A 129,820-nucleotide genomic window follows, 5' to 3' on the forward strand; every position below is an offset into this window, starting at 1 on the left:
TGACTAACAGTATCTACTCTATACAGATTTGGATATGGATTATATATATGAACTAGAGACCCGGTACACGAATTCATGCATGGGTGGAGTCCGGCCAGCCCACCCCGACTGGGGCTGATCAGGCAGGGCAGGCCAGGGGGAAGGGGGTCAGTTGGGGGCATGGCCTGCCAGGGGGAGGGGCCCTGGGTGGTTGGCTGGCTGGTCCCATCCCCTGGTCGAACTCCGGGTTGAACTCCCAGTGGAACTCCTGGTTGAGGGGACAATTGCTAATTAGCCTTTTATTATATAGGATTATATGGAATACACATGCGCGCACACACACACACACACACACACACATACACTTACTTGACAGACAACTCATAGCCTAAGGAGGCAACACTTTGAAAAATAATACTCGTCCTTTAGGAGAACAGTTTGGTCTAGTTTTATGGTTTGCGTCAACTTATAGATGCATATCATCATTTATGAGTATCAGAATGTATTTAAAAACTGAGTTTGGCTTATTTGGATATTTCATTGTGCTGATAAGTCCAAGATTAGGTCTTGATTGCCTTATAGGTGACTTTGATCTACAAGTATTCCTGAGACACGTCTTTTGAAGCATGTTTTTATTATTCTGCTTTAGTGAATTCCAATATGGCATGCTGTTGTATATAGTAACAGACCGCACATAACACTTTAATAATGACTGGGCAAATGACAACTGGGGAATTAATTAGTATTGGTGCATCCTCTGAATTGGCTTTAGTTTACCCTAATGGTAGTAAATCTGCATATCAATGAGCAATATAGTATTAAACAGCTCTCTCATTAATATGATTTTTTTGCATTCAACAGATTCATATATACAAGTGATATCTTGTGTGATTAGTATCTCCAGTCACACTGAGGCATATTCTATTTCTATTCGGTTACCTGAAGCTACTGTGAGTAGTTTGTTTTTGGAACATTCTTACCTACCAGTATCACTGATTTTCCAATCTTCAGGTACCTAAATCCTCTAACTCTGCTTGCCCAAAGGCCAACATTGCAGTATTTCATTCAAACCTGCCCTTTACATGCATTCAGATCACCTTTTCTGCTCCTCTCTGATGTCATTTAAACTCCCATTTAAGTCAACACCACATTTGAAGGATTAGGTTTATTCGTAGTATAATACTACCAAGGTGTGTGTGTGTGTGTGTGTGTGTGTGTGTGTGTGTGTGTGTGTCTGTGTGCACACACATACACGTGTGTGCCCCATAATGTAAAATGTCTGCTTTCATGAATGACCTGCCTCCTGCTGAGCTCTGTGAGATGGAGAAAGGGAGACAATCCAGCAGGTGAATGACTGGGCAGGTGAACGAAGCAAGAAGCCTCTCAGACAACTGTAGTCATGGCACTAGTAGGTCGGAGTCAGTACATCGGGACTAGAGAACGTGCTCTCACCATCTCCTCTCCAACCCCAGATATCCTCCCACCATGAGCTTGGTAAGACTGGATGAGACCAGCATAGACCTGAAATGCCCCACCCTCTCAGCATCTATTTTCTGAATGCAGGGGTACTTCATGACTGCTCTCTGGAAGAGAGCCACTATTGGCCCTGGTCAAAATGTCAAAGAAAGAGAGGTTTGGTCCTAGCTAGTTTGGCTCAATGGATAGTGCATCAGTCTGCAGACTGAAGGGTCCTGGGTTCGATTCTGGTCAAGGGCACGTGGTCGGGCTGCGGGCTCAATCCCTAGTGTGGGGCATGCAGGAGGCAGCCGATTAATGATTCTCTCTCATCATTGATGTTTCTGTCTCTCTCCCTTCCTCTCTGAAATCAATAAAAATATTTTTAAAAATTTTTTAAAAAGAGAGGTTTGTTTTTACTTTCTGTCTCCCTCAATGAGTTATTTGTAGACCTTTTCCATATTTGGAAACAACATATTGTATTAAGTCAAAGACAATATTTTTTCACCTCTGAAATTGGGATGTATTGATAGTGTTGTAGTTTAACCTCATTATTAATGAACTAGAGGCCCAGTGCATGAATTCATAAACCGGTGGGGTATGGCCCGCCTGGCCCCAAATCGATGCAGATCGGGGCCCAGCCTACCAGGAGGAGGAGACGGTGGGAGATGGACCAGCTGGTCCACCCCAATCAAGGCCCAATCAGGGCTGGGCCAGCTGTGGGGAGGGGCCACGGGTGATTAGCCAGCAGGCTCCGCCCCAAAATGGGGTGAGGGGTAATCGGGGGTCAGTGGCTGGGGGAGGGGCTGTGGGAGGTTGGCTGGCCAGCACCACCCCCAATTGGTGTGTGTGAGGCGATTGGGGGTGGAGCTGGCTGGGGGGAGGGCTGTGGGCCGATCGGGATAGTGGAGTCCCACCAGGGGCAGGGCCCCCCCCCATGGGGAGGGGCTGTGGGCTGGCCAGCCCTGCCCCCAAATGGGGTGGGGTGGGCCAATGAGGGGCCAGTGGCCTGGGGGAGGGGCCAAGGGTGGTTGGCCGGCTGGCCCTGCCCCTGATCAGGGTTGGGGGCCGATTTGGGGCCAGCCAGTGGGTAGGGTCACGTGGAGGAGGGGGGTTGGCCGGCCACCCCACCCTTGATTGGGGTGGGAGAGGCCGATCAGGGGCAGGGCAGACTGGGGGGAGGGGCCGTGGGAGGTTGGCCGCCTGGCCCCACCCCTAGATCGAGCTGGTTCACTGGCTGCAGTGGGCATAATACCGACTGGTCGTTCTGGTCATTACGGTGTTCTCGTCGCTGGCTTTTTATATATATAGATGGGAAAGGAATAAAGGAAAGGCAAAATATTATAGTCATTTGTGCAGCTTTGCTAGGAAGGTGCAATTTGGACACATGCCCAGTAAAGTCTGGGTAACATAGGGAAGGTACTTGCTTGTTAATCACACCTGGGAAGAGGTCATTGTCCAGAATAGGCATGGCCCTTGCAAGCCCAGGAAAAATTTGAGATACTTAAGCTCCTAAACAAAGGAGTTTGCTCTCCTGCTGGCTTGTGCGCTTATGCTCTTGCTCTCTTGACTCCTGGCTTGCAGAGCTCTCATGCTCCTGCATTTGCCCACATGGCCTACAGCCAGGTGGACCCCACACACAATGGACTAATGGACTACAACTAGTGCCGAGGCTGACCAGCAGCCCCTGAATGACGAATGAACAGATTACTCTGACACAGTTTCACTGTGGGGGAGAGGGCTAAGGGACAGCCAGGCTGAAGAATCCAGGCAGCCTTGATTGCCTTCCTCATTAGGCTTTTATTGGAATTTTTATCTTTAGATACAATCAGTAGGGTGAGTAATCTTGGGAGGACACATGTGTTTACATTGTCCCCTGGGCAAGGGCATCCAGGGATTCAGCATAAGGATTCCAGTAAACACCCGGGGTCTGCATATGCACACAGACTTGTTTAGAAAGGTCAAGGAATAATTAGGGGTGCTGCCTTCGACACTCCCCTAAGTCTTCCCGAAGTCAGAATTCCGATAAACAGGGCAGGTGGCCTTCCACACACTTCCCTTTTATCAGAATGTCCTCCTTACAAATTTTCCAACCAAGTCTCGTGTGCTCCCCAACAAACTAGCCTGATGCTCCATGGGACCCAGCTCCACCATGGAACGGAAACTCTGGACACTGGCTTTGCTTTTAGCTTTATTGAATCCCCAGCTGCACATCTTCCAGGACTGGATTAAGGGAAATGGGACTTTAGAAATCCAAGGATGTAATTCCATGCAAATAAAATTCACTCATCCCCCCCGTGTGAGTCTCAGGAAATTCTCTTTCTTGAGATATGGTAACAACTCGACCCCCAGCATCTAGTGAGAAAATGGATCCCCCCCTTTCACCAATAACATCCTATCTAATAAAGAGGAAATATGCTAATTGACTGTCATGTCCTCAAAGATGGCAGTGCCCACAGCCACAAGATGGTGGCGCCCAGTCCCCTCAGCCTCGCCAGGGTGGCAGGCGCGCAGCACGGTCGGGCCCGCCCCCAGGTGTGTCCGTTCGCTCCGCGCGCCTGCCTCCGGAGTCCCCCAGTCTCCCAGTCCCCTCAGCCCCCCAGCTGCCCAGTGCCAGCCCGAGGCACAGGCAAGCCTTGGATGTCGGCTGCCCAGCCGCCTAGGGCTGGCCCGAGGTGCAGGCAAGCCTCGGATGGTGGCTACCCAGCCACCCAGGGCCGCCCAAGGCTCAGGTAACCAGTGCTGGCCGAGGTTTGTGCTGCCGGCAGTGGCAGCAGCAGAGGTGTGATGGGGCGTTGCCTTTCCCTGATCACTGGGTCATCTCCCGCCCCCTGAGGGCTCCCAGACTGTGAGAGGGGGCAGGCAGGGCTGAGGGACCCCCACTCCAGTACATGAATTTTCATGCACCAGGCCTCTAGTTATCATATAATTAAATGGTATCCTATGACCTTGGTATTGCCTGCACTGAATTTCTTATATAAGCATTTACCTCTGACAGTTACCTAGGGACACTACCGAACTGAGAACACTTTAAATTAAATTCCTTTCCTGCGGTTTTTGCATCATGCTGGTGGTGTGAATTGAGACATCATATCTATGTGAGTCATGGCTGTGGTTCACCATCTCAGGGGAGATTTTTCTTTTCTTTCTCCTCCCAGTGTAAAGGTTGACAAACACAAGTTGTCGCTTGGGGATTTCAGCTCTATGCCAGGATCTCTTATTAGATTCTCTCTCTGGATATTTTTCCCTTGGCAGTTGATAAAATAATGCTGTATCTTATAGCCAAAAGGATTTAAGAAATTTGATATTGGAACTGGAAAGGTTCATCAGGGACAAAAAGAAAACCTCAGTTTCCTGCTTCTGAGCAGCAGCACTGCCTTCTTCGGGTCTTTGCTGTGTCTCAGAGCCTGCCACCACCTTTTAAGAACAGCTAGGTAATCACCCTACAGATGAATGATTCACGATGCAATTTGTGGGTATAATGGGATTTGTTAATTTGTAATTTCATCAAGGTGTAATTTGTGAGCAAAGATTGTGGTAAAGCTATAATTACCACTCTGGTGATTTTGTTCATTGCTTTTGCAAATACAAGGTATCTATTCTGTGCCCTGGGGAAGGTACAAAGATGCCCAAGAAATGATGCCTGATCTCAAGGAGTTTAGAGTCTATTATAATTGAACTAGAAGCCCAATGATGAAATTCGTGAAAGGGTATGCCTTCCTTCTCCCTGCTACCGGCACCAGCTTCCCTCCGGCACCCAGAACCTGGGCTTCCCTCCAGCCACCGGCAGGCACCCAGGACCCGGGCTTCCCTCATAGCCCCCGCTTCATCCGGAAGATCATCCGGAAGGACATCCAGTCTAATTAGCATGTTATGCTTTTATTATTATAGATAAGTCATGTGCACAATAACTGTAATGCAATGTAGAAAGTGATGGTGCCAGGGGGAAAGAATGAAAAATGTTCCTCCAGGATATTCAGGAGAGAAAGAAATCATTTCTAGTTTGTGTAGAATAAAAAATACTTTATGAAAAATATGGGTATAATAGTAATAATAAAAATAATAATGATTACCATTTAAAATGCTCTACTCATTTTACCTAATCCTTCATGAAATAGATATTAATTCCACTCTATAGTTGAGTACACTGGTTTTGAAGAGCGGATAGATTTTTTGAGGCTGAAGCAGTGTTGGGACCAGTTCCTCAGTGAGAATATCAGAACAAAGGCACATACAGAAATACTATAGCACATGGTTTAATTTGGTTGGAGCACGGGATGTGTATAGGCACGTAGTAAGAGATAAAACTGAATATTTTGTTTTAAGTAGGTAATGGAGAAATAAATGGGAGTTGTCATGGAGATGGAATAAAATAACCTGGCAGATGGTTTATTGCAAGGTAACACAGGAGGAAGATTTTTCCAAGATGAAAAAACCTTTTGAGGACAAGAGATGCTAAGAGAAGAATTAGTAAATACAAGAGAATATTGGACATAGAGGTTCTGTCCTAAGGAGCTTAATTAGCAAAGTACTAACACTGGCTGTGCTAGTAGAGAAAAGGCTTGGGAGAAGGACTAAGCAAGGTGTGAGATGTAATCAATGGTGGCATTGCTGCAAAGGTGCTCAACATCACTAATCATCAGAGAAATGTAAATCAGAATCCCAGTGTCATTTCATACCTGTAAGGATGGCTTTTATAAAAAAGATGAGAAGTGTTGGTGAGGATGTGGAGCAAAGAGAACTTTGTATACTGTTGGTGGGAATGTAAAATGTAGGCAAAACCTACAATCAAAACGATGAATTTTGATATACTTCTCTCTGTATTTTTTATAACAAATAGGGGAAAATTAGTAAGAATACTAATGATTTGAATAAGTTTTTATAATTAATCTAATTGAGACATATAAAACACTATATTCAACAAATTCAGAGTATGCACTCTTTTAAAAAACATATGAAAATTTTACAAAATGGACCATATGCTGGCCATGAGGTAAACTCAATAAATTTCAAAGAACATAAATTATTCAGATTATGTTCTCTGACCACAGAAGAATTTAACTAGAAATCACTAACAAAAAAAAAACAAAAAAAAAACAAAAAAAACAACCCTAGAAAATCTTCATATGTTTGGAAATTAACCTGTAAAAAAACTATGTAAATTTTAAAAGTATGTTGAAATAAATGATAATGAAAATACTACATATTAAAATTTATGGAATAAAAACTAAAGCCATGCCTATTGGGAAATACCTTAACTGCCTATGTCAGGAAATAAAAATAGGCTATAAAGCACTTACCTAAGTATCCATTTCAAGTATTCACAAAAATAACAACAAATTGAACCCCCAAAAATAAAAAATAGTGTATAATAAAGAGAAAATATACAAATAATCATATAATAAAGAGGACCAAAAGCCATAGTTGATTCTTTAAAATGACTGAGAAGATTAATGAAGGAATAAAAACATCAAAGAGACAAATAAACAACAACAGTTATGAAAAAGGTAGATGACACCACAGATTCCACCAACATTAAAAAAATATTATAAGGATATTTTGAAAAAGTTGGGGTAAAAACACAGCTTTCCAAACAACAACAACAACAAAAAAGAAATGGAAAATATGATCAGCTCTGTGACTACTAAAGAAATTGAACTTTAAAACTCCCCAGAAAGTAAAGTCCAGAACCACATTGTATTATCAGGAAACTCTACCTAGGATATAAGGAAGTAATAATGCCAATCGTTCACAAATTCTTCCAGGTGGCGGAAAAAGAGAAAACATTTACAAACTTGTTTTATGAGACCAGCATAATCTTCATACCAAAACTTGACAAGGATATTACCAGAAAGGAAGATTACAGATAATCCAATCTTTCCAAATAGATCTGTAGATTCAGTACAATCCCAATCAAAATCCAAGATGATATTTTTTTAAATTAACAAGATGATTGTAAAATTCATATGGGAATCAAAGAACCTAGATTAGTCATGATAAACAAGGTGGGGCAAAAGTAGGTTTACAGTTGTTCATATGAAAAATGATACAGTAATTAATAACTAATAAGACAAGAATAAATTTTCACAGTATGCACAACTGTAAACCTACTTTTGTCCCATCCTGCATTGAAAGAACAAATTTGGAAGATCTATACTATACTCTACAGTTACAATAACTAAGACAGTGTTGTGGTAATAGCACAAGGATAGAGAAATCTTACCTAATAATAGACAAACATGTAAAATGACCGTACCTCTGCGATGCCCACCAGCCAATCAGGAGCGAGTATGCAAATTAACCTGCCAAAGATGGCGGGCTAATTTACATAAGCAGGCACTGAGTGGCCTGGCTGGGGGCAGCCGCTTGCCTGAGTGCTGGCCACCAAGCAGCCGGCAGCAGGGCAGGACTCTGAGCAGGCCCCGAGCAGCCGGGGGTGGGGTGGGATGCCTGGCTTCCTGGCCAAGTGCCCTGGTCGCTCTGGCCTGGAGGGCTGGGCTGGGGGTATGCCCCGACCTGTGCTGCAGCAGCTGGAGGCACACCACCAGCCCAACGGACATAACTCGGGACTACCGGGCTGGGGGCATGCCCCCAGCGGTGGCAGCGCAGCCTGGTCCACGCCCCCAGCCCGGCTGGACCTTCTGGATGCCGAAGCTGACCCCATGCAGACACTGCAGGGCGGAGCCCACAGGCACGCAGCCTCAAACCTCCCCCCGTGGCCGTGGCCGATTCCTCCCTCCTCCCACATCCCCTGTTCTAGGGACAAGCCCCAACCGGGAACGGAACCTGCAGCCTCACCTCCCATTGTGCCCTCACAGCATCTCCTCCACGTGGCCTGCCCACCCGTTTCCAAGCTGCCGCACCCACCCTTCCAAGTGCGGCTGGCCTCTGTCCTGCCGGGTCATTTCCTTCACCTCCACTCTCCACCAGCGCCCTGAGCATTAGAGCTGGCCGCGGACACCCGCCCTCCTCCTGCACCCTGGACTGAGGCCCCTAAAATCTGAGCTGTGGGTCCCTGCCCTTCGTCTTTGTGCGACCGCTGGGCAACCTCTAACTCTCCCCCAGGGACGCCGGCTCTCAGGGCTTCCTGTCCCTCCCAAGTCAGGTCTGTGGCCTAAAGGGTCCCGATGTGCAAAGCTGGGTCATGAGTGGCCCCCACGGTGCCGGTCCTGGGGATTTGAAGAGTGGACCACAGGTGGTTCAGGAGCTTGGGAGTTCAGCTCTAGACCTGAGGGGTCTTGCTCTCTGCTTCCAGCACGCTGCCCTCCAAGGGCTGCACCGCACTCTCTGGCCTGAGGGGGCGCTGCCTGAGGGCCCTGAGCGGCCCTGGCTCGTTTTCTCCGAAAGGGAAAGCCCCCTGCAGGAGAGCTGGTGTTCACCAAGGGAGCCCTGAGCCTCTAAACGTGACCACCTTATATTTGTAGACTTTGTGTGTAAACACACTAGCAAATCCAGCAGCCACCATTTTCACTTTAAAAACCGAGACCCCATATGAAAAAATTACTTCTAAAAACGGGCCTCTGTAGCACATGCCCATGCCAGGCACATAGCTGACGCTGTCAGAGTGTATCTGTGTACATGTAACTCTCACACCACGTGCATTTGTAACCTTTGAGACTTACGAACTTTAGAAACTATAAAGATTCAAATACAAATCGGCCAGGGGTTCACTGGGTCCCGAGGACTAGAACCCCTGAAGGCTGGCAGGCAGAGCCCACATCTCCGGCCTGAGGCCAGAGGCCCCCGCGCGCACCTGCAGGAAGCTGGCTGGGGCTGCGGTGGGGCGGTGGGCGGGGGGGCTTGAGGGGCCCCCTGCGGGGCGTCTGTACTGGGAAGCAGGGCCTGGCTCTGTGGGTACCTGTGGGTGTCGCGCAGGAAGAAGAAAGAGACCTTTAAGGAAGGTGTCGGTGTGACCCCACTGGCACAGCCACAGTGGGGAGAGGACACGCTGGGCTCATCAAAACGAAAACCGTCTGTGCACCAGAGGACACTGTCCACGGCGTGAAAATGCCCCGGAAGTGCCTGCAGGTCCCCCGTCTGTGAAGGGACCGACACCTGGGACCTGGGAGTGCTCCCCTCACTCAACCCCAGCACCAACCTGGCAGAACGTGGGCAAGGGCCTCGGATGGACATTTCTCTAAAGAAAAGATGCACATGGCCGATGAGCAGCTGAACAGACGCTCAACACTCACCCGCAGGGAAACGCAGTCAAAGGAGAGATGAGATGCCACTCGCACCCACTCCCTGGCTGTGATGAAGCCCCTCCCCTGAAACAACAGTGCTCCTGGGATGCAGAGAAACCTGCGTCTGCGCCGCTGGTGGGAAGTTAAAGTCAGGCAGCCACTGTGCAAACAGCCTGGTGACTCCTTAAAAAGTGAAACATAGCCCAGCTGGTGTGCTCAGTGGTTATCATCCTGTGCACCCGGAGGTCACGGTTTGATGCCCAGTCAGGGCACATGCCTGGGGTGCAGGCTCGATCCCCAGTGGGGGGCGTGCAGGAGGCAGCTGATCAATGATGTTTCTATCTCTCACTATTGATGTTTCTATCTCTCTCTCTCTCTCCCTCTCTGAAATCAAGAAAAAAAAATCCTATCTAATAAATCCTTCCCCTGGTCGCCGGGTGGCCTCCCGCCCCTGAGGGCTCTCAGACTGTGAGAGGGGGCAGGCCCGGCTGAGGGACGCCCCCTCCAGTGCATGAATTTTCATGCACCAGGCCTCTAGTAGACTAATAAAGCAGAATAGAGACCCAAACATATGGTCACATGATTCACAACCAAGACACCACTTCAATGGGGGAAATGCAGGGCTTATTGGGTAATGATGTGGAAAAGAACTAAACCTTGAACCTGTTAAACATAAAAATTAAGGTGAATTGTAAATGTGAAAGATTAAAAACAGTAAAACTTCTAGGAGAAGAAAATAGTCTAAATTTTCATGACCCTAAGATAGATAAACATTTTTTTTTTAAAACAGGACATAAAATCCTTAAGCAAAAAATATTGATAAATTGGACTTCATTAACATTAAGAACCGCTACTCATACAGTAAAATGCACTATCCAGAGAGTGAAAAGACAAATCACAGTCTGGGAGAATATATTTGTTATACATAAATCCAGCAAAGAACTCTGATCTGGAGTCTATAAAAAACTCCTATAAATCAACCCCCAACCCCTACATACGCACAAACCACAAGCACACAACACACATGCTTACAAATCGAAGCAAGGAACTCCTGAAGTGTTCTGTGGTTCATCCAATTACCAGTCCATTAGGATCAAATAAATGGCTACACATAATGCACACTGAGAATATATTCCATCCTTGGCCTGGGTTCAAGGCCCTCACAGACTGGTCTCCCCTGTCTCTCTGGCTGTACCTCACACTGCACATCCGGGTCATCTCTCTGCCTTGGCCATTTAATATGCCTGCACCACGTCTACCCCGGCATTTTGATTCTTCCCAGAAAAGTACATTCAACACTGTTTAGCCACAATAGACAATTAATATGCATTTGATGAGTAAAATGCACGTAAAAAAATTAGTTAATAAATTCCTTCCTTCCTGTTATCTGCCTTTTGAAATCCTACGTCACCTTTGAGGTCTACTCCTATCTCACCTCTTCTGTGAAGTCTTTGCTAACCATAACAGCAAAAGTCATTTTTCCACGAGTTCTTCAAAACTATTCCTTTGATTCTTATCACATTCCATCCTGCATTATTGTTTCATATTCACAGATACTATTGTCCTATCAAAAGGAACATGCCTGACACCTGTTTATATCATTACAGGGTATCTGTCCAATTGCCTGGTAAAGAGTGGTGCTCAGTATTTTCAGGGACTGGTATAGTGTAATTGACAAATGCAATCTCTAAAGTTAGATAGACCTGAACTCTGGCCCTGGTTCTGCCGCTTCAGAGATGTGTGACTCTGGGCAACTACCCGACTGCAATCGGCATCGATTTCCTCACTGTGACAGGCAGATAAAAATATGTCCTCAAAAGGATGAAATGAGATAATATACAGAGAGTACTTAACACAAATAGGAAACGTGATAAATGATAGCTAATAGTAGCAGTAGTAGTAGCATTCACTATTGATTATGGCTGACTGAATTATAAAAGCATTTCCCCAGAAACCTAAGGGAGAAACAAACATGAACACAAGACAACAACAACATAACCAAGATTAATACACCAGCTAGAGAAAAGTTCCAGCACATCAAAATGCCCAGCTTGTCTTCCTTCTACTGCAGACCATTCTCCATGTGATCGAAGGTCTTTCAGAGAGCTGTTTCCCAACACCGCATGACTTTCCTCATTCCATCTCAGGGGTCTGATTTCTCACCTCTTCCTAATATACAGGGACTCAAGCAAATGACACCAAGTTATTTCATTCATTCAGATAATCCACCCCAGTGGTTTCCTTTCTGTTCCTAGTGAAGGTTAGAGGTGTTCTCTTGCAAAAGACTTAACTTGAACCTCAGCGTCCTTAATATCCTTAGAAGCCTCCTAATTTCTTCTGTTCTCTCATTAGCACACAAGGAGAAAAGCTGCTAACCAACTTAAATTTAATTTACCGAGTTAAATTTGCTTATACTTCAAATTGTCAGGAGACTAATGAAAGCAGCTTCATTTATGTAGATAGTATCAAGAGATTTCTCAAGAATTAACAAATCCACCCGTAGTGAACTGTACCCCTTTTACCACCTATTGCCATCATCAATAAGTGAATAATGAGCCCTGGCCAGTGTGGCTCAGTTGGTTGGGCACCAAGAGGTTGCTGGTTCAATTCCCAGTCAGGGCACATGCCCAGATTGCAGGCTTGATCCCCAGTAGGGGGAGTGCAGGAAGCAGCCAATCAATGTTTCCCTCTAACATTGATATGTGATGTTTCTTTCTCTCCCTCTCCCTTCCTCATTCTCTAAAAATCAATAAAATATATATATATATATAAATATACATATATATATCCTATCTAATAAAGAGGGAATATGCTAATTGACCCTCACACCATGGCAGTGCCCACAGCCAATAAGGAGGGAATATGCTAATTGACTGCCCCACCCTCAAAGATGGTGGCACCCACAGCCAATAAGAAGGGAATATGCTAATTGACTGCTACACCCTCAAAGATGGCAGTGCCCACAGCCACAAGATGGCGGTGCCCAGTCCCCTCAGCCCCACCGGGGCCGCAGGCATGCTGCAAGGCTGGGCCCACCCCCAGGTGGGCCATCCTCTCCGTATGCCTGCCTCCGGAGTCCCCCAGTCCCCTCAGCCTCCCAGCCACCCAGGGCCAGCCCAAGGCACAGGCTAGCCTCGGATGGCAGCTGCCCAGCCACCCAGGGCTGCCCGAGGCTCAGGTAACAAGGGTCAGCAGAGGCTTGCGCTGCTGGCTGTGGCAGCAGCAGAGATGTGATGGGGCGTTGCCTTCCCCTGATCGCCAGGTCACCTCCCACCCCTGAGGGCTCCCAGACTGTAAGAGGGGGCAGGTCGGGCTGAGGGACCTCCCCTCCAGTGCATGAATTTTCATGCACCAGGCCTCTAGTACCATATTTTCCGGCATATAAGATGACTTTTTAACCCAGGAAAATCTTCTATATGCCCAGTCATCTTATATGCCAGAAAATACGGTATATAAATAATGAATATATATATATATATATATATATATATATATATGAAATGAATAATGAAAACCGTAGCTACCAGTGATCAAATTTGTTATGTGTGTGGTAACCAGAGAAGAGAAGCAAGGGTTAGGTCCCTCCTTGCCTGTTGTACTTCCACAGTGAGCTTGACTGGGCTCCATACAGTCTTATATTTGTGCCTGAAGACATGGGTATGGCTCATGTGCAGGCTTCTAATAACTCTTTCATACTTCTTTAATCCAATGCTTCTCACAGTGTTCCTATGGGTCTCTAGTGTTTCATAAGCTGCAGAGAAGGTGCATTCAACTGTAATATTGAATAATGATTGCCTTTACCCTGTTTATAGAGGGGGAAAAGTTGGTGGATAGTATTTCCTCAATTCAAATTGTTATCTGATAATTTTTTACAAGTCTTTGGCTCCAGACACTACTTTTCTGCTGCAGGTTGCCAGTAGATGACAGAAAAAAAGATGAAATGGCAAATTCATATCTATAGGGAAACTGAAAACTAACCATTTGTTCTTTGTTCAATAGTTTGTTGGGTGTTTTATTTTGTTTTAAGACCTGTGGGCTGTTGGTTGTGAGTTTATATGGGGTACAAATAATAAAAGGTAGATTTCTTTTTGCTAGTAAAAATATATAAAAATAGTGCATAGATGGAATACAAAAATATATTGATTTGTATTTTTAAAAATATTCTACAAAGATATGGTACTCTGCAAATAAGATCATGTGTTCTGAATCTCTGTCTCCTGAACAAGTCTGAGATACCCTGTCTTAGAATAATATTATAAGCCGTGCCTGATTGCTCAGTGGTTAGAGCATCAGCCCAAGGACCAAAGGGTTGGTAGTTTGATTCCTGGTGAAGGGCATGTACATGGGTTGCAGGTTCAATCCCTGGCCCCACATTGGGGCTAATATGGGAGGCAACCAATGGATGTGTCTCTTATATCAATGTTTCTCTCTCTCTCTCTCCCTCCCTTTCACCCTCTCTTCCACTCTCCCTGAAAATCAATTGGGAAAAAAATAATTCTTGGGTGAGGATTAACAACAACAACAACAACAACAACAACAACAAAAGATAGAAAAGATTGATAGATGAAGGCTAAGTCTAAAATACCCTATGTATTAAGTAACTATGTAGTTCTTTACGAGGCATTGCTAAAATTGGCATGAATGTCTGAGGATTCAAACCACTGTTTGACACTTGGTATCACACATATAGATCTAGGATCTTAGCATGTGTTGAAATAGAATTTTTGATTGGGAAATCCAGTGAAGGTACTTGGACAAACTGTCTGAAACTTGAACCTCCCAGTAAATGGTCTCTTATTCTCTCTGTGAACACCTCCAGTAGGACCTTAACATGACCCTGACTTCAAGGTAAAAGAATAACATCTATGTTCGAGGCTATGTTAGTTACAAGTGGATCGGTGTGAAGGAAATGAATGAATCCAGTACATTTTTTAGACTAGCAAGATACTTTACAATAGGAATTTATTCTGTATTTGTGCAGGTACACATGTGAAACTATATTCCTATATATACAAACTCCTTGAATCTTAGATAGTGGGACATGTCATGTTTTAAATTATAATCCCCAGTGCATATTACTCAATTTGGAAACTACCACCCATGACCTGAGAGGGAAGGAAAATTCTCTTTATATATACAGCCTTCGTTCACACAAGACATTTTATTTATATTACTGATTTAATAAAATCCCCCAGTGAGCAAATGTTCTCCATATGTGGAAACAGCGGGCTAGAATGCATAAAGCCAGTTCTTTGTGCTTTTCAGCTTTTAAAAAATTATGTACATGTAATACTTTGCCTGTTTTTTAGAAATTGCTGAATTTTGCCACTTTAAATTTGTTCTTAGTTAAGGTAAAAGATCACAATATAAAGCTCAGTTTTCAGAATCCTATTAGACCCTATATTTACTCTTAGGGGGCTTCAGTTTCTCAAGCAACACTTATTTTCCCATCCGAAGGAAGGGTGAACAGAACATTGACACAGGTCCAGACGCTGGGGGAGAGAGGGATTCGAGACCAATAGAAAGATCAGGACAAAGCTGGTTCAGGAGTAGGTAAGCGGTTAGGCAGTGACTGTGGAAGGACTTAGGAAGATAGTGGACAAGGATTATAGCAGAGAAACAGAGAGTACAGTGGAGGGGGTCTTCATAACAAATGATGTGAGACCAAATCCTGGCTGTGCCATCTATTGGCTATATAACCTGGAAAGAGGTATTTACCTCTCTGAACTTCCATCTCCTCATTTTGGAAAATGGGGAAATTCCCATGCTCCAGAGTTGTGTTGAAAGGACCTATGTAGAGACCCAATAGTGTTTCTGCATTTCCCTTTCAGCTCTTGCTTGATCCTCTCTTCCCTTAGCTAGAGACAGCCATGATGACGATGCTCCGGATGGTGGAAGTCTACACATCCCAAACTGATCCTTCCTTTCTTAGCCATTTTACTATGGAGAATTTCAAATGTCTACAGAAGAAAAAAAAAGATATAATGTATAATGAACCTCCATGTACATTACCCAGCTTCAAAAATTAAAAGTCACGGCCCATCTTTTTCATCTACATCTGCTCCCTACTCTCTGTGTTATTCAATTTTTTTTGTTTTATTTTAATTGATTTCAGAGAGGAAGAGAGAGGGAGAGAGAAACAGAAATATCTCACATGCCCCACATCCGGGGACCATGCCTGCAACCAGGCACATGCCCCAACTGGGAACTGAACCATGATTTCCTGGTTCACAGGTCGATGCTCAACCACTGAGCCAGGCTGGTCATTTTATCTATAAACTAGAGCCCTGGTGCACAAAATTCATGTACTGGGCCGGGCGGGGCGGGGGGGGAAGGGTCCCCTCAGCCCAGCCTGCACCCTCTCTAATCTGGGACTCCTTGGGGGATGTCCGACTGCCAGTTTAATCACTCTCACAATCTGGGACTGCTGGTTCCTAACTGCTCACCTGCCTTCCTGCCTGATTGCTCCTAACTGCCCCCCCCTGCCCCTCTGGCTTGGCTGCCCCCAACTGCCCTCCCACCACCAACCTGGTCACCCCCAATTGGCCCCTCCTGCCAGCCTCGTTGCCCCTCACTGCCCCCTCGCCAGCCTGGTCACCCCCAACTTCCCCCCTGCCAGCCTGGTTGCCCCCAACTGCCCCCCCCACCAGCCTAGTTATCCCCACTGTACCCCCTGCCAACCTGGTTGCCCCATGCATCCCGCTGTTCAGTCATTTGTTTATCCCTCATTAAGCCCCCTGCTGGCCTGGTCACCCCACGCAGCCTGTTTGGACATCCATCCAGTTGTTTTGGTCATGACGGCCCCTGACTTTTTATATATATGGGTGTTTCACTATGTATCTCTAAACAATAGGATTCTCTTTAAAAGAAAGAAAAAGTTGATTCCCAGATAGCAGTGTGCTGCTAGCCAGAGGGAAAGGGGGTAGGAGGTAGCTAGGAGGGGACAAAAGGGGGGGAAATGAGGTTGCAAAGAGACTTTGCTTGAGGCAATGAACACAGAATGCAGTGTGCAGATGATGTTTTGTTAAGTTGTACCCTTGGAACCAGTATGATTTTGTAAACCAATGTCACCCAGTAAATTCAATTAAAATAAATAAATAAAATGGTTAAAATAGGTGATGCCATAACACACTTAAAATATTTGTTATTTTTTAATATTATTAAATACCCAGTGTGCTTAAGTTTCCAATGTCTTATAATTTTTTTTATAATTTACTTGAATTAAAATATAAATTATAGCCACAAAGTACAAGTTTTGTCCTTTAAATCTCTTAATCTATTAGCTAATATGCTCTTCTGTTTTCTGCATTTTATGTAAATTAGAGGATTCATTAGTTTCAGGTTGATTTTGTTGTTGTTGTTGCTGCTATTATTATTACCTATGTCAGGTAAGTTACATCAACCACATAAATACACCAAGTAATTTTTCCAAACTGAACAATTCTTAGAAAAGTTCTGAACAAACCAACATACTAATCTTCCTTCCATGAAAACAGTAAATAGTTACTTCTGGAAAACTGCTATGTAAAAGGTACGCAAAAATACTTTGTATTTATAGGTAATAAAGAATTAGGATTTATGCTCAGAAATTATAAACTGTTTTTCATCTGCAAGAATCTCAGGCAAATCATGTGACACATGGGAAAATTCTTTGCCAACTGAGATTATCTGCCACATTGCAGAAATCTTGCATCTCTGGCTCCTTCCACTAAATGCCAGCACAAAATCTTAATGACTTCTGTTAATGTCTCCTCATAGTGACAAAATGCCCCCTACGGTTCACTTCAGTCCTGTTGCAAACCACGGGCTTACTTCAAGTAACAGGAAAAGAGGAAACTGGTTTTAGTTGCATATATGCTATAATTTGGGGGAAGGAAATAAGGAAAATATCCTGAATGGGACATGACTATTAAAACATTCACAAAGTTAAAGCTTTCCAAAGTGTTTCTCAGTTGACAGAATTTTGTTTGTTCAAATGTGAATAGGCTCTCTGATAAAACACATGTGGTCATAATGACTTCATCCTAATATATGTAGTTCAAATACAGACATTTTAACAGCTAAGAGACCAGAGTTAGGGAAACTGGAATAGTGGCAAGAAATAAAAAATCCATTTTCAGTTCTTTTCTAAGCGTAAGTATAAATTTATAAATCTCTTATTTTATTTTTGCTTTTTTTCTTTATATTTATTTAAATTATAGTTTACTATTAATCTCTTTATGCTATATGTACATAATTGGCCCATAACACTGATAAGAAGTGGCTTCATCTCTGAAGAGAAAGTATACCTTCCTCTAGCTTACTTGCCTCATTATGTGATACATTTCTTGTCTTTTGATTTATTAAAATAGTTACTTTGTTCATTGTTAGTTGTATTTAAATCCTATTTCTAGTTCTAAGATGGAAGCCATTTTCTAATCTAAATTGGAAGATGTTTTATCATTATTCCTTGAAGTAGGAATTGTTTATTTATAATACCTTGCTTTTTCCTGGTACATAGTAGATGCTCATTTAAATATTTAAATTAACTTACCCATCCAGTAATCATTATCATATCATTGTGTACAATGATGTACTTTTGTATGTGTTAATTTTATTCTCATGCCTCATTATCATAAAACATTAAGTATAGATCTTTTACTCGAAGTGGAATCTATATTAAGTGATTTATTTTAAATCATACTGCTGGCATAACTAGGAGAAGAATTTATGTCTCCTCGCTTTAATTTCACTATTTCTACCAGTAGGTTAATTTTTGCCTTAAAAGTATATGTTTTCTGTTCCTGCTTCCTGGCTGTTCCCATGTGTCAAAACATAACAAAAAACAATACAAAAATTGTTTAAAATCAACATTCAAAAACAGTGATTAACCCTCCAATATTTATTGCCTACTAGCCTTGACCCTCAGAAATCCAAAATAGGATATCAAACATCCCGGTGACAAAGTTTGTCTGGTGGGAGATCTGGCTCTCCTAAAAGCAAGTTCCCTTATTTCATCTCTGGAAGCTACAAAGCAGGTGCAGCATCAACATAGTCATTGTTCAGAGACTGGAACTTTGTAACTATGGAGACATTACGTCACAGTGTTCTGACAGGCAGCGTTGGCCCGATGTGAGGACTGGAGTCATAAAGATAGCTATGCTGGGTTACCACCCTGCCCCCTGAGCTGCTTCCAGTGAATGCTTCATACCTTCACCTTGATTTGTCTAATAGCCTTAGCCAACAGCAGTGTTGGCTATGTCAGGACTTACATCTTCCCATTAGATTCTGGTCCTGGCATCAGCATGGTAGAGAAAGCATTAAACCTGGCAGGTGCTTTAAGGTAGTTAGATTAATAGGTGAGGTCACTTGACATAGAAAACCTGGTGTGAACCTCAGCTATAGTCCTGGCCTAATGTCATAATCTGTTTTCCCAGGAAAGAAAAGAGACTTTTCTTCTGGCCAAGATAAAAGACATACGAGCCACTCAAGAAACACCGACAGCCCTGCAGAGTCAGGTTCCTGAGCGGGAAGATAAAATGGAGCAAGACACCTCGTAAGAATGGCACAGAGGAGAGGAGGGAAGGGGCTGAGTGTTGGAGGCTAGTGATGGAGCACTTGGCCTCTTGTTTCAAGACATCTAATAAAGTAGTTAGGACTGGAATTGGTTCCACACGTTTTCTAAGATTAACTATAACATGCAGTTACTTCCCACCCACTGTTTTATAAGGTTGAGTCCTTGAGGAATATAAAAATATACCTGGACAGATGTCCATCATATCAGACCTGGTTGAGGTTCCAAAGCTCATATCTAACATGTTAAAACAATTGGCAGATAATTTCCGTAGAATCACTTTACTGATCCAGGGACAAAGAATTACCAAAGAATTTTTGGTTTAGTAAATGCCTGTGAGGATATGAAATAAAAATTACAACTCCCTATTGCGACCACTAATGTAAATCATTCTATCAACTGAAGCATTAGCATTGATTTTCCAATGTTTTCTACAAAAAAAAAAAAAGACCCATTGTATTGAATATACACAATTTAAAGCCAATGTTACTTTGGACCTAGATGTCCTGTGTTTATTGCTCGGTTCAAGTTCATTTTTAAAATATTTTGTCTATTAAAATAAACAGTTTAAATCGCTTCTCAGGTGAACTGCGCATGGCTGTTGTCAGTATTACTAGTGCAACATCTCCCAAAATCACACTGAAATGCTGGCATTGAGCTTTTGTAACTGCCTCTGGTTTAGTGCTAATTGGTTACAGAAGGAGCAAAATGCCAAGAAGGGGGTTGGAAAATTTCATATGCAAAGCAGTAGGGGAAGCTAACTAAGCACTAGGATAAACCTCCCCTCTTCCAAGAAGTCTGCTCCATCTGTGAGTGCAGGGTTTTCAGACAATGGGCTGCATCAAGCCCGTCTCTGCCTGAAATATTTCAGCTCTTCCAAAGGTGTGCAGCCAGTAGAAGTTTCTTATTCAAATAGAAAAAGAAGAACACCCTGTGGTCCTAGCCAGTGGTCGGCAAACTCATTAGTCAAAAGAGCCAAATATCAACAGTACAACGATTGAAATTTCTTTTGAGAGCCAAATTTTTAAACTTAAACTTTTTCTAACGCCACTTCTTCAAAACAGACTTGCCCAGGCCGTGGTATTTTGTGGAAGAGCCACACTCAAGGGGCCAAAGAGCCGCATGTGGCTCACGAGCCACGGTTTGCCGACCACTGTCCTAGGCTATTTCTTTGATTGCAACCTTTGCCAAGGCTTATTGGGAATCTTTTGTGGAATTAAATTTATGTGGGAACACTATTGTTTTACTGGAGAAAAATAAAATCAGAGCTTATAAGATGAGCATGCTGAAAGATATAGCCAGCTTGTCTGTAATGAAACCCAGATGTGAGGAACTTGGAAAGAGAAAAGTACTTTTCCTGCTTATTCTAGCCAGTGTCGGGGAGAAGTCACGTCATAAGAGCCTCTTTCAGGTTGGACAGAGATGGGATGTTTGTAATTTGACAACTGATCTCTATAGTCCCCATCCCACAGTCACACTCGAGTATATCTTCATGGGTTTGAGCTTTTCAGACAAAGATGAGTGCTCGGGTTGTCAGCAGAATGGCACTGCTCAAGCTTAGTAAGTACTGGGCCAGGAATAATGCAACTTTCAAAGCCAATGCATTCAATTTAAAAAATAATAATAATAATTTGCCTGAGATGCCTGTGCCTTCTGAGAGATACAGAGTTAGAAAAGTCTGGTTTTGAGTAAACACTCTCCAGATTAGTATTTCTGATGAGGGAACTTACAAATTATAAAACAAAAGGATTGTGCATACCTCTTGGTAAATAGAGATATTGAGACTGACATCAGCAAGATGGCAGATTAGGAAGCTTCAGGCCCTTGTACTCTTTTGGAAACATTAAAAAAAACACCCAATAAACAAACAAACAAACAAAAAGACGGCAACAGAAAACTGGCTAAAATAACTTTATAGAAACTCTGGAAAACAAAGAGATCAAAATAGAGACAGTCCATGGAGGTAAAACACTTAGTTCCTAAATTATAGTGGATATGTGACCACCAGAAAGGGAGTGACTAAAAGCTGGCTGCTCATTTATCCAATGTTTCAGAGAGCTAAAAGATTTTGGACCCCAGAACATTGTTCACAACTCAAGCATTAAACACACACACACACACACACACATTGCTTTTGGTTTATTGAGGAGAGTCTCAATGTGACACATAAAATGGGGTTGTCATAAACCTTTTCATGAGTCATGCCAGGAAGATACTGTTTTACTAGTACTTGTAAAATAATTGTAGTTTAAAAAATGTTTGTGCGTTAGTTAAGAAATGCTTTTATATTTATGAAAAAGAAAGAAAGGAAAAGCTTTGTTCATAGTAATGTTTGCTTATAAAAATAGTACCTGGAAATTAAGTCTTTTTTTTCCTGCTATTCTTGTCAACATTCACATACACACACACACACACACACACACACTCACACACACATGCATATATACACATGTGCTGTATTTACAGTTATTAGTTTTCATAGAGTATTTGAAAGCAAACATTAACTATAGAATCTTAATATAGGAAAATTAATTCAACAGCAGAAGTCAAAGGAAAAAGATATAGTAAACAATATATTAAACAAGAATTATAATATTTTTATGTGAGTAGAAAGGGGAACTAGGATATTATGAGTGATAAATGTGGCATACAAATGGTTTATAGAGTCTCAAATACATGTAAAAATATGCATTAAATAGCCTACAATTCTTGGTTGATTTTTATTTTCTTTCTACTTTTACACTTTTTCAAAACCATCTATAGTGGGAACTTATTGATTCTTAAATTTAAAAAATAGAGAAAATTTCTTAACTTGACACTAAAGTGTTCTATTTAGGTTCTTAAAACTAGAGCTATAAGATGTTCTTGTGCTTATATTAAATGCATAATACCTTTGAAAATCAGAACTCTGGGTAATAATGATAGTTTATGCTTCTTGTGCTCATGGTCTATTCATGTTGACTTTGTTTATTATACCTAATTTTTTTGTCCACAGAAGAGAAAATATAAATGGCACCTTCTCAAGGGCACACCCATCTTCAGTACGTTTCCCAAGTACTGAAAATTCATATAGCACAGCACAGCCGTTGTCACTGTCATCAACCAGTGAAACACCTCTCGGTTGCTATCTGTCTAACTTTGAGATTAGTGGAATGGCTATAGCAAGGGGATCAAAGTCTTCTAAATCAGTTACAGCGGACCAATCAGAAAGCAACTTGGGTAAGCAAAGCCTGTACCGATTATTTTTAGACTATTTTTAAATTATATCATTCAATAAATTTTCTGTGTGTCTAGAAACCAGAATGATGTTTTATTATCTGTGTTCAACAATGCTAATTTCTTAATGTCATATGACTATGCTCACTATTGATCCTAACACTGGAATCATATTTCGGTTCCATAAATGTATGTGGCCAAGTATATCATCCCCATTATTAAAATACCTTGAGTTAACCAACTTACACCATACACAAAAAATAAACTCAAAATGGATAAAGGACTTAAACATAGACGGGAAACCATAAAAATATTAGAGGAATCCACAGGCAGCAAAATATCAGACATATGCCGAAGCAATTTCTTCACCTATACAGCTCCTAGGGCAATGGAAACTAAAGAGAAAATAAATATATGGGACTACATCAAAATAAAAAGCTTTTACACAGCAAAAGAAACTATCAACAGAACAACAAGAAATCCCCCTGAATGGGAGAACATATTTGCCAATGTTACCACCAATTAGGGCTTAATCTCCAACATTTACAGGGAACTCATACAACTTAAGAAAAGGAGGATAAACAACCCAATCAAAAAATGGGCAACGGACCTAAATAGAATCTTTTCAAAAGAAGACAGAAGAGACATATGAAAACAAGCTCAAAGTCACTAATCATCTGAGAGATGCAAATCAAAATGACAATGAGGTACCATCTCACACCTATCAGAATGGCTATCATCAACAAATCAACAAACAAACGACAAGTGTTGGTGAGGATGCGGAGAAAAAGGAACCCTCCTGCACTGCTGGTGGGAATGCAGAATGGTGCAGCCACTGTGGAGAACAGTATGGAGTTTCCTTAAAAAACTAAAAATGGAACTCCCATTTGACCCAGTGATCCCACTTCTAGGAATATATCCCAAAAAACTAGAAACAGTGATCAGAAAGGATATATGCACCCCTATGTTCATAGCAGCACAATTTACAATAGCTAAGATTTGGAAACAGCCTAAGTGCCCATCAGCAGATGAGTGGATTAAAAAACTTTGGTACATCTACACAATGGAATACTACGCTGTAGGAAAAAAGAAGGAAATTCTTATCATTTGCAACAGCATGGGTGGAACTGGAGAGCATTATGCTAAGCGAAATAAGCCAGTCAGAGAAAGATAAATATCACATGGTCTCATTCATTTATGGAATATAATGAACAACATGAACTGATGAACAAAAACAGATCCAGAGACAGAGAAGCATTAATCAGACCGTCAAACCTCAGAGGGAAGGTAGGGGAGGGTGGGGGTAAGGTGGAGAAAACAACCAAAGGACTTGTATGCATGCATATAAAAGTAACCAATGGAAACAGACACTGGAGGGGGGCAGTGAGGGAATGAGGGGGGGTTGGGAGGGGCAATGGGGCAATAAGGACACATATGTAATACCTTAATCAATAAAGAAAAAAATTAAAATACCTTGAGTTAGCATCATGGTTCATAGGTTGACTGCTTACATATTCTAGACTTGCTAGGTAATTAAAAAATTCTAATGCATAACATGGCCTGCCCTTCCTCTTAATGCTACCAGAAAGATTAAGTAATGTCTTGGGTACTTTGTGCCTTTAGGAGATTTAGGACTTTGGTAAGGAAAAGACAGATAGATAAGAGAAAGAAGAAAAATAAAGTAGGTAAAATGGTGGAGAGAAAAGGAAAAAAACAGAGAATTTGGAGGAGAGGAAAATAAAAATAGGACTACGGTAGGAAGAAGTAAAATTGTATGTAACAGGTGTCAACAATGCACTCAGCAATATCCAGGCTGCAGGTATTTGCTCCTCACCAAGTACAGGAAACTTTGAGGGTATATTATAGTTTACTAGAAGGACCGCTGTCCTTGGGAATAGAAGACCAAGGTCCAAACTACCCCTCTGCTCCCTACAGTGTGAAACATGAGGTATTTAGAATCTCTGAGTCCCATTTTCCACAACAGCAAAAATGGGGATTAAAATATCGACTTCACAGGGCTATCCTAAGGATGATTAAAGTAGATATGAAGGATTTATGAAAATCACCTAGCACATAGTAGGTACTCAATAAAAATTAGTTGTGAATCTGAACATATCTCTAAGCACCTTCTCCTAGAATGGGCTAGATCGGGGCCCATAGTTCCATTACTCATCTATTAACAAGTTTTAAAACTGGAAACACAAACACACGGACACCCTGATGCCTCCATTTCCCTCTACCATTCTGTGCACATTTACAGCCTGGCTGCTGCTTCTGTGTGCTTGATTTTGTTTGTGGTATTTGCCTACGCCTTTGACACACAGGCATCTAGGGTTTTGACCTACTGCCATTATTGTCATATTCCCTGTGCTTCATTGTTTGCACACCTAAGATACATTTTTTTCAAAGTAGCCTCCTAAATTCACACTGACCTTTAGCAATAACCAGATCCATATGCTTAAAAGTGAAAGTACAGATTTAGATCTAGGGAGGGAATATTTTCTACCCTTTAGCACTGTATCATCATGGCGTTGTGTTCTATATTTGGGTCAGACTGGGCATGCTCCCACGATTAGTGGGCAAAAGAAACAAAAAAAATAAAATATAGTAGCTTCCCCTGGCAAGATGAGCAGGGAGCTAGGATGTAGGCTTCTCCTTCAGTTACTGTAGGTTCTGCTGCTGTTGGTGGAAGTCTGAGTTTGCTGCCACTTGCTGCATTTGGTTCATTTCCATCTGTTTCCCCAGAAGAAATAATGACTGGGATTAAAAATTAATAGATCTCCTTTCCTTTTAGAATACAAAGATCCCCACCTCCACCCCATCAGGATGAGCTATTCAAAGGGCTGCTATCTAGTCTCTATTCCCAAAGGAATTTTAAAAAATTAAGTAAATACTTGACTGAGAATAAACAAATTGAATTTCAAACATTTCTTCTGAACAAAATACTTTGAGGAATCCTCTCTAGAAACTTATGAGTTTAATCCTTGCCAGCTTTCACCTCACTTTGGTTTTGTTAAAGATGCACAAATACAAATCAAACTCTAGATTGTGTTAATTTGTTGATAATTTTGGACCCAGGGTCATAATAATAACTATAATTTATTGAGTACCTGCTAAATACCAGATATTGCTAGCCACTTATCTACATTACCTTCAATTCTCACCTCACCTTAACAAGGTGAGAATTGGAAAGTTTAACTCAGTTGGCTTAGTGAGTGACAGATTGGGAATACAATTGCAAGTCTGTCTAAATCCCGGACATATTCCTCTGTCCACTTTGTCATCATGCCTCTCTGTACTCTTACTTTCTCTTTGAATTTACATTATTACATTTACTCTGCATGGTTCTTTCTATGCAAAATTATGAAACCTATTTTGTGTTTGAATCTTAGCGTTAGGATTTTAAAGGAGCTTATTTCCAAGAGGATACTAGAATCTGATTAAGCATTATTTTATCTGTCTAATAAAGTATTTTAGTTGATGAAAGAAAACTTACGTCTTTATCTGGCAAAAATACTAACCATTGGTAGGAAAGGACTCATTTGAAGATTTAATTTATGGGTATGAATGTGGAGAGAATAGCTAATATAAAATAGAATAAAGATGTACTTACATATGACTTATCCAAATTTGAGATACTCAAATGTTTTACCTACTCAAAAATGTAGGATGCTTCTAGTACAAGTTACTAATCTGTTAAATAGTCATTATGCTGATGATATAATTGAGAGTTTAAAACAATCTCTAGGAATTGAGTATCACTGAAAACAATCTCTTACTGGTTATTTTGTAGCCTTTGGTTTAAAGTGTTTAATTATCTTCATTTAGTTTGACAGTGACAATAAAATGTATAAAGAATATAGTTTTGTAGAAGCAAAGAATAAAGATAATGGCTTTGGGTTCTTTTAATATCCTGTTATTTACTTCTCTCTCTGTTGCTTCCCTCTTTGATTTGTTTAGAAAAAGTCATGAGCTACACAGCTCCAAAGAAGAAGACTCTGTTCCTCCCTACTTCTGAGCCAACTGTGATGGGGGAAGGGGAGGATTATTTCCTATCTTTGTTTGGCGACTCAAAGAAACTTATTGCACACTCATTCAATACCAGGAGAAGTTGGAAGCACTTTTCTATGATTCTTGAAGAAGTGGGCCCATCTAGATCCAGGTACATACTCTATTTTAATTATTTTATACCTTCTATTGGAATAGGAGCAATGAGCCAGTAGGAAGCAAAGTTTTAATCTGTTGTGCTGTTCCAGGATTTCATCTAAGAAATTGGATAAAATGTAACTGTTTCGTGTTATGAGCAATTAAAAGAAATCAATATAACTTTCTCAGAAACTGAATAATGAATGCTAATTCTTCAAAGATGCCAGAGGAAACAGCAATACACAATCCCGACAAATAAAGTCAATTCAATTATTCAGGGACTTTATTATTGGCAAGTCATTCAGGTGGACTTAGTATCTTTTTTTTCTTCTACTAGGTTCTTGAGTTCAATACAGAAAGAGAAATGTAGACTTTTTAAATTGAATTTATTGGGGTGACATTGGCTAATATAATTATATTAGAGGCCTGATGCACAAAATTCGTGTTTGAATCCAGGACCCCTCAGGAGATGTAAACCGGCAGTCGGACATCCCTCTCGGAATCTGGGACTGCTGACTCCTAACTGCTTGCCTGCCTGCCTGCCTGCCTGATCACCCCCTAAATGTTCCCCACTGCCAGCCTGATCACCCCCTAAATGTTCCACCCTGCTGGCCTGATTGCCCCCTAACTGCTCCCCCTGCCAGCCTGATTGCCCCCTAACTGCCCCCCCCCACCAGCCTGGTCACCTCTAACTGCCCTCCCTTGCAAGCTTAATTGCCCCTAACTGCCTCTGGTGTGGCCCCCGCCATTGTGGCTTTGTCCGGGAGGACATCTGGAAGATGTCCGGTCTAATTAGCATATTACCCTTTTATTAGTATAGATAGGTTTCAGGTATACTGTATAGTTCTATAATTCAACATCTGCATATTGTATTGTGTTCACCAAGCCAAGTCAAGTCTCCTTCCATCACTGTTTATTTACCTCTCCCATCCCCCTTCCCCTCTCATAATCACCACTAGAGGCCTGGTGCACAACATTCGTGCACTGGGGGGGGGGGACTTCCTCAGCCCAGCCTGTGCCCTCTCACAGTCTGGGACCCCATGGGGAGAGGGCCTAAGCCAGCAGGTGAACATCCCCCAAGGGCTCCTTAGCACTGCTGTGGAGGCGAGAGAGGCTCCCGCCATCACTGCTGTGCTCACCAGCCATGAGCCTGGCTTCTGGGTGAGTGGCACTCCCCCTGTGGGAGTGCACTGACCACCAGGGGGCAACTCCTGCATTGAGCGTTTGCCCCCTGGTGGTCAGTGCATGTCATAATGACTGGTCATTCCGCCATTCGGTCGATTTGCATATTAGCATTTTATTATATTGGATACTGTTGTCTGTGTCTATGAGGTTTTTTTCTTTGCTTAATCTCTTCCCCGTTTTGACCCAGCTCCCATCCCCCTTTCTGATAATTGTCAGTCTGTTCTCTGTATCTATGAGTGTGTTTCTATTTTGTTTGTTGGGGTTTTTTTTTTTTTTGCAATAAGAAACAAACAAGCCAATCAAAAAATGGCAAAGGATTTGAATAGACACTTCTTCAAAGAGGACATATATGGCCAATAGACATATGAAAAGATGCTCAGTGTCACTAATCATCAGAGAAATGCAAATTAGAACCACAATGAGACATCACTTTTACTATCTGAATGGCTATCATCAGTAAATCAACAAGCAACAAGTGTTTGTGAGGTTATGGAGAAGAGTAAACCCTTGTACACTGTTGGAGGGAGTGTATATTGGTGCAGCCACTGTGGAAAGCAATATGAAGTTATCTCAAAAAAATTAAAAATGGAACTGCCTTGTGACCTCGTGATTCCACTTCTGGGTATACAGTCAAGGAAACCCAAAACACGATTTTGAAAGAACATATGCACCCCTATGATCATTGCAGCATCATTTACAATAGCCAAGATATGGAAGCAACCCAAGTGCCCATCAATAGACAAATAGATAAAAATGTTGTGGTACATATATACAATGGACAAAATCCATTTAATTCACTTATATTTGGAATCTAAAGAGCAAAACATATAAAGTAGAAACATTGACTGATAGATACAGAGATCAGATTGATGGTTGCCAGAGGAGAGACGGATTGACAGGTTGGCTGAAAAAGGATTTGGAAGTACAAATTGGTAGTTAACAAAATAGTCATGGGGTTGTAAAGCACATCATAGGGAATATAGTCAATAATATTGTAATAACTATGCATGGTGCCAGGTGGATACCAGAAATATTAGGGGGACCACTTTGTAAAGTATATGATTGTCTAACCACTATGCTGTGCACCTGAAACTAATACAACATAATATTGAATGTAAACTGTAATTAAAAAGATTGTAGATATAATATTTTAAAAGTGCCTGGCACATAATACGTATTGGTTATTATAATTGTAGAGGTATATTTCACCTTTTAAATGATGTCTCTAATCCACCAAAGGGATTGCGACCCACACTCTAAAAAACACTAATATATAAATGTTCAGCCTGGTCCCTGGTACATATTAAGCCCTTAACACATTAGTAAGAAAAAATACCATTTTATCTCTGTATAATATTTTGTTTGCTGAATTCTTTTAAGAGTACAGTTGCTAGTCATCTTCACAGTAACTTTATCAGAAATAAACTAAAATATTTAACTTTCCTCTTTATCTATTTCAGTTTCATCTCTCGGTGGTTTTTTGAATGGTAGGATTTAACTAATGATAATTGCACCATCCTGTGGCACTTATACCTCGACACCTAAAGCACCTTTTAAGTTTTCTTTATTTTATGGGAAAGAGATGATTTTATTGCACAGATAAACAGAACTAAGAGATCAAGGCATTTGCTATGGAAATACACTATCTCCACATAGAATGTGTCCAATAGAGTAGACAGTTTAGGAATAACTTCCAAAGCATATTTATTATTCAGCTCTTCAAGTGAACTACTGAAGACACGCTTATCTGAAGGCACCTTATAATCTTTATATTTTTCTAGTGCTTTTGGAGACATTAAAATAGCGGAAGTGAATGTTTTTTTTGTGAAGATCATTAACTCTTCCCCTAACCAAGAACTGGAGATTGGAAATCACATTCTCCAGCAAAATATGAATGGAAAACCAGATTCTCTGTACCATTTTCCTCCTAATATCACAATGCAGGCCAATTCCACGGTAACAGTGAGTATAAGATATCAATACTACAAACTAAAATTGTACAGGAAAATCTCACTTACCCAGGTCAGATTGCGGCTCAGCACCAGTGGTTTCTTCATCACTCACTCTCTACGTAAAATGGGGTGCTTCGTTGGTGGTGGCTAACTGAGCCACGTTGTCCATCTCTGTGTGTAAGTTAATACCCATAGTTAAACTTCCATAGCTTTCTTCAATTTGTTGTAGAATACCTCGTGCTTTTATGACTTAACTATTAAAACGAAATCCCTAAGTTCATAAAATCAAGCAAACATAATCTTTAAAAGAAAAGTTAAGAGAGTGTTTGCCTAGAGAACAGATAACTAGTTGATACTGGAGGGTTTTTCCTCTTTCTTGTGCTTTCCTTTAAACCACATACAGTGTTGCACTGCTTGGCACTATATATTATATACTCATTACATTTTAAGATCTCATGTTGAGAAAGATAACATTGCAATCACCCTCTGACATTTACAAAACTGTTGAACTCCAATGACATTTTAAATTAACAAACTATTTTCTTACAGGTCTGGACGGCAGCATCTGAAGGAAAGCATCAGCCACCATCAGATTTTCTTTGGAAGGAAAAAGAGAAGTTTACAACAAGCCCACATTGTACAACCATCCTGTGCAAACCTAATGGTGAGGTCAGTGTCTGGTTGTTAACAATGCTTTTTAAATGGGTCGCCTCCTTATGTTCTCCTTGTCTATTTAGCTCGCTCAATTATTTTCCCATCCCTAAATCTTGGATAGAACCATCACTGACTGTCATAAGAAATCAGCAAACCAACAGCACCCTCTCCCCGGTGCTAATGTGCCAAAGAGTTGCTTATCCTTGGCAAAAAGGATTTTGATATCCCACATTTGAAGCTACTTCAGATTTCAGAGTGAAGGATGGATTTTATTTGTGGTATTTAGCATGAAGAGCAGGATAAGAAAGGAAGAAACTCTGTATAGGCCCTCTCTATCCATTTATGGATTTTTCAAATGTTTGTTGAGATTCTTCTCTATTCTAAGGGTTGTAATACCAGAGGACATCTGCTCTCAAGAAATAGCATTCTAATGAAACAAACTACAATCTAATTTGTCTGTATACTATATTCACTATAAAATTATGTGTATTAGTAATAGCTTAGTAACTAACTGAATATTGGACAATTTTATATTTTCACACTACCTCTTTCCTTGGTATAATATTAGCATAAGTACATACCTAAGGACTAATAGTAAAGCAAGGTATCTTTTTTTTTACCAAAAAAAAAAAAAAATTACTTCTTTTATAAAACTACTAGAGGCTAGGTGCATAAATCCGTGCACCAGTGGGGTCCCTCATCCTGGCCTGCAGGATTGGGCCAAAACCAGCTCTCTGACATCGCCTGAGAAGTCCCAGAAAGCAAGAGGGTGCAGGCCAGTCTAAGGGACCCAACCAGTGCACAATCAGGGCTGGGGAGGGATGCGGGAGGTTGGCCAGCCGGGGGAGGCTCCAGGCCATGTCTGGCCCTTCTGGCTCAGTCCTGATTGGCTGGACCCCAGCAGCAAGCTAACCTACTGGTCAGAGTGTCTGCCCCCTGGTGGTCAGTGCACGTCATGTGAGTGGTTGAGCAGACACTTAGCATATTAGGCTTTTATTATATAGGATTCTTTAGATTTTAAAAAAATACCTGCCTTTTTTTCTTAGACCCAGTCTAATTTACTATGTCATACAACTACTAATCCACATAATATGTTGATTAAAACCTATTTCTGAGTTTCTTCTTTCTAGATTATGCCTGATGACATAGACTTGCTAATGTATTAAGAGTCATTTAACAATTTGTACATCATTAGCGTCTATAGACGCAAGCGGCAGACATTTTCAAAATATCGTGGCAATTAACTGGTTAATGTCTTCCTGTGAGAACAAGCAGTTGTTGTTAGATGAAGAAAACACTCATGAGAAAAATTTTGCAGCCTTCACTCATTTAATCGTTAGAAATTTTTGTGGGCTCAAACTGAATTGTATAATATGTCTAATAATTTTCACTGATTGTGAAAATAAAGCTAAGTTATTTTCTCAGTCTCGTAAGATATCATTAACAAAACCCAGATTAGGATTAAGGAATTCTTGTCTCAAACCTTTCATTACATTTATCGACCTATTTAGCTACTCTGCAAACAACCTGGGGTTCCTACCTTGTAGACACACGGTTCCAGGCACTGACAGTTGAACCAGATAGATCCTAAATTAAACATTTTTTTTTTTAATTTGGTGAATTGTCATGCCCTGAAACTGAATTAGACTTCAAATTTAGACTCTTTCATTATGTGGTTTAAACTACTTCGCTCACATGGAATCAGACCCTTCCCGCAGGGGGATGTAAACATAAATACTTTGTTTGCCAGTGAAAGAGTGAATCTGACTGAATCATACAGGAAGTATTTGCATATATTTAGTATCTGCCAGGCATTGTGCTAGGTGCAGGGGATTGGGAGCGGGGGCGGTCAGGGGGAAGAGCATAACTATTGAATAACTATTCCTGGCCTCAGAAAATCGGAGTCCAATAGTAGAAATTGATATGTAACAATAAATAATTGCAGTACAGTGAAACAATGCTTTGATGGAAGTATGTGCACAGAGTGCAATAGCCACGTTAAAGATAATAGCTCTGTAAAGGGAAGCGTGGAGAAAAGCATCAGTGTGGGAGAAAGCACTCGTTTTGCATCTGCAGGAGAGAGTTCACCCAGCTGACCTGAACCATAGTGGTCTTGTCCCTCTCCTCCTCCCTAACTCACCACTCCCCATGCTTTTCCGTGCTCCCTTCTCAAAACACACTGGCCTTCTTTTCCTTTCCAGTATTTCCTTGCTCCCTCAAGCTACAGGGCCTTTGCACCTGCTCTTTCCTCCCCTTTTTACCAATTAAATCCTACTCCTCCTCAGCCCTCATCCTTGTTAATTCAAATAAAAAATATTTCCATTCAATACACTGAAATGTGACTTTATGTCAACCTAAAACCCTAATGCAAGCATAGAGGTCTCTCACCCCTCTTTTTAACAACACATTTACTTCTCTTCTCACCTCAGGGATGCTGACCTCCCTATCTGCAGCCCTCTGACAGATTTTCCTTGCAAAGATGGGTTGCTACATTCCCATAGACCTGCTAAAACGCAGAGAGACCCAAGGTTTTGTCATGACTCAAATTGATTTCTATTTTTATAACTTGCATAAAGAAAATAACCCACGTGTTACGAAAAAAGTTACAGAGCCTCCAATCTTTTGCCTAAAGCAGTGATGGGCAACCTTTTGAGCTTGGTGTGTCAAACTTCGCCAAAAAACTGAGCATAACTCGGGTAGTGTGTCACTTCGAGGAAAAAACATTATTTTGCAAATGTTTCATCCTCAGGAGCAGCAAATGTTTCATCCTCGGCATGTGGCCGCCTCAGCGGCCGCATGTCATCAGAAATGGCTACGCATGCCAGTGCTGACATGTGTGTCATAGGTTCGCCATCACTGGCCTAAAGCAATAGCCAATCATACAAATTAGATAGGTACTATTTCTGGACTTGAGCAAAAGTTTTATTACTGATCATGAGTCATTAAAAAAATAAACCTAAAATAAAGTATGACAGACATCACTAATATGTCCATTTTACATAATAAAAGCCTAATATGCAAATCAACTGAATGGCAGTACAACCAGTAGAATGACTGGTCACTATGATGTGCACTGACCACCAGGGGACAGATGCTCAATGCAGAAGCTGTCCCCAGCCTGCAGGCCCCAAGCCAGCCAAGGGGGGGGGGGTGCCAGCGGGGGGCCTCCTGATCGCCTCGCTGGTTGCCCTACAGATTGGCCCTGATTGCCAGCCAGGCCTAGGGACACTACCCAAGCATGAATTTCATGCACCAAGCCTCTATTGGTTAATATTCAATTAACAAATCATGTGCTGTAATATAAAGGTAGATTTAGTTCTGTTCTACCCTGAGTTAACTATGTAATTTTTATTCTATTTTCTAATATATAATAATAGTGGCCCAGTGCACGAAATTCATGCACATTAAAAGGGAATTAATTAGAGGAAATATTTTCATATTGCTATTTGCCCTTTCTCTGAAAAGAAATGTCAGAGATGAAAGAAAATTAGTAAAATGTATATGAAAATCTTCCTCCTGTCAGAGTCTGGGGCATGCTGCGGGACCCAGAGTCAAGTCCCCGCCCACCTACATGCATCTCAAAATCGTGCAAGACCCAGACCCGGCCAGCCCCACCCTTGTCAAGCCCCACTGGGCGGGGGGCACAGCCTCAGATCCCCCAGCCCAGTGCCAGGGCAAGGGGCGCAGCCTCAGGTCCCCCAGCCCAGGGCGGGGGGTGCGGTCTGAGGTCCCCCATCAAGCCCCACTGGGTGAGGGTCACAGCCTGACATCCCCCATCAACCCCACTGGGCCAGGGGCACAGCCTTAGGTCCCCCAGCCCAGCACCAGGGCAAGAGGTGTGGCCTGAGGTCCCCCAACCCGACGCTGGGGTGGGGGGCACAGCCTGAGGTCCCCCTCGAAGCCCCACTGGGCAGGGGATGCAGCCTCAGGTCCCCCGCCCCAGCCCAGTGTCACGCAGCCTAAGGTCCCTGGTGATCGCTCGTTATGGCTCATTGCAGGAACCCTGCCTATGCTGTGGGCACAGCCATCTTGTGATGGTGTGACAGAGTGAGAGTCAATTTACATATTACCTCTTTATTATATAGGATAAGGGCTTTGCAATATAATTACTAAGATTCTGTGAGTCTATTGATTTTTAAACAGAGCTAGATACTTTTTTTCACCAGTTACATTGTCATTCTATAGGATTTGTAGCCTCTATATTGTATGTAAAAAAATTTTAATAGGTCCCAGCCAGCCTGGCTCTATTGAGCGCTGACCTATGAATCAGGAGGTCATGGTTTAATTCCTTTCAGGGAACATGCCTAGGTTGCAGGCTTGATCCCCAGTGGGAGGCATGCAGGAGGCAGTCAATCAATGATTCTCTCTCATTATTGATGTTTCTATCTCTCTCTCCCTCTCCCTCTCTAAAAAAATAAATTAATAGGTACTTTATATTTATGCAGTGCTGGAATCTTCCCAATACATTGTTTTGCATTAGAGATTCAGATAAGGGACAGACTGCTGCTATGTTGTAGAAGCTCGCTGAAGGGCTGTATATTTGTGCATTATCCTGTTTGATTCTCACACTGTTTAAGTATTTACAAAGGAGGAAAATGGGGCTTGGAAAATTAAATGGCTTGCTCAAGGTCACATGATTGGTAAAATGGCAGAGCTAAAATAAAAACAGACATTCCAACTCCAATAATTTTTCTATTGCACTAAAAATAGCCTACAAAGTTCATATGCCAACATTCCAGCAATGTAATTATTTTATTTTATCACATTAATAGAGGCCTGATGCACAAAATTTGTGCAAAGGGCTTGGCCCTTGCAGCCGCAGCTGCCTCAGCCCTCACAACCCTGGCTTCATCTGGAAGGTCATCTGGACAGTCATTCTGCTGTTTGGTCTAATTAGCATATTATCTCTTTATTATATAGGATCATTGTCATCAAATATCTTTAAGTCCCTATAGTATAGAGAGAAATAAAATATTGCTCTTGTCTAAAAAAATCTTACAATCTAATTGAGGGAGATGCACTAAAACAAAATCATAATGTATTTTAAACAAAAATGTCTGTGAGCTACTGAAAGAGGAGAATCCCTAATTGATTACCTGAAGCAAAAGTGGAGTTTTCCTGTTGTGATCCATGAAATTGAACTTTTTAGAAAAGATTTTATCTTTCCCTTTCTCTGCCATTGGCTTAACCGACCTGAACTTGCCTGACATTGCTTTTATGTCTAGTTAATTTGCCAATCCAATCAGTGCAATCCAATCAATCAAATCGATTTTTCAATTGTAACAGCATTGCTGATGGCAAATTCCAGCAGGTCATAATTATGCAAGAAGTTCATCAGAAGGCTGATGGACCTTGGGGCTTCAGCAGGGCTGAAGAACTGCAACAGCTGTAGGCACTTCCCCTAACCTGATCATCTTTTCCTGTTTATCAGCCTTTACCTGTTTGCATTCCTAAAGGGCCAATGTGTTTTCCAGCAAATAAACAGCCGTGGGTCCGGAGATTCAGAGAGCCCACTTCACTAGAAAGTGGAGCCTTCCCTGGCTCCCCCTGCCTCCCAAATTTATATTTCTTGTCTGGTTTATTCATTTATACGCAGCCCCTTCTCCAGATTCCTGAACCCCTAGCAGTGAAAAAGACCAGAGCAGCATAAGCCAAAACTTCTAATTTAATGAACTAAAAACAGATTAAAAGAACAAGTAGACTATTAGGGCACATTTCAGTGTTTAACTTTCTCATGTTGAATACAGACATAATTGTAAGTTCCTACAAATGATTTTCCTGAAAAAAAATTTGCACATATATGTTGTATACATTCCACATATTTAAGAAAACAAAACAGCCGAAACCGGTTTGGCTCAGTGGATAGAGCGTCGGTCTGCGTACTGAAGGGTCCCGGGTTCGATTCCGGTCAAGGGCATGTACCTTGGTTGCGGGCACATCCCCTGTGGGGGATGTGCAGGAGGCAGCTGATTGATGTTTCTCTCTCATCGATGTTTCTAACTCTCTATCCCTTTCCCTTCCTCTCTGTAAAAAATCAATAAAATATATTTAAAAAGAAAACAAAACAAACTCCAGATTTAATGTTCATGGGTCCCCTTAATAGTCTCATTTGGTATCTACCCTGGAGAATGTGGTATCCTCTCCTGTCTCTGGCCTCTGGTTCTACTGCCCATTTTCCCATGTCAAATTATAGTCTTAAATAGTTAGCATTTTAACTTATTATTATTAGAGGTCCAGTGCACGAATGTGTGCATGGGTGGAGTCCCTCGGCCTGGCCAGCAGTTAGGGCCAATTGGGGCTGTCTCACCTAGTCCCGATCGGGGCCGATTATTGGGGCTGGCTGGCCAGGGGGAGGGACTGCAGGAGGTTGGACGGTGGTGGGAGGTTGGCTGTGGGAGCGCACTGACCACCAGGGACAGCTCCTGCATTGAGCGTCTGCTCCCTGGTGGTCAGTGCACATCATAGTGACCAGTTGACCGGTCATTCAGTCGTGACAGTCGCTTAGGCTTTTATATATATTGACTAGTGACCTGTGCATGAAATTTGTGAATGGGGGGAGGGGTATCCCTCAGCCCGGCCTGCACCCTCTCCGATCTGAGACCCCTTGGGGGATGTCCGACTGCCGATTTAGGACTGAGGGATTGGGCCTAAATTGGCAGTCGGACATCCCTCTCACAATCTGGGACTGCTGACTCCTAACCGTTCAACTGCCTGCCTGCCTGATCGCCCCTAACCACTCTGCCTGCTGGCCTGCTCACCCCCAACTGCTCTCCCCCTGCCCCTCGCCCCCCCCTCCCGCCCCCACCAGCCTGATCGCCCCTAACCACCTCTGGCTCTGCCCTGCCACCATGGCTTTGTCCAGAAGGATGTCTGGAAGGTCTCCCTGTCTAATTAGCATATTACCCTTTTATTAGTATAGATAACTACTTTTTACTTAGTATCTTAACTAAATCTCAGAACGCCCTCATATAGCAGTTCCCTACTACCAGCCTCCTTATTTTGTCGGAGGACTCAGGTACATAACAAGTAACTACTGGCCTGAGGATATGCAACTTGTGATTTTCAGAATTGGAAACTAAGGCCAGGATATCTTGCTACATTCTTATGATGTTTCACTAATCCATGCACAATAGGTAAGTGATATTATACAGTCGACTTTGAAATTTTATTGCAATAAGTCCATGACATTTTTTTAAAAATCTAACTCCTGCCCAACCATCATGGCTCAGTGGTTGAGCATCGACCTATGAACTAGGAGGCTGGATTCCCAGTCAGGGCATATGCTTGAGTTTTGGGCTCGATCCCCAGTTGGGTGGGGGCAAGCAGGAGGCAGCCGATCAATGATTCCCTCTCATCATTGATGTTTCTATCTCTCTCTCCCTCTTCCTTCCTCTCTGAAATCAATAAACAAAAATTTTTTTTTAAATCTAACTCCCATAGTATTTGATATTAATGAATCATTTCTGTTAGGCCGTTGCCTGGTGCACTCCTATTCACTGGAAGCAAGCATGGGAGAAATTAGAGACTGACATTGAATTTCACAGAAGCTCAGTAGTAAATGCAGCATCTCAAAAGCACATGTTTCATTGGCCAAAAGCTACAACTACAGCTAAAGAAACACTTCATCAATCTGATACTGATATCGCAAACTACCAGATGGAACAAATTCCGGTTTTTCTTAAGAGGTAAAAGTTGCTCTTTTATGTGTGTGTGGGTTTCTTGTTGTTGTTGTTGTGTGTGTTTTAATAGAGCCCTTCCCACAATTGGTAATTGAGCAGGGAGGAATACCTAGGTGATAGGTAAATATATGATGAATAGGTAAATCAATAATGTCCAAAAAAAATCTATTTTTAATAGGACCATACAACCCTTAATAGTTTTAAAACATAAAAACACTCATGGAACAGCCTTAGCTGGTTTGGCTCAGTGGATAGAGCATCGGCCCGGGTGCCCGGGTTTGATTCTGGTCAAGAGCACATGTCCAGGTTGCAGGCTTGATCCCCAGTTGGAAATGTGCAGGAGGCAACCGATAAATGATTCTCTCTCATCATTGATGTTTCTCTCTCTCTCTCCCTCTCCCTTCCTCTCTAAAATCAATAAGAATACATTTTAAAGAACAAACAAAACACTCGTGGTACAATAAAGGCTGGCAATTTCCCATAGGCAACGGAGACCCACCCCTACCACCCCTCGCCCCCGCCCCCCTGGCCATTTCACTTTCCGATGGCACTGCTGTTAGAGGCAGAGCTGTGGAGGGTGAAGAGATGAAGTCATCACCGCATCTTTAGCAGTGTGGAGGTGAAGGGAGAAGTGCCACATCCAGGAGCTTTATCTTGGGTCAAGAGCTGGCTGTGACTGAAGGTGCAGATTTGTTACTCGCTTGTGGGCAAATGCTTCTGAGGTTGTGATGACAGTGCTGCCCACGAGGTCTAGAAAAGCCATATTGTTTTGTCTTAAAACATGTCTGTCTTTAACTGAGCTTTCTTTACTAATGCCACTGCATGAAATGCCTTTTTAGTTCAATTTGGGTTTAATTTTCCTTTTACAGAGAAAAAGAAATCCCACCAGCTCTTTTCATGAATCGTAGCCCTTGGTGCCACAGTCCCGCTATCCCTGCACATCCCTACTGTCCTCTGATTGAACCTCACAGTCCCGGCATGTATGAAAGCAGCTTAAATACTCTTCCCAGGCCTCAGTCAGCCAGGCCTAAAGCAGACATGGTAAGTCAAATGGATACTTATTCCAGCAGAGAGTAAGAGGGTGTGTGTGTGTAGAACTGGTAAAAAGGGGTTAAGTTGTAAAATACACTAAGTATTAAAAACGATTCATATCCTCAAACAGTTGGCTCCTAAAGGAAATATTGTAAACCATTCACTTACATTTGCTCCAGCACAGTGTATTTACTGTTTAAATAAATATTCATTGAATGAAACAAAAGAACAGCAAAATATCATGGCCAGCAAAAATAGGTAGTTCTTGAAGTTTGTTCAAAAGGACATATTGTTTTTTTAGTAGGCAGGATAAACTGGTCCTACAAGTTATGCTATGCTAAAAAAAAAAAAAATCATCTTTTCCAAACATACTCTAATATTAATCCCAAATTCTTTTTTTTTTTTTTGAACCGAAGTTTCTTATTTAAATTCTCTCAGTAAAGCTTTTAGAGTTGATGTTATTAACCCAGAATCTGTGAATGGATTTCAGGAAGCCCAGGAATCTATTAAATTTGGTGAAAAAATGTGTTCCGCCGTCATGTTTTCTGCGGAGAGATTCATAGAGGCTCATCAGATACTCCCACAAGTTGAGAACAAATTAGAAGACCACCATGACAGATTCGAAGCTGTGGAGAAAGGCCATTTCATACAGTAGCCCTACCTTGGTGAGTTATAAGGATTTGCAAACTTTATTCAGCAGAGGATTCTTTTTGAAATGAAATCTTGGGCAGAGTCCCAATGTATGAAATGGATAAAAGCAGACCTGCCCAAGTGGAAGAGGAGGCAGCGATTCCCATTATACCATTCTTCTTCTTCCCTCTTTCCCTGTGGTCCCTGAGGCACCTCCCTGGGATCGTAATGTTCTGTATACAACAGTATGAAAACCAGTTCGTATGCTAACATTTTATTGGGACACAGAACCCCAAAATAATACCTTTCAGAAGTGGAATGATGGAAACTTTGTAAATTTTATCCCATTTCATAAAATTAAGTATTCCATATCTTTATGCCTGAGTCCCTTCATGTATAAAGTAAGAGATTTGGGTCTGAAATGTAAAGAGCTCTTTCAGCAATAAGTCTTAAACACATACTCTGTACATAAAGAATATATATTATACACACATGCATATCTTCAGTATACTATGACTTAGATTTGAGGTTCTCAAGAAGCACATTAATTTATGTTTTTCTCATTACTCATTTCTCTGTTACTCATTCTGGACAACTTGTTTTCCAAATTAATTTGACTTTACATTTTCTTTTTTTTTAATTTTCCTTTTTAATTATAGTTTACATTCAATATTATTTTGTATTCAAATTTTCTGGATTCACCTTTCCATAGTGGTGGCAACTCACCTTGATTGTTCAATAATTTTTGCTGTTCAACACAAGACATTTCATTGTATGTGTACTAGTGCATTCTATAATAGTTGCTTTGTTACTTTCAGGGCCTCTGTTCATCATTATATACCTTTTTCATTTTTTATTTATTAAATTTTCATTGTGAACCGCTATACACCAGAGGTGTAAGGACTTTTCTTTGGTTTCAACTGTGAAAGGTGGCCATAGAAAGGCAGACATTATGAATAATTAGTTGATGATTCACTGGATTATAGCAATCCTTAAATCATCCGTTCATTTCTTTGAAAGAATATGTAACATGATCCTTCAAGGGAAAGTTACCTCGATTGTTAATTATCCAGTCTCTTTTTAATTTGCCTACCATTGAACTATTTGCTATCATTAGTGCACTTCTCAATAACTGACAAAGAAAAAAAGAGATAAAACAAAAATCCATCAGTTTTACTCACAGGTTCTTCAGTCCTGCTCCTTTCCCCCTACACTAAAAAATAGGTTAGCTTGCTAAGTCACGGAAGAATCTTAGTTGCATGTAATTCATCTGCTGGGGATAGTTGCCATGTGTTTAAGTGTGCCTTTCAAGTACATTATAGAGGAGCCTAGGGACTTAACAGTAAGGATAGTTTTAAAGAAACATCTACACATCATATGACTAATCTTTATCAAGAAAACTTGTGTTTTTAAACATGTTAAAATATAGACAGCATGGAAGAAGTCTGATATGAAATTGGAATAAGTCATTCTGGTTCTCATTTTTATATTTTAATTCTCTATAAATGGATCCATGAAATGTATAATTGATGTGTTTTTAATCACATAAATGACAATAAATATAATGCATATCACATAATAGTTGTTTAACACATGTCTGATGAAGCACAGGCAGAAAAGGAGACACTGCAGGTTTTCAAGCAGGCAACTCATAGAGTTAGATCTGTCTTTTAAAGAGAATTTTGGAAGCAGTATTGAAAATGAAGTGGAGTGAGAATTATTCTAAAATCTAGGAGAAAAGAAAGGCGGGGGGGCGGGGGAATAGAGAAAAGAAAAGAAAAGGAAGACCAAAGCAGGTTAGGAAAAGAGATTGGTGGCAAATTGGTTCTGTAGAATTGTAATTTGACTCCCAAAGGACAGGTGACAGAGAGATTGGGGCAGAAATAATATTTAAGAAATAATGACAAAAAGACATCAAGCCATAGAATCAAGAAGAATAAATCTCAGGCAGCATATTTCAAGGAAACCACACTAATGCATATTATAACAAACTTCAGAAAACCAAATAATAGAAATCAGAAATCAGTAGAATGGTATCTTCAGTGTGCTCATGTGCTAAGAGAACTACTATCCTAGAGTTCTATAAAAAGCAAAAATATACTTCAAAAAATGAAAGTGAGCCCAGCTAGTGTGGCTCAGAGGTTAAGCGTTGGATCATGAACCAGGAGGTCATGGTTCCATTCCGGGTCAGGGCACATGCTCCGGTTGTGGGCTAGGTCCCCAGTGGCAGTCAATCAATGCTATCTTTCTTCCTCTCTCTAAAATCAATTATATATTTATATATTTTTATTTTTTTTAATAAAATAAAAAGTGAACCAAGACACTTTCAGGCAAACAAAAACTAAGAATTCAACAACCAAGTCACACTGAAGAAATGTTTCAAGTAGAAAGGTAGAAAGGAAATTACCCTAGAAGGATGCACAGACATAATGGAAGATGTGAAGAGAAATGCAGAGTCAAAGCATAGAAAAGCATAAATGAATATTTACTGTACAAAATAATATTAATATTGTCTTGCAGGTTTTACAATTTATATAGAACTTTACATTCATGACAACCCTCGCCCATCCAGTATAACTCAGTAGACTGAGCAATCTACCATGCACCAAGAGGTCGCTGGTTTGATTCCCAGTTAGGGCACATGCCTGGGTTGTGGGCTCAATCCACAGTACAGGGTGTGTAGGAGGTAGCCAATCAATGTTTCTCTCTCATTGATGTTTCTCTCTCCCTCTCCCTTCCTAACAAATCAATAAAAACATATTTAAATTAGTTTCCCAGGGCTACTGTGAAAAAGTACCACAAACTTGGTGGCTTAAAATAACAGAAATGTATTGTCTCACATTTCTGGAGACTAGATACCTGGGGGGGAAAAAAGGGTGTCAGCAGGACCACCCCCTCTCTGAAGGTTCTTGCCTGTTCTCAGTTTCTAGTAGTTGCCAGCATTCCATGGTTTTTCGTGGTTTTGTAGATGCATCACTATAATTTCTACCTCCATGTTCACATGGCCTTCTGGTTTGTGTGTTCATATATCCCTCTTTTTATTTTATTTATTTATTTATTTAAATTTCTTTATTGATTAAGGTATCACATATTTGTCCTCATCCCCCCATTCCCATCCCAAACCCCTCCCCAATCATGCCCCCACACCCCTGTTGTCCGTGACCACTGGTTAGGCTCATATGCATGCACACAAGTCCTTTGGTTGATCTCACCCCCTTACCCCCACCCTCCCCTACCTTCCCTCTGAGGTCCGACAGTCTGATCGATGCTTCCCTGTCTCCGGGTCTGTTCTTGTTCATCAGTTTATGTTGTTCATCATTTCCCCTAGATGAGTGAGATCATGTGCTACTAGAAATACACTTATAAGAACCGAAAATGAGACAAGCAATAATGGTTATGCTGAGAGGCAAATGAATCAATCTGTAGTGAGTTTCTTTCTGGGCCAACAGTTCTTTTGAGTCCCAATTTCAATGTCAAACAGTTCCTTATGTGTACATGTCAGCAATGATATTTCAGTTCTGGATGGTGGACAAATGGTAGTAATGCAGGTCCGACCCTCTCTGGTTTGGTCCTGGGCAACCTGCAGCGATGCACAGCTGCTGACTGCTAATATTATTCCTCTTTTTATAAGGATGCCAGTCACTGGGTTAGGGCCCACCCTAATTTTGTATGATCTCATCTTAACTGGATTACATCTGCAAAGACCCAATTTCCAAATAAAATCACATTTACTGTTCAAGAGGTTAGGACTTCAAAATATATTTAGGGTGGACATAGTTTAACCCATAACAACAGTAATAGCACAAAAGTTCAGAGGGGAGTAAATGGAGTTAAAGTACTCTACATTTCATGACTTTTTCAATAAGTTGTAAAAGTAATAATTTATATTAGACTTCAGTAAATCAAGGATATGCATGTTGGAATCTAGGATAGATACTAAAAGAATAGTATACAATTGTCATGTTCATGATATATAGCATACTTTTATTATCATTCAGTATAAAATATATTCTAATTTTCAATATATTCTTCTTTGATACATGGGGTTTTTTTGAGATAATATATCACAAAAAAGTGGGTTTATTTAAGGAATGCAAAGTTGGTTTAAGCTTTGAAAATTAATCAATTAAATTAATCATCTTAGAATAAAAAGGAAAATGATATGACTGTCTAAATGGATATAGAGAAAGCATTTGATAAAATTTAATACCCATCCATAAGGAGAGAACCTTAGAAAATTAGTATTTGAAAGAATTTCCTTAATCTGACAAATAGTATCTACAAAAGTCCTAAAGCAAACTATCATATTTAATGGTCCTGTAGTGAACATTTTCCCCCTTGAGATCCAGATCAAGAGGATTCTCCTTATGATGACTTCTGCTCAGCACTGTACTAGAAGTCTGAGTGAAATAAGGCCAGAAAATGAATATATGAATATCCCATTACCCCATAATCCAGCAATTCCATTCCCAGGAATTATATATGACTAAAAAATATGTACATATGCATACCAAAAGACAAATACAATAATGATCATAGCCACTGTATTTGTAATAGCCAAAAACTAGAAGCAACCAATTGTTTGTCAGCGGTATAATGGATAAATAAATTATGATATAGTAATACAATCTTGTAAGCAATGAAAATGAATTAACTACTGCTACATCAATGACTCATATAAGAATAATATTGAGTGAAAAATGCCAAGCAAAAAGAATTGCATATTGTATGTTTCCATTTATATAAAATTTAAAAACATACAAAACCATGGTGTTAAAGGTCAGAATAGTAGTTATCTCTGAGAGAGGGAAGGAAGCAGCCGTTGGAGGTTACACAAAAACTGCTTCTAGAACACTGACAATGTTTTCTTTCTTGACCTGAGTGGTGTTTACATGAATCACTGTTTTCATCATGCTGCGTAATTATGACTTGTGATCTTTTCTGCATGTATATTATACTTGAGTAAAAGTTTACTTTTAGAAACTTGATGACAAGAAAAGGAAAATTAGAAAGAGAAGACAGCACGGTGATAGTAATGAGCACTGACAGCTTATACCCTGAAGAGGAAGGAGAAAGAAAACCTAAAAAATATAGGGTGTCCCCAGAAAAATGTATACACACTTGAATAGCTGGTCATTCTGGATTCTATTTGATTTTGAAAATGAAATAGATTTTAATAAACACTGCCTTTATAATTAAGTTGTGTGTATATATTTTTGGGACACCCTGTAGATCAATGAACTCAAAATGAATATTAATAATACGAGGCTTATTTAGCAAATGAGAAAAATAGCCTTACCTGAAATAAGTCTGAGCCTATTGTTATAGTATTGGAAATTAATTTTAATAGAGTTCATCATAGCTCAGTCATTGCCAGGGACATCTGTGGCAGAAGTGGCTAATTACTGCCCCTAAGTCATTGTTCCTTAGACACAAGGCCCACAGGCCCAGGGACACTTAGACACATGACTGACAAGAATGAGGCCTGTTGCCCTAACGGCCTAACTGGTTTGGCTCAGTAGATAGAGCATCGGCCTGTGGACTAAAGGGTCCCAGGTTAGATCCTGTCAAGGGCATGTACCTTGATTGCGGGCACATCCCCAGTAGGGAGTGTGCAGAAGGCAGCTGATCAATGTTTCTCTCTCATCGATGTTTCTAACTCTCTATCCCTCTCCCTTCCTCTCTGTAAAAAATCAATAAAATATATATTTAAAAAAAAGAATGAGGCCTGTTTTTCTCAGTCTCTCCTGCAGTTAGGTAGGATTATATCTACATTCTGTGGAATGTGAACAGAAATCATGTTTATAGCATCTGATCATGCCCCTGGGTGCATGTGCCCCTGTGTCTCCTCCGTACCCCAATAACAGGAGCTGGAGTTGCCATCTTTCAACCCAGAGTTGAGGCCATGTGTTGAGGATGAAAAAGACATTCTACATGGCCCGTGTTGGCACTTCTCCAGATTGTTAAGAGAGAGAGAAATACCCTGTGTAAGCTGTCGTTAAGTTGTGTCTGAACCAGATGGCCCACACAGGATCACACTACCATTTAGTTTCACTTAATAGGCTACTGGTTAAGAAGAAAACAAAAATCTCAGCCAGGAAGGGCATTTTAAAGTCAGTTAGGTAAATTTAAATATAGACTGAATATTGGAGATCAATGAGTCGTGTTCTTTTCTTAGGTGTGCTGATTGTGTTGTAGTTATATTGGTGGTTCTTAGATTCATACAGATATCTGTACTTAGTGTCTAGTAGTTTAGTGATATAAGCATAGGTAGATGATACAAATATGGCAAAATACTAATTCTTGAATCTGGATGATAGGTATACAGATTTGGTTATATTATTCTTTCATATTTTGTGTATGTTTGAAATTTTTCACAAGAATTTGAAAAAATAAAGTTATTATTTTTAGTTTTAGTTTTTTTGTTAATCCTCACCTGAGGATATTTTTCCATTGATTTGCAGAGAGAGTGGAAGGGAGTTGGAGATACAAAGAGAGAGAAACATCAATGTGTGGAAGAGATACATCGATTATTGCCTCTCGCACACTCTCCGACTAGGGTCAGGGATGGAGCCTGCCTCTGAGGCACATGCCCTTGACCTGGAATTGAACCTGGGACCCTTCAGTGCACAGGTCAATGCTCACACAGGCTAGGGCAAGAAAGTTATTTCTGATGGAGTGTAGCATGCACTTGGAGGTACTAGTGCACAGAGCCAAAGCACTGGCCACAGTAGGAAAGAGTAGCTCTTGGGAAGGGTGGAGACCTTTCACAAAGCAGAGGGGTTTGCATTGTGTTGCCATGATTGTTCCTAGACCTAGAGAGAATGCACTTTCCTCTTGCTGAGATTGGTCTTTTGATAACGTTCTCAGCCTTCTTCTATAATTCAAGTTAAATGACAGAAACTAGTCAGAAGGTAGTATTCTACAGACATTGTTTTAAACTAACCCTGGGGTGTGTGCACTGTTTGGTGCACTTTACTTGCACATGGTCTAATATACTTTGCTTGTCATCTGTGATCCATAGTGTACCCTGCAGTGAGATTCATTTTAATTGTGGACTCTACTGTTGCTACTGTCTTCCATGCCATTGTCATTATAGTAATGAAAATAATGTTCCTTTGTATCTGAGGGTTGCTGAGCCACACTACAAAAGCTAACCTGTTAGAGAATCAATGAAACTAGAACATAGATAGCATTATGTAGGAATGAAACATTTAAAATCTCATCAATGTAAGCTCTCTCTCCAGGTCACAATTAAGGAATTTTACATTAAAGAGACTGTGGTCAGTTCCTCATCACACTTCAATAGAAACTGGCTTATCTGCTCCTGGGATCAAAGTATTTTTTCCCCATAACAACGTTCCCAATCCATACTGGTAACAAAGGAAATAAATACAAGTTTGAAATCAATTTTTTATGTGTCCTCCATATTATTGTATCTGTTCTGTGTATTGATGGTTATACCCGTATTGCATTATTAAACTTATCAGATTAAGAATTTGGAATATTGTATGTTACATCTTTATGACTGGGTAGATTTTTAGTTAATGTTGTAACTAGACATTGTATGAATTGATATATAGAAATGTTAAACAAAAAAAAAATGGACTAACCTTAGAAAAGAAAAGACCAATTACTTAGACCTCTTACAAACAGATTGAATAGAAAATAATGACTTGAAGAAGCACTTCAAACTGCCAGGGGTTTCTGCCCATTATTTTGTTATCAAATAATAGCATCAAAAATATTAGGAACTTTTTTTATAAAGGAAAATTATATTGCACCATGTATTTAAGGGTAGTGATTTTATTATTCTGTTGCTTTCAGAAATTTTAAATTATAATATCTTATATTTCTGAAGACATTTCTTTTGATAAAGAATAGACAAGTGAAAACCATTGATATGTCTTCTTGAAGCTGTAATATAGGTGTCTTTAATGCTCATACAAAGAATTCCAAGATATTAGTCCTTTATGATTGGATCTTTTATTTCGAGACATTTCAACATTATAAAACAGAAACATTTTAAATTAATTGCCCTTTAGTTATAAAAGATGATAATCTCATTTATAGAAATGTATATGTATATAATTAATGAGCCATTTCATCACACAAGTAAGAAATATTGTTCAGGGAGTCAGAGTGCCCACATTAATGTTACTAGGTTTGAATGTCTCCAGCTCAAATAATGCAAGAAATTGCCATCACCCACCCTCTGACATTGAAACAAACACTACCACTACTACGAATCCTGTCGTTAAATTTCAGGAAATTATAGATGGGAAATTTTATAAGTGTTATTAACTTTATAGTACTTTGCTGTAGAACAGGTTTTCAGGGTGTGATTCAAAGCCTTCTTCCTCAGGCCAGTCAGTCTGGAAGGACAAACATAAAATATTTACAAGGTCTGTTTCATGCCAACAAATTGCTCTGGAAGATGGGAAGTGATGGGCTAGATTTTTCCTATATCTAAGGCACTGCCTGTGGTAAGGAAAGTATCTTGGCAGCCTACCTATATTCCAGGCCCATAACTTACTATTCAGAAAGTTTACACCGTCATGTGCCAAACAGCATCCTGACTCATTGGATTCGGAAACTTAGTAGTGGCTAAGGAATAACTGTGCTAACCAGAAACACTTTGCATTTCTTGTTCATCTTCCTTGCAGTTCACATTCTCACATCCAGCTTCTCGTTAATTGTTTCTTTGTAATCCAATACTGACAGTTCACCTTGGTAATTCTTCCTCTGAGTTGCAGAGACAAAGAAAGGATTAGGTATGGCTGAGAAGCTTTGATTGTAGTTGTTCTTTGTTTTGTGTGTGCTTGTTTTTTTTCCAGAGAAGCTCATTGCTGTCTGTACTTAAGATATTATTTTGCTTTCTTGGTTTTTATTTTTACAGGAATAAAACAGCATCTCATTTCTGGGGTAGAAGTAATTTGTACTTGGGAACATTTGATTGAGCGTTATTTCTGTTTGATACACTCGTCTTCTATGTAGAAATTACATTTAAACGAAGTGACTTTCAATCCTTGCTTAAGTATATAGAGGTGAGGAGGCCACCATCTCTGTCACCTCATTCATCACCAGGGTGGAGTGGCTAACGCGGCAGGCTCAGCAGCATCTGCTCCTGTCTACACACCATCTCCTGCAGCCCTCCTGATGCAGCCAGATCCTCTACCTCCCTCCACTAGCTACTTCATCATTATGGCAGCTGTAAGTGTAGAAAGTAGAAAGCATTAGAGAAAATTTGCTGGTAAAAATTATTCTGCAACCTCAGTTTTTAAAATATACTTTCCTGATGGATACTTATGTCTTGAAATATGTTTTTGTAATAGCTCATTGAAAACTTGCTACTTGGTTTAAGTTACCATGAAATAATGTTCTTTTTTTAAAAAAAGTTGATTTCTGAGAGGAAGAGAGAACTGGAAACATCAATGATGAGAATTATTGATTGGCTGCCTCCTGCACACCCCACACCGGGAATCGAGCCCGCAACCCGGGCATGTGCCCTTGGCTGGAATTGAACCCGGGACCCTATCCACCACTTTACTACCACCACCCAGCCCCTGCTCCCCCTCCCTCTGGCTATCACCACACTGTTGTCTGTGTCCATTGCCTCTGAATATATGTTCTTTGGCTAATCTCTTCACCTTCTTGCATCCAGTCCCCTCCTCGCCCCCTCCCACATGCTCCTCCCATCTGACCTCTGTCAGTCTGTTCCAAGTTTTCTTGTCTCTGGTTCTGTTTTGTTCATCAGTTTATGTTGCTTTTGGAGCCAGTTTTTGTCTTCCCTGTTGTATGACAAACTTTCTAAGGCTGCGAAATAAGGAAATGGCATGTCTTTCCTTTTTGCCCTATATTCTCATTCTGTCCTTGTTGATGGATAAGTAAGAGTGATTGAAATCCAGAGTCCCTTTAAATACTCAAAAACACAATTCTGCAACTATGCCAATACATTTTAATTCCCATGAGCAACAGATTACTTATAGCATAATAGAAATTATTCTGGTTAGAGAGACTGCAGATGCTCTGTAGTTATGTATCTTTTAAATGGCAATGAAAGGAAAGTTAGGAACTTTGGCTTCTGCTATTTCGTTGATTAATGGCCTTCTAGCGTTTAACTAGTCACTTCCAACATGGCCTCATCATTTTTTTTATGATAATATCAACATCTAAGTAATTGAGGAAGATCTCAATGGCTTTCCATTTTACAAGGGGTGTGTTGAAACTCTTTCCCAAAGAGCTGATGACAAGGTGATATTTTGGTCGAGGATTCCTTTGGGAGAGTATCCTCCTCTAGTTGACATTTTTTGCTGCCCTAGTCCATGACTGATATATTTTATGTTTTCTTGCTCCTTTTTCTGACTAGGCTTTAGTTCATTCCTTGGTTTAAGAATAAAGCTACAGCTATCTAATCTCTAACTTGTTAGTATCCTAGACTCTGCTGGCACAAATGATTTAATTTTAATGCTCCACACAGCCTGCTGATCTTTTAATGGTCCCTAACACCTACATCTGTGTACCAACCTTTCAGTTTTTCTCAGATTGCTCAGATGTCTAATTTCTTTTGGCTCATCTCTTTCTAGAGTTTTTCCTAATCATCATCTTCTATTTTCCGAAGGTCACCTGCTTTTTTACAAGTTCATTCTCTCCATTTCTATAGCATCGTTATTCTTTAACTTCCAACTTCCTAAAAATGGTTACAAACTCCCCATTCTTCTGAGAAGCTTTTTTCTCAGACACTTCTTTTTGTTTATTATGTTTTTATTTATTTCAGAGAGAGGAAGGGAGGGAGGGAGGGCGAGAGAGAGAGAGAGAAGAGAGAGAGAGAGAGAGAGAGAGAGAGAGAGAGAGAGAGAGAGAGATTGGCTATTGGCTGTTTCCTGTACACCCCTACTGGGGATTGAGCCTGCAACCCAGGCACGTGCCCTGATCAGGTATCGAACCGGCAACCTCTCGATGCATGGGACAACATTCAACCAACTGAACCACACCAGCCAGGGCATCTCAGACACTTCTTAATAGGATATTAGGACTATAAAGGGATTTATTCCAACCACCTGTTTCTAGAGCAAAAGAAACTGAAGTCTGTAGAGACAAGTTACTAAAATTCACCTGGTAATCAACCACAGAGTCAAAGCAAACCCCAACATGTTTTAACTACAAAGAGAAAATCCAGCCTTGGCCCTACTGATATAATCTCCCAGAGGTTAAAGTTGTATCTGCACTGGTACCCGTTTCCTCCAGTATAGCCCTAAACAGGGTGTAGTTGAAATGTCAAGTATGGTATGTGAAATCTGCCACAGACATTAGCAACCAGCACTTCCGCAATTCAATTACCCTTCACTTTCTGTAATCATAAGGGAAAGTACCAAATACCTAACCTAGATATGAGTTGGGAAGGGGTCATTTTATTGTATACAAAACAAGGACTTTTGTTGTTGTTGGTTTAGGTTGGAAAGATATTTTTAATCCTCTCACTAAGTATTGAATAACAATTTTGGCAAAGAGTTTTAGCTTTTGTTGGTATCCTCCATCATTACTTTGCTTAACTACTGTGGTCACAAATTTGTTCATTGATCCCCTGTGTGGGAGATTTGTTGGTAGGTTTGATTTTTTTTTTTTTTTTTTTTTTTTTGTAACCCACCCTGTTTTGAAAAGTTTCAGGCTTCTTGAAATGACTTACTTCTGTCTTCTGAGAGCTTCCATCCCCATCTGGTGGTATCTTTAGGATTGACCATCAATGTGCCCTCAGAATATTTCCTCAGCCTTTACTAGGAGCAAAATTTTACTTCATCTGTCAGTAAACAACTTCTGTATTGCTGTCAGCTCCTGAGGCTGGTGTGTCTGTTCATGGAAAATTGTTCAGAGATTAAGTCCTCATTTGGTTCTCATTGGAATTCATGACCATTTGTTGGTAACTTGTAATGCTATACACTTGTGTAGCATTTCACGGTTTTCACATGATCTTGTTTGAGCTTATGGGGTAGATAAGGCTGACATTATCTCCATTTTATGCTTGAAGATGCTAGCTCAGCAATACTCAGTGACTAAACTAAAGTCAGATAGTAAATGGCAGCATTAAGACTAGAATTCTAGGTTAAAGCCAATGCTCTCCATTCCACTCTGTCCATCAAGTATTGGCATTTGCTTGTCTTTGTCTTTATTGCTCCATTCACGACTTGCCTAAAAGGAAGAACACCACACATTTAGAAGTAGGGCTAGAAAAGATATTTTTATTGACGCACCAAAAAAAGACCCACTTGGCTACCATGAAAATCTTAAGACTACTCGAAACAGCAAAATACACTGAGTGGCCAGATTATTTTGATCTCTGAATGCATAATAATCTGGCCACTCCATGTATATCCTATATAATAAAAGGCTAATATGCAAATTGTCCCCTCAACCAGGAGTTCGACCAGCAGGCAGGCCGGCCAACTGCCCAGGTCCCCTCCCCCTGGTCAGGCTGGCCAGACCCCACCCATGCACGAATTAATGCATGGGGCCTCTAATATATATATATATATATATGTGTGTGTGTGTGTGTGTGTGTGTGTGTAGAATTAATAAGTATATATATATATATATATATATATATATATATATATATACTGAGTGGCAAGATTATTATGCGTTCAGAGATCATAATAATCTGGCCACTCAGTGTATATTCAGATCCTATTTCCAAAATTGCTAATTTAACAGAGTGCCAGTCATTGGTACAAAAAAAAAAAAAATCTAAGTTCAATCTCTGGGATATTTGACTGCTCCTCACATTTCTGTGCTTCAACTGATTAAAACCATGTAGCTGTACTTGGAGTCACAGCTCTCATATCCTCTCTCTACTCAGTACCAAGGAATTGTGGGAGCTCTGCTATGTGAGTAATGCACAGCGTAGGTAAGTGATGCCATGGAATGCTGCAGAAACAGAACTTTCCACAAGTTAGAGTCAGAGAACTCTGGAAAATCTAGGTAGTTTCCCTTTGTGTCTGCTACCTGTCATACGAATTCTCAGGCTTGCTAGGAAACAATGAGAAATCGAGGATAGATTATAAAGAGGAAAGAAAGAACAGGGAAGAATGGGACTTGGGACATATCATCGCCACTGTCCTTAAGTGTATGCAATTGCATACTGCTAAGAATGCACCAAAATTGCAAACACCAGATATTAAATTCATAGTCAGTAAAAGTTCATCTACCTAGGAACCACCCCTTGTATTTGACACTCCTAATAAAGTGCTGAAAGCTTTTCCTCTAAGATGAGGAACAAGACAAGAATGCCTACTATCACCACTTCTATTCAACATAGAATTGGAAGTCCTACCCACAGCAGTCATACAAGAAAAAGGCAACCAAATTAAAAAGGAAGAAGTAAAGCTCTCATTATTTGCAGATGGCCTAATACTATATATATAAAACCCTAAAGTTTTCACCAAAATAAACAACCTATTAGAACTAATAAGTGAATTCAGTAATGTTGCAGAATACAGAATCAATATGCAGAAATCTGGTGTGTTTCTATAAACCAATTAAGTATGATCAGAAGGATAAATTAAGAAAATAATCCCATTTATAATTGTATCAAAAAGAATAAAATATATAGGAATCAATTCAGCCAAAGAGGTGAAAGATCTATACTCTGAAAATGATAGGATATTGAAGAAAGAAATTGAAGAAGATACAAAAAAAAAAAAAGAAAAAAAAGGGAAGGATAAACCTTGCTCATGGATTGAAAGAATTAATATTGTTAAAATGACCTCACTACCTAAAGCAATATACAAATTCACTTCAACCCCTAGTAAAATACCAATGGCATTCTTCTAAAAATTAAAATACCAAATCCTACAATTTATATGGAACTGCAAAAGACTCTGAATAGCCAAATAAATCTGGAGAAAAAACAAATTGAGAAGTATAACACACCTTGATATCAAACTATACTGCAAAGCTACAATATACAGTGTGTCCCAAAAAATGCATACACACTTTAACAGCTGATAGCTCAATTTTGAAAATAAAATGTATTTTAATAAACATTGCCTTTATAATTATTCAAAGCATGTATACATTTTGAGGGATACCCTGTATATACATATACAATGGGATATTATTCAGCAATAATAAAGAATGAAATCTTGCCATTTGTGACAACATGGGTGGACCTAGATGGTATTATGCTAAGTGAAATATAACAGACAGAAAAAGACAAATACTGTATAATTTTAGTTATATGTGGAATCTAAAAATGAACAAATTCATAAACAAAATAGAAATAGAGCCCTGGCCAATGTGGCTTAGTTGGTTGTAGTGTTGTCTTGTACACCAGAAGGTGGCAGGTTCGATTTCTGCTCAGGGCACATACCTAGGCAAGAGGCAACCAATCGATATTTCTCTCTCTCTCTCCCTTCTCTCTCTCTCTCTCTCTCTCTCTCTCTCTCTCTCTCTCTCTCTCATCAATTTTTAGAAATAGACCCATAGATATAGAGTACAAGATGATGTCTGCCAAAGGGGAGGCTGGTAGGGAGATAGAAATAAGTTTAAAAAGAAAGAAATGAAGGGTGTGAACATTTAGAAATTGGTCATTGAACTGGTTGCCTCAGAACCATATTGATCTTCATATTTAAGACCAGAAATATACATTATGCACAGGAGTGAAAGAGCTCTGCACATAATAAATCACCATTAAAACTGTAACCTAAACAAGTGCACATCTTTCAGAATTGAGTGAGAAGGATTTTAAAAAATTAATAATTCTTTCATCTTGGCAAAAGTTGCGATATCACAAAAATAATTTTCTCCCTCCTGTTATTGTTCTGCATCTATGAGTATGTTCAAGATTTGCTGTTTCCAAGTCTTAGTTTAAGATAAGTGTGATGGAAAGACTCTGAACATCTCTACTTTATACTGCTATAACAATACAATTTCACCATATTAACAGTGTGCATTATTCCATTGCCATTTTTTTGTTGTTGTTCAGGACAATGATACCCAAGTATAGAGAACATAAGGATGCCTGACATATTATAGCCAGCCTTCACCACATAGGACAGGAAGCCAGTAGCAAACAAGAAAGTGGTTTCTTTTAGAAAAGATAATTCCTCAGGACTTTACTATAACCATTTCTTAAAGAAGATGATAGAGTTTGTGGACAAGGTAAAACATTTGTTTTTGTGTGTGTGTGTGTGTGTGTGTGTGTGTGTGTGTGTGTGTGTTTTTTCAGCTGTTAAAAAAGAAAAACATTGGTCAAAAGCAAAACAACACAGTCTTCATTTTATGCACACGAGGTTCCCCAATCAATAATTTCAGTCTTTTATACCCTGCCCAACTGTTGGTCTACAACTTCTGTCATTTCTGCAGATGCACTTTCCAAAAGCACCTGTTTCAGGAATTTTAAATCTTATGGTCTGTTGATTCACTACAATTTGAGTCTGTCCCCTTAACACATGGATTAATTTAGCTTCCTGATGACTGGCAATAAGTGAAGTTTCTATTTGAGTAACTAGTTGGGAGTTTTTAAACCTCAAATCCAACCAAGATAATCTCATCTTCCAGTTTGTGATAGTAGGTACACGGGATTTTCCCCATAGATAGGAAATGAACACCAAAAGGCCAAGAATGTTTTAATTAATAATCTGATAGAGTTCCTTTAAAAAAAAACACAGAGCATTCTCATTTTTAGCTTACTCTATACCTATAAAGAGTATAGAATTTGAGAAAATAACAAAATATGCTCATTTTTTTTATTGACCCTTACTGAAGTCAGAAGGTATGATTGTTCAGTTTCTGAGAACAAATGCTTTCTATACCTTGTAACCCTGCATAATTTAATGTAATTTATTTTTAGTTGATATATGTGTATTAAATAGCATATGCAAGAAGATTCGGAATATACAGTCTTGAAATGTGAGGAGTGAGGAAAGTAAGGATTTCCCCCCAATATCTGTTTTTAAAAATAAAGAAAAGCAAATTAACCCCAAAATCAATAGTGACCACTGAGTTTTATTTTAATACAAAGAAACACCAAGAGCTAAAGATACTTTCTTTTTAAAAATATCATGTGTCAAGGGACTCAAATATATACTTGTATACCAATGTTCATATCAACATTATGCAGAGCAGCCAAACAGTGGTAACAACCCAAGTGTTCAACAACAGATGAATGGATTTTTTAAATCTGGTAGATACAGATAACAGATTATTCATCCAATAAAAAGTAAAATTCTAATATATGCTACAACATGGATTATGCTTGAAAACATTATACTAAGTGAAATAAGCCAGACACAAAAAGAAGAAATATTCTATGATTCCATTTCTCTGAGGTACCCAGAATAGGCAAATTTATAGAAATGGAAAGTATAATAGAATTTACTAGGGTCTAGGGGAAGGTAGAATAGGGAGTCATTGTTTAATCTCTTTTCAGGATGATGAAAAGGTACTGGTTATAGCAAATGATGATGGTTACACAATATTGTGAATGTACTTAATGCTCCTGAATTGCATACTTTAAAAAATAGTTAAAATAGAAGGAAAAATCTCAGTAACATCTAATTATTATTTTTGAAATAATAAAAAAAAGTCATATGCCAATCCAAAGCACCTGAGAATACATGTGTTTCTTGACAAAATAATTTGTCATAAACATTCTGGTTTTATATAAAAGGGATTCACATTAATTCCTGCATAATGATGTAGCTTAAATATTTTCCAGTCACCAGGTCACACTGATCACAGTATTTCTCTTCTTTGGACACTTCAGAGTAGACTTGCACATTTTCAAAAAACTGTCAGTAACACCTTATGCCACTTTAAACCATTAAGTATGATCTTTGAATCACATGTTGGCTAAATTGTGTAGGCTGTTCTGGCTTTTTCATGGTTACTATAGAAACTGTGTAGTCATGGTGGTGTGAGGAGACTACAAGGGCATCTGAGAGTGTATAATAAAAGTTAACTTATTCAACGGTTTATAATTTCTTCCAGCTGTCTCCATTTGTGATTATCGTGTTCACATTGGGAATATAAACATACAACTGAAAGGGCTCTGTTAACCATAGCCAATAAACAATCTCACCCGTGACAGACTTCCCTCCCAACCTCCTTCCCGCAAAGATCTGTAATAGAAACACATGAGGAAGTGGCATGTATGGTTCAGGTGTTTCCAATTAGTTCCCTCCTAAGCAGAGGTTTCCTAAATCCAAAACATATTTCAGCTCAAGTCGTGTTCCTTATATTTGAAGATCGTGTAGTTTCAGGAAAATTTCATCTACATATCTATGATTCATTGACACTTCATCAATAACACATTTCCTCTGAGCTCTTCTCCATGATCATTTCCTCTCTGGGTGGTCAAAAATGTGGTACATTTCAGTCTTGCTTTGCTTTTGTGAAGCTCACTCTTAGAAAGTGTGCAACCTTTTGCCTTTGCAAGAAAAAGATAAATAAATGCTCACTGCTGGGACTTGTGGTAGATTCCTTGTCAGTTAGGTCACCTCAGAGTGTTCTAGCACAATGCCGCCTCTATCTTCCTCCTCAAGGACTGTCCGTCTCTCTGGAAGGGCATAGCTGGGGAAAGATAGACCCATCTCTGATGGTATAAATCATTACTTGTGTAAATGGTAATACTCAAGCAAGACTACTGAGGGATTACAAAAAAAAGAAGGTGGGTTTGGGGCATGTTGTTTTCCTAAGGTTCTATGAATGAAAGTTCTAAGATGGATCCTTTGGGCCTCAGCAGTCTTAGAGAGCACTGAGTTTTAGGTTATGGTCCCAGAAGTATGACACTTCATTAGTGCCCTCTGCAAATTAGCATCAACACTCTATAATTACTGCACATGAATTGTGAGGATTGTTTCACAGAGCATTTGAAAAATGAGCATTGTTAAATATTCACTGTTAGGGAAACAAATTCATCTACAGATTGATGAAGGAGATGAATTACAATGCAAAAGGAATCCAAAACTTACCTACTGCTGAATACCCCTCAAAAGAGGTAAACATTTCAAGCAGATTCATATTCTCTCTCTCTCTCTCTCTCTCTCTCTTACACCCACACACATACTTTATGGTTTTGGCAGGAAATAGTAAAAGATAAGTGAAAGGATAAACATTGTTTTGATGATGTAGTGTTTTTGGTTAATTGTCAATGAGCTTTGCAGAGGAATCCAAATTTTCAGATCAGCATCAGGGCAAGAGTTCTTTTATGGGGTAAACTCCTACTACTATTGGCACTTGACCTCAAGTTCAAATCTAACCATCTGAATAAGTTTAAAATGTGTAATAATTATATGAATTTATACATAATAATCATATAAATTGTTACCACTAAATTATCTTTGTTTATGAAACTACTGACTTGAAATATATCTATGTAGATATATTCATAATATATTTATAATTTTTAGAATATATTATATGAGAAAGCAGATACAAGTAGAAATTTTGTTTTATTTTTAGAGGAGTTTTACTTACTATTTTAGTTTTCTTAGGCTAAAGACAGTATCAGTATGTTGAATGCCATGAAATTCCAGCTTGTTGTTTATATTTTACCACAGTACAAGAAAATATAAAGTTTTTGGAATTGCTTGAAGCAATAGTGTCTGTTCTAAATAGGTTGTGTATGCATCTGTATTGCAGTCCTGAGAAAGAGGGTAAAAGTTTCCTTATGAGAGGTCAATATGATTGCCAGGTAACCAAATTTTGCCTGAATATCTATAGATTGCAAAGGTAGTAATAATAATCTTCTCTGCCTTTTACCTGCATCACATATCATCTTACCTTATAATAGACAAATATGCAAATTGACCGCACCTTCGCTACGCCCAAGCCACGCCCACCAACCAAGCCATGCCCATCAACCACTCCCACCAGGAAACCGTTGCTGGGTGCGGCCGAGCCTCAAGGCTGGGAAAGCCGCCCAAGGCTTTCCCGGCCTTGGGCGCCAGCGGGGTGCCTGTGCCGATCGAAGGAGACCACTGGGGGTCGGCTCCTGCGATCGGTCGCAGGGACACTGGGTGCGGCCGAGCCCAAGGCCACCGCCCGGGGCCAAGCCCGGACCCTGAAAGAAGGCAGAAGGCGGTGGCCACAGCCAAGGCCTGGGTCCCCGGTGCTGGCAGAAAACTGGTGCAGGCAGCCAGGTGAATGAAGGTCTATTGCACGAATCTTCGTGCAAACGGGCTACTAGTATTTTATATTAGTCAACTAATAATTAACTTGAGTTCAGGTCCAGGAGAAACACAGAAACCATGAGCAGAAATATCATAGGAACTTTTTTTTCAAGTCCAGGAACTACAAGGGGTTTGGGGCTGAGCGAGGGGTGGAGAAGGTATCCACTCTCCACATGGCTCATTCACAGGGCAGGAAATTGGTGCTGACTACATGTTTATGTTCACACGGACCTCTCCGTAAGGCAGCTTGGGCTCTCTCATGCAAAGTATCTGGGTTCCTACAGCAAGTGGCCTAAGAAACAGGAAACGGAAGCTACTCGTTTTTAAGATCTGGACACAGAAACTGACATAGCATCATCTGCCCTGTTCTTTTTAGTCAAGCAGTTACAGAGCCTAGATCTAAGGGGAGGGAACATAGATTTCTACTTCTTTGTAGGATGCCTGTCAAAGAATGTTGTGGGCTTTAAAAAACCACCACTATGTGTACATCACCAGGAAAATACATGCTGTTTGTCAACTTGATCTTGCCTTTTAATCTCAACTAGGAATGTCTGTGCCAAGCCTGGAAAATAAAGTATATCCCCGAGTTCAGTTGATAGACCCATTGAATTCTGATGTTTCAAAGAATCACAACAAAGATGTGACCTCCTTATCTTTATTTGGGGAATATTGTGAGTGTAATTAAAGCAAAGGAAAGCTGTTTAAAATATTGCCCTGAAGCAATAATTGGCTTTAGAGATTATAAATGACCTCTTAATTTCTTGTACCACCTTTCTAGGCCCCTCAACATCTTCCCTCTGCCTTAACTCACTAAAAATTATTGTGGATTCACTGGAAATATATCTTGAAGGGCTTTATATTTTGCAAACTTATTTTCCCCTGTTGTGAATTTTTAATCACCAAATATTTTTGAGCATATATTATTATATACTAAGCACTAGAATTAAAAATATACATGGTACATTATGGGAGTCATAGACCAGCGGGAAACATATTTGTAGCAAAATAATCAAGGAAATACTACAATAAAGCTAATACAAAGTCCTGTGGGGTTTTCAGAGAACGAAGAATTCTGGATAGGTGCCATGGAGCTGATTTTAAGAGAAAAGTTAAGATGCTTCAGGCAAGTGGAGAAAAGAAATCTGATCAGTACATGTAGCAACTAAATGAGAGGCCTGGGTGGTTTGGAGAAACGGTCATTTATAGTGTGAGTTTAGACTATTGAATGAAAGAAGGGATAGGAAATGAGGCTTGAAGGGTAGACTAGGCCAAACCATGAGCTTTATGTTCTGGAGCCAAGTACTTGAACTTGCCCTCATATGTTATAGAAGAGAAATAGCAACTCCAGATTCTCCTCTGGAATCTGGCAGTACCTTAATTAGATAGCAAGAGATGGAGATAGAATTTGTTCCACCACAATGTGGTTATTTTTCTAAGAAACCTCAACTTTTCCAAACTTGCTTTTTATAAGACTTGCTTAAGAAAAAAAAATTCAGTGAGGAAAGACAAGTAGTATTTCTAGCTACACATATACAGTTATAAAACCTAAAAATCATTGAGCAATAATATGGTATTTAATCACATCTAGCTTCATCTTCCAAGTAAAGGTATGTCTTTACTATCAGCATCAGCCTCTTAAAATTATTACTTTCATCATCCACTGTTAGAACAAAGCATACAATCAAAGAAGAGAGCCATGGTTTATATGATAGGTTCCCCACCCCCTGTTTGAAATTCAATGTTAAGCCAATATCAATCTGGACAGTGTAATTCATGTTCCCTAATTAATAAATGACATATTCTCCAATCTCCATTAGGAAAATATGCTATTGGGAAATTGCCATGTTCAAGGAGCTTTTTCAGGAAGTGAGGAAGCTATCCTATGAAGGGGAAAGATGAATTGTAAAGTTGAATTATTCTAAACACATGTTATAAAATTTCAGGCAAAAACTTTCTTGGGGGCTAGAGAGATATTCCAATTTTAAGAAGATTTTTGAAAAAAATGTGCTAATAAGATTGATCACTATGCTTTTTGAAGCCTTTCCCATTAGTTTAGCCAAAGTGACTATCTGCACCCCCGAGCTCATGTTACTTATTGCTCAAGATCCCACAATGACTCTTACTCCCTATAGTTTGAAATTTAAACTGAATTCTAGGGAGCGAGTCTTCTGGTTGATATGTGATCACAGTATGTCTCCTATATTTCCACAATTACTGCCTCAAACAGTACCTTCTTTTTTATGTAAACTGTCAATTTCCTAAATGTTCCTAAGGACTTCTACCCCCATTATGAAAAAGACCTCATCTCTCCCAATATCTCTGTGGATTGTGGATTATCACTAATGACCTGCTGAATTCTCCAGGGGCCATTCTTGTCTGGCCTTCTTCGCGTACTGTCCTTTCTCCATATTACATTACCACCGAGAATCCTCCACAACCTAAAGCGCTTCCTACACAAGGCGGTAAGTGTCCAGCACACATTGCCCTGAAGCAATAGAGAGGACTTATATCCTTTGCAGTGGTTCTCAACCTTTCTAATGCCACGACCCTTTAATACAGTTCCTCATGTTGTGGTGACCCCCAACCATAAAATTATTTTCATTGCTACTTCATAACTGTAATTTTGCTACTGTTATGAATCGTAATGTAAATATCTGTGTTTTCCGATGGTCTTAGGCTCTACAGCAGCGGTTCTCAACCTGTGGATCTCAACCCAAAGGTTGAGAACTGCTAGCAGGGTCACCTAAGACCATCGGAAAACACAGATATTTACATTACGATTCATAACAGTAGCAAAATTACAGTTATGAAGTAGCAACAAAAATAATTTTATGGTTGGGGGTCACCACAACATGAGGAACTGTATTAAAGGGTCGCGGCATTAGAAAGGTTGAGAACCACTTGTCTACAGCATAGCAAGTAACTTAGAATTGAACGTGTAATACCTGTTTTGAAGTCTTTTAGGAATTCTCATCTCTGGGAATTCCTCAAGGTCTTTTCCCTCACAAAAGGCATGTGGCCTCATCAATCTTCCTTCTTAGCCCTATTTCTTTTGCTTCATAGTCCATTTCTGACTCTCCACCCAACCCATTACCACCACATTTGATCTTCTGGTTACTTCTTTTATGCAAAGTTCATCTTTCTAGATTTTTCTTTTTTTTGTTGTTGTTGTTAGAGTGAATCTTCCAAAAGGAACACTGATTTTAGATTTATTAAGTAACATCTTCTGCACAATACATTATGTCCATTGGCTTCTTCTCTAATCAGCATTTGACTTTATCAGTATAAAATGCTGAAATGTTATTCGGTCATGTTCCCTAACAGTCTCACATAGAAATTACTTTGATAGAAAGAAGAGGAAGAAAGTTATTGAGCACCTACCTTGTACCAGCCACTGAACTGGATACTTGAAGTTTTCATTTTATCCTCAGGCAACCTTGTGCCCCCAACACCAGCCCGCAGCTAGAGTTCAGTCACAGCTGCTCCATCCAAATCCAGCCAAGTGCTCTAGGGTTCACCTTGGGCATTGGTCAATTTCACGCTCACAAAGGCATGCCAATTTGCCTTTGGTGCTCTGGAGTAATGCTGGTCAAAAATTAATCTCTGGAACAGTTGTGTGGTTTCACCTGGGAGCTTCTTAGAATTCCATCACCTTAGCCTCCATTCTACACCTGCTGAACTAGAATCCACAGTTTTAATTCCATCCCTAGGTGGTTAGTAAGCACATTGAAGAGAAGCACTAGTCTAGAGTACTCAGGGTGTTACTGAACCCCAGCAGCTTCACAAATACCTGCTGATGAAGGTCTGTGTTCAACTAGGACTGCTGGCTCAGCTTGAGAGGGTGTGGATGACACTGTATCCCAGAAGAAAAGGCATAGCTTAATGCTGCAAAAGTAAAGAGAAAGGAAAGCTTTAGTTCTGAATTTAAGCTATTTGCCAAAACTTAAAAAGTGATTTTCTGTTTGTAGTTTCCTTTCACGCTCCTATAAAATAAGATAATAAGATTTCCTTTTTGCAAGCTATTCACTTGTAACTTTTATGGATTTATTCACTTCATCTACATAATAGATTTATTGCTTTTCTTCATTGGCAACTAAAGAATATGTACCTTGTTAAGATTTGTAATTACAAGTGTTCCAGATATGATGTCCTTGAAGGAGGTATTATAGTTTAAACTTGACTTAGTAGGAAAATTGTGTAAATATAAACCCTCTTTGAACTTGCCAAATGGAGTTTTTGCTAGTTCTTCTGCAGGTAACAAAAAATATTATAGAGATCTGTGGTTATCCATAATGTTTCTTTGCTAGCTGTAGAGTTGTTTGCTTATTTCTTGCAATCTAAAAACAGCGATTGGGAAAAAAAGATGGGATAGTGTTACAGAAGAATAACTTGAATGGTATAGGCTTATTCAAAACCTTTAAATGTTGAACAAATTGGAGATCAGGATCATGGAGCTCAAAAGATATTCGTGGAACTATTTTTTATTTAAACTCAATAGTTTCTAAAGAAACTAACCTTTCTACTTTCCTTTAGATTTTATCAGCAAGGTTTTTAGAGTCTTTCCTTGGTATAAAAACAAATCTTTTTAATATGTTACTTCAAATTAAACTAATAAACTTATAGCTACATCATAAAGATTTTGAAAGCTATAGAAGTAAGTATAATTGAAATTAGTACATGTAATCTTTATAATCTGGCTTTATATCCTTTTTATTTTTTTATAAATATCATTAAATTTTCTTTTATAATTTTACCATAAGCATAAGCATAGTTCATGTTGCTTCAGAGCCTTCATAAAATGGATTTGGGTCAAATCTCATTATTTTATCTATTCATTTATGGGACATTTAAATTTTCTAAATGTTATCTATTATAAACAGTGCTTTAAGAAATATATTCAAAATTGGTAGTTACAAAATAGTCATGGGGATGTAAAGTACAGCATAGAGAATCTCTAATAATAAAAGCATAATATGCTAATTAGACTGGACAGCCAAACGACCTTCCAGATGTCATTCCTGACGTCCTTCTAGATGACCTTCTGTATGACCTTAGCCCAGCGGTGAGGGCCAAGGCAGAGGTGGTTAGGGGTGATCAGGCAGGCAGGAGAGCAGTTAGGGGTGATCAGGCAGGCAGGCAAGCGGTTAGAGGTGATTAAGCAGGCAGGCAGAGTGGTTAGGGGCAATCAGGCAGGCATGCAGAGTGGTTAGGGGTGATGAGGCAGGAAGGTGAGCGGTTAGGAGCCAGCAGTCCCAGATTGCAAGAGGGTTGTCCGACTGCTGGTTTAGACCTGATCCCACAAGGACATCAACCAGCAGTCGGACATCCCCTGAGGGGTCCCGGATTGCGAGAGGGTGCAGGCCAGGCTGATGGACACACACACCGCCTGCCCTGTGCACGAATTTTGTGCACCAGGCCTCTAGTAATGTCAATAATATTGTAATAACAATCATGGGAACACTTCATAAAGTATATGATTGTCTCACCACTATGCTGTTTATCTTAAATTAATACAAAATAATATTGAATGTAAACTGCAATTGAAAAATTAAATTTAAAAAATATGTTCATGCATGTTGTTTTTCTACACGTTGGATTATTTATTTAGTGTTTAAAATGTTACTGACTATATTTATAATAATAATGATGATAAATAATTTAGAGAGAAGAATTCAATTGAAAATGCTAATTTAAAAAACATTAATATTTTCTAAATCATTTTATTTATTTATTTATTTATTTAATCCTCACTCGAGGATACTTTTCTATCAACTTTTAGAGAGAGTGGAAGGAAATGGGAAAGACAGATTGATTGGTCGCCTCCCACACTCGCCCCAACCAGGGCAGGGGGGAGCAGGGAGCTGGCAACCAAGGTACATGCCCTTGACCAGAATGGAACCCAGGACCCTTTAGTCTGCAGACCAATGCTCTATGCACTGAGAAAACTGGCTAGGGCCAAATAATATTTTTTTTTAATTTCCAGAAGAAAAAAAAAATAACTATCTCAGTAACTTAAACACTTTTACTTTTTTCTGTTACCGGGCAAGTTTCAGGTTAATCCCCTTCCTGGCTGAATTTTGCTCTGTGTGAGAACGTACAACCTTCAGAGTTAGTTAATCCAGACTATATATGTCAGCAAAGAAATGTTTTAACCATGAGGTTAAATGGATAGAATTCTAATCATAAATTTGGCAGGGTTACTACCAAGGAACTTTAGCTTCACACATTAACTATTCATTCTTAGAGGACCACACGGATCTTTCTTATACACACTTTATTCTCTGCTGTTTGTCTTTCCTTTTTAAGTGGTGTGTCAAAATCTAAGGGGGAAACTTTCTCAAACAAAAGATGAACAAACGCTCTGAAGTTAAGAAACTACTAGTGAATTGTGTGGCAATAGTTTTGCAAAGATATTTCACTGCTTTGAAAGACACTTTACCAAACTAGATGGGTAGTGTAAGTGAACACACATCCTAAAGTGCAGTGTGGTCTGGCAGCCTTCTCTTCCATGAACACAGAACTTCTGGGCCTCAGAGCGCTGCTGACAAATGGTAATTCATTTAATTGTGAACAGCTGTTTCCTAAGCCAGTGCTTCTTCAAGTGAGGAGACTGAACATAAACACAGCCACCCAGCTAAGGCATGGGAGTTCGGCGAACATGCTATGCTAGCTCTGGAGACATGAGAGGGGTGTCTTCTGGAAAAATTGAAATTGTGATAGAGGCCACTTCCTGGGGGGTTGTGTGTGTGTGTGTGTGTGTGTGTGTGTGTGTGTGTGTGTTTAGGAGGAGACACTTGTCTCTACCTCTTGAATTGTATTGCTAATTCTCACTTGGAAACATTAGCAAAAGATCTATCTAAAATTTTACTGATTTCATTTGTAAGAAAAAGAGATACCCCCAACTCATTGGTAAAAAGTATCATGAGTCAACAGCTAAATAAATATTAATAGCTCCTTATTGGGGCAGTTACATTCTGTTATGTCCTAGGTTTTAATTTTTTATTCTATGAAAGTAGGTTGCTTTAGAACTTCAAGATGAATGATCTCTAACTACTGTAAAATAACTATTAGGAAATGTAAAATTAAAGATGGTGGAGACTGTTGAGGCTAATGTGGTTTGGGGATCAATATGCAGTGTTATTTAGTCTCAAAATGTTACCTTCTGTTGATTCTAATCAAATTGATCAATTTATCACGTAACTCATAACCTTCACATTTACTGCTGACAACACATTTTATAGCTTAAAGTTTAGAATATGAGGAATTCTTTTTTGTTGTTTGGTTTCACCTCCATTTTAATCTCATACTTATCTTGCGCTGTTTTCCAAATTATTTCACTTCTATCTAATCATCTAAAAGCAGCTATCTTTTATTACCACAAGAGAAAATACTAATGAGGAGATTTGGGTTTCAAAAAAAAAAAAGTTATTGCTTGACTTAGGGCCTTTAAATAGAAAGCCAGAGTAATTTACTGTCAATCTTCTTTAGATAGATAGATGATAGATAGATAGATAGATAGATAGATAGATAGATAGATGATAGATAGGAAACAATATATTGATATATGTTGGTCACTTAAGTATGTATCCACTGACCTATTAAATGAACTAGGTGGTTACTTAAGTTCTGATTTGAAGAAGCTTTGAAAAATCTGACTGCTGAGAATCTCTTTACTGTCACACCAGATATCCTGTTAGGATTTAAAGGATTTCTGTTGGGATTTAGCTATTGTGTCCCTAGGCACAGGTTGGCCATGACAAGTTCTTGATTTTACATGACCATCCTGATACTGTTCTATTGTCTTGGACTCATCAAAATGTCTCCCCCCAAAAATGAAGCATTGGGACTCAAACCCGATGTCCCAGGTTGCACAGAAATCTGGAAGTGACTTACAAATGTCAGCTCAACTTTTGGTTTAGAATACACTTTGGTCATTGTACACATGCTCTGAAAGAGTAATATGTGAAGCTATTTTCAGGCATTACATTTACCATAAAATGGCAGAGTGCCTGCTCTGTCACTGTCGTTGAGGGGGTAGCCTGGACCGAAGCTGGGAGCAGGGAACTGACAAAAAATCTCTACCTTCATGCAGCTTATATTTTAGTGGCAGGAAACTAACAAGGAACAAAACAAGTGCAGTGATATAGTGTGTTAGAAAGCGGTGTTGTGCTGGAAAACAAAACAGGCAAGGGTGCTACGGGAATGCTGAGAAGGTTAATGTCACTGAGAAGGTGACATGCCAGCCCATACTGAGCAAGATGGGGGAATAAGCCACACAGATGCATGCAGGACAGAGAGTTTCAGCAGTAGGGGTGGCAAGCACAGACACAGGGCAAGCACAGTGCCTGGTGTGTGTAGGGAGCAGGAAGGAGGCATGACTGAAACGTGTGTGCATAGGAGAGAGTGGAACATTATATCACAGAGGCAAGGGGTTGAGCAAGTCTTATAGAGCTGTGTGGAATGCATGAACTTGATGCCTAAAAATTCTTGATTTTAAAGAATGTCACAAGTTTCAGATCTTTGGGCAACAAGGTAGGTGGGGGTTCTCTAGCCCATGGTTGACCAACATAGACCAATGGCACCTCAGTGGCTCAACTATAACTTAGCTCCTATTTGTGGGTTTCAAATCACTTAGGGCCTATAAGGACACATGCATCTAAAAATATTGTAATACAAGGCAGTGTCTTATGAGTAGCGGGCAAGGGGCTGGCAATAGACGACAGCAAAGGAAAAAAAAAGGCATTGAGATCAAAAAGGGATTTGAAGAGGATGGGAAAGGGGGTTCGGTTTTCAACAATCCTTTGGAAAGGATTTGGAAAAGGGCAGCACAAAGTAGGACGTTTCTGCATTCACCAAAGCAGAAAAGTACATGTTTGCTCCGCAGAGGCCCGATCTTTTGGATGCAACATAGGGTTCGAGAGCCTCCCTGCATCCCTTCGCCCACTTCCTTATTTCTGTTCCCCCTCCCCACGCAGAGTTGTGCTAGGTAGAGCAGGCAGCCCCTTTCTGCCAACTGGAGGAAGGCGCTCCCTCTACAAGGCACTTTATTCCGTCTGTTAGAAAGTAGTAGCATGCTGGTTTTGTGAAAATGAGATGCTTTACTGCCACCTGCCAGGAAGTCATGATAAAATACATGCAGTACATCTATGATGGCAGCGCATCCTCTCCGGGTGCACACTGCACAGACCACACAACCCCGGGAGGCAGCCAGGCGTTGGCATGTAGGAGGAGTTATGAATGAGGCAAGGCAGGAACTCCTTGTGTGATCTAAGGCTGATCAAAATCATCAGGAAAAAAATCTCATGACTATATTCATTGGTTCCACAATAAACCTACCTTCTTCCACCCTACCTGGTCCTTCGTGTGGCTTGCATCCCCCTCGACAGCTTTCCCAAACCTCATCTACTTTCATCTTATTGCAAATCTCATCCCTGACCTCTTACTTTTAACCAGTGACTTATCTTTCAACTTTTCTTCCTTCCAACTCATTATTCTCTGTCTTTCCCATTGCTCCTCTCCTCTTGGGGAAAAAAGTTGCCCCGGCTGCTTTCTACCACAATCTGTCATCTTGATTTTATCCCCACCCATCTCCACTGGAACAAAGCTCTATTGACTACTTTCTTCCATAGTCTTTAGTCTTTCCCTCTATCGCCTTCTTTTCCCCTGAGATCAAAGATGCCCCCAGGCTCCTTCGGGTGTTAATATAACTTTCTGTCAACACCGTTGTAGTGCTGAAGTGTAACTTTTAATTCCAAAAACATATTTTGCCATATATTCAACATGTTCTTCTTAAATAAAAATCATTGAATTCTTTTTATAATAATATAAAAGATGTTTCAAAACCACATAAACAAGTTCATGGTATTGTTATTCGTAACAGCAAATAATTGAAAATTACCTGAGTGGTATGACAACAGAAGAGAGAATCTGTGGTACTCCCATAGGACGGAGCACTATTAGATAGTAATAAATATGAACAGCCACACACAAATACAGTGGTGGACTCACAAATACAGAAGAAGCCAGATACAGAAGAGCACATACCATATGAGTCCATTTGTGTCAAGTTCAAAACTAGACTAAACGAATCCCCATGTTAGTAGTTAGAGGAGTGGTTTCCTTCGTGGGAACCGGTGATTAGGAGGCAAGATGGGGCCTCCAGGGAACTGCTTGGGTTCTAGTTCTCCATCCTGTGCTCACTGTATAAAAGTGCTAAGTTCACTTTATAAAATGTCACCTCGCTGTTTATTTATGTCTTTGTGCTTTTATGGATGTAAGTTACGCTTCAAAGCTACTTTTTAAAAAAGCCTGACTCTGACTTTCCCATCCTTGCTTCCTGAATGTAGTTGAGAAGTTGGGACACTTACTATATCGCCTTGTGGCCAACGCTAGGATCTTGAGTGACACGATGATCACCTCTTCTCCATCCTTTGTTTTTCCTGGCTGGCCCCATAGTTTGAGTAGAAAACACCTGGTCCCTACAAGTTCTTTTGTATCCCCTCTAACTTCTCCCCCAGGACCACGCCTGGAGGATTACTTGAGGGATCTCAAATTCTAGGTTTCCTCCCATCTGTTTCTTCTTTTCCCATCTTTTCCATTTGCTCCCATGGGCTGGCAGAGAGCCTCAACTGTACTTCCATCCCAATCACTGGCAGCCCTAAACAATATCTGTGCAGCCTCTTGTGGTGACAGGTGCTGGCTTTAGCAGAACATATTCTAGATGTGACAGGTCAATAGTGCCTACATTAGCCTCGTGGTTTATTACACTGTCACTTTAGCTCATCTAAAGAAGAGATCAACCAAAGGAATTGTATGCATGCATATAAGCATAACCCATGGACACAGTCAGTAGGGAGGGAGGGTGCGGGGGAGGGGAAGGGACGAGTGGGGAGAGGTCAATGGGGGAAATAGGAATATTATATGTAATACTTTAAACAATAAAGAATTTAAAAAGAGAGAAAGAGAAAGAAAGAAGTTTAAAAAATGAGTCTATTAAAGCCTTGGCTTTTAAAGGCCATTATTATTATTGTTGTTGTTATTGTTATTAATGTTTCCTGCCCCCTTGCTTTTAATAATTGAGAACAGGGCTCTAAGAGCCTCCATAGCCAAGGGCAGAGGACTCAGAAGGGCACACTCTCATCCATAGCAGCATCTCTCAAAAGCCTCAGGACACTGGCATGGGTTAGGAAGGACAGACCAACAGTGTCTCAGTTGCACTGTCCCTTTTTCAGGGAATGAGGAGAGGACTTTGGCCTGCAGGGGTGCCCTTATTCTAGCATAAATTCCTCCCAGGGGTGCCCTTATTCTAGCATAAATTCCGCTGCTGACAAAATGATGTGGTTGATACTGGTTGATACTGTGGCACAGAGAGTGGATTGCAAACCTGTCTTGACCTTAGAATCTTTGATGCAAGTACATTTAGGTAGAAGGGGGCTGGGCTGGTTGAAGGGGAGCCTTTACCACCCAAGCTGCTCCCCTCCCACCAACAGCTTATCATTGGACTCTGCTGGGTCACTTGGACCCACTGCACTGAATCTTTGTCCATAAAATGGTATAGTTCACAGACCACTGGAAGAACACTTCCCAAATCGAATTCTCCAATGAATGCCAGACTGGTTGCACAATAACCAGTTGGGGAGTTGGTCCGATTTCAGATTTCCTGGCCTGATTAAACTCAGTTGTGGTTATTTGTATATTTACCAAGGTCCCCAGGTAATTCTGATGCACAGACAAGTTTGGGAACCATGGTCATGGCCTGAATAAAAACCTGCACCTGTGCGCCTGAAGGTGAGAGATAAGAACCACCTGCAGCAGGATCACCTGCATGTCTGAGACGTGCACATCGGGGCATGGAAAGCTACCCTGAGAAATGGGGAGTGGGAGCTACTTCCGTTGAGGCGAACAAGGGGTCAGGCCTTCACAGTATTGAAAGCAGGATGCTGTTGGATCTGAAAACATTTCTATGTGAGTCAAAATTCCTATCTACAGTTTCTCTGATAGTTTCTGAACTTAGAGTAGGACCAGTGCCCTCCCTTGTAGGAGGCCCACCAGTATTTATGCTCTATTTGCTTACTTTGTTCTCTTCCCCCATCCAAGAATCTTTTATCTAGATTTAGGGTTAGAAACATTGGCTCAAAGTGATTCATGTTTTTAGAAATCTCTCATTGTATTCTTGGATCTCTGTCAAACAGTAAAGTTCTTTTCCTCTGTGATCTGCTGACACCTTTTTTCCCAACATATGAAGATGGAAAACTCCAGCTGCCTGAGGCAGAGAAAGGACCTCAGAGTACACCCAAATGTAGAGGAAATACATACTGGTTTGGTAACTTTATGTTTCTTGAGCTGGTGTTAGGAACACAGCTGTGTTCAGCTTATAAAAACACATTGATTTGTACATGAGTACACTTACGATAGTGTACTTTTCTGTCTGTCTATTATACTTCAATAAATGCCATGATGAAAATTGGTTATTATTCCAAAACTTTATTGTGGTCATAGGTCAATTGACAGATCATTAGAGACAAAGATAGAGATACAGATATATTCTAAACAAAAATTTGTAATAGTTGTCTCAGTATTATAATTACAAGTGATTTTTATTTTCTTCATTTATATCCTTCAGGTTATCTATCACAAACACTTCTAAATGTTTCAATTTCCTGAAGGTTTCTGTTCTGAATGAGGACAATAATTAACAGCAAAAGCCATTTCCCCACCATGCTACCTGGAGATGACCTTCGGGGCCGCCCCAGCAGTGGATTTTGGGCATATCTTGTACATAACTTTGTGGTTGTGGAGTTCATTTGCACAGGGACAATTTCCACCTCTGTATATATCTGTACACACTTGCTGAAGCGAAAAGCAAACTTAAAAGAACTTAAAAGAGAGAGAATGCTTTTCAGAGACCCTTGCAAAGTCAGAACTGTGTAAGTATTTATATAAGAAGCCACTTAATGTCTACTTGACTGATGAGCCCTTAAATTGCAGTAAGACTGCAGCTGAATAGGAAGTAAAGTGTTTTTAAAGATGAAGAGAGACAATATTCCTGGGAGTCAGCATTATACGCCATCCATGCCAACAAGTCATCTGGAGGTCCTTCTGAGTGGCATTTCCAAGGCTGGCTTGAGGGAAATTGGAAGCAGACCGATTTGACTGCTGACCAATCAGTTTCCCTCTAGGAGCCCCATTCCCCCAGCCCCTTCCTTCTGTCACCCCACCCCCAGCCCAACCACACACACCCCTTTGGCTTCCTGTTCTTTTTCCCTTTCTTGCTTTCAGCTGGATGACATTAAATTCAACCTTTTCCAAACTTTTCAATAAATGCACATAAAGCAGCGACTCCAAGGGATGAACTGGTGTTACCTGAAGAGAGTTTAATATGTTCCCTGTGTCCTTTGCTTTATAAACGGGAAATTCTGAAGACGAGGTTGTTCAGGCTGGTGGTAGGGTGGATATTTCTGGGCAGAAAGGAGCCATCTTTGCCTCACCTCAGTGTTGTACTAAGAGCCGTGTTACCCCACAAAGCCAGCTCCATCCCTCTCCTTTGCTTTTATCAGTTCACAGGAAAACCCAGGATTGGGAAAGCATTCCTCTGCAGTCTCCCCTGCTGATAGGCTCAGTGAGGTGGCTTTGGCATTGGCTCCCAGGTGAGGGGGCTCTCACTGCACTTCTGCCCCCGCTGCAAACAAGTAAGGGATTTGAAAAGGTTTAGCAACCCAGTCTCCCCTGCTGCCTTCTCATCTACAGCCCAGCATGGAAACACTGTCTTGGTTGAACCCTGTGCCCTATACCACATCCATCTGGTCCTTCAACAGTAAGTCCTGCCTTGTAGCAATGGGTGCTTCTCTGTGCCTCAGTTTTCTCATTTGTAAAATGGGAAGAACAACCGTGATTATCTTATGGCATCATGACGATTAAATAAGTTAAAACGCAGTACCTTGCAAATAGCATTTAATGCACATTAGCTGTTTAAGCACCTAAAACCATTCTTTTCAGAGAATTCCCCATGTGATAGGGGTAAAAGCCCCCAGTTAACACCTTATTAGTACTTTGTATTAGGACCTACTTAGAGTGTCCTAGCTACCATGCATGTGCTCACTACACCCAGGCACACTTTACCCACACCGTTTCCTGAAAGCCTCATGGCAATCCTCCGAAGCAGGTGCTACTGTTCTCCCACTCAACAGATGAGAAAACTGAGGCACAGGGAGGTTAGCTAAATGCCCAAGGATACAGCTATAGGCTGTATAAATGATAAATGGCAGGACTAGGATTAGAATACGGCAACCTGGCTCCCTAATCCGTGTCTTAGTGACTGTGCTGTGTCACACTGCATGGCCTACTGTGTGCCTTGGGCCAGAAGGTGCAAACACAGCTGGTGGTCTGAGAGATGGTCTGGCTGTCACAGGTCTGCTTCCTGCACTGCTCCAAGCTTGCACTCAAATGATGGCCCATTGACTGAATGTTTGACGTCTTGAGCTCTTTTGAAATTTCAAATAGTTTAACATCCATATCTATAAATACTTCCCTTGGATAATCAGGAATAAAAATGGCATAGCTTTTTAATAGAGAATACTTTTAACCATTGCAGGGAAGAACAAATAATTTCCCCTCTATTGTTTTAGGTTCTGTGGCTGAGACCTCCCCCTGTAATAAAAGGCAAATTAACAGGAGGGTATAAACAGCAACAATTTTAAGTATGTATGTACAGGAGCTTCATAAAGAATATGAAACTCAAAAAGCAACCTCACAATTGAGGTCATATACCACGAGCTAGGGAAAGGATAGAGCCCAGGGGCTTCAAAGAGATGAAGAGAGGTGTTTGGTAAACAAAGGTTGCCTCGCCTGGCACATGAGTCTCTCCGGTGAAAAGTTGCCTCTGATAGTAGCTCTCTTCCTGGTCCAGGTCACCTTTCTTATGTCAATGTCCCTTTTGCTCTGTTTTCAGAACTTCTCCTGTGTCTGCCGTGTCTCAAAATAATCCTTATGCCAAAGAGGCAGAATTTGGGGTGGCATACTCTGCGCTCTCTCACAGTTAATGTGCACTAGGACTTGGGCTGGGTGCTTTACGATGCTTCTACCACTAAGTTTTTAGAAAACTATGAGATGGCTATTGTGACCCCACCCACTTTACAGATAGGCCTCAGGGAGGTTAAGTAACTTGCCAGAAGTCATACAACCGGTGAGAGCACCTACCTGGCAGAGGGGTTATGAGGACTAAGTGAGATAATGCACATACACAAGTCTTAGAATAGAGACCGCTGCATTATTTGTGTCGCTCCCAGACTGTTCAAAGATTCTTTGCCTCACTCTCTTGGGTGAGACCATTCTGACTCTGTCAACAGGAAAATAAACAGCTAAAACAGCCACACTAGTTACCAGCCAGGAAAAAGATGTTAAAATCAACTGCCTACGAGAAATGTCTACATTCATCCAATTCTCCTTTTAAATGAAATTAACTTTTGGCTCCCCAACATATTCCATTTAATGTGTCTAAAACTAGGAATTTTATAAGCTATAGTCAGAACCACATCAGATACTTCTTTTTTCTTTCATTTAGTAACATTCTTGTTTAAAAGTTTGGGGGAAATTGTATTTTTCTTTCTTGAAATATGTCGGTTCCAACAGAACAGACACTTTGCTGACACTTTTTCCTTTTCTATCCTCTGCCCACCCAATGGCTCCAGCTGCACCCCCCTCACCGCCACCTCTCCAAAGCCAGCCAGACCATTGTTCCTGGTTCCGGCTGGGGATGTAAAAGTGGCTCCAATATCCCCAGCAAATACTTGGCCAAGGAAGTTACTAGAGAAGCAAACCTTCCTCTTCGTAATATTGACCCCCTCTCACAGTGTGTGACCCGGGTGTATGGTCAGGTTAAAGACTCCTTCCCCATAGGGGGTGAGGATGCAGGGAGAAAGAGGTGCAGAGGAAGAACTCCCTGTCCTGCCACAACCCAAGTTACCCCTTCTCTGTGTGGGGGAGAGCTAGAGCACAAAGCCAGGGCAGAAGTTGAGTCTGGATCCTTATTCCCTGGTATAGGAAACTGTCTCTAAACTCCCAAGGTTTTCAGAGGATTGGCAAGCACACATTTAAACACACTTCTCCCTGCCCTCTCCTCCCCTGAGGTCCATGAAGCTGATCTCTCTGTTTGGTGGCTTCAATCTGAAGGCACTGCCTTCACATCTGCCCACCAGCTCTGAGAGATGAGGAGAGGCCATGCAAGTGAGTGGCATGGATGGTGTTTTAGTCATTCCATTGTCACCCCATGCCAAGGGGGAGGGTCAGTCCTAAGGTTATGAGGATGGCCAAACACATGACACCCAGCATTGGACAGGTGTGATCAACAGCATCTATTCGCCACATACACTCTCAGGCCAGGGGAAGAGGGCAGAGCATCCCACACAGGGTTGCCCTCAGGGGCAGAGTGAACAACCAGAGGCTGTGGGGGACAGGCTTTGTAGTATCAAGAGGGTGGGGTGCCCCCTGGTTCCCACAGGAGGACGTGATTGGCTTGTTTGAGTAATTCCACAGCCTGGCAGGGAGCTAAAATCCATTAGCCAAGGATAAGCAGAAACTGTGCCTGGTCCCCTTGATAAGGATTATTGTTTGGCTAAGGGGCCTTATCGGGGAGAGCAGCGTGGGGAGGGGAGCTTACATGTAGGCCATTCAAGGCCCTCCCAATTTTACCCGCTGTCAAAGCAGCCTGTTAATATTAATTGTAGGGCTTACACCACAGACAGCGAGTACAAAAGGGAGTCTGTGAAAAATAGCTTTTGGCTTACGTGGCTAGGTGAGGAGTGGGTTGAAAACTTGAGAGACAAAGTCTATCATGCAAGCCCGGATGTGGCTCTCAAAGCTAGAAATAGCGTGTGATGTTCAAGAGCCCTCCATAGAAGCAAAGCTCTGCTCTCAAGTCTCCAAATACTCAAATATTAGCTCGCTTTACTTTTTTTTTCTATTTCATAAGATTCATGGGACTTTTGTTTGCTTTCTATTAAACTTAGGTAATTATTTGGGAGAAAATATACTGTTGGGAATATATAAGATATATACATATATGGAAAGCACACAAACTATAAAGCCTTATATGGATATAAGGGTACCGTTTAAGCATATCAAGAACATCAGCAAGAGCTCCCATTTTCACTGAGAATTTGCTGTGTGCTTTACATACACCGCCCCTTGGTTCTCTCATGCCTGCCCTCCAAGGCTCATAGTATCCTCACAAGGAAAAAGGCCATAGGTCAGACAGTTGCCAAGTGACAGAGCAAGAATTTTCCCTCAAGCCTGCATAGAAATAAATAAAAAATTTTTGAAGTTTTACTAATATGTGTCTGGTCTGTGAGAATAATACTGTACCTTTAAGCTTCTAGTAAAGTTAGGGAGAACAGTTATTCATTTAGGCATTCAACAGAAATCTACGGTGTGCCAGGCATTGTCCCCACTGGTGAGAAGTACCTTCACTTCATGATTCAAAGAATAGTGTGGAAGTATGGGATGCCCACTTTTGACCAGGAAGGCGTCATACGCTGGAAAAACTAAAAAGTAATGAACAAAATATATGTAACAATGTTTGTTTTTTTAAGCTACTGGACAGCAGGCAGTAGAGGGCAGTGATCCTCAAAGAAGGGAAATAAACAAGGGGAGCCCTAGCTCAGTGCCCAGTCTCCAGGCCTCAGCATAGAGAGAGGGAACCCAAACGAGTCCCCGCATCCTCCCTGAGTTGAGAATTTGGAGAGGCCAAGCCAACTGAGCTGATTGGAGAAGAAGGAGTTGCACAGAGAGAATTTTCTGGAGATTTCCCGAGGGTTCCCCTTGAGTCTTAAGGTAAGTACTGATCACTGCGTGCAGGTGAAGAAACAAGTCTGAGAAAGGACACCTCAAGACACAGGCAGGACCATTGCTGGGCCTCACACAGGATGGAAGTCCTTTGTATCCCCACCAGCCAGAGGAAAAACCTTGTAATATGCAGGGAAGACAAAACAGTCCTGCCTCAGGAGTGGGCCTAAAAGCTGCTCTGGTCCTACTCAAAAGCAAGCCTCAAACTATTTTCAGTTAACTGCCGAAAAAGGCTCAACAATATTTCAAGGAATATTATAATAGCCAATAAGCAACAAGGTAAAATTCACCACATCTGACATCCAATCAAAAATTACTCAATATGCCAAAAGGCTGTTGTTTTTGGTGTGCTTAAATAGTGGCTTTACATTGATAGAAGCTTTGATGATTCCTCATGTGCTTTGTCCCTGATGAGGATAAAACAATAATCATTCAAGAGAAACAGTCCCAGAAATAACACATGGGATAGAATGCGTAGACATGGACATTAAAGCAATTATAATAAAATTATAATAAATATATTCCATATGTTTAAGATGGGAGATAAAAGATTGAGCTTATTAAGAGGAGACATGGATGATATGGAAATAATTTCAAATTAAACTTTACCACATGAAAAATACGATGTGTGGTATTTTGGGTGTCCCAGGACCACCCACATGTTGAATGACTCACTAGAAGGGCTCAAAGAGCTCGTTATCACCCAGGCAGCGTAATCAAGCCAGCGTCTATTATAGCACAACAATACACAGCAGAGCCAGCAGGGGAGAGTCACATCAGGTGGCCTCTGGAGGAATCCAGGCACGGGCTTCCCGGTGCATTTCAGAGCTGGCCTGGCTCCACAAGAAGACCTAGTCTGTTGCTTGGCCACACAGACATCTCCAAAAAGGCCATATGGAACCACTGAGCCTCAGAAGATCAATGGGAGGATGAGAGAAGGATTTATGTTCTGGCTCTCTTCTGTTTCCTGTCCAAGTGGGCTGCACAGCACCTCCCCTGTTCTCTGGGCTGTGTTTCCCAGTGTGTTGAGACAGCTGCTAGGGAAGCCAGATCTCCTATCCCCTCGCATGTACTGCCTCTGAACCCAGAAATGGCCACAGGAGCCAGAGCCTTTGTGACAGACTTGGTCAGACAGGATGCACCAGTGGTCCTCACCCAGGACGGGCTGAGATAGCAGGTGGGGGAAAGGGGCCAGGGCTCCTCACTGAGCAAGTTGCCAAGGCCTGAGGAGCAAGTGGGGCACGGTGAGTCATGGAGATGCAGAAATGAGTATGGTACACCCCACCTGACCTGGTCCCACTGCAGGCCATAATTTCCTCATTTCCTACAGTCCTTAAGAAGTAAACTACCATTTCTAATATGAGGGTTTCAAGGAAACTGCTTTGAACTCTGTTGACTTTGCCTACCACATGTGACATGGCAAGTCACCTTCCCTGGAATTTCTCAGTAGAATTTTATTTCGTACTAGAGGCCCAGTGCATGATTGAATCATGCACGTGTAGGGTCCCCTACACGCTTTCGCTTTCGATCGCAGGGGAGCTGGGTGCCTGTCTGCTGGAGCACCAGGCCTTTCAGAAGCCTCCGGCTCGGCGGAGGCTTCTGAAAGGCCTGGTGCCGGAGCAGACAGGCACCCAGCTCCCCCGCTTTTGATGGTCCGCGGCGGGACGTGAGCTCGCTGCCCCAGAGGCCCCTTCTGTTCCGCAGCACAGCCATGGCGCAGACGTTGAGTTCGCGCCCCGCTGGCCCAATCGGCTACGTCGGCTACCCTGAGTCCCGCCCCCTGCATCTCCCGCTGGCCCAATCATGGGCGTAGCAGAGTGATGGTAATTTACATATTATCATTTTATTAGGTAGGATAAAGCTTTTTCCTCCTCTTCATACATCAGAAGGGTAACATGTTACCACTGAAACCAGTGAAATAATGCATAAAAGGAAAATTAATAAGCTCATCTCCGTACTTAGTCCCCTTCTGTGTCATAAACCAGTATTTGCAGTCTGACTTACAGGTATGTGCTTTATAAGCATGGAGAAAGATGTGAGAATTCCAGGCCTTCTGTCCTTATTATTGACAAGGAATCATATGACATAGTGAGTCTACAATTTGGTTTTCTTAACTATAGAGCAGAGACTTCTGCCCAGACAAATAGATAGAGCGCTAACTCATTCAAGTATAGCCTTCAAGTTAATCCTGAGACAGACTGCAATTTTTATTTTTATTTGCAAAAATATTGATTCTGTTTCATTGAAACTATCTTTAGGTTCTCTTCCTAACATAAAATAGAGGCAGTGTAGCACAATGCTTAAACAGGCAGTCTCTGATGTCAGAATGCTTGAGTATAATTCCTAACTCCACCGCCGAGAAGCTGAATGACTTAGAACAAGTTTCTTCATCTCTCTGTGCTTCAGTATCCTTATCTGTAAGAGGGATTATAGCACTTACCTCCTGGATGGTGGTGGAGTGATGAACGAGTTAATACAATGTAATTCTATATGCATAGCACAGAAGAGGCACTTGGGAGAATAAAGTTTGAGGCATCATGTTCACTGATTTCAAACTATACTACAGAGCTATAATCAAAACTATGATATTGGCATAGAAACAGATACAGAGATTAATAGAACACTGCAATAAGTCTACACATATATAGTCAACTAATTTATAACAGAGAAGCCAAGCATATACAATGGAGGATAAACAACCTTTTCTGAACAGCAGCATGCCAAGGAATGAAACTGGACCACTGTCTTACACCATACATCGAAATTAACACAGACGGATTAACGACTTAAACATAGACCTGAAACCATAAAACTCTTAGAATAAGAAGCACTCAGTAAGTGTTCACTATTACTGTTATAACTATTAGCATTTCATAGTGCCTATATAAACAAGAGCATCCATTTAACAAAGTAACAAAAGTGAATTGAGCCCTACTGTGGGTCATGTGTATAAGGACAATCAAGACAGGGTCTCTGCCCCAGAAGAATGGTAAAGAAGATAAATATAGGGACTGGTAAATTACAATATCCCATGATAGATGGTCTAATAACAGTAGAAACCAACAGCTGTGGGGCTCAGTGATGGAAACGAGTAATTGCGTCTCAGGAAACACTTCAGTTCTGAGATGGATCTTGAAAGATGAAGAATAGGAATTTGCAAGTCAGAGTGGTGGCATTAGAGTGGATGTTCCAAGACGAGGGAGCAGTATATGCAAAAACGAAACTATTCCTCTAGGCAACTGTTCCGTGGGGAGATAGTAAGATAGCACAGTTTTCTTCCCATTTTCCAAAATGTCAAATCTCAGTAGTTCAAGCCAGAGCATTTGGTCATCAGCCAAGCATTTCATAAAATGTTTTGGTTCCAGTGACTCATAACCACCACAGACTAATCAACTACTATGACTCATCTCAACCCTCTTGTCAGTACATCTCTGCAAAGCATATCTTTCTGCATGAAGCATGCCTTCAGATGAGTAACTAAATACCCTTGTTAAGGACTATACCAGACAGTCACTAAGGATAATTCTCACACTTACTAGATTCTGTGCTTCAACGTTGATTTCTTTACTGCCAGGGAATTTTTTAGGGAGCAGGAAATTGACATTGAACTTAAGTTCTAGGTCCTAAACTTCAAGACTCAGAAAGCATTCAAAACAAGATGAGCTTATTATATAACTATTTTAATGATAGCATAAAATTTTGGATGAAACATAAATGCTTATTAATAGGGGAATATAGTGATAGAGTAATATAATGTGGAATCATCAATCATCATGAAACACTATGAAGGAGTTGAAGCAGTTGAAGCAGTTCTATGAATATTTAGGTCAACCTCTAAAATGTGATGCTGAGGAAAAAATGCAAGTTGGAGAGTATGTACATAATGCCATTATTTATGTACTTAATGTGCATGTAATATATACAATACTAGGGGCCCGGTGCACGGATTCGTTCACTGGTGGGGTCCCTCAGCCTGCCTGCCTTCTCTCAATCTGGGACCCCTTGGAGGATCGGGCCCAAACTGCCAGTCTGACATCCCCCGTGAGGTATAATAAGTAGTGCACGAAGTGGCAGGCGGCCAGGGAGGAGCCCAAGCCCAGGCCAGGCATCGCGCTGCTCCTGCTCATCTGGCCCCTTTGCACTTGCCACCTAGGTAGCGTGCAGGCACTGCCACAGCTGCACTCGCCAGCTGTGAGCCCGGCATCTGGCTCACATCAGTCAGCTGAGCAGCACTCCCGCTGTGGGAGCACACTGACCACCACGGGGCAGCTCCTGCATTGAGCGCCTGCCCCCTGGTGGTCAGTGCACGTCATAGAGAACAGTCCAACGGTCGACCCGTCAACCAGTCGAATGGTTGCTTAGGGTTTTATATATATAGATAGTAAGTATTATATAAATATATAATTAATTATTTATATGTTATATATAAAATATAGATTGGAAGTATATACTTGTAAATCAGCTCGATATAGTGGTTGCTTTGGGAAACAGACAAGGGATTTGGAAATGATATGTGGAGAGCATGAAGATTAAGGTAGACTTAGCTTTATCTTTTTTCTTTAGTCATTATTTTTCATTTTTTTAGATATTTTTTTTAATTTTTTAAATCTTTATAAGTGAGAGTATTATAGGTGTCCTCCTTTCCCCCCCTCCCATTGTCTCCCTCTACCCGGTTCCAGCCTGCCCCAGCTCTTTACCACCCTATTGTCTGTGTCCATAGGTAACACATATATGCATATAAGTTCTTCGGTTAATCTCTTCCCTGCCCCTCTGCCCCCCTTCCCTCTGAGATTCATCAGTCTGTTCCATGTTTCCATGCCTCTGGTTCTATTTTATTCATCAGTTTATTTTGTTCATTAGATTCCTTGTTCATTTATTTTGATTTTTAGATTCAATTGTTGATAGCTATGTATGTATTGCCGTTTTATTGTTCATATTTTCTCCTCCTCCTCCTCCTCCTCCTCCTCCTCCTCCTCCTCCTCCTCCTCCTCCTACTACTTCTTCTTCTTCTTCTTCTTCTTCTTCTTCTTCTTCTTCTTCTTCTTCTTCTCTTCTTCTTCTTCTTCTTCTTCTTCTTCTTCTTCTTCTCTTCTTCTTCTTCTTCTTCTTCTTCTTCTTCTTCCTCAAGAATAACCTTCAACATTTCATGTAATACTGGTTTGGTGGTGATGAATTCCTTTACCTTTTTCTTGTCTGTGAAGCTCTTTATCTGACCTTCAATTCTAAATGATAGCTTTTCTGGGTAGAGTAATCTTGGTTCTAGGTCCTTGTTATTCATCACTTTGAATATTTCTTACCACTCTCTCTGGCCTGCAAAGTTTCTGTTGAGAAATCAGCTGACAGTAATATGGGTGCTCCTTTGTAGATAACTGTTTTTTTCTTGCTGCATTTAAAATTCTTTGTCTTTAATCTTTGGCATTTTAGTTATGATGTGTCTTGGTGTGGGCCTCTTTGGGCTCATCTTATTTGGGATTCTCTGAGCTTCCTGGCCTTATATACCTATTTCCTTCACCAAGTAAGGAAAGTTTCTGTCATTTTTTTCTTGCCCTCTCTCTCCTCCTTCCAGTACCCCCACTTGAATTTGTCCTAGAAGTTCCTTACACTATCTTCAGACTTTTTTTTTTCTTTTTGCTCTTCTGACTGGATGCTTTTTGCTTCCTAATATTCCAAATTGTTGATTTGATACTTAGCGTCATCTACTCTACTATTGATTCCCTGTAAATTATTCTTTATTTTAGTGTATCCTTGATTTCTGACTGGTTCTTTTTTATGGTTTCTCTTTTTCTTTCATGCTGTTGAAGTTCTCACTAAGTTCCTTGAACATCCTTATAACCATTGTTTTGAACTCTGTATCTGGTAATTTGCTTGTGTCTATTTCATTTAGTTCTTTTTCTGCAGATTTTTTCTATTTTTTTTTGTTTTGTTTTGTTTTGTTTTTCATTTGAGGCCTGTTTCTTTGTCTCTGCATTTTGGCTGCTTCCCTGTGTTTGTTTCTATGTACTAGCATTAGGTAGAGCTGCTACGTCTCCCAGACTTGGTCGAGTGGCCTTGTACATTAGGTATCCTATAAGGCCCAGTTGCACAGTCTCCCTAGTCACCCAAGCTGGGCACTCCAGGTGCACCCATGTGTGGGCTGCATGCACTGTCCTGTTGTAATTGAGCCTTTATTGCTGTTGTCATCACTGGGAGGGATTGACCCCCAGGCCAATTGACTGCAAGAACCAGCTGCAACTACAGAAGAGGAGCTGCTGTGCTGGACTTGCTTCAGTGAGGCTTTTGATGCTCACCCAGTCTGCCCCTTGAGTGTGTCCCTTGTAGAGGTGATGGGATTGTAATCTGATATGATCTGAAGCTGTCCACTGGGTGGGTGCACTAACTCTGGGGCCTCCTCAGAGGTGCAAGGTCAGCCACCACCTGTGCCCTGTCTGGGGGTCACCCCGCACAGGCTACAGAGTTCTCTGCAGACAGCTGTTACTTTTATTGGGCTTGGAGATACCCAGAAGAGGCCAAGCTGTGCACCATGGTGGGCTGCCACTAGCGCCAGGCCTGCGCCTACTTAGCAAGAGGCAGGAGTTATGTAAATGCCAGATGCTGCTTGTTTAGGTGATTTTAGAAAAGTCTGAATCATGAAGCAAGAGAGGCCAGTTTTATGGAAAAGTCACTGGAAACACCTTAAATAGGTCCACAAGTTGGATGGGGCAGGATCTCAGAGAATCACCAGGGAGGACAAACAGTGTGAGCCAGGTTGATGGAGACTCAGATATGGCACCCTCCTGTAGGTTGAGGGGGAGGGAGGGCAGAAGGAGAGACTGGAACTCAGAAGGAATATTTGAGCAAATCATGTATGGGCCCTTTAAGAGGAACTGCCTGGGACTTTAGTAGCCTTCTGTCTCACACAGCCACAATCCCTGCTGGTTCTCACAGCTAGAAGTTACGGGGACTTGTCTTCTTGGCACTGTAACCCTGGGCTGAGGAGCCTAGTGTGGGGCGGGAACCCCTTGCTCCTCAGGGGTGGGGGGAACCTCCTGATTTTTATCTGGCACACCTAGTGTGGAACCAGTCCATTCAACATTTCTGCCCCTCCTACCAATCTTCATGTGGCTTCTTCTTTATATCATTAGTTGTAGAACTTCCATTCAGCTAGATTTCAGGTGGTTCTGCATGATGGTTATTCTGTAGTTTAGTTGTATTTTTTAATGATTTTATTGATTTTAGAGAGAGGAGAAGGAAGAAGAATATATAGAGAGAAACATCAATGAGAGAGAAATATTGATCAGCTGCCCCCTGCATGTCCCATACTGGGGATCAAGACTGCAACCCTGGGCATATGCCCTGCACGGGAATTGACTTGTTAACCTCTTGGTTCATGGGTCAACACTCAACCACTGAGCAACACCAGCTGGGATAGTTGTATTTTTTATGTAGTCACGGGAGGATTTGAGTACAAATACCTACACCACCATCTTGATCAGAAATTTAATTTAATGGACTTAGCTTTATGTTTGAGGTTAAAAAAGACAAAGTATGATGGCATCAGGGTTGGATGGAAAGGACCTATATTCTGTCTTCAGCCTCGCTACTCACTAGCTAAGTGACATCAGGAAAATCACTTAGCCTTCCTAGAAAGATGAAGTATATCATTACTCAGTGCTTTCCTTCAGAAAACAAAGTCTGAGAAACTGCCGTAGCCAGAGGGGTCTAAAGAGACACAAGAACTAAATGTAATGTGGTATCCTGGACAAGATCCTAGAACAGAAAATAGACATAAGGTAAAACACAAAGAAACTGTAATACAAACTATGGACTCTAGTTACTAACAATGTATCAGTACACTAATTGTGGCAAATGCACCTATATAATAAGGAGATAATATGCAAATTGACCACCACACCCTTGCACAAGATGGCCACTCCCATGTGGTCACAAGATGGCCTGCAGGGGAGGGCAGTTGTGAGCAATCATGCCAGCAGGGGAGAACAGTTGGGGGCCACCAGGCCTGCAGGGGAGGGCAGTTAGGGGCAACCAGGCTGGCAGGGGAGGGCAGTTGGGAGCAATCAGGCCAGCAGGGGAGCAGTTAGGCATCGATCAGGCTGGCAGGGGAGTGGTTAGGGGGTGATCAGGCTTGCAGGCAGAAGTGATTAGGGGCAATCAGGCAGGCAGGCAGGCAGGCGAGCAGTTGGGAGCCAGCAGTCCCGGATTGTGAGGAGGATGTCCGACTGCCGGTTTAGGCCCAATCCCACAGGGGCAATTGGACATCCCTCGAGGGGTCCCAGATTGGAGAGGGTGCAGCCTGGGCTGAGGGATAACCCCCCCACCCCCAGTGCACAAATTTCATGCACTGGGCCTCTAGTACTAATATAAAATATTAAGAATAGAAAAAACTGGATATAGGGTTATATAACTCCTCTGTGCTATCTGAAACTTTCCTGTAAACCCAAAGCACTTCCAAAAATAATTTTTTTAAAAAAGTAATGTACAGTATAGGAAACAAACAAAAAATATTCTTGGAGAATCATCCTAAATTAAGATACCCAGGATTTGCCTTAAAATAATCCAGTTGGGAGTCAAGAGGTTTATGGGAGAAAGTATACATAAAACAAGATTGGCCAAATGGTGATAATTGATTAAGCTGAGATTGTGAGTATGGCAGGGAGTCACTCTATTTTTCTGAGGTAAAAGCTATGTTTTTATATTCCTAATAATAGGAACCCCTGATCAGCATTTATTTATGTAACATTGGGATGATAAATGAGGTGTGATTTTTTGGTCAAGGGTAGTCACATGTTTCTCGGTGAACATTTGGTATTTAGGAGCAGAGAGGTACATCTGACTCTAATACACTAAACCTTCCCACTCAGCAGATCATGGTCATGAAGCTTTCAAACCACACAAAGGATTCCTTCTATCTCAAAGAAAATGGACATTCATTTACGCTGGAATTTCGTAGGCATCCCAGAAGACCCTGTGGAAGTCAATTTGATTTTTAGTGCAACAGAAATTTTATATCTTGCCTAAATTAACACACTCTAACACATTTCCTGAAGCATACATATTTTATAGGTTTTATTTTAACCTTTATAGTTAAATTGAGATAAAAATATTACTATGGCCCTGACTGGTTTGGCTCAGTGGATGGAGCATCGACCTGCAGACTGAAAGGTCCCAGGTTCGATTCTGGTCAAGGGCATGTACCTTGGTTGTGGGCACAACTCCAGTAGGAGGTGTGCAGGAGGCAGCTGATTGATGTTTCTCTCCCATCAACGTTTCTAACTCTCTATCCCTTCCCCTTCCTCTCTGTAAAAAAAAATATATATATTACTATGAGGTAGTGATGCCTAATGATTCTACCCTAAGGAGAAAATACTTCTGTTTATATGACTTCTGTCTGGACAGCTATAAATTTCTCAGTTGTTGAACTTTCATGTGTTTTTTTTTTATATAAGAGACTTCTCAAGTAGCATTTTTACATGTTGCAAAATGATTTATTACTGGTATGGGTATAGCAACTTGCTTCCTAATATAGGTAAGAGAATATCTTCTAAATAAAACAATATATTTTATTATGGTAACTATTTTTTTACATGTCCTTTAAAAGAAAAGACATGGCTTAAAGTAAATTTATTCTAAATATTCAGTTAATGTGTGTTTCCTCTACAGGGAATAATGAAATTAATAAAATTTACCACTGTAGTCTTTTGTCAAATGCTTTGGGGAATTATTACAAGATAATGCATAAGTGACCTTTAGAGTGACAGAACCAGCAGAAGCTGGGAGGCAGAATAATGTAGGGGTGTTCTGTGCAAAATGTATTCCACATAACTCCAGTTGTGTGAAGTGTTAATAGATGTCATTTGCCGAGGTGGGGAAAAGTACTGAGGTCAAGTAAGTTTAGAAAACATGGTATTAAATAAGTTCTTACTATAGGACTTTAAACATGCTGACATATTATGAATCGTAAAGAAGGGGAGAGAGCCTACAGAATTTCTTAGATTGATTTAAACACAAAACCCGTTTTTATGCTGAGATGCCTTTCGGCACTGCATTTGTAATGGAAAGGGTAAACGGAGCAGGTTGGGGAAGGGCAGTGAGCACATGTGTGAATTTCAGCCTACATTGAAATTCTGATCCTGTTGCTTACAAATAGGATGTTGGGCGAGTGATCCACTCTCAGCTTCATCTTACTCTGCACAATAAAAATAAAAATACTTAATTTGCATGGTTCACATAAGGATGGCAAACAATTTAGTTGTGTTTTAGTTATGATGCAAAAGACTATTGTGGGCAATAGTTCTTACAATAACAAGTAGGAAAAATGGATAAACAAATTAATTAATTAATTAAGGGCTACAAAGAAATGTGAAGGAATTACATTCCAGACAGGGGAGAGCCTTTTCTTCCCTGGCTGCATTTGCCTGACGATTTGGTAGACAATTGAGCTTGTAAGAAAGAGGAGTCTTCTTCGGAAGCAAATGAGAATCTAACGGAGTCTAAAATAGCCACATGAGCATGAGGGACATCTTGGACTCTAGAGGAACCTGCAAAAGAATAAACAGTCTCCCCCTGGCTGGTTTGTCTTGGCCCTCGGACTAAAGAGTTGCATGTTTGATTCTCAGTCAAGGGCACATACCTAGGTTTCAGGTTCAATTCCCAGCCCTGGTAGGGTATATGGGGGAGATAACCTCTCTCTCTCTCTCTCTCTCTCTCTCTCTCTCTCTTCTTTTTCTTTTTCTCTTCCTCACCCCCTCCTCCTTCCCTTCCACTCTATCTCTCCAAAAATCAATGGAAAAAATATCCTCAGGTGAGGATTAAAAGAAGAAGAAGAAGAAGAAGAAGAAGAAGAAGAAGAAGAAGAAGAAGAAGAAGAAGAAGCAGTCTCACCCACAAGCTTTTGATGAATGATGATCAGTTTGTGAAGCTGCAACACTGGGTTGAAAGGTAGAAATCTCATAGTCTCATAGTGATTAAATCCCAAAGTCTGCTAGAGAAAACAGCCTGTTGGACACAGGACAGATCTCATTCTCTTTGAAACAGATGGGAACCAAAACAACCTAAAATTGTAACCTATTCCCCTGCCAACTCAATTCATTTTTTTAATGTTTTTATTGCTTTTTAGAGAGAGAGGAAGAGAGAGAGAGAGAAAAACAGCATTAGCTCCCTCTCACATGCCCCCTTCTGGGAATGGAGCTCACAACCCGGGCATGTTTCCTGACCAGAAATCGAACCAGCAACCTCTTGGTGCACGGAATGACATTCAACCAACTGAGCCACACCAGCCGGGGCTAACTCAATTTTTAATGGAACTGAAATGACTAACCCCTCAACTCTGCTGCCTGGTAGAGGTAAAATTGTGTCCGACCTGGAGAGAAATAGATCTCTATCAGTAGTCACAAGTGGTTTTACACAATGTCCAACATAAAATATTAAATATTAAAAATAAAATAAAAAACATGCAAAGAAGCAGGAAAATGTGACTTTTAATCAGGAAAATGATAGCAGCAAACATATAGATGATTCAGAGGTTGGAATTAACAAACATATCAAAATAACAATTAAGATGTCATAGAATGAGTCAATGAAATCAAAGACAGCTCAAAATAAATTATTCAAACTGAAGCACAAATAGGAAAAGAAATTTTTAAAAAGAAAAGACATTGTCAAATGGTCTAATATATGTGTGATTGGAGTCCTAGAAAAAGAGAAGAAAAAAAATGGTAAAAAGGAATATTTGAAAAGATAATGACTATGAATTTTGCTCAACTGATGAAGGACATTACCACAGATACAAGAAACTCAATGAACCTTAAATAGTATAAATGCAAAAAAAACACACACAAAAAAACTAAGAACATCATAGTGAATTATTAAAGACTAAAGATAAAAGAAAATATTTAAAGTAGCCAGAGGAAAAAGACATATCTTCAAATGAATGATTATATTGGTGGAGGCTAAAAAAATATTAAATGCTAGAATCCTATATAATAAAAGGCTAATATGCAAATAGACCAAACAGCAGAACAACCCAAACAACCAAAAAACCGGTCGCTATGACATGTGCTGACCACCAGGGGGCTTGCGCAGAACATGGCGGCGTCAGCCACTGAGGGATGGTGGAGCAGGTGAGTGGGGGCACCAGACCAAGGCAGGGTGCTGGTTGCTGTCATTGGGGCAAGCCTCTGGTGGTTACTGAAAATTCTTTGCTCCCGCATGCCACTGTCCTGCCTGGCTCTCACACCTGCTGCTGGCGCTGGCCCCACTTGCACCTGCTGCTGGTCCCGGAGCTGCCGCTCACACCCACTGCCAGTGCCCAGCACCAGTCCCAATTGCTCGGCACCATCAGCGGGTGTGAGCCACGGCTTCCGACCCCAATTGCCTCTGAGGGCTTCTCTACCTCCCCCTGCTCCTGAGGGGTGATCAGGGCAGCAGCTGCTGCTCGCACCTGCTGACTGTGCCGGCCCCACTCACACCCGCTGCTGGCACCGGCCCCAATTGCTCGGCACCTTCCGCGGGTGCAAGCGGGGCCAGTGCTATCAGCATGTGGGAACGGTGGTGACAGGAGCGGGGCTGCTGGCAGACAGGATCAGGGGCTGCGGCTGGAGAGGCCGGGAAGGGGCACGTAGGATGGACCAAGACCCGCCCCTGTGCCTACTGCAGCCTTGCAGCCCACAGTTCCTTTCAAGGTGCACGAATTCGTGCACTGGGCCCCTAGTAAAAAATAAAACTGCTAACTTAGCATTCTTTTTTTTTTCTTTAATTACTTTTTTTTATTTTATTGATTTATTACAGTGAGGAAGAGAGAGGGATAGAGAGTTAGAAACATAGATGAGAGAGAAACATCGACGAGCTGCCTCTTGCACACCCCCTACTGGGGATGTGCCCGCAACCAAGGTACATGCCCTTGACCTGGAATCGAACCTGGGACCTTTCAGTCCAAAGGCCGACGCTCTATCCACTGAGCCAAACCGGTTTCGGCGTAACTTAGCATTCTTTACCAGTGAATACATCTTTTAGAAGTGAAAGTGAAATACCTTTTTAAACAAACCAAAGCTGAGCGAATTTTTCATCAGCAGATCTGCAATGCAAAAACATTCTAAAAGAAGTTCCTCAGGATAAAAGAAAATAATCTCAAATGGAAGTGTGGGATTTTTAAAAAGAATGAAGAACTCCAGAAAGAGTAAACATGGATAAATGTAAAGACCAATTCTTTTCAAACTTTTTAGAAGGCTAGTTACTATTTAAAACAAGAAATAATAAAAAACAATAAAATGTATTAGAGTTTATAAGATGGGTAGAAGTTACATACATGACAATAACAGCAAAAAGGGCCATCATAAGTGAGGACCATTTTATTTTATGTTTTTAATATGTTTTATTGACTTTTTACAGAGAGGAAGGGAGAGGGATAGAGAGCTAGAAACATCGATGAGAGAGAAACATCGATCAGTTGCCTCCTGCACGCACCTTACTGGGGATGTGCCTGCAACCAAGGTACATGCCCTTGACTGGAATTGAACCTGGGACCTTTCAGTCCACAGGCCAATGCTTTATCCACTGAGCCAAACCAATTAGGGTTAGTGAGGATCATTTTAGAGATATACTCTTTTCCCATTGTTCAGGAAGTGATAAAATACTACTTAAAGACTGTATTCAGTAAAGGATGCATATTATAATCTCTAGAGCAGTGGTTTTCAAAATTAATCCCCAGACCAGAAGCATCAGCATCACCTAGAAATGGTAGAAATGCAGAGTCATGGTTGCTGTCCCAGACCTACTACATGAGAAACTCTGGGGAGTGAGCCCAGCAATCTGTGTGTATAAAAGCCCTCCAGAGGCTTCTAATGCAAACTAAAGTTTGAGCCCCTCTGTGCTAGACCTGGAAAGATAGTGGAGAGGGAAATCCTCCCAGTGGTAGGGCTGTGAGTGGTAGAATGTGTGTTACTCACTACAGGTGGAGGGAGAAGTGACCCAAGGTGAGAACGTATCTAAATTCCCCGGCAGTGGCCAATGCCCTGATTTTCTGGTTAGGAAACTGGGAAGAGAAGAGACAAGGAGGTCTGTGGATAAACATCTGGGTGACAGCGTGAAGTGTGAAGACTTGCGTGTTACATGTGGATGCTGACCAGGAAGCATCTACCATGGTAAAAATCCTGAACAACCAAGGAGGCAAAATGACTTGACATTAGCCAGTCTTGGTCATCGGTTACCCAGTGCACACGTGATGGACATATAAACAGAGTGGACATGATGGCAGAAACGGAAGCTATGTGTGAGCGCAAGAGCGTGGACTCCACTAAACAATGCCAATCTAGCTACTGCTGCCGTTAAAAATCCAACTTGTTGGCATCAGAGACCAGCACTGAACCCCCAAAACAGCACTATTCCTGGAGGAAATCAACCAGCCACTTAGCAGCAAGCTGACTCTATGGAATCTCTCCATCCTGGGAAAGCCAGCCATTCCTCCTCCAGGGATAGACACGTATTCCAGGGGTGCGCTTGCCTTTCCTCGGCCAGCACCACTGTGTATGGAGAGCCTCAGGAGTGTATGGAGAGCCTCAGCCACAGGCCTGGAAACCCAAGGAGACCTCCTCCACCATGAAGGCGGCTTGGGAGTGAGCCCATGACCAATGATCACTTCACATCTGCACCATCCACAGGTAGCTGCCTTCATAGAATGCTGGAACAGCCTATACTTAGGTAACAGAAAAGTATTGTCATTTTTACTCATTTGAATGGCACATTTTGCCATGGGGATAGAAGAAGTGGAGAATATGGATACGCAGAGAGAACCGAATGAAGTAATAACCTAGAGAGAAGCAGACACAAGAGAATGGAACAGACTGTGTCCTGACAGAGCTCTAGCTTCCAGTTCTCATGTTAGCCACAGCCCATGAGACTATTTCCTGACAGTAAGTCCCCCCCATTTTTTGTGTGCCTATGCATGCCTGATTTGATTTCTGTTGCTTGCAACTAAATTATCTTGACGAATACAATAAATACACCTTTCTATTAACATGAAGAACTTCCAATAAATAATATAGTTGTCCCAAAATTGAAAGAACTTACCTTATCGTTTTTTGATTTAGAGAGCCCCTCATCAATGTGTAGAAGAGACTTCATCGATTATAAACAGGCCCCTTCCTGCCCTAAGATCCTCTGACAACTATCAGGAAAGGTATGATTTGGCAAATATAATTGTTTCACTAGTTGGAAAATAAACAACAATGAATCCCCAAGTGTTCCCTAACATTCCAAAAGAAGATGTAAAAGTATGTATAACATTATGGGGGGGGGGAGGGGAATAAACAGATTCTATATTTAGAATTAGCTAAAAATCTGTAACAAATGTTTAAATTAATGAACAAAGAAAAAATCTAGAAGTTAAGCATTTGGGGTATGGAACATAAAAACAAAAATAGCTAAAGTAGCTCTTTAAAGTACATAATTATTTATTGTCTGAAATAAAAGTTGAAAAAGATCTCCAAAAAAAAATTTAAGCAAAATTCTCTGTTTTGCTTTCTCTTGATATCACTGCCAACAATGCCCTCTAGTGGTAAATCAGGCAGGTACTCAAGAATGGGGCGGGGGAGGGGCGGGGGGGGGGAGGGCGGGGCAGGGAGAGAGAATGAAATGTAATTAAGCAGGCCTGTTAAACTCATTGCTAAGATATTCATGAAAATATGAACTTTTACACTTCCAGTTAGTAATTGAATGTTATACTTGGCAAGAAAATGAATCGTTACAAAGTATCTCAGCATATACCTTGAAGCACGAGCATTTTCAAAGCCAATTTTCCCCTGTGGTTTTCCTGGGCATATGCCAAGCAGCACATGAAAATAACCAAACTAACCATCTGCAAAGTCTTATAGGGGCATTTCGGGGTCACAGTTTCCACTACGTACCTTACAGAAAATCAGATTCACTTTTATTGAAGATGAAATCAATCTCCTAAATACTTCTGCTTTTAAACCTAATTACCTTAAAGAATTATAGTTTTAGACAACAATAATGACTCTTGTTACCACTTTCAAGATCTTATCTGAATTCTGAACTCATCAACCAGACAAAGTCCCTTTGCTTAAAAATTCTTCAAACCACAGCTCTCAGCACTGGAGTAAGCCAGTCAAAACAACAGTTACAGTTACAGGAATGGAATTTCTCCAACTCCAGCTCAACAAAGAGCTTCCCAAAGGAACTTTAGCTGAAGGAAAAGAAAGAAGACAACGTATACAACGCACGGCACTTTAATTCAAACCAGCCAATTGCTGGCTTGAGTCTCTGGCTCAAGATTTCTTTGTCTCTGCAAATTTTCTCCTTTCTCTCCCCTCCAAGCCTCCTTCCCTCATACTTTCTAACCATCCTATACTCCCTCCAGTAATTGATTATGGGTGTGATTTGGAGAGACATTCTTAAGACCCTTTTATGATAACACTATTTGCACGAGAGTATTTTCTCTGAATACGACTAAGGCATTAACATACTACGCTGTTCCAGGAACTCATCTATTTAAATAGAAACACATCCTCAGATAGATACGCTGTAAGTTGACAAGAGCCATTAATATTAATAACAATTCCCTTAGAAAGCCTAAGATGACCACATTCTATAACTGCTAAGTATTTCCTGTTTCTGCACGCCTCAGATTGAATCCAAATATGAAGTAATCAGTCTTCCAGGGACTTCATCAACCTTAGACAAAGTCTCAGGAGGCAATCTCACCTTCAATACCACTTTCTCCATGACCACTTGTGCTGTACCAGAAATAACTCAGCTTTTGGAGTCAGATTGACTGGCCTAGGTACAAACCCCAACACTGCCACTGGCTTGGCTGTGTTGTTCAGTAAGTCATTTACACAAATGAGTTAAGGCGTTTAGAGGGGACTCACAGAGGAATTCGCTGGCAGTCTCATTACACCTAGCACTAGGACAAATGGAAAACATGAGTAGATTCCAAGATGATAGCATATAGTACTATGTTCTACAAAGTATGCTCTCTGGAGTGATCCCTAACTTATTCGACCATGGAACACTATTTTTTTTTTTTTTCCCCTTCAGAGCATTTCAGAAAACAAAGAGTCTAAAAATCTTTTTGGGATGTGGTTGTCAGTGTAAGAAACGTTCAAGCCTTTAGAGAATTTTTATGAGTTTATTAGTGGCAAACTGATGGCACTTGCCAGTAAGCAAAATCTCAATGGGTTGAGAAAGTGCCCTTGGAAAATGGCAGTTTGACCACTTATTTTATACATCAGAGTCAAGGGGTAGGTGTAAGGGGGCTACATGAAATTCATTAGTGATAGATTAGGGAGGCGGGGAAATCTCTGGTATTGGATAAAAAGTAAAACGTAGTCAACATACTGCTTTTACCTTGGTGGGTATGGCGTGGTTAACAATCAACATTTCCAGCACAGAGATGGTATGCAGGGGAATACGATAACAAGGAGGGGTTCTGTGTTCTCGAGTTCTAGTGGGAGATTGTGCCCCTGAGGGATCTGGGAAAGGGGGATCACTCTGACATTCCGAAGGTATGCTATCTGAGATATGTTAACCTAGAAAGCATTCAGACCTGTAAAGAATTTTGTGAGTTTATTTGAGCCAAACGGTCGGACATATGCAGGGAAGCAGAACCTCAACGAATTGAGATAATGCTCCAGAGAATGGCGGGTTACATCTGCATTTATACATTGCCATCAAAGGAAAGGGATGTAGGTGGGTTACATGAAATTCATTGGTGATAGATTAAGGAGGTGGGATAAAGCAAAGCGGTGGGAGCGGGGCGGGCAACCTCTGGGATAGGGTAAAGAGTGAAATGATGGACATGTGCTTCCTTTACAGAGATGGATACAGGATAGTTTAACATAATTAACAGCTGACAATTAACTTGATAACAGTAACAATGAGGGAATGTCCAGGTGCCATTTGTTGTGCCCTGGGGGGTCCGGGGGAAAAAAAAAGGAAGTTACAAGTTACTCAGACATTTCACAGATATGTTATCTTAGAGGCAAAAAGACAAATGGGCTCAGTAAAGATCTAAGTTGATCTTTGTCAGGGAAAATACCAGCCTAGGACATGACTACCCACCATAACCTGTTTGTAGTTAAATATTTAACTTTCAGACCATCTTTTGTGATTATGGTAGGTCTTTGAGCTTGCACAACCACCATACAGGCCTTCCCTAAACTAGTCAGGTTAGCATGTGGCCCCTTTTGTCCACAGATACGAAAAGACAATAGACAGGATCAGTTAAGCTAAAATTTTACCTTTGTCCAGAAAGGTACCGGCTTCAGACAGGACCCACTTTTAGTTAGGAAGTTTTAATTTCAGACCATCCAATGTGGTTACTTTTGGTCTCTGAGCATCCAAGGCCTGACATGCAGGCCTTCCCTAAGCTTGTCAGGTTTAGTAGGTGGCCCCCTTTCATCTGCAAGGTATAAAATATTCTCTAGAATTTCTCAAATTCAAATTATAGCCCTTAAATTTCCTCAGTTGCACTAGCCATATTTCACGGGCTCCATAGCACATGTGACAATGGTTACCACATTGAACAGACATTCCATCACTTCAGAGCGTTCTACTGGACAGCACGAGTCTAGAATTTTTCTTATAATCTTGTAATCATATCCAATCTCCAGCCTTTAAAAATAGTAACTTTACAGTAAAAAAAACCACAAAACTGTTAAGCAATCCCTTAACCAAATAATCAAAGACAACCCAAGTTAACGGTCCAGATAGCCATCACACACCTGCTGCAGTGTACACTGAGAAGAACACAACATCTCATGAGTGGCATTTCTGCCAACAATACATAACCTGAATGTAATCATTAGGAAACTTCAAACAAATACAAATTTAAGGATATCCTACGAAGGATATCCGGTCTGTGTTCTTTATATATCAAGGTCATAAAAGAAAAGAAAGTTAAGGAACTATACCAGATCAAAGGAAACTAAAGAGACATGACAACTAAATTAAATGCCTGATCCTTGAATAAATCCTTGATCAGAGAGAACAACTATACAGGAAATTGTTAAGGCAATTGAATATGGACGATGGGTGAGATAACAGTATTATAAAAATATTTCTTGATTTTGACTGTTATAGTCATACAAGAGAAAGTCCCTCATCTTAGGAAATATTACACTAAAGTATTTAAGGGCAAAGAAGCACTCTCTGGGTTTCAAGTACCAAGGAGAAAGCATCCCTTCCATGGAAGGCAGCTGACACACTTGGAGAGGATGTATGGAGCAAATATACTGGGGAAGACAAACAGACTCTGAGAATCCTAAACTGAGGCTGAATTTCCCTTTTCTTAAAATACAGTGTCTCCCAGCCTGAACTCAGAGGCAACCTGAAATTCAGAAGTTTGTAATAGATGCAGACAGAAAGTGCTCCAAGATATGCCCTCTCTTTCTTATCTGAGGAGCATGAAAATAGCCTCTCGTGGGTCAGAAAGATTGAAGGAAATCCCTTAGGGGTGGGTAACACCACAGTGGCACAGAAGTGATAGACAGTAGCTGAGCAAATGCCTAAAACTTGGAGGAAAGAGAACGCTTCTCTCTGACCAGAGGTACCATGGATCCAAGAGTGAAAGTAAATCCTGTTGCTCTTTTCTCTCTGGCCTCTTCCTGCTTGGTCCAGGTAACAGACACAGTCGCAGGAAGTGCATAACAGACCAGGGAAACTAAAGTCATGACTATCTAGTCAGAAGACCAGGAAGAGGGTGCCTGGGAGTAGGAAATATTTCACTGGGGAAAATCATAAATATAAGGTACTTCAAGAAACTGACACCTTAAAATCATGTATGAGCTCCTGTACTCATCCCAGAGCTGTGGGATGGATCTGACCCTACAGGATGGACCACTGCTCGAGTCCCAGACTGGTCACTGGGTGTTACAGACAAGAAACAAACCCAAGTAACATAGCAAAGGTTTTAAAAATTGAACTGACTGAAATCACGGACAACAGAAGGCAAGGTAAGGAGTTTGCAACCTACACCTAAACTGTTCAATTGCCTGCTAAAACAAATGAACAAGCAAACATTCTCCATAGGATTTAAACAAGACCTTGAGTTCCATAACAAAATATCTAAAATGTCCAGGATCAAATTCAAAATTATTCAACATATGAAGAACCAAGAAAATCTTGATATTGTTTAAGAGAAAAGGCAATCAAACAACCACAAATATAGATGTTGAAATTAGACAAAGACTTTTTAAAAATATATATTTTTATTGATTTCAGAGAGGAAGGGAGAGGGAGAGAAGAGAGAGAGACAGAGAGAGAGAGAGAGAGAGAGAGAGAGAGAGAGAGAGAGAGAAACATCAATGATGAGAGAGAATCATTGATCTCTGCCTCCTGCACGCCCCTACGGGAGATCAAGCCCGCAACCTGGGCATGTGCCTTGGCCTGGAATTGAACCCTGACCTCCAGGTTCACATGTGGACACTCAACCATTGAGTCACGCCTGCCAGGCAGACAAAGACTTTTAAATAGCTATTAAATATTATCTGAAAAGTAAATGTTACAACTCTTGAAACGAATGGAAAGAAAGAAATCTTAGGATAAAAACAAGATATAAAAAAGAAACAAAGGGAAATGTTAGAACTGAAAAAATACCATGACTAAAATAAAAAACTTATTGGATGTGCTCACTAAATGAACTTCAAGATAGCAATAAAATGATCCAATCTGAACAATAAGGATTTTAAAAGATTATTTTATGGACAGAGTCTAAAGGACCGTAGAAAAATACAAAAAGTTCTAACATGGATGTCACTAGGATCTCAAAAGAAAAACAAAAAGAGTCATACAGATTTGCATGTACACCAAAAGGAAAAAAGAGTCAATGTTACTGATAGTATTTTTCTTAATAATAATAGTAATACTTTAAGTAGAAGAGTAAAAGAGCATGACGGCTATAACTTCCTCTCAAATTGTTCAGAAAAATATGTTTATAGCTAGACATGAGGATAGATAGAATGATATATAGCAAATGTGGCAAAATGTAGACAATTGGTGAATTGGATAAAAGGTATAAAGCAACCCTTTATACCATTTCGGCAACTTTCCTAAAAGTTTGAAATTATACCAAAATAAAAGTTGCCATAGAGGTATCTTAAAATGCATTTGCAATAAAGTATGTTTTTAAATTACTTCCAAAAATCTCCTATGACATATGATATACCAACATTTTTGTTATCCCCCACACTAAATGATCTCTCTCCTACATCTGAGCTTGAGAAGTCCCATACAATAAACCTAGAATGACAAATATTTTCAACTTGTGTGCCTGCTCTAATCACTGCAGGAACTAGAAGCACTGAACTGAGAAGGATTCCCAAGTCCAGGCTAATGGAGAAAGAATTCTGCTATTGATTAGTAATGTCTACCATAGGTGCAGTTAAGCATTCTTATAGGATGTCAAGAATAGCATGATACAATTTCTATCATGTTTTTACTATTTTACCACATTTCTTCTTCAAATCACTGCTCAAAGCTCTAATAGTCAATAACATTTTTATTAATTGGTATACATGTACTTTAACCCATCAACATAGTCCTAAATAGCTCTTTTAGAGATAGCTTATAATGTTACTTTTACATCAAATCTTATTTCACTTACTCTCTTTTCGTGTTTCCTCACCTTTCTTTTTCTATTTTTAATCTAAATATAAATCCTTATTTGATTTTGCCTAAGCAATTAAAATAGTCTCAACTCTTTCTTTACCTCATCTTTCCACATTTTAGGTCATCCTACCCACAGTGGTTTCCTGAAATGCAGATTAGATCATTTGTTGACTGTCTGGGAATAAGAGTCTATACTAAGCATGGTAGACAGATGCTATAAGGGTTCAATGCCCACCCTCATAAGTTCAGGTCCAGAGAAAAAGACCAACATGTAAACAGACAATTATAATACACTGAAAAATTCCTACCACAGTTTTCTTATCTATAAAATAAAAACAAGAATTGTTCATACTTCCCAGAGTGTGGAATGGATTAAATGGATTATAGCTAATAAAGTCTTTAGCATATGGTCTGCCACATAGTAATCGTACAATAAGCACTGGACATTAGTACAATTAACTCCCAAGTGTCAAGTACAGTGTTATGAACTATGATTATTCCAATTTTCGAGGAGTGGATTTAAATCACCTTTTCAAGCCACCCAATGAGTCAAGGAATCTTGAACAAAGCCCAAACTCTGAAGTCTGTTTACCCAGATCACCCATAAGGGAATATAATTTTCCAAGTAAAATAAACTATGTTTTTTTTAATTTTACCATCTATTTCCAATACACTTCAAAGGTGTTTCTATGATGAATTTCAGTTGAAGATGATTTCCGTTTTCTTCTCATCCATGCAGTTTTTACAGAGGAGCATAATGACATAATCCCCACAACCTCTTTTACAGTGGTGTGCCCTATCATTCTTGCCAGCACTAACAGATCAGACATTTTGCTCCTCTTCTAATAGCCATACATATTTATTGGCATAAATACATAACATGAAATCTTCACTTTAATTCAAATTAAATTATGAATATTATACATAAAAAATGAATAACTACAACAAAATAAGGCAGACAGGAAAATAAAATCCCAAACCCCTGAAATCCCAAGGATTTGAAAAATAAAATGGCATTACGCTTTTCTGAATCCCAAAGATAATCTCTAAAAGAGTCCCCAAGAAAGCCTGGAGGATATGGATAGGAATCAAAGACTGTCATCCATTTCTAAACATGCCCAGAAAAATATGTTCTCTCCAAGCTGCCAAGAAAAATGCAAAACAGGGGTTTGGTTTTGTTAACCTCATGTTATGGCTTTTCAGATGTGTCCCCCAGAATCATTTTAAAAATAGACAGGCTGCCCTTATAAATGCGAAGGCATCAGATTCTTGCCGTGCAGTGGGTGGAAACAACAGAATGCAAACACCTGTGTTCTGACGTGAGCATCCCGTGTAATGGGCTGCATGATTCTGCACAAGGTACTTAATCATTTTGGACTCTGGCTTCCAAACCTATAAAGGTTCAGGATAATGACATCTATTCTTGCCTGTCTTAGTAAGTCTCCATGAAGGACAATAACTAGCATTTATGCAGCAATCTAAAGACTATTTTTTCCTCACAAATAATATTTTAGATACAACAACCCTGTGAACTGGGTATTATTGTTATTGTTATTACCATCATTATATGATTTTGATAAATGAGGATGCTGAAGTTCAAAGAATCTTTACCCAACCTGCCCAAGGTAAGTGGTAAAGCATGATTCAACCCACATCCCCTAACTCTACACCTTTGCTAGACCCACCTGGATTATCATTGTTTGGCTTCCATTCATCATATTCTCAGGGCTGAGCATCATCTCTGGTACACAGTAGTCACTCAGTAAGTATCTGATGAACTCAGGGGAACCAAGATATTATTGTGTCAGCTAGGTAGACACTAAATTCTATAGAGTATGAGGAAAGTTTCTGGATATATATGGATCACATAACCAAAAGGGAGTGAATTAGACATGACTAGATCTATGAATTTGCCTAATTTATTCAGGAATCCATCTTTCTCCCCATCTTCTAGTTGTCCTTCCCTCTGTGTTGGTTTTGTTATCAAATGCCTCTCCTCAAATGATGGAAAAGATTGCAGATCTGCCAGAGTTCACTTTCATTCCCTTCATAGCAGCCAGAGTTATTTTGCTTTATTCTTTTGAAGTTAAATCTTTTTAGGATGAATTTTTCTCCTGTTTCAGTTCTTTCTTATGGCTCTCTATTAATCCTAAAATAAAATTCAAGATCTCCCAGGTGACCCAAAGGTCTTCATGTTCTAAGGCTACCTCACCAGACTAAATTTCACACCACTCTCTCTTTATTCTCTATTCCAGAAACCTGAGCTTTATTCCAGTTTCACACATCAGGTTTCCTCACAATTCACGTCCTTTCCACAGGCTGTTGACTTCCCTGGACACACCCATAGCGTCTTGGCAGCAGGGGTCTAGACATTTTTAGAGCTCAGCTCAGACTCTCCTTCCATAATGAAGTTTTCTTGACTCCAGATTAGGATAGATTCCCCCAGTTAAACTTATTCACCTGTGCCTCTCCTCAGAGTAGTTGTTGTCTCCATGGTAATTGCGTAATCATTATGATAATTACTAGATGCCCAGTGCATGAAAATTCATGCACTGGAGGGGGGTCCCTCAGCCCGGCCTGCCCGCTCTCACAGTCCGGGAGCCCTCAGGGGCGGGAGGCGACCTGGCGATCAGGGGAAGCTGACACCCCCATCACACCTCTGCTGCTGCCACTGCCGGCAGCACGAGCCTCAGCAGGCCCTGGTTACCTGAGCCTCAGGCAGCCCTGGGAGGCTGGGAAGCTGTCATTCGAGGCTTGCCTGCGCCTTGGGCCAGCCCTGGGCAGCTGGGGGGCTGAGGGGACTGGGTGCCACCATCTTGTGGCTGTGGGCACCGCCATTTTTGAGGGTGTGGCAGTCAATTAGCATATTCCCTCCTTATTGGCAGTGGGCACTGCCATCTTTGTGAGGGCATGATGGTCAATTAGCATATTCCCTCTTTATTAGATAGGAGGATTGCTTACTCTGGGATCTCTCCTGGTAAAATTGGTTTTAGACAGAAAGAATCTGAAATCATGACAAGGCAAGAAGTTAGAAAATTTGTAATAGACAGTTGTAAATATGGGCATTCCATGGGATTAATGTCCTTCTAAATATCAAACCCGTATATTGCTTCCCCAAGTGAAGATTTATTTCCACTTAGGTATTGTGAGTTGATGAGGCTGGGAGTATAAAAGACCCAGTTCGTTCTGGAAGTATTTACTGTCTAAAAATGTAGTGCCTTGGAACAGACTGATGAATTTTAGAGGGTGGGTGGGGAGAGATCAACCAAAGAACTTATATGCAGATATGCATAACCCATGGACACAGACAATAGTGTGGTGAAGGCCTTGGGGTGGGGGTTGGGGGCGAGGTGGAAGGGGGGAAAGGGACATCTGTAATACTTTCAACAATAAAAATAAATTTTTAAAAAATAAAGAATGTAGTGCTTTACACAGATCATTCATCTAAGAAACTGAAGTCACATTTAAAGATTCAAACAGCCCCTCCAACGGGTCCATTTCCTCCCATCCTTTCCTTGGTAAACAGCTTTTAGAGACACTAGAAGCACAGAATTTCTTCCTGAGAAGAGCCCAATGTTCTGTGTCCTTTAAAACGTCCTCTTCTCTTCCAGACCCTCTCTCTGCTCGACACAAAGGTTTTGCTTGTTTGGGGTTATTATGAGCTTAAAATGTTCTTCTCACAGAGTAGTCTAAAGGGTGTTTCTGTTTTTTCCTTCCTGAGGTGTGTGCAAGGGAAAGAAAAAAACAAACTATACCACAGCTACACTCCCATTCAAAACAGTCCAACAATCATTTTTCTTAATAATATTTAGCAGCAAGTGGATAGCGTCCTAGAACATTCAGGTATGTCACTGCTTAAACAAAGAAAAATGAGACTGCTGTTTTCAAAGCCAATTTTGGTTATAAAATACAGATATTCGGCCAATTTTTTAAAAAATATCAAATGTCCCAACTTAAAGGAAAAAATGATGGGGTGGAGAGAAAAGCACAAGAGAAAGGAAACAGCTGTGCTTTAGCTTTACTCCAAAGTTCAACCAAGCTCTTACCAAATTCAGAGTTTATGTTGTCAACAGCAAACGAAACAGCCCTGAGGACCAGGAAAGGAAAGCAGACGAGAAATCCTTAGAAGGGGAGGGCTTGGGCGAGGAGGAACAGATCGAGGCCTTCTTTGAAGCTGAGTTTGGACTTCAACATCATTTTATACTTTATCCTCCAATGACTTCTCCACACAGAAGCCACGTGTTGCCTACTGCACTCCCAAAGAGCAACAGGAGAGTCAAGATTTAAACTGAGGTGAGAAGTAGTTCACTTGTCCACTCACCTTCTCCATGTTGAACCATTGTCTTCATCCCCCTCTCCTGGCTCTTTTGCTGAACAGGGATGGGAGGGCGGGGGCTGGAGCTCACAGCTGCCTGAAGATTGGACAACCACCATAGGCACGTCAGATGTGTGCACAGCCTACCTTCCAGAAATGGGGGGAAGTAGCAAACACTTGCTAACCGGGGCTCATACAGGACTAGAGGGCCTCTGCCTCTGGTGGTTCAGTGCACCCTGACTGGTCCTTCGTTTTTCCAAACCCTCCCTTTGTCTGCTCTTGAATACCTAAAATTCCAGGCTTAAAAAGCAAATTTTGTGGAAGAAAAGGCACATTTGGTTAAATCTTTAAAGCTGTGTACATTATTGATACTATAGTCTTTTTCAGAAGACAAGTTTTGACATGTGTGTGAAGGTAGGGAAGAAAGGAATGAGGGCCAGGGACTTGTGAAGGGCCAAGAGAACAAGCACAGAAGACCAGGCAAGGAGTAGAGAAGACCAACTCTTTTTTTTTTTTTTTGTCTCTGTAATTGAATCCAAAGGATGGTACTACCAAAGTGTGGCTATGCTCGAAGATGTCAATGTAACAGACAAACAATTATACCTCATTTGCACGTAATTGAGATTAAAGTGTCTAGGTGGGTCCTAGCCAGGTTGGCTCAGTGGATAGAGCGTTGGCCTGTGGACTGAAGGGTCCCAGGTTCAATTCCAGTCCAGCGCACATGTCTGGGTTGCGGGCTCCATCCCCAGCAGGGGGCGTGCAGGAGGCAGCCGATCAATGATTCTCTCTCAACATTGATGTTTCTATCTCCCTCTCCCTCTCCCTTCCTCTCTGAAATCAATAAAAATATATATTTTTTTAAAAAAAAAAGAAGACAAGACAGTTTACTGCCTCTCTTTCTCCCATGTAAGGACACAGCAAGACAGCAGCCATCTGCAAGAGGGTCCTCGACAGGAACCTGGCACCTTGACTTTGGATTTCCCAGCCTCCATTACTGTGAAAATTAGATTTCTGTTGCCTAAGCCTCCCAGTCTGTAGTGTTTTGTTATGTCAGTCTAAAAGAAGACTAATACACATACTACTATGTATCATATACATATATTATGGTTCACATCCATCCTATAGAAATAATAACAAGAATGTTCATCACAACAGTTGGTAATAGCAAAGAAAAGGAACAAATTTCTATTATTTTCCTAGGGCTGCCATAACAACATACCACAAACATATAAATGTATTTCTGGGTGGCTTAAAACAACAGAAATGTATTATCTCATAGCTCTGGAAGCTACAAGTCTGAAATCATAGCGGGACCACGTTCCCTCTGACACTGATAAGGGAATCCTTTTAACTCTTCCCAGCTTCTGGTGGCTTGATGGCAATCTTGGGCATTCCTTGGCTTGTAGATGCAGCACTCTCCAGTCTTCCATCTTCACATGGCATTCTCCCTGCATGTCTTCATATCTTCCCTCTGGCAATGTCTGTCTCTGTATCCAAATATTCTCTTTTTGTAAGGACTTTAGTCATGTTAGATTCAGGCCTATCCTAATTACCTCATTTTAACCTGGTTACCTCTGTAAAGACCCTGTTTCTAAATAAATTAACATTCTGAGGTACTGGGTTTTAAGACTTCGACATGTCTTTCTTTTTAAATCCTCATCCAAGGATATGCTGAGAGAGAGAGAGAGAGAGAGAGAGAGAGAGAGAGAGAGAGAGAGACATCAATATGAAAGGGAAACATTGATTGGTTTCCTTCTGTATATCCCTGACTGGATCAAACCTGCAATCCATGTATGTGCTCTGACTAGAAATAAAACTGCCAACCTTTCAGTGCACGGGATGACACTCAATCAACTAAGCCACTCAGGCTGGGCAAGACTCCAACATATCTTTTGAGGGGCTGAAGGGGACACCAGTCAACCCTTAACAAAAAAGTCCATCAATAGTAAAAATGGAATTCTATATGCCCATAATGAATGATTTTACAGTCATAAAAACAGAGAAGGAAATCTGTTGACCTGGAAAAACATACTGTCTGGAATATATCATGAAATGGAGAAGGTGAGCATATCAGACCAATATGTGTAATATGATCTAAAAGGCCATAGAATCCTTATCTGAAATCTGGGGTTTTGTTTTGACACACCATTTGGAACAAAGCTCACCAAAATATCTAATGGTGAATTGGGGAGAGGGTGGGATTGGAGGGTAAAGTAGTACTTTCATTTTTTTAAAATTACACCATTTATTTCCACCTTCACTCAAATTTAACCTCTATTTCGAAGGTATTCACAGTGATTTAATTGACAAATTCTTATCCTACATAGCTCGAAGATTGCTGCTACCATTATAGTTATTCATTTATCATTACTTATCTGTAATAAATAATTTTTGGTTGGCCTTCAAAATCATGACACAACATTTTCAAAGGGTGTTCCTCTATTATTTTTGCCTAAACCAGAGCACAATTATTAAAAAGCACATAAATAATCAGATTCAAGGTCTGATTAAGCACTTGGCTTCTTAAATGAGTTTTGGCTATGTGCTGTGGTTTTAAATGAATACTTCAGACTGAGCTATCATTTGCTTTTAAAGAGTTTATAAATTCTAGCACATTGGAAGCAATTGAAAACTAGTGAAACAATTTCTTTATGTTCTGGTATTAAACAAATGTGAATTTGGGAGTCTATCATTCTGTAACTTTGGCCAAATCACACACAAAAACAAAACAAAACAACAACAACAAAAAACGTAGCTTCCTCTTTTTTAAAATAGGAATAATAACCTCACACTACTCTGTCTCGCACTCTGTATCTCACAGAGTGAAAGTACATAGAATATTGCAGGCAGGAAGTTTCCTTCCTTCCCCTGCCTCAGTTTTAAGGCATCACTAAACAATCAAGAATCAGAGAACATTCTCCCCCAGAATATATCTCTACAAAGAGAAAAAATGCTCATATTTCCTGGAGAAACCCAGGAAATACAGACCTTTACCAGGTAACAAAGGAAAGATCACCAGTAAAAAGAGATATCTGATATGTCTTTTTGAAATGATGTCTGGGGTATGGCCAAAAATGCAGAAGCTCAATCTAATCTTGAAAAAAAAAAAAAACATCAGATAAGCCCCAAATGAGAGGCATTCTTCAAAATAATAGACCAGAACTCATCAGCAGTGTCAAACCCACTAAAGACAAGAAAAGAATGAGGAATTGTTATAGACTGGAGAAGACTAAAGAGACAACAAAGTTTTGTATAGCATCCTGAAATAAGAAAAGGAGGGGGAAATTTAGTGAAAATTTGAATAAGTTTATTCCATAGTATTGTAGCTATGGTAGTTTCCTAGTCTCTATGGTAGTTTCCTAGTCTTGATAAAATTATACAATGATAATATAAGTTATTAACATTAGGACAAGTGAAGGGTATAAAGAAACTATCTTATACTTGCAGCTTTTTAAAAATTTTAAATTCATTCACAAATAAAGAGTTTAAAAAGAAGTATCAGAGAACAAATTTTTATCTTTTTTTTTTTTTATATATAGAAAGAAAAGGAGGGAATAGATTCCCATTGCTATGAATTGTGTTCTCCCAAAATCTGTATGTTGAAGCCCTAACCCCAAAGTGATGGTATTTGGAAATGGGGCCTTCGAGGGATAATTAGAGTTAGATGAGCTCATGAGGGTGGGTCCCTAAGAAGAGGAAGATAGCTCTCTCTCTTCCTCTCTCCTCACCACCCCCACCCCCAAGCATGTGCACAAAAGAGGTCACATGAGCCCACAGCAAGATGGCAGCCATCTACAAGCCAGGAGGAGAGCTCTCCTCAGAGCCTGACTATCCTGGCCCCCTGACTATGGACTTGGAGCCTCCAGAACTGTGAGAAAATAAATTCATTCTTTAAGCTACCCAGTCTATGGTATTTTGCTATGGCAGCCCAAGCTGACTAACAAACCAGTTAAGCTACTAATTGGTCATTTTATATACCAAAGTGACTTTCACTGTAGTTCAAATCTAAAATAATGTTCTATACAGCTCCCTATTTCCTAAAGTATTGCCTTTTATTGGGTGTAGCTGTGTTCCCATAAATAATGGACACTTATTTGGCTCTAAATAAGTCTCCTAGCTCTGTCCTTGATATTTACTAAATTCTCATTAAGTGGTAATTCTACTAACTATAGAACTTAGGCCACTTGAAGTACCGCGCGAAAGTGCTTAAAGGGAGATGTGTTTAAGTGAGGCAGCATAATTTTAAGGAGTAATTGTAAAAAAGAAATGTCAACTGGATCTTGTTATAAATTCATTTTTATAAAAACAAAAGTAGTTTGAATTTTAACCAGAATTTATGTGCTGCACATCATCTACAAAACTCAAGTCGTATGTCAATACAGAAAGAAAACCCAAGTTAATAAGTATGTACTTTATACTTGTGCCAATAGTGAATGCATACACTCCCATCTTCATGTTATATGGGTCATATAACCTCCCTGTCCACAAGCAAGGGCATTGGTAACACAGGTTAGAGACCATCCCTCAGTCAGTGGATCAGAAAGCCAGCATTGCCGTCTACTGCAAATAACTAATGTATTAAGCACCCCAGAATCTCAGAGATGTGCTGGCCTATCTGCAGCAAAGCTTGGTGTATTCATAAGCCTTTTGTCTTGTATCCAATCTACCCCTAAACTTTGACATTTTTACCAAATTTGTGTGCAGAGCAGAAATGTGAGCTTCAATAAATAGGCCAATTTATAAATACTACTAAATAAATGGGGCTGGGGACGGGGGGAGGGGGAGGAGGAAACAACCCTACTGGAGACACATTCTAATGGCACCAAAATCCAGCATTCATTTTTCCACCTTTGTGGTATGGTGACGGTAGGACCAGCCATGGGAAAAAGGTGTGGGTCCTGCACCATTCACTGGGAAAAGGGAGCGCAATCCACAGAACAGCTGCAACACTTGGCATTTCTGTAAGAGTGCTGGATTATTTATCTCATGCTTACACAAGGACAGACTACTGAAGCGTTTTCTAAATACATTTTTCACCATAATAATGGACTCCATTTCCATTTCTGCCTCAGCAACTGAGACTTGAGAGCCACAGAATAATTCATGATCGTTATCTGTATGTTTCTACATAAGTGCTTATTATGAAGAATGCAGCTGAAATGCCCATATTAGCATTTACAGCGGGAGACATACGCCTCCCTTATCTGGTCTTTTGTGGTTTACCAGTTATCCTCTTACCTCCCAGTGACTCAAAGCTGTACCAGCAGCTAACCTCTCAGTGTACCTCTTCCCTCCTCAAGATGAGCAGCTCTAAAAATATGAACCAAGGGAGGTAGCCGCCAAGATGTACAGTTTTCAACTTATAGAGTTGGTTGAAACTTTTAAAAAATCTTTTTTCATTTGGACTTAATAAGGACAAGTAAATGAATTGGTAAGAGAAATGTAACATTAAAGAACTTAACAGAAAAGGGAAATACTGTAAAAATGAAATAAGTAGACAGATACCACAATAATAGTATATTGAAGAGATGGTTATCAAGAAGGCAATGGTTATATATGCATTAATACTTGGTCTGAGAAATTAGAAGCATGAATTAAGTCAGAGGGAAGCAAGCTGAGAAGAGAAAGGCCGATGTAAGATTGTTGCAAGTATTTGACAGCAGGTCCTCAAAAAGTGTTTTGTTCAAGTCAGTTTTGTTATAATGATGATGAGAGGGGGGAAATAAAATCTGGCTGGGGCCACTGTCTGTGTGGAGGTTGCATGTTTTACCCATGTCTGTGTGGGGACTCTGGTTTCCTCCCACATCCCAAAGATGTGCATATTAGGTGAACTGGCATGTTTGAATGGTCCCAGTCTGAGTGTAGATGCATGTGACGCGCCCTACCATGGAAGGCTGTCTGTCCAGGGAGCATTCTCACCAGGCCCCCTGAGCTGCTCGGAGAAGCTCTGGCCACCTGAGACCCTGGACTGGAATAAGCAAGTTAGAAAATAATCATATGACTTGTTTTTGTTAATCTTTCTGAAATATATGTGTGGCTCACATTTATTTCGATGCCTACTATTAGAAGTATTTTGAGTTTTTATTTTGAAGTTTGATGATATTTTTGTGACCAGACATATGCCATAGGAAATTCCATCTTGTTTATGTCCATTCGCCTATGGTAAAATTGGTTTTGTTATTCGTCGTTTTGCTTCAAGTTGCAGTTTTCAAGAACCTATCCACGAAGTTAAGTGAGAACTTACTGTCGTCAGTATTCAAATCAGTCAATTTTGATTATTCATATCACACACTATTAAATCATTAGAAAAACTTTCTCGATGATTGAAACTTTTTCCTTACATTGGTATCTGTTAATGCAGAGTATAATGACTGTAAAACAAGTCTCATTTTCACATTGATTTTAAAGCATTAACAGGTTTGCATTACCAGGGAAGTGAGGATAATACTTAAGATGGTACTGACAACAGGTTGATCACACTGGCTTGCCAGTTATGGTTAAAATAGCTAGAATTACAGAGTGACTTACAACCAGATGTGAGTGGAAAATATCTTAAAGTTCACCTTTCCGGCTTTGCCGCTGGGCATACCCCAAGAGTTATGTTTCAGGTGCGTTGCCCATAAACCATCTGGCAGCAGGTGGCGCTCTTCTGTTAAAATCCGACGGACTTTATAAAAAGCTTTCAGGACCTCAAATCCGCTAGCTTCCGACGAACAGTAGTTCAAAGTACTGTTTTCAAACAACAGGAATCCACTTTTGAGCTTTTTCGTTTTATTTAGAGGAGAAGGATGTCAAAGTAGAACATTTATAAAATATAATTGAATGAGATCTTTGATTTTAACATATGCTCAGCCTCTCCTGAATAAATGTAGGCTTAATCACAAGGAACAACAGCAGCCTGTAATTATTGGGATCGAGAGTTAACTGAATCAGTTCACCAATATTTACCGAGGACCAGGTGTGAGACACCAACATATACTTGTAGCAGTCCCCCCCAGATATTGCCACGGGAAGGCTTGGGACCTTCGCATATGCTGCGTGCGTTTTAAGGGCAGAACAGTTTAAAAACAAAGCGAAGGGATTAGAAACCACGCTGTTGATCACACCCCACTCAAAAGTAAAGAATTCACTGTGTTAGAAATCACACCTAAAATGTTTGGAACTAACAACTGAAACGGTCCCTACGCTCAGTTTACATCCCGAAGCAAGAAATGATTTTGTGAAATCCGAATATTCACATACAGCAATATCTGCTCATTTCTCTTGCGCGCAATCAATGAATGGCCTTCTCGACAGGATTTGCGGTGGGTCTACAACTCGACAGCCTCGGGTTGCGTTCCGAAGGGTGGTCCCTTTCTCCCTCTCTCATCTTCGCCACCACCGCCTCCCTCTTCAACTCCAATCAGGGTCAAGTCCCTGAACATGTTCAAATGCCACAAGAACCAGGACCCGGAATGTTTCCGCATCGCCGCTTCATACTGGCTAAGTGTTGCATTTTTTAAAAAAAACTGAGAGGTAAACTAGGAGGAATGGTACACCTTACATTTTCTGAACCCTCCTTGTTTCGGTTTCAAGCTAACGAGGTCTTACTAATGATTATGAAAAAAAAAAAAAGAAAAGAAAAGAAAAAGAAAGAAAGAAAAGAAAAGAAAAAAAGGAGGGGGGCTTTTTTGAACACGCCAAGTCGCAAGTCATTGGACAGGGCTCTCGCTGCGTGTCCAGGTTTCACGTGGTGCCTCGGCGCGCCACCCAGAGCGTCTGCTCGGGCGCACCCCGTAACACCTTTGGTCTTTCCTTTCTGTAGAAAGCAAAAGATCCAGCCTAAAAGGGCTGGGCTTCAGCTGGCCAAAACTGATCCTGCCGGAGGTGCCGGCGTCCGGGAGCTCCCGGCCGCCGCAGGACTCCAGGATTAAAAGGTTCCCGAGTGCAAGCGTCTCCGGCCGCCACCGCCGCTCCGCGATCGCCACCCCACTGTCCCCGCCCGCCGGCCCCGGATCGCCACCCCACTGTCCCCGCCCGCCGGCCCCGGATCGCCACCCCACTGTCCCCGCCCGCGGGCCCCGGATCGCCACCCCACAGTCCCCGCCCGCCGGCCCCGGATCGCCACCCCACAGTCCCCGCCCGCCGGCCCCCGATCGCCACCCCACAGTCCCCGCCCGCCGGCCCCGGATCGCCACCCCACAGTCCCCGCCCGCCGGCCCCGGATCGCCACCCCCCTGTCCCCGCCCGCCGGCCCCGGATCGCCACCCCGCTGTCCCCGCCCGCCGGCCCCGGATCGCCACCCCACTGTCCCCGCCCGCCCGCTCCGGATCGCCACCCCACTGTCCCCGCCCGCCAGCCCCGGATCGCCACCCCACTGTCCCCGCCCGCCGGCCCCGGATCGCCACCCCACTGTCCCCGCCCGCCGGCCCCGGATCGCCACCCCACAGTCCCCGCCCGCCAGCCCCGCAGCCCGCGCGCCGGCGAGGGGGAGGGGCGCGCCCGGCGAGGTCGCCGCGGGTTGAGCAATCGCGCTGTGCACACTCCGAGGTGACGCGGCCAATCGGAGGCCGCCTCGGCCGTGACGCGCGCGCCCCGAGCCCGTAGTATTTATAGATCGTATTTAAAGAGCCCTTGGGAGTCTCCCGGGCTCGGCTGGGCGGCGGCGGCGGCTGCGGGGCTGCGTGGGGGCCGGCGCGCGGGAGGTGGCGGGGCGGCCGCTGCCAGCCCTGTCCCCGTCGGGGTGCTGGGCGTGGGGGAGCGTGCAAGCACGTGCCACGGTGACACGGTGACTCTCCTCCCCGCCCCCCTTCCCAGCGCGGTTCCTGGAAACAAGGAGGAAATGCTGCAGCCTCGACCATCGTTTTTGCTTAAAACAAAGCTAGGGATTTGGAGTGGGGGGGAAAAAAAAAAAAAAAAGCTGGGGCGGGAAGGAGGGGTGGGGGAGCAGAAGGTTTGAACGGACCCCGCCCCAGCCCCACTGTTGAGCCACCAGCCGACGCCGTTTCCTGGTGCTGGGGCTGCGCGGAGCGGCGGCCTTCCTGGGGGGAGGGGAGAACAATACGGCCTGAAAAGCCCAAAGTCGTGGAATTTGGGGGCGGGGCTGTTGGACCAGTTCGAGTGTTGTATTCGTGGAAAGTAAATTGCAAGATAGTGGCAGTGATTATCTTGGCGTGCGGTAAATTGATCTTCAGACTTTCCAGCCAGCGAACGGCACACTGCAATGCGAAAGCAGGAAACGGGCATTACGTCAGGACGGAGAAGAGACCCACAGTGCCACGGCTGCTGCTGCAGGCTGGCTTCTTCCTCCCTCACTCCCCGCACCCCCCACCCATCCCCCCGGAGAGGCGGCGCTGGGTGCTGTCCCCGCGCGGTGCTCCCTGGCTGCCTGCAGAGGCGTCGCTGCGGGGGGTTCGGGGCGCGGTGCCGGAGCCCCAGCCCTGGGCCACCACCACACGTGGTCCTCCCTGGCGAGCTTCTTAGGAGCCATAACTAATTCCTTTCAAAGATCGTCCCGCGCTTAGATGGATTAACTGAATTCCAGGCGGGGGTGGAGAGCCGCACCAGGGCTCAGCTGCTGTCTCCTGGAGCGCGAGCTCACGTCCGCCTCAGGAAAGCGGGTGGTGAAGGAGGAGAAACCCCAGCAAGAGTGTAGACTGGACGAGTTCTCAACACCTTGCTGGGGGTCTCCTTTCTCAGGGTTGAGGGACGAGGTCACCAGAAACGTGTCCTTTGTTAGGGACCCATCTCCTGAGGCCCTGTCACTGCTCCTGAGAAATGTTTTTGAGGACAAAGGGAGAACATTGTGAATGAGTACATTTTGCCTCTTGGAAAAGGTTGAGCTTTGGCACTAGCCTCACCTGTGCTGCTGCTGCTCCCTCACCCCAGGTTCAGGGTCATTACAAGGTAACCTTCGTAACCTGTTCTAGGCTGGAGCCCCGCCCCACCCCTGGGCAAAGCGTAACACACACGCAAAAAGGGGTGACAATAGCTAATGATTACTGACTGTTCGGTGCTAGGTAGGCAGCGTGCTGAGGGCTTTATCTTGTTTAATAATGAGGTGAGGTGTACCATTACCCCATTTTACAGATAGGAAATAGATTATGGGAATCAGGTGTCCACCAGCTGGGAGGATGGGAGCCCAGGCAGCCTGACTCCAAAGACCACACTGTTCACTGCTCTGTGCACTATCTCTGAGGGAGAGGGGAGATGACCTTGATCAAGGGACCTGCTAGGCCAGTGGGTCAGCAAACTCATTAGTCAACAGAGCCAAATAGCAACCGTACAATGATTGAAATTTCTTTTGAAAGCCAATTTTTTTAAACTTAAACTTCTTCTAACGCCACTTCTTCAAAATAGACTCGCCCAGGCCGTGGTATTTTGTGGAAGAGCCACACTCAAGGGGCCAAAGAGCCGCATGTGGCTCGCGAGCCACAGTTTGCCGACCACGGTGCTAGGCTCATCTCACATCACACCAAGGAGGCAAGGGCCTCCCTGCATCCGTGCGATCCTGCCAGCTACAATGGACCGAGTCCTGGTTACACATGGTGGGTGTACGGGAGCATGTTTAAGGCCCTCACATAAGAGAGACAGTTCAGGGAAACCCAAGTTACATCGGCTAATTTTCTCATTGCCCGTGTTTGCAACGGTATCTTGTGAAGCCATTTAATGATTAAACTTTATATAGCACTTCATTCCCAGCTCAGGTCATTGGGTAATGCCAGATCCTGTTCCCCCCATTAAAGATATAGGGAACCTAAAGAACGGCTTCTGTCTACCAGCTCTTAAAACCTTCTCCACTGGGCAGCCACATCCCCTCCATCAATCCCCTTCAGTGAATCTGGTTGCCCTCAAAACAAAGCTACTCAAAACTGGGCCCAGACCTGGGTTTCCAACGGCTCTCTTCCCTGCACTCCACCCTTCTTCAATTATTTTAGTTTCTTCGATGGTTGCAAAATTCTTTTGTTGTTTCTCTGAGTGTTAGCGTAGGCTTGCCTTGGAATGTTGTTGTACTGTGTCATCTCACATCTCATCCTCATGCTCCTTCTTCTGTGTACCAGCTCCTATTTCAGTTTTCATGGTATGTCACTTCCTCCAGAAAGCTTTTTGAAAAATACATTTTTATCTCTTTCAGAGAGGAAGGGAGAGGGAGAGAGATAGAAACATCAATGATGAGAGAGAATCATTGATCGGCTTCCTCCTGCACGCCCCACACTGGGGACCGAGCCCGCAACTCAGGCCTGTGCCCTGACTGGGAATCGAACCCTGACCTCCTGGTTCATAGGTCAATGTTCAACCACTAAGCCACACCGGCCGGGCTCCAGAAAGCTCTTTGACCTCCACCCAGCTCCACTGTGGGTGCTCCTCCAGCTTGCTCAGAGAGCTGTTTTCCCATCACAGCACCTAGGCACTGGGTACTGTCTTTTAAATGTGCTGAGTAGATGTCCTTAATTCATGTGGAAGGGGGAGACATCAGACTCACTGCGGTGCTTCATCAAACACCATCCACCCTCACCACTCCCAGCCCACCACGAGTACATCCTGAGCTAGAAGTCATGACACAGTGAGCACACAGCACTGATCATATGGGCCGTTTCCCCTGCGTATGTTGGGTCGAAGAGAGGTTGACCGCTGCATTAGACTGGGAGCGCCCCAAGAATAGGGATCCTTTCTTTCCTGTCTGCCATACCTTCCCTGGTGCCTGGCACAGTGAAGCACAGAGTAGGAGACACTTAGGCATGTTGCAAATGATTTGTATCTTAGAAGTGACTTCAGTAAAAATAGAATGCATCTCCTGGGTCATGATCACCCGTAAAATGTATTTCCTATCACAGGTCATGGTCAAAGAAAGGTGAAAAACAATGACTTAGAAGATTGGCGCAATAGCTGTGGGATGAGGTGGGAGGATCAAGATGTAGGTATCCCCACTTTTCACTTTATGTCATTGTGTCATTTCGCTTCTATGAATATGAACGAACGACCTGCAGCAATAGCTGTTTTTGCTAACTGAAAGAATCCAAAGAGGATTTTCACTTTTATAAATAAACTAGGGGCCCGGTACACGAAATTCGTACACTGGGGAGGGGTCCCTCAGCCCATCCTGCCCCCTCTCACATACTGGGAGCCCTCAGGGGATGTCCTACTGATGGCTTAGGCCTAAGCCGCAGTCTGGCCTCCCTTTGCGGGAGGCGACCGGGCTGATCAGGGGAAGGCACCAGCCCCAACACCCTGCTGCTGCAGCCACTGCCAGTCACCACAGCCACCAAGGTGTTTTCATCAACACGGATTCCAGTCCCTTCACCACAAAAAAATGACAACTTTCTTTAAGCATTTTCAAGATGTGTCTTTCATAGGATATGACATTTCTTTCTTTATTTTTCTTTTTATCCTCACCTGAGGATATGTTTCCATTGATTTTTTTTTTTCCCCTTCCCTCCGATCCCAGGCTCGGCCCCTTCCCAAGCCTAAAGCCTCTGCCCGATGGCCGGCTGGGAGTGACCTGGGTGCCAAGGAGGTTCCCGGGACCCAGGTATATATGCAAATTAACCGCCATCTTTGTTGGGTTAATTTGCATGCTCACTCTGATTGGCTGTGGGCATAGTGGAGGAATGGTCAATTTACATGTTTCTCTATTATTAGGTAAGATAGATAGATAAATAAATAGATAGATAGATAGATAGATAGATAAAATGGTGAAAGACAAAAACAGCATTCAGTGTCTGTTTTGCAGTAGCTCTTAGGCAGTCAGCGTGCACCCTGCACAGCGGGAGTGGCCCTGCCAAGCTCCTTCCCTGACTACACTCTGAGCCTCACCATCAGACCGCCATAGCTTGGAACTCTGTCTGTGGGCATCTGTGTGCTGCCTGCATTTATTTCGTGTATCTGTCAGCAAGATGTGCCCTATGGTATCAGAACAGCCTAACAGAGCTCACCAGAGTGTTACGCTTAGCATAAAACTGAACATAATTAAGCATTTTTTTGGTACAATTTGGTTATTTTGGGTGTTCTAGGAACATTCAAAGATATTTTATATTAATTAATGGTAATTGCTTCTTTGCTTTACACCATTGGCTTACAAAAGATTTCATAGCAACGTTCTCCTCCAATAGCCAGAGAAACCTAAATCAGAGAAATGTCTCAGGTGAAGTTAAGACTAGATAACGACGGGCATACCTCGTTTCATTGCACTTTGCTTTAATGCACTTCACGGGTGTTGTGTTTTTCTACAAACTGAAGGCAAGACCCTCTGCCAGCAAAAAGATGACAACTCGCTTTATTGTGATGCTCGTTTTATCATGGTGGTCTGGAACCGAGCCCACAGTATCTTCCAGGTATGCCTGTACTTGGATATGGGGATAAAAGAGAAGGAAATTGAGGATAAGTCACAGTTTCTAAGTTGGGCTGCAGGGGCACATGGGGGTATCGTTCTGTTCACTTCAACCAATATCTCTTGCTGGGAAGCACAAGGTGAAGGAGGAAGGGTGGAGGTGAAAGAGACTCGCAGACAGGTATGCTGATGAAATATAGTAAATGTAGCCATAAAGTATGCACAAGATGCTACACACGCCCAGAGGGAGCCCAGCCTGGGCCTTCACGCGGCTCTCCAGAGGAGACATCCTTGAGCTGAGTTTTGAAGGAGAGTTAAAGCCAGCTAGGAGTGGACAGGTGGAAGGAAACCATATACCAAAGATCAGAGAGGTGGGACAGGAGATGCTTGTGTGTGAGTGGGTGTGTGAGCCAATGTTATGAGCAATTTGGTGTTACTAGCACATTGGGAAACCAGAGGTGACGTTGGAGGGGTAAGGAGACAGGGTGTGAAAAGCTTTGTCATGCTAAGGAGCTTAGCTCCTATGTGAGATGAAGAGCCACTGAAGGGGTTTTTTAAGAAGATTTGCGTCGGGCCCATGTGGCTCAGTGGTTGAGTGCCAACTTATAAACCAGGAGGTCACAGTTCAATTCCTGATTAGGGCACATGCCTGGGTTGCAAGCTCAATCCCCAGCGTGGGGCGTGCAGGAGGTAGCCGATCAATGATTCTCTCTCATCATTGATGTTTCTCATCTCTCTCTCCCTCTCCCTTCCTCTTTGAAATTAATAAAAATATTTTTTTTAAATAAAAAATAGCCCTAGCCGGTTTGGCTCAGTGGATAGAGCGTCAGCCTGTGGACTGAAGGGTCCCAGGTTCGATTCTGGCTAAGGGCACATGCCCAGGTTGCGGGCTCGATCTCCAGTGGGGGGCGTTCAGGAGGCAGCCGATCAATGATTCTCTCTCATCATTGATGTTTCTGTCTCTCTATCCCTCTCCCTTCCTCTCTGAAATCAATAAAAATATATTTTAAAAAATAAACTCCCTCATTTTAGTATTGCTATGTGTACACACAGGATTGGTAGGTAGCATTTATTTTAAAAGAACGGTGTCAATAAACATTCAGAACAGCTTTGTAACTACAAGTGTCTTTTAACATAGAGGGAAAAACCTCAACACTTTGAAATGCGTGAAATTTTCTCCCCCAGTGCTTTACCCTTCTCCCACGTCTCATACTATTGGTGTTCAGTATTTATAGGAAAACAGGAGGAATTTATGGAATCATTGCTACGTTTCACCCACTGTATTGTTTACATGGAGTTTGCAAACAACAGATTGCACACACGGTCTCATTTCATCCTTATTGTGAGGTTGGGATTATCATCCTTCCTTTTTAACAGATGGGAAAGTGAACACAGGTACCCCCCCACTTTTTGAATGCTTGCATTGCACCGCTTCACCTTTACAAACGACCGGAATTAGTACCAGCTTTTGATAACTGGGGAAATTCCGAAGAGGATTTTCGCCGAAAAGTGAACATGGAGCCCAGTGTCTGCTTTGCAGGGAGCTGGGACAGAGGCCGTGACAGTGGCGCTGCCTTTTCTGTGTGTCCGTGTTGTTTCAGATTGTCTGTGGCATTTGATATAATTTAGTAGGTTATTTTTTGGACCTGGGAACACTCACACAGTTTTCCATGTAAATTAATGGTAATTGCTCCTTCACTTTATGCCATTTCGGTTTACGGAAGGTTTCATAGGAAAGCTCTACTTTTGTTCGGATAGTGGGGGAAACCTGTACTTGGCAGGGTTCACGTCCCTCTTCCCCTTTCCACCTAAGTCAGTGAGTGTCAGCTGCGGCTAAGGGCTTTTGGACTTCCTTACTCCCTTAACCTCTGTACCAGTGGTCGGCAAACCGCGGCTCGCGAGCCACATCGTTCTGTTGACTAATGAGTTTGCCGACCACTGGACTAGACTAAATGTTACCGTGTAGTTGGAAGCTGTGAGGATTAGGCAATGGTGGCATATTGTGTGCAAAGAGGTAAAAGGGTAGTATATGACAGTGGTCGGCAAACTCATTAGTCAACAGAATGATGTGGCTCGCGAGCCGCGGTTTGCCGACCACTGCTCTGTGCTATAAAACCTCTCACAAACTCCAAAGCATTTAAGTCCAAGGAAATAAAACAGTGATGCTCTGGATGGTTTGGCTCAGTAGATAGAGCATCAGCCTACGGACTGAAGGGTCCCGGGTTCAATTCTATTCAAGGGCACATACCTCGGTTGCAGGCTCCCGACCAATAGATGTGTCTCTCTCACATCAGTGTTTCTCTCTGTTTTTCCCTCTCCCTTCCACTCTCTCTAAAAATCAATGGAAAAATATCCTCGGTGAGGATTAAAAAAATTTTTTTAATTATTAAAGCAATGATAGTGTAATTGTGTCCACATATATCCAGTTGGTTTTGGACTAGCGAATGATTTAATCATTTTTCTCACATCTTGTTCCCTATATAGATTTTAACAATTGTCATGCTTTTGTTTCCCAGTCTGCAAAACGGGATCATATTTAGGACTCTTTTGGTGGCAAGTGACAGAAATCTAAGTTCACATAGGTTAAATAAGAAGTTTATTGACTCAATTAAAAACAAACAAAAACTCTGAGGGTTGGCTGTCTTTGCCACTGCTGGGTATGGCTCACCTGTTGCTATCAGGATAGTTTTTCACGCTCCATCTCTGCCTTGGACTCATTCCCCAGCAGGCTCTCTCCAGTTGGCAAGAAAGGTGATCATCCGCCATCCCAAGCTTACATGGGGTGCTAGCTGGTGGTCCCAGAAGGAGATGTGGCTTCTACTCTCCAAAAGCCATGCGAATCTCCAAGGCCATAGGCACCCTGGACTGACCACTACCCGAGGAAGGGGGTCCCCTGATGCTCAGCCTGTGCTTGGGCGGATAGAGCTGTCTGACTGATAGTCCTATGAGATCTCCCTCGGGACTGAGGAGGGAGCAGTTGCCCAAAGCAAGGCCTACAGGGCAGCAAAGAGGCACAGATTTCCGTGACAGGGAACATAGGAAGCTCTCACTTTGCCAGCTTATCCCGACAGAATCTTGGAAGTATTTCAAAATCATTGGATAATTGTGCATTCTATTTTTTATTAGGACTAAGAAGACATTTTTTCACATGTTTAAAAAAATTATAAGCTTCTTTAAGAGGCAGAGTTAAAGCATCAGGATTCTAATTCCAGAAAACATCCAGAACCTCTCTAGTAACATCACTTTTCTACTCCCCATCATCTCCCCTCCAAACTCCGCTGGGGTCTGTATCTTGACATGTAGTCATCAGGGTGGTTGAGTGTCTAAAGTATTGTTCTGGCAATCTGCCATACTGTTTTTGTTGTTGTTTTTTTGTTTGTTTGTTTTTAAATCTTTTCTGGCAACTGAATGTTGAGCTTACTAATTCTCAATCTCATTTTATCACCCAAGTATTTTAGGTTTTAAAGAAGTAAGCACAGCCCAGCCAGCGTGGCTAAGTTCAACCTATGAACCAGGAGGTCATGGTTCGATTCCTGGTCAGGGCACATGCCTGGGTTGCGGATTGTTGGCTTCATCCCCAGTGGGGGGCATGCAGGAGGCCGCCGATCAATGATTCTCTCTCATCATTGATGTTTCTCTCTCTCCTCTCTCCCTCTCCCTTCCTCTCTGAAATCAATAAAAATATATTTTAAAAAAAATAAAGAAGTAAGCATAGCATTTGACAACAGTCTTCCATTGTTTTGCCCTCTTTAATCCTAGCCTAGTTTGTTTTAGAAACCAGAATAATGACTTAGATTATTCTTTAAAACACTAAGTTACCTCACAGAAAGTAGACAGGGACCCAAGAGCCAATGGTTTGTTGGTTTTCCCCGCTTTGGCATGCAGCCTAGCTTTAAAGAATAAGTGTTGCTGATGGAAATTCAAATCCGTCATACATGTTAAGTATGTCCTATGTAATTATTCCTAAAACTTGCTATAACTTGCTAATACAGCTAGCTAGATGCCTATGTGAATGAGTTATTCTATGTCTGGAAGTACCTGCAACTGGTAGCATGCTGGCCTCCCCATTAATGGTTTTCCCCATAATAAATAATAGCTAGAGTATTTCTTCCTCAAATGAAATATTTAAATATTAATTCACCGCAGGAGTTCTGTCATTCAACTAGAGTCCCATTTTCTCGGTGTTTTCACATTGTGGCCACTCTCTCAGCTGATCTGGCTAGCTATTTTAGAACCAGAAGGTAGAACCAGTTCTCACGTAAGTGATTGTTGTTGCAAATCTTATGTTCTTATTTATTTAGTTTTTACTAAGGTGTTACTGTCTCGGTGGTTAGGTCTTCTAAGTGTAACTTGTCTATTTAATTTTTAAAGCAAAGAACTCTAAGTTGCATGTTAAGACCATTTAGCTCTCTTATGGCTAAATAAAACCAGCTCCCTTCCTCACCATTTTTATGCCCTATTTTCTAGCTCTTTAATAAGCCTTTGTGCTATGTTCAGTTCCCTTTCTAGTTTCTCCATATCCTTTTAAAGATGGGAAACCTCGGTTAAACTGGATGTGAGTTTCTATTACGGGTTTGACCAACCCTAAGTATATTGGGAAAATTACATCATCTTTTTGGAGTGTCATATTTCAGTGAATATACCATAAGATCACATTAGCTCTTTTTAAGCCGCAGGTCTCCATTGCTGACACACTCACAATCATGTAACCTGAGCACCCAGGTAATACGTAAGACTTCCTTTTAAGTTAAAGCATCATTGAAAGTTGTTATGGTGGCTATAAGTACCATTCAAGAAAAATATCCTTCAAAATAGATCATCGTTGCCCTGGCTGCTGTGGCTCAGTAATTAGAGCATCAGCCCATGCACTGAAGGGTCGAAGGTTCGATTCCCAGTCAAGGGCATGTACCTGAATTGCAGGTTTGATCCCCAGCTCTGGTTGGGGCAAGTGCCAGAGGCAACCAATTGATATGTTTCTCTCACATCAATGTTAATCTCTCTCTCTCTCTCTCTCTCTCTCTCTCTCTCCACCTCCCTCCTTTCAACTCTCTCTGAAAAGCAATGGAAAAAATATCCTCCAGTGAGGATTAACAACAACAAAATAGATCAGCATCAGCAGCATAGTCTACATTTAAGGCTATTTTCCCTTCTAAAAGTGCAAAATCTTTTGCAATAAGTTGTCTAGCACCAATTAATTACATGGCTGCTGTGGCTCAGTAATTAGAGCATCAGCCCATGGTAAAAATGTACTCTTGTTATTCTGTATGTAGTTTTAGACCCCCAAAACCAAAACTTCTCATGCAGGGCTTCCCTTTTAATCCAGAAATCTCAGATACTTTCCCCATTAGTTGTTGTGGGGTGGGGGGGGGGGTCCCCCTTTTTGCAGGGTTTTGACTTCTTGCAGGCTCTGCTTAAGACTTCTCATGACTAAATAAAATCGGCACATCTTAAAACGTTGCTATTAGAAATATTACTTTTCACACGATTCAGTCACTCCTTTTCCTCCCACTTCTAGTTAATCATGCCTAGTATCACTTTTAAATAGTGCTATCAAAAGGGAAATATCAATGTACACACCCTGATCAATACTTTCTTGTTTCAGGCAATGTTTAATTTGCATGCAATATTTGGCTTTCTCTTTAGAGTTTATTAGATTACAAATAGACAAAGAATGTCCATCTAAATGTACAACACAAATCCATTTAACTAGGCTCTGAAGTTATTTCCATCACTGTATTGATTGACAATATTGTGATATCATCCATTTAATTTTTGTCTGTAGAAGACTACATTCATTTCATTTCTATATTGGTCAGGTTTCATGTGCAGAAAATAAGATCTGCTCTAGCTAGTTTAAGCAGGAGAGGATTTATTATAGGGTGTCACATGGCTGAAGAACCAGACTTGAGGGTGAGCTTTCAGGACAACTCACAGAGCCACACCACAGAACTAGACCACCAAGGAAGCTGTTGCCTCCTCTCCAGTCAGGAAGTTGCAGCCTCCAGAACACACCACCCCTGCCACGATCAGGGAGTTACTGCCATGGCTGCTGGCTCCAGAGCCAATTCACTCTTTTTTACAATGTAAACCAGCAAAACCAATGTCCCACCCCCACCTTTGACAGCCATGAAACTAGTGACTGGACAGTGGGGGTGCTGTACTAATGCTTCATAGAAAAGCCCAACACCTCCCCACTGGGCTCGCCAGCAGAGGCAACAGACCTATGATTTACTCTTACGAAAGTGCATCTCACTGGCTGAGCCTGAACAAATTCTGGGACCCAGCTGCAAGCACTCTGGGAGACTTTCCTGCCTCTGCAGAGTTAAAGGGGCATGAAAGGGATGATAGAGTGTGGAGCACCAATCTACAAAAGCCATCACAACCACAATCAAATGGCATCTTAAGTTCATCAGAATGGAAACAAGTCATGCCTCCAAGGCTTGCATGATAAGTGGGAAAACTTTTTTCCCTCCATTGAGTTTTAGCAAGAATGGAAGGGGACTGGGGAGCCGGGGGGGGGGGGGGGCGGGGGGGGAGAGAGAGAGACAGAGACAGAGAGAGAGAGAGAGAGAGAAGGAGGAGGAGGAGGAGGAGGAGGAGGAGGAGGAGGAGGAACAATGCTGTGAGAGAGATACATCGATTGGTTGCCTCCTGCATGCATCCCGAGGGGTTTGCCCCTCCACCCTTCAGTCCCAGGGCTGCCGCTCCAACCACTGAGCCAAATCGGCCAGGGCGGGTGGAAATGCTTTTAAAAAACAAAAACAAAAACATCATTTTCAAAGATAAATTATAAATCAATTTTGTTATTGATGAGGGGAGAAGCCTTTCTTGGTAACACTTAATATAAATACACTTCCAAAAAGATTTTGATATATAATTAAATATTATCATAGCGTACAACTCTCTGTGATAGTTATTAATGAATCAGTTCTGTCCTCATGCAATAATATATGAGCATCTGCCATATGCATTATCACATTGCCCTTTCCCACAAACAACTCACATTATAGTAGGAAATAGAAGCAAATATGAAAAAATAGGTTGTCCAATTGAAAAATTCTAGGTTCAAATCTCTCCTATTTATCAGATGTGTAACATTGCCATATATGTATATACCAAGAAAAATTACTTATAATGTGGGTGGCCGGCTACTTCCACAAACAGTAAAGAAGGATCTATATCAAGGGGACTAAGTCAAATGAATTCTTTTTTAAATTGCCATATACAGTATATTTGTGCACGGCTGGTATGGCTCAATGGTTGAGCATCCACCTATAAACCAGGAGGTCACTGTTCAATTCCGGAGAGGGCACATGCCCAGGTTGCGGGCTTGATTCCCCGTGGGGGGCATGCAAGAGGCAGCTAATCAGTGATTCTCATCATTGATGTTTCTATCTCTCTCCCTCTCTCTGAAATCAATAAAAATATATATATATATTTTTAAATTGCAATATATATTTGAGAGAGAGAGAGAAGAGAGAGAGAGAAAATGGTTAGAATTTAGGCCTTTCAACTATAGCTAGTAAGTAGTTGTAATAATAAAAGCAATAGAAGAATTATTAGGGAATATAGTTAATAATTAATCAAATCCTGTTGATTGCCATTAACTGTAAAACATTTGATCATCTGCATTGTAGGGGCTAATTTTAGCCTAAAGACTTAAAATTTCCATCTGAAATAATTTTAAAAACTGTTTGTCATCAAATTTCCTACCATGAAGATAAAAAATATTGGTGGAAATCATAAAATCTCCAGTAACTATAGACTCATTTTTTTGTTGTTTGATGCCATAATGTATTTTTAGCATCATATAGTTAACTCTAACAGCATACTCTTGATCGAAATAGTTAAATCTAGTATTTCTAAAGTAATTATATAACATTTCAAGCTATAAATCCCTCTTAATGTTCAGTTCAATGAGTTTTGACAAATGCACAAGGTCTTGTAATGACAACCACTGTCAAGATACACAGCGTTCCCAGCGGCCAGAGAGCTCCCAGTGAGTCTGCAGTCACTTCTTTCCCCCACAGCTCCTGGGAAGCTCTGAGCTGTTTGCAGCTTTGCTTTTCCAGAATATATTATACTAGTAAATGCAATTGTGCAGCAGTGGCCTTTTGCTTCTGGTTTCCTTCTTTAAAAATGTCATATTTTATTTTCAGTATTAGATTTTCATTATAAATTTTATATTTTTAAATAAAATATATGCCCTGTCAAGCATGGCTCAGGTGTTTGGGCCTCGTCCCACGTACTGAAAGGTTGATGGTTTGATTCCCAGTCTGGGCACATGCTGGGTTCCTGGCTCTGTCCCCAGTACATGGGGACATGCAGGAGGCAGCCCATTGATATTTCACTCTCATATCAATGTTTCTCTCTCTCCCTCTCCAAAAAAATAAATTAAAAATGCTTTTAATTCATTTGTAAATGTATAGGTGAAGTTATAGAGTGCGTTCATTATTATTGGCCTTACTTAAGAACTAAATCTTTCCCTCTCAGAAAACTTTTATATTATAGGCAGTTAACAAAATCTAGTTAATAGGATTTTTTTGGTTGTTGCTGTGCTAGAAGTAAAAAACTGAACTAAAAACCAACAAAAAATGGCCTTGTATATTTTAGAGCAGCTGTTAGGTTTGTAAGGTAACCTATAGAAAACAATTTCCTTGTAACCCTTTGAAAGAATCAAAATGCAAAGTGACTGGTACACTTTGTTGTGGTTACAGTAATGTCTACAAAAAGCCTGCTTTTTTCACTTGTAAGAATTTCAGTTTTGCACTGTGAATTTGCCTTGATAGGAACTGCAAACAACTATAGCTATTACCTCTTCCGTTCTGACTGCAAGTTCAAAGTCTATAAAATTTATTGTCTTAGTGCAAGGTGAAGCACACCTTTAAGAAAAAGTCTATTTGTTGTATTTCTTGTTAGAGAGTTTTTAAATGCACCTTTGGGGCATCTTAAAATTTTATTTCAACTTTAGTTGCACACATGCATATGCTTAGAAGAAGGAGGAAAGCAACATCTGAGCTAGAACCATTCTTTTGGTGACTTTTTGTATATTGCTAATTCTCTGAATACTTTCAGGGTCATCAATGACAATTTTTAAAATTTTTTATTAAAATGTAATTTTTATTTTATAAAATTCGCTCCTTCTTAGTGTGAAATTCAGTGATTTTTTCATATACTTACAGAGCTGTGTAACCGTCATTATAATCTAATTTTAGAACATTTTCTTCACCCCCAAAAGAAGCCTTAAACCTGTTAGCAGTCACTCCCCATCCCTCATCCCCTCAGCCATAGGCAACCACTAATCTACTTTTTGAATGACAATGATTTCTAACTTGGTTAGGCTTTTTTTTTTTTTTAAAACCCTGTAACTTAAAAAGGCCACATTTTCATTTTACTTATGTTAGATTCTGTTGTTTTAGACATTAAATTAGGACACTTCATTGTCACCTTTGTTAGCATGCCTAGATCAGTTTGGGTTTTTCAAAAAATAGTGTTGTTATTTTTTTAAATAGATCTTTCCTTTCTCCCTTCTTTGTAGTTTTTAAAACTCTTTGAATCCTTTGAACATGTAGCTAAGGGACAGTTGGTGTTGAGGAAAGCAAATATTAGCATGAGTGGTTCCAAAAACCCCTTCCTTTAGCAATTAACAAGGAGTTTACATAACTAAAAATACCTCAGTAACACGCATTTTCTCAACAAGTTACTTAGTGAAAGTAAACAACAGAAAATTTAAAATATATGAACAGCAGCATTTTTGTTGTGTGTGTTTTTTTTAATTTTTTTTTTTTTTTTTTTAAGTTTAGGTCTGTTTAGCGGTTAAAGGAAAACCTGTTGAGTAGGGTGGAGCGATATTGCCTAACTGCTACTTTGTATTCTTTTACTAGTGACCTCAGCTCCCCCCTGAATTTTTACTACTGGTAAAGAAAACAGTGTTTCCAGTTTTTCTCTGCAACCAAGATCTCATTGGCTGAAGACAAATGTGTAATTATTAGAAAAAGAGTGCTTTAGAGATATGCACTTCTCAGAATAGTAGACTCAACAGGAAGAAGGAACCAGAAAACATATTCCATTTGTGGTTATGTGGTCTAGTTTGACATCATAAAATTGACTCAGTAATTCAGAAGGAAAGGTTGCTGCTATGCTTACTGAGATATATTTGTTAAATTTATATTTGTCAGCTTACGTATTAGTTATTGATGCCGTGTAACAAATACTCGCCTACCCCAACTTTTACTGTCATAAAACAACAATAAACCTGTGTTATTTCTCACAATCCATAGTCCAGGAATGAGGGAATGGTTTGGGCAGTTCAGGCTTGGTCTTCTCAGGATGTTCTCCCAGGTGTCTCCTGAGGGTGACATGATGTAAAGGCTTCCCTGGGGCTCAAGATGAACCAATCGCATGGTTGGAAAGTTGGTGGTGGCTGTTGGCAGGAAATCTTAGTTTCGTTCCACATATGCCGCGCCACATAGCTACTTAAATATCCAACATGGAGTCCAACTTCTCCCAGAGTGAATAATACAAGAGGACAAGGCATAGCTGAAGAGTGACCTCACCTCAGAAATAATTATTTCTTATTTATTGGTCACAAAGATCAGCCTAGATTCATTGTGGATAAGACAATGGCATCAACACCAAGGTGGTGAGATTCCCTGGGACCCCTTTCAGAGGTTAGCTACCCAACCTTATACCACAGAGCCTTGCAGATAAAGTTTTAAACAGTATCAAAATGCAAACGCATTAATTTTTCTTCAAATATAAAAATCCACATAAAGGTAAAGTGGATTTATATCTCCCCAATGAACAGGAGAAGTCTGATGAAAATACCCACCTATTTTTAGTTCAAAGGCAGTTAATCATCTATTCATTGAGAATAAATATATGCCCAGAACTGTGCTAGCAACACATGTTAAGGAATGTGGCAGATATGACAAAGTCATCTCAGAATTGTATCTGAGGGTTATCTTTGTAATATCTTTTCAGAATGACGTCTTCTGCCCGAAGTTGGGCTTGAAATTCAACCCCAATCATCAGGGTTATGCCTGCACCTCCCAAGTTCTTTGGGGGGAATCTTGGTTTTCTCTTGGTCCTGAAAGAAAGCAGAATGCCACCTAATAGAAACAGGAACATGTTGTCCCTTTATATTAGCACCAGATAAGGCATGGCACATCTCATTTTCACAGAGAAATCTAGAATTTAGCTATGCTTTGCTTTGAATATTGGGATGGATCCAGCATGCTCAAATACATTGAACTTTTCCTTTTTTTTCTGTATTTTCTCACAAGTGTAAAGAGTATGGCCCAGCTGGCTTAGCTCAGTGGTTGAGCATCAACCTATGAACCAGGAGGTCATGGTTCAATTCCCAGTCAGAGCACATGCCTGGGTTGCAGGCTCCACCCCCAGTGTGGGGTGTGCAGGAGGCAGCCAATCAATAAACCTCTCTCATCATTAATGTTTCTATCTCTCCCTCTCCTTCGCTGAAATCAATAAATCCTATATAATAAAAGTCTAATATGCTAATCGACCAAACGGCAGAATAACCGGTCGCTATGATGCACACTGACCATCAGGGGGCAGATGCTCAGTGCAGAAACTGTCCCCAGCCCGCAGGCCCCAGGCCAGCCATAGCAGATTCCAGCGGGCCACCCCCCACCTCTCCTGATCACCCTGCCGGTCTCCTCCAAGGTGGGTGCCAGCAGGGGGCCCCCCCAATTGCCCTGCCAGTCACCCCACAGATCAGCCCTGATCACCAGCCAGTCCTAGGGACCCTACCCATGCACGAATTTCATGTACTGGGCCTCTAGTATATATATATTTTTAAAAAGAGTAAAGAGTCTGGAAGTTATGGATCAAACTGTTAACAGAGGGCACGGAGATAGTAATTGATTATCTACTTTAAAGGGTTATCTTTCTTCTTGAAACAGCAACCCTCTCTATCTGTTAAACCTCTTGTCCTCTTGCTCTGTCTGTCAGTTGTTCCAGATGGAAGCTTCTGTCATCTTTTCAATCTCTCTCTCTCGCTGGAGGGATTGCTACCTAAGAGCCCTGGCCACAGGGATTAGTTCAGAGATTTGCCTGTGACCCACGCCAGACTAGTCAGGGTGCTTTTCTGAGGGTTTTTCTTCCTTTAAGAGGAGAAGAAAGACCTCTTTCCTCTCCAGTCACAAAATGATTCTTGAGCTTCTGGTGGCCAATTCTATTTCAAGTGGTAAGGACTTTGAGAGAAAGAAGTGAACATACACAAAAAAGTGGGGATGAGACAAAGCTAGTCTCCAGGGTCTGCTTCCCAGAGTCCTCAGGGCCAGCTCATACACTTGCCCTTCCAAAGGCTTGGTTATGGGAGCAAATAAATATCCCTATTTGTTTAAGATGGATCAAAGTAGGTTTCTGTCAGATGTATCCAGAAGCCCTAGCAAGTACCTCGTACGAAGGAGTTGGGGAATTCCACTTTCAACTTTGTACATTAATTATATTCATCAAAATATTTTTTGGTGAAATTAATAACAACTCTATTTGAGCTGGCATAAACAAGAAGGGGGTTTGTTACATCGTGTTTCCAAACGTAAGAAGGGCATGGAGAAGCTGGCCTGAGGAATATCTGGATGCAAGGATCTAAATGCCATCAAAATTCTCTTCTACTTTTGTTTCTGGAACTCAGCTTTATTCCTCAACTGTGGGCTTGCTCTTCTTACTCAGTGGGAATGACCATTGCTCATAGATTCTAGGGTGACATCTTCATAGGATCTCAGAAGAAAGTTCTTCTCCCCTCATTGTGAGTTAGCAAAACTCTCAGGGGAGGATTCTGATTGGCCTGGTTTTGGTCACATGCCCACTGCTACACCAATTTCTGGGGCCAAGAATGTAGGTACTATCATTGCCCACATTGGTTCACATGTCCTCTCCTTGATCCTATGGCCAGGAATGTGGAGTCATATAAGAACACTAGAGGCGCCGAAACCGGTTTGGCTCAATGGATAGAGCGTCGGCCTGTGGACTTAAGGGTTCCAGGTTCGATTCCGGTCAAGGGCATGTACCTTGGTTGCTGGGCACATCCCCAGTAGGGGGTGTGCAAGAGGCAGCTGATCGATGTTCCTTTCTCATTGATGTTTCTAACTCTCTATCCCTCTCTCTTCCTCTCTGTAAAAAATCAATAAAATATAAGAACACTAGAGGCCCAGTGCATGAAATTCGGTGGGGTTGGGGGCGGGGAGGATCCCCTCAGCCTGGCCTGCACCCTCTTGCAGTCCAAGAGCCCTCGGGGGATGTCCGATTGACGGTTTAGGCCCACTCCCCTTAGCGCTGCTTCAGAGGTGGGAGAGGCTCCCACCACCTCCCCTGCTCTCACTAGCCGTGATGTGAGCCCGGCTTCTGGCTGAGCAGCGTATCCCCTATGGGAGTGCACTGACCACCAGGGGGCAGCTCCTGTGCTGGCGCCCTGGTGGTTAATGTGCGTCATAGTGACTGGTCATTCCACTGTTCAGTCGATTTGCATATTAGCCTTTTATTATATAGGAAGGCAGTTCCTATCTCAAAGCAACGACTAGAGTGAGGGAAAAAGAATTGCTCTTCAGAGAGACTGGTTCTGATATGGTAGTGGGGAATTCTACTAAGTAGGGCAGTAGATACCTAATATTTGTGTCTGTGTTCCACATTCTATATTGTTCATCTATTTTATAACAAATAGGTAACACTTTGAACACATGTTAATCTATATTATATATTTGCTGTTAGTTTTAAATGCTTTCCTCCTGAAGTAATATCAAATTTATAAGAAACCCCAGAAATCATCTGGTTTGACTACTACTAATGCAAACTATTCTCTTATGCTGTCCTGGACCAGGGACTTAAATATTGTGATATCTCCAATGACATGAAGAATGAGTAAAGGTTCATTTCTCTTGAAAACAGAG

At 41.3% G+C, this 129,820-nt stretch overlaps 1 protein-coding gene across 6 annotated transcripts; it reads left to right on the plus strand.

Moving 5' to 3' along the window:
• The first annotated feature begins 22,226 nt into the window (after window positions 1-22,226).
• On the plus strand, window positions 22,227-91,857 carry LMNTD1 (lamin tail domain containing 1). 6 transcript variants are annotated; one of them, XM_054719212.1, is made up of 8 exons: window positions 22,227-22,389; window positions 26,347-26,548; window positions 29,499-29,679; window positions 30,219-30,338; window positions 37,794-38,008; window positions 38,872-39,043; window positions 39,525-39,699; window positions 91,752-91,857. In XM_054719212.1, the coding sequence occupies exons 1-7, from the start codon at window positions 22,323-22,325 to the stop codon at window positions 39,687-39,689; spliced, it is 1,122 nt and encodes a 373-aa protein (XP_054575187.1). In that variant the 5' UTR covers window positions 22,227-22,322; the 3' UTR covers window positions 39,690-39,699; window positions 91,752-91,857. The 6 variants fall into 6 exon arrangements, with proteins under 6 accessions (XP_054575187.1, XP_054575183.1, XP_054575185.1 ...); XM_054719208.1 differs by lacking the exon at window positions 91,752-91,857 and adding an exon at window positions 71,456-72,172; XM_054719210.1 differs by lacking the exon at window positions 91,752-91,857 and adding an exon at window positions 71,499-72,172.
• The last annotated feature ends 37,963 nt before the right edge of the window (window positions 91,858-129,820 follow it).

This window comes from Eptesicus fuscus, chromosome 7 (genome assembly GCF_027574615.1).
Source record: "Eptesicus fuscus isolate TK198812 chromosome 7, DD_ASM_mEF_20220401, whole genome shotgun sequence".
Classification (NCBI taxonomy): domain Eukaryota; kingdom Metazoa; phylum Chordata; class Mammalia; order Chiroptera; family Vespertilionidae; genus Eptesicus; species Eptesicus fuscus.

What these genes read in the sequence shown, in the direction of transcription:
- LMNTD1 (XM_054719212.1), top strand. Translation starts at nt 22,323, where the DNA reads ATGGCTATAGCAAGGGGATCAAAGTCTTCTAAATCAGTTACAGCGGAC. An exon ending in GTGGGCCCATCTAGATCCAG is followed by an intron (nt 26,549 to 29,498) that starts GTACATACTCTA and finishes ATATTTTTCTAG; the next exon opens with TGCTTTTGGAGACATTAAAA. An exon ending in CCAGGCCTAAAGCAGACATG is followed by an intron (nt 39,044 to 39,524) that starts GTAAGTCAAATG and finishes AATGGATTTCAG; the next exon opens with GAAGCCCAGGAATCTATTAA.